This window comes from Aulostomus chinensis, chromosome 19 (assembly GCF_037954235.1).
Source record: "Aulostomus chinensis isolate RoL2024-O1b breed Wild chromosome 19, RoL_Achi_v1.0, whole genome shotgun sequence".
In the NCBI taxonomy this organism is placed as follows: Eukaryota; Metazoa; Chordata; class Actinopteri; order Syngnathiformes; family Aulostomidae; genus Aulostomus; species Aulostomus chinensis.
Window position 1 is genome coordinate 25,942,272 of NC_141338.1, and position 144,179 is coordinate 26,086,450.

Consider the following 144,179-nt stretch of genomic DNA (forward strand, 5'->3'; position numbering starts at 1 on the left):
TGATATTCTTTCATATTCTTAAAAATTCTTTCATATTCTTTCATGTTCTTTCATATTCTTTGATATTCTTTCATATTCTTTCATATTCTTTGATCCATCCATCCATCGTCATCTTCCGCTTATCCTTACACATTAAGGGTCGCAGGGGGGCTGGAGCCTATCCTTCTAATATTTTTTGATATTCTTTGATATTCTTTGATATTATTTCATATTCTTTCATATTCTTTGATATTCTGTCATATTATTTATATTATTTGATATTCATTCATTTTCTTTGATATTGTTTCATATTCTTTTATATTCTTCCATTATTCTTTGATATTCTTCTAATATTCTTGGATATTCTTTCATATTCTTTCATATTGTTTGATATTCTTTCATATTCTTTCAAATTGTTTGATATTCTTTCATATTCTAATATTCTTTCTTATTCTTTGATATTCTTTAACATTCTTTCATATTGTTTGGTATTCTTTGATATTCTTTCATATTCTTTGATATTCCTTCATATAATAATATTCTTTCTTATTGTTTAATATTCTTTCATATTCTTTGTTCCATCCATCCATCCATCGTCATCTTCCGCTTATCCCTACACATTAAGGGTCGCGGGGGGGCTGGAGCCAAATACAGCGTCAACGGGCGAGAGGCGGGGTACACCCTGTACAGGTCGCCAGTCCATCGCAGGGCTAACATCGAGAGACGAACAACCATTCACACTCACATTCATACCTACGGTCAATTTAGAGAATCCAATCAGCCTAGTCCCCAAATTGCATGTCTTTGGACGGTGGGAGGAAGCCGGATTACCCGGCGAGAACCCACGCAGGCACGGGGAGAACATGCAAACTCCACACAGAAAGATCTCGTGCCCGAGACTGGACTCGAACCTGCACCTTCTTGCTGTGAGGCCACAGTGCTAACCACTGCACGACCGTGCAGCCGATATTCTTTGATATTCTTTGATATTCTTTGATATTCTTTATATTCTTTATATTCTTTGATATTCTTTGATATTCTTTATATTCTTTATATTCTTTGATATTCTTTCATATTCTTTCATATTCTTTCATATTCTTTCATATTCTTTCATATTCTTTCATGTTCTGTCATGTTCTTTCATATTGTTTTATATTCTTCAAATATTCTTTGATATTCTTTGATATGCTTTCAAATTCGTTCATGTTGTTTGATATTCTTTCATATTCTTTGATATTCTTTTATATTCTTCTAATATTCTTTGATATGCTTTCAAATTCTTTCATGTTTTGATATTCCTTCATATTCTTTGATATTCTTTCATATTCGTTCATATTCTTTTAAATTCTTTCATATTCTTTCATGTTCTTTCATATTCTTTGATATTCTTTCATATTCTTTCATATTCTTTGATCCATCCATCCATCGTCATCTTCCGCTTATACTTACGCATTAAGGGTCGCGGGGGGGGGCTGGAGCCTATCCTTCTATAATTTTTTGATATTCTTTGATATTCTTTCATATTCTTTCATATTCTTTGATATTCTGTCATATTATTTTTATTATTTGATATTGTTTCATATTCTTTGATATTGTTTCATATTCTTTTATATTCTTCCATTATTCTTTGATATTCTTCTAATATTCTTTCATATTCTTTGATATTCTTCTAATATTCTTTGATATTCTTTGATATTCTTTCATATGCTTTCAAATTCTTTCATGTTGTTTGATATTCTTTCATATTCTTTCATATTCTTTGATATTCTTTCATATTGTTTGATATTCTTTCATATTCTTTGAAATTCTTTCATATTCTTTCATATTCTTTCAAATTATTTCATGTTGTTTGATATTCTTTCATATTCTTTGAAATTCTATGATTTTTTAATATTCTTTCATGTTCTTTCATATTCTTTCATATTCTTTGATATTGTTTCATATTCTTTGATATTCTTTGATCCATCCATCCATCGTCAACTTCCGCTTATCCTGACACATTAAGGGTCGCGGGGGGGCTGGAGCCTATCACAGCGTCAACGGGCGAGAGGCGGGATACACCCTGGACAGGTCGCCAGTCCATCGCAGGGCCAACATCGAGAGACGAACAACAATTCACACTCACACCTATGGTCAATTTAGAGAATCCAATCAGCCTAGTCCCCAAATTGCATGTCTTTGGACGGTGGGAAGAACCCGGATTACCCGACGAGAACCCACGCAGGCACAGGGAGAACATGCAAACTCCACCCAGAAAGATCTCGTTCCCGAGCCGGGACTCGAACCCGCACCTTGTTGCTGTCAGGCCACAGTGCTAATCCCTGCACAATCGTGCAGACGATATTCTTTGATATTCTTTATTTTCTTTGATATTATTTCATATTCTTTCATATTCTTTCATATTTTTTATATTCTTCTAATATTCTTTGAGAGTCTTTCATATTCTTTCAATTTCTTTTATATAATTTGATTTTCTGTCATCTTCTTTGATATTGTTTCATATTCTTTCATATTCTTTCAAAGTCTTATAATATTCTTTCATATTCTTTCATATTCTTCTAATGTTCTTTGATGTTGTTTGATATTCTTTCATATTCTTCTAATATTCTTTGATATTGTTTGATATTCTTTCGTATTCTTTCGTATTCTTTCATATTCTAATATTCTTTCATATTCTTTCATATCCTTCTAATATTCTTTCATATTCTTCTAATATTTTTTAATATTCTTTCATATACCTCTAATATTCTTTGACATTCTTTCATAATCTTCTAATATTCTTTCATATCCTTGTAATAATCTTTGATATTCTTTGATATTCTTTCATATTCTTTGATATTCTTTTATATTCTTCTAATATTCTTTGATATTCTTTCATATTCTTTCATATTCTTTTAAATTCTTTGAAATTGTTTGATATTCTTTCATGTTCTTTCATATTCTTTGATATTTTTTCATATTCTTTCATATTCTTTCATATTGTTTGATATTCTTTCATATTCTTTTATATTCTTTGATATTCTTTCATATACTTTTAAATTCTTTCATATTCTTATATTCTTTCTTATTCTTTCATATCCTTCAAATATTCTTTCTTATCCTTCTAATATTCTTTGATATTCTTTGATATTGTTTGATATTCTTTCATATACTTTGATATTCTTTCATATTATTTATTTTATTTGATATTCATTCATATTCTTCGATATTGTTTCATATTCTTTTATATTCTTCCAATATTCTTTGATATTCTTCTAATATTCTTGAATATTCTTTCATATTCTTGAATATTCTTTCATATTCTTCCATATTCTTCTAATATTCTTTCATATTCTGATATTATTTGATATTCATTCATATTCTTTGATATTGTTTCATATTCTTTTATATTCTTCCAATAATGTTTAATATTCTTCTAATATTCTTTCATATTCTTTCATTTTCTTTTAATATTCTTTCATATTCTTTCATATTCTTTGATATTGTTTGATATTCTTTGATAATCTTTCATATTCTTCTAATATTCTTTGATATTATTCTAATATTTTTCTGATATTCTTTGATTTTCTTTGATATTCTTTGATGTGCTTTCAAATTATTTCATGTAGTTTGATATTCTTTCATATTCTTTGATATTTTTTGATATTCTTCTCATATTCTTTGTTATTCTTTGATATTCTTTCATATTCTTTGATATTCTTTCATATTGTTTGATATTCTTTGATATGCTTTAAAATTCTTTCATGTTGTTTGATATTCTTTCATATTCTTTGATATTCTTTTATATTCTTCCAATATTCTTTCATATTCTTTCAAATTCTTTTAAATTCTTTCATGTCATTTATATTCTTTCATATACTTTATTACTCTGTCATATTCTTTGATATTCTTTCATATTCTAATATTCTTTAATATACTTTCATATTTTTTGATATTCTTTCAATTTTCTTTCAAATTCTTCATATTCTTTCATATTCTTTCATATTCTTTCATATTTTTTGATATTCTTTCATATTCTTTCATAATTTTTTATATTCTTTAATATTCTTTTAATATTCCTTCACATTCTTTCATTTTCTTTAATATTCTTTCATATTGTTTGATATTCTTTCATATTTGTATATTCTTTCATATTCATTCATATTGTTTGATGTTCTTTCATATTGTTTGATGTTCTTTCATATTCTAATATTCTTTCATATTCTTTCATTTTCTTTCATATTCTTTTATATTCTTTCATATTCTTCCCATATTCTTTGATATTCTTTCATATCCTTTCATATTCTTTAATATTCTTTCTTATTCTTTGACATTCTATATATTCTTTCATATTCTTTGATATTCTTTCATGTTGTTTGAAATTCTTTCATATTCTTCAATATTCTTTTATATTCTTCCTATATTATTTTATATTCTTTCATATTCTTTGAAATTCTTTCATATTCATTGATATTCTTTCATATTCTTTGATATTCTTTGATATGCTTTAAAATTCTTTCATGTTGTTTGATAATCTTTCATATTCTTTGATATTCTTTTATATTCTTCCAATATTCTTTCATATTCTTTCAAATTCTTTTAAATTCTTTCATGTCATTTATATTCTTTCATATACTTTATTACTCTGTCATATTCTTTGATATTCTTTCATATTCTAATATTCTTTAATATACTTTCATATTTTTGATATTCTTTCAATTTTCTTTCAAATTCTTTCATATTCTTTCATATTCTTTCATATTCTTTCATATTTTTTGATATTCTTTCATATTCTTTCATAATTTTTTATATTCTTTAATATTCTTTTAATATTCCTTCACATTCTTTCATTTTCTTTAGTATTCTTTCAAATTGTTTGATATTCTTTCATATTTGTATATTCTTTCATATTCATTCATATTGTTTGATGTTCTTTCATATTGTTTGATGTTCTTTCATATTCTAATATTCTTTCTTATTCTTTGATATTCTTTCATATTCTTTGATATTCTTCCCATATTCTTTGATATTCTTTCATATCCTTTCATATTCTTTAAAATTCTTTCTAATTCTTTGACATTCTATATATTCTTTCATATTCTTTGATATTCTTTCATGTTGTTTGAAATTCTTTCATATTCTTCAATATTCTTTTATATTCTTCCTATATTATTTTATATTCTTTCATATTCTTTGAAATTCTTTCATATTCATTTATATTCTTTCATATTCTTTCATATTTGTATATTCTTTCATATTCATTCATATTATTAAATATTCTTTCATATTGTTTGATGTTCTTTCATATAATAATATTCTTTCATATTCTTTCATATTCTTCCCATATTCTTTGATATTCTTTGATATCCTCTCATATTCTTTGATATTCTTTAATATTCTTTGGTATTCTTTCATATTGTTTAATATTATTTGATATGCTTTCATATTCTTTCATGTTGTTTGATATTCTTTCATATTCTTTCATATTGTTCAAATATTCTTCATTATCTTCTAATTTTTTTATCTTCTTTCATAATCTTTCTTATTCTTTGACATTCTATATATTCTTTCATATTCTTTGATATTTTTCCATACTGTTTTATATTCTTTGATATGCTTTCATATTCTTTCATGTTGTTTGATATTCTTTCATATTCTTCGATCTTGTTTTATATTCTTCCTATATTCTTTGATATTCTTTCATATTCTTTGAAATTCTTTCATATTCATTGATTTTCTTTCATATTCTTCTAATATTCTTTGATAATCTTCTAATATTCTTTGATATTCTTTGAAATTCTTTCATATTCATTGATATTCTTTCATATTCTTCTAATATCCTTTGATAATCTTCTAATATTCTTGGATATTTTTGATATTCTTTTATTTTCTTTCATATTCTATAATATTCTTTCATATTCTAATGTTCTTTCTTATTCTTTGATATTCTTTGATATTCTTTCATGTTGTTTGATATTCTTTGATATGCTTTCATATTCTTTGATGTGGTTTGATATTCTTTCTTAATCTTTCATATTCTTTGATATTCTTTCATGTTGTTTGATATTCTTTCTTATTCTTTGATATTCTTTCATATTCTTTGATATTCTTCCCATATTCTTTGATATTCTTTCATATCCTTTCATATTCTTAAATATTCTTTCTTATTCTTTGACATTCTATATATTCTTTCATTTTCTTTGATATTCTTTCATGTTGTTTGAAATTCTTTCATATTCTTCAATATTCTTTTATATTCTTCCTATATTATTTTATATTCTTTCATATTCTTTGAAATTCTTTCATATTCATTGATATTCTTTCATATTCTTTCATATTTGTATATTCTTTCACATTCATTCATATTATTAAATATTCTTTCATATTGTTTGATGTTCTTTCATATTATAATATTCTTTCATATTCTTTCATATTCTTCCCATATTCTTTGATATTCTTTGATATCCTTTCATATTCTTTGATATTCTTTAATATTCTTTGGTATTCTTTCATATTGTTTAATATTATTTGATATGCTTTCATATTCTTTCATGTTGTTTGATATTCTTTCATATTCTTTCATATTGTTCAAATATTCTTCATTATCTTCGAATATTTTTTATCTTCTTTCATATTCTTTCTTATTCTTTGACATTCTATATATTCTTACATATTCTTTGATTTTTTTATACTGTTTTATATTCTTTGATATGCTTTCATATTCTTTCATGTTGTTTGATATTCTCTCATATTCTTCGATCTTGTTTTATATTCTTCCTATATTCTTTGATATTCCTTCATATTCTTTGAAATTCTTTCATATTCATTGATTTTCTTTCATATTCTTCTAATGTTCTTTGATAATCTTCTAATATTCTTTGATATTCTTTGAAATTCTTTCATATTCATTGATATTCTTTCATATTCTTCTAATATCCTTTGATAATCTTCTAATATTCTTGGATATTCTTTGATATTCTTTCATTTTCTTTCATATTCTTTAATATTCTTTCATATTCTAATGTTCTTTCTTATTCTTTGATATTCTTTGATATTCTTTCATGTTGTTTGATATTCTTTGATATGCTTTCATATTCTTTGATGTGGTTTGATATTCTTTCTTATTCTTTCATATTCTTTGATATTCTTTCATGTTGTTTGATATTCTTTCTTATTCTTTGATATTCTTTGATATTCTTTGAAATTCTTTCATATTCATTGATTTTCTTTCATATTCTTCTAATATTCTTTGATAATCTTCTAATATTCTTTGATATTCTTTGATATTCTTTTATATTCTTTCATATTGTTTGGTATTCTTTGATATTCTTTTATATTCTTTCATATTCTTTCTTATTCTTTGACATTCTATATATTCTTTCATATTCTTTGAATTTCTTTCATTTTCTAATATTCTTTCTTATTCTTTCATGTTCTTTCATATTATTTCATGTGCTAATATTCTTTCTTATTGTTTAATATTCTTTGTTCCATCCATCCATCATCATCTTCCGCTTATCCCTGCACATTAAGGGTCACGGGGGGGCTGGGGCCTTTCCCAGCGTCAACGGGCGAGAGGCGGGGTACACCCTGGAAAGTCGCCAGTCCATCGCAGGGCCAACATAGAGAGATGAACAACCATTCACACTCATATTCATACCTATGGTCAATTTAGAGAATCCAATCAGCCTAGTCCCCAAATTGTACGTCTTTGGACGGTGGGAGGAAGCCGGATTACCCGGAGAGAACCCACGCAGGCACGGGGAGAACATGCAAACTCCACACAGAAAGATCTCGTGCCCGAGACGGGACTCGAACTTGCAGCTTCTTGCTGTGAGGCCACAGTGTTAACCACTGCGCCACCGTGCAGCCAAATTCATTGATATTCTTTGATATTCATTGATATTCTTTGATATTCTTTAATATTCTTTCATGTTGTTTGTAATTCTTTCATATTCTTTCATATTTTTTATATTCTTCTAATATTCTTTGATAATCTTTCATATTCTTTCATATTCTTTCATATTGTTTGATATTTTTTCATATTCTTTGAAATTCTTTCATATTCTTTCATATTCTTTCAAAGTCTTCTAATATTGTTTCATATTCTTTCATATTCTTTCATATTGCTTGATATCCTTTCATATTCTTTCATATTCTTCTAATATTCTTTGATATTGTTTGATATTCTTTCGTATTCTTTCTTATTCTTTCATATTCTAATTTTCTTTCATATTCTTTCATATCCTTCTAATATTCTTTCATATTCTTCTAATATCTTTTAATATTCTTTCATATACCTCTAATATTCTTTGATATTCTTTCATATTCTTCTAATATTCTTTCATATCCTTCTAATATTCTTTGATATTCTTTCATATTCTTTCATATTGTTTGATATTCTTTGATATGCTTTCAAATTCTTTCATGTTGTTTGATATTCTTTAATATTCTTTGATATTCTTTTATATTCTTCTAATATTCTTTGATATTCTTTCAGATTCTTTGATATTCTTTGAAATTCTTTCATATTCTAATATTCTTTCTTATTCTTTGATATTCTTTGATATTCTTTCATATTCTTTCATATTGTTTGATATTATTTGATATGCTTTCATATTCTTTCATGTTGTTTGATATTCTTTCATATTCTTTCATATTGTTCAAATATTCTTTCTTATCTTCTAATATTTTTATATTCTTTCATATTCTTTCTTATTCTTTGACATTCTATATATTCTTTCATATTCTTTGATATTCTTTCATACTGTTATATATATTCTTTGATATGCTTTCATATTCTTTCATGTTGTTTGATATTCTTTCATATTCTTCGATATTCTTTTTTATTCTTCCTATATTATTTGATATTCTTTTATATTCAATCATATTCTTTCATATTGTTCAAATATTCTTTCTTATCTTCTAATATGTTTTATATTCTTTCATATTCCTCTTATTCTTTGACATTCTATATATTCTTTCATATTCTTTAATATTCTTTCATATTGTTTGTAATTCTTTCATATTCTTTCATAGTTTTTATATTCTTCTAATATTCTTTGATAATCTTTCATATTCTTTCATATTCTTTCATATTGTTTGATATTCTGTCATATTCTTTGAAATTCTTTCATATTCTTTCATATTCTTTCAAAGTCTTCTAATATTGTTTCATATTCTTTCATATTCTTTCATATTGCTTGATATCCTTTCATATTCTTTCATATTCTTCTAATATTCTTTGATATTGTTTGATATTCTTTCGTATTCTTTCTTATTCTTTCATATTCTAATATTCTTTCATATTCTTTCATATCCTCCTAATATTCTTTCATATTCTTCTAATATCTTTTAATATTCTTTCATATACCTCTAATATTATTTGATATTCTTTCATATTCTTCTAATATTCTTTCATATCCTTCTAATATTCTTTGATATGCTTTCAAATTCTTTCATGTTGTTTGATATTCTTTAATATTCTTTGATATTCTTTTATATTCTTCTGATATTCTTTTATATTCTTCTGATATACTTTGATATTCTTTCTTATTCTTCTATATTCTTTCTTATTCTTTGATATTCTTTCATATTCTTTCATATTCTAATATTCTTTCTTATTCTTTGATATTCTTTAATATTCTTTGATATTTTTTTATATTCTTCTAATATTCTTTGATATTCTTTCAGATTCTTTGATATTCTTTGAAATTCTTTCATATTCTAATATTCTTTCTTATTCTTTGATATTCTTTGAAATTCTTTCATATTCTAATATTCTTTCTTATTCTTTGATATTCTTTGATATTCTTTCATATTCTTTCATATTGTTCAAATATTCTTTCTTATCTTCTAATATTTTTATATTCTTTCATATTCTTTCTTATTCTTTGACATTCTATATATTCTTTCATATTCTTTGATATTCTTTCATACTGTTATATATATTCTTTGATATGCTTTCATATTCTTTCATGTTGTTTGATATTCTTTCATATACTTCGATATTCTTTTTTATTCTTCCTATATTATTTGATATTCTTTTATATTCTTTCATATTCTTTCATATTGTTCAAATATTCTTTCTTATCTTCTAATATGTTTTATATTCTTTCATATTCCTCTTATTCTTTGACATTCTATATATTCTTTCATATTCTTTAATATTCTTTCATATTGTTTGTAATTCTTTCATATTCTTTCATATTTTTTATATTCTTCTAATATTCTTTGATAATCTTTCATATTCTTTCATATTCTTTCATATTGTTTGATATTCTGTCATATTCTTTGAAATTCTTTCATATTCTTTCATATTCTTTCAAAGTCTTCTAATATTGTTTCATATTCTTTCATATTCTTTCATATTGCTTGATATCCTTTCATATTCTTTCATATTCTTCTAATATTCTTTGATATTGTTTGATATTCTTTCGTATTCTTTCTTATTCTTTCATATTCTAATATTCTTTCATATTCTTTCATATCCTCCTAATATTCTTTCATATTCTTCTAATATCTTTTAATATTCTTTCATATACCTCTAATATTATTTGATATTCTTTCATATTCTTCTAATATTCTTTCATATCCTTCTAATATTCTTTGATATGCTTTCAAATTCTTTCATGTTGTTTGATATTCTTTAATATTCTTTGATATTCTTTTATATTCTTCTGATATTCTTTTATATTCTTCTGATATTCTTTGATATTCTTTCTTATTCTTCTATATTCTTTCTTATTCTTTGATATTCTTTCATATTCTTTCATATTCTAATATTCTTTCTTATTCTTTGTTATTGTTTGATATTATTTGATATGCTTTCATATTCTTTCATGTTGTTTGATATTCTTTCATATTCTTTCATATTCTTTCATATTGTTCAAATATTCTTTCTTATCTTCTAATATTTTTTATATTCTTTCATATTCTTTCTTATTCTCTGACATTCTATATATTCTTTCATATTGTTCAAATATTCTTTCTTATCTTCTAATATTTTTTATATTCTTTCATATTCTTTCTTATTCTTTGACATTCTATATATTCTTTGATATTCTTTCATACTGTTATATATTCTTTGATATGCTTTCATATTCTTTCATGTTGTTTGATATTATTTCATGTTCTTTCATATGCTAATATTCTTTCTTATTGTTTAATATTCTTTGTTCCATCCATCCATCGTCATCTTCCGCTTATCCCTACACATTAAGGGTCGCGGGGGGGCTGGAGCCTTTCACACCTATGGTCAATTTAGAGAATCCAATCAGCCTAGTCCCCAAATTGCATCTCTTTGGACAGTGGGAGGAAACCGGATTACCCGGTGAGAACCCACGCAGGCACGGGGAGAACATGCAAACTCCACACAGAAAGATCTCATGCTCGAGACGGGACTCGAACCTGCACCTTCACCTGTGAGGCCACAGTGCTAACCACTGCACCACCGTGCAGCCGATATTCTTTGATATTCTTCTAATATTCTTCTGATATTCTTTGATATTCATTGATAATCTTTCATATTCTTTAATATTCTTTCATATTGTTTGTAATTCTTTCATATTCTTTCATATTTTTTATATTCTTCTAATATTCTTTGATATTCTTTGATATTCTTTGATATTGTTTGATATTCTTTGATATGCTTTCAAATTCTTTCATGTTGTTTGATATTCTTTCGTATTCTTTCGTATTCTTTCATATTCTAATATTCTTTGATATTCTTTGATATTCTTTCATATTCTTTTAAATTCTTTGATATTGTTTAATATTCTTTCATGTTCTTTCATATTCTTTGATATTTTTTCATATTCTTTCATATTCTTTCATATTGTTTGATATTCTTTCATATTCTTTTATATTCTTCTAATATTCTTTGATATTCTTTCATATTCTTTCATATTCTTTTATATTCTTCTAATATTCTTTGATATTCTTTGATATTCTATCATATCTTTGATTTTGTTTGATATTCTTTCATATACTTTGAAATTCTTTCATATTCTTTCATATTCTAATATTCTTTCTTATTCTTTCATATCCTTCTAATATTCTTTCTTATCCTTCTAATATTCTTTGATATTGTTTGATATTGTTTGATATTCTTTAATATACTTTGATATTCTTTCATATTCTTCGATATTGTTTCATATTCTTTTATATTCTTCCAATATTCTTTGATATTCTTCTAATATTCTTGAATATTCTTTCATATTCTTCCATATTCTTCTAATATTTTTTGATATTCTTTTATATTCTTTCATGATCTAATTTTCTTTCATATTCGTTAATATTCTTTCATATTCTTTGATATTCTTTCATATTGTTTGATATCCTTTCATATTCTTTGATATTGTTTGATATTCTTTGATATGCTTTCATATTCTTTCATGTTGCTTGATATTCTATGATATTCTTCTAATATTATTTGATATTCTTTGATATTCATTGATATTCTTTCATTTTCTTTCATATTCTTTCATATTCTTTCATATTCTACCCATATTCTTTGATATTCTTTGATATCCTTTCAAATTCTTTCATATTCTTTGATATTCTTTCATATTGTTTGATATTATTTGATATGCTTTCATATTCTTTCATGTTGTTTGATATTCTTTCATATTCTTTGATATTCTTTTATATTCTTCGAATAGTATTATATATTCTTTCATATTCTTTGATATTCCTTGATATTCTTTGATATTCGTTGATATTCTTTCATATTCTTTAATATTCTTTAATATTCTTTGATATTCTTTAATATTGTTTGATATTCTTTCATATTGTTTGATAGTCTTACATATTCTTTGATATTCTTTCATATTCATTTATATTCATGAATATTGTTTCATATTCTTTCATATTCTTTCATATTCTTTCGTATTCTTTCATATTCTCTGATATTCTTTCATATTCTTTCATATTGTTTGATATTCTTTCATATTCTTTTATATTCTTCTAACATTCTTTGATATTCTTTGATATTCTTTCTATTCTTTTATATTCTTCTTATATTCTTTCATAATCTTTCATATTCTTTAATAATCTTTGTTTTTGTTGTTTTGTTTTTTGATATTCTTTCCTATTCTAATATTCTTTCACATTCTTTTATATTCTTTCATATTCTTTGATATTCTTTCATATTCTTTCATATTCTTTCATATTCTTTCATATTCTAATTTTCTTTCATATTCTTTCATATTCTTTCTTATTCTTTGATATTCTTTGATATTCGTTCATATTCTTTGATATTCATTGATATTCTTTCATATTCTTTCATTTTCTTTCATATTCTTTCATATTCTTCTTATATTCTTTCATATTCTTTCATATTCATTTATATTCATGAATCTTGTTTCATATTGTTTCATATTCTTTCATATTCTTTCGTATTCTTTCATATTATTTCGTATTCTTTCATATTCTTTGATATCCTTTCATATTCTTTGATATTCTTCTAATATTCTTTGATATTCTTTCATATACTTTCATATTCTTTCATATTGTTTGATATTCTTTCATATTCTTTCATATTCTTTTATATTCTTTGATATTCTTTGATATCCTTTAATATTCTTTCATATTCTTTCATATTCTTTCATATTTTTTCATATTGTTTGATATTCTTTGATATGCTTTCATATTCTTTCATATTCTTCCCATATTCTTTGATATTCTTTGATATTCTTTAATATTCTTTCATAGACTTTCATATTGTAACATTCTTTCATATTCTTTCATATTGTTTGATAGTCTTTCATATTCTTGGATATTCTTTCATGTTCTTTGATTTTCTTTTATATTCTTTGATATTCTTTCATGTTCTTTCATATTCTTTGATATTCTTTGATATTCTTTGATATTCTTTCATATTCTTTTAAATTCTTTGATATTCTTTGATATTCTTTCATGTTCTTTCATATTCTCTTCTATTCTTTATATTCTTTCCTATTCTATTCTATAATATTCTTTAATATTCTTTCATATTCTTTCATATTCTTTCCTATTCTTTGATATTGTTTCATATTCTCTGATATTCTTTCATATTGTTTGATGTTCTTTCATATTCTAATATTCTTTGATAATCTTCTAATATTTTTTGATATTCTTTGATATTCATTGATATTCTTTCATATTCTTTCATATTCTTTCATATTGTTTTAAATTCTTTGATATTCTTTCATATTTTTCATATTCTTTTATATTCTTCAAATATTCTTTCATATTGTTTGATATTCTTTCATTTTCAAAAATTCTTTCATATTCTTTAATAATCTTTCTTTTTTGGTATTCTTTGATATTCATCTAATATTCTTTGATATTCTTTCATAGTCTTTCCTATTCTTTGATATACTTTAATAGTCTTTCATATTGTTCGATATTCTTTCATATTCTTATATTCTTTCATATTCTTTTATATTCTTTCATATTCTTTCATATTCTTTCATTATCTTTAATATTCTTTCATATTTTTTGATATTCTTTCATATTCTAATATTCTTTCATATTCTTTAATATTGTTTCTTTTTTTGGTATTCTTTGATATTCATCTAATATTCTTTCATGTTGATTGATATTCTTTCATATTCTTTGATATTCTTTGAAATTCTTTCATATTCTTAGATATTTTTTCATATTCTTTCATTTTCTTTCATATTCTTCTAATATTCTTTCATATTCTTCTAATGTTCTTTGATATTCTTTGATATTTATTCAAATTCTTTCATATTCTTTCATATTGTTCTAATATTCTTTGATATTCTTCTAATATTCTTTCATATTCTTTCATATAGTTCTAATATTCTTTCTTAACTTCTAATATTTTTCATATTGTAATATTCTTTCATATTCTTTCATATTCTTTCATATACTTTAATACTCTTTCATATTGTTTGATATTCTTTCATATTCTAATATTCTTTCATATTTTTTCATATTCTTTGATATTCCTTTATCCATCCATCCATCGTCATCTTTCGCTTATCCCTACACATTAAGGGTCGCGGGGGGGCTGGAGCCTTTCCCAGCGTCAATGGGCGAGAGGCAGGGTACACCCTGGACAGGTCGCCATTCCATTGCAGAGACAAACAACCATGAACACTCACATTCATACCTACGGTCAATTTAGAGAATCCAATCAGTTTAGTCCCCAAATTGCATGTCTTTGGACGGTGGGAGGAAGCCGGATTACCCAGGGAGAACCCACGCAGGCACGGGGAGAACATGCAAACTCCACACAAAAAGATCCCGTGCCCGAGCCAGGACTAAAAACCGAACCTTCTTCCTGTGAGGAAACAGTGCTAACCACTGCACCACCGTGCAACCGATATTCTTTGATATTCTTTCATATTCGTTGATATTCTTTCATATTCTTTCATATTCTTTCATATTCTTTCATGTTGTTTGATTTTCTTTGATATGCTTTCATACTCGTTCATGTTGTTTGATATTCTTTGATATGCTTTCATATTCTTTTATATTCTTCTAATATTCTTTCATATTCTTCTAATATTCTCTGATATTCTTCTAATATTCTTTGATATTCTTTTATAATCTTTCATATTCTTTCATATTCTTTCATATTCTTCCCATATTCTTTCATATTCTTTCAGTCTTTCATATTGTTTGACTTTCTTTCATATTCTAATATTCTTTCATATTCTAATATTCTTTCATATTTTTTCATATTGTTTGATATTCTTTCATATTCTAATATTCTTTCATATTCTTTCATATTACTTGATATCCTTTTATATTTTTTCATTTTATTCAACATTCTTCATATTCTTTCATATTCTAATATTTTTCATATTCTTTCATATTGTTTTGATATTCTTTCATATTCTTCTAATATTCTTTGATATTCTTTGATATTCTTCTCAAATTCTTTCATATCCTTCTAATATTCTTCGATATTCTTTCACATTGTTTGATGTTCTTTGATATGCTTTCATATTCTTTCATGTTTTTTGATATTCTTTCATATTCTTTGAAATTGTTTGAAATTCTTTGATATTCTTTCATATTCTAATATTCGTTCATATTCTTTCATATTGTAATATTCTTTCATATTCGTTCATATTGTTTGATATTCTTTCATATTCTAATATTCTTTAATATATTTTCATATTCTTTGATATTCCTTTATCCATCCATCCATCGTCATCTTTCGCTTATCCCTACACATTAAGGGTCGCGGGGGGGCTGGAGCCTTTCCCAGCGTCAACGGGCGAGAGGCAGGGTACACCCTGGACAGGTCGCCATTCCATCGCAGAGACAAACAACCATTAACACTCACATTCATACCTACGGTCAATTTAGAGAATCCAATCAGTTTAGTCCCCAAATTGCATGTCATTGGACGGTGGGAGGAAGCCGGATTAGCCAGGGAGAACCCACGCAGGCACGGGGAGAACATGCAAACTCCACACAGAAAGATCCCGTGCCCGAGCCGGGACTAAAACCCACACCTTCTTCCTGTGAGGCCACAGTGCTAACCACTGCACCACCGTGCAGCCGATATTCTTTGATATTCTTTATATTCTTTGATATTCTTTGATATTCTTCGATATTCTTTGATATTCTTTGATATTCGTTGATATTCTTTCATATTCTTTCATATTCTTTCATATTCTTTCATATTCTTTCCTATTCTTTCATGTTGTTTGATTTTCTTTGATATGCTTTCATATTCTTTCATGTTGTTTGATATTCTTTGATATGCTTTCATATTCTTTCATAGACTTTCATATTGTAATATTCTTTCATATTCTTTCATATTGTTTGATAGTCTTTCATATTCTTTGATATTCTTTTATATTCTTCTAATATTCTTTGATATGCTTTCAAATTCTTTCATGTTTTGATATTCCTTCATATTCTTTGATATTCTTTCATATTCGTTCATATTCTTTTAAATTCTTTCATATTCTTTCATGTTCTTTCATATTCTTTGATATTCTTTCATATTCTTTCATATTCTTTGATCCATCCATCCATCGTCATCTTCCGCTTATACTTACGCATTAAGGGTCGCGGGGGGGGGCTGGAGCCTATCCTTCTATAATTTTTTGATATTCTTTGATATTCTTTCATATTCTTTCATATTCTTTGATATTCTGTCATATTATTTTTATTATTTGATATTGTTTCATATTCTTTGATATTGTTTCATATTCTTTTATATTCTTCCATTATTCTTTGATATTCTTCTAATATTCTTTCATATTCTTTGATATTCTTCTAATATTCTTTGATATTCTTTGATATTCTTTCATATGCTTTCAAATTCTTTCATGTTGTTTGATATTCTTTCATATTCTTTCATATTCTTTGATATTCTTTCATATTGTTTGATATTCTTTCATATTCTTTGAAATTCTTTCATATTCTTTCATATTCTTTCAAATTATTTCATGTTGTTTGATATTCTTTCATATTCTTTGAAATTCTATGATTTTTTAATATTCTTTCATGTTCTTTCATATTCTTTCATATTCTTTGATATTGTTTCATATTCTTTGATATTCTTTGATCCATCCATCCATCGTCAACTTCCGCTTATCCTGACACATTAAGGGTCGCGGGGGGGCTGGAGCCTATCACAGCGTCAACGGGCGAGAGGCGGGATACACCCTGGACAGGTCGCCAGTCCATCGCAGGGCCAACATCGAGAGACGAACAACAATTCACACTCACACCTATGGTCAATTTAGAGAATCCAATCAGCCTAGTCCCCAAATTGCATGTCTTTGGACGGTGGGAAGAACCCGGATTACCCGACGAGAACCCACGCAGGCACAGGGAGAACATGCAAACTCCACCCAGAAAGATCTCGTTCCCGAGCCGGGACTCGAACCCGCACCTTGTTGCTGTCAGGCCACAGTGCTAATCCCTGCACAATCGTGCAGACGATATTCTTTGATATTCTTTATTTTCTTTGATATTATTTCATATTCTTTCATATTCTTTCATATTTTTTATATTCTTCTAATATTCTTTGAGAGTCTTTCATATTCTTTCAATTTCTTTTATATAATTTGATTTTCTGTCATCTTCTTTGATATTGTTTCATATTCTTTCATATTCTTTCAAAGTCTTATAATATTCTTTCATATTCTTTCATATTCTTCTAATGTTCTTTGATGTTGTTTGATATTCTTTCATATTCTTCTAATATTCTTTGATATTGTTTGATATTCTTTCGTATTCTTTCGTATTCTTTCATATTCTAATATTCTTTCATATTCTTTCATATCCTTCTAATATTCTTTCATATTCTTCTAATATTTTTTAATATTCTTTCATATACCTCTAATATTCTTTGACATTCTTTCATAATCTTCTAATATTCTTTCATATCCTTGTAATAATCTTTGATATTCTTTGATATTCTTTCATATTCTTTGATATTCTTTTATATTCTTCTAATATTCTTTGATATTCTTTCATATTCTTTCATATTCTTTTAAATTCTTTGAAATTGTTTGATATTCTTTCATGTTCTTTCATATTCTTTGATATTTTTTCATATTCTTTCATATTCTTTCATATTGTTTGATATTCTTTCATATTCTTTTATATTCTTCGAATATTCTTTGATATTCTTTCATATACTTTTAAATTCTTTCATATTCTTATATTCTTTCTTATTCTTTCATATCCTTCAAATATTCTTTCTTATCCTTCTAATATTCTTTGATATTCTTTGATATTGTTTGATATTCTTTCATATACTTTGATATTCTTTCATATTATTTATTTTATTTGATATTCATTCATATTCTTCGATATTGTTTCATATTCTTTTATATTCTTCCAATATTCTTTGATATTCTTCTAATATTCTTGAATATTCTTTCATATTCTTGAATATTCTTTCATATTCTTCCATATTCTTCTAATATTCTTTCATATTCTGATATTATTTGATATTCATTCATATTCTTTGATATTGTTTCATATTCTTTTATATTCTTCCAATAATGTTTAATATTCTTCTAATATTCTTTCATATTCTTTCATTTTCTTTTAATATTCTTTCATATTCTTTCATATTCTTTGATATTGTTTGATATTCTTTGATAATCTTTCATATTCTTCTAATATTCTTTGATATTATTCTAATATTTTTCTGATATTCTTTGATTTTCTTTGATATTCTTTGATGTGCTTTCAAATTATTTCATGTAGTTTGATATTCTTTCATATTCTTTGATATTTTTTGATATTCTTCTCATATTCTTTGTTATTCTTTGATATTCTTTCATATTCTTTGATATTCTTTCATATTGTTTGATATTCTTTGATATGCTTTAAAATTCTTTCATGTTGTTTGATATTCTTTCATATTCTTTGATATTCTTTTATATTCTTCCAATATTCTTTCATATTCTTTCAAATTCTTTTAAATTCTTTCATGTCATTTATATTCTTTCATATACTTTATTACTCTGTCATATTCTTTGATATTCTTTCATATTCTAATATTCTTTAATATACTTTCATATTTTTTGATATTCTTTCAATTTTCTTTCAAATTCTTCATATTCTTTCATATTCTTTCATATTCTTTCATATTTTTTGATATTCTTTCATATTCTTTCATAATTTTTTATATTCTTTAATATTCTTTTAATATTCCTTCACATTCTTTCATTTTCTTTAATATTCTTTCATATTGTTTGATATTCTTTCATATTTGTATATTCTTTCATATTCATTCATATTGTTTGATGTTCTTTCATATTGTTTGATGTTCTTTCATATTCTAATATTCTTTCATATTCTTTCATTTTCTTTCATATTCTTTTATATTCTTTCATATTCTTCCCATATTCTTTGATATTCTTTCATATCCTTTCATATTCTTTAATATTCTTTCTTATTCTTTGACATTCTATATATTCTTTCATATTCTTTGATATTCTTTCATGTTGTTTGAAATTCTTTCATATTCTTCAATATTCTTTTATATTCTTCCTATATTATTTTATATTCTTTCATATTCTTTGAAATTCTTTCATATTCATTGATATTCTTTCATATTCTTTGATATTCTTTGATATGCTTTAAAATTCTTTCATGTTGTTTGATAATCTTTCATATTCTTTGATATTCTTTTATATTCTTCCAATATTCTTTCATATTCTTTCAAATTCTTTTAAATTCTTTCATGTCATTTATATTCTTTCATATACTTTATTACTCTGTCATATTCTTTGATATTCTTTCATATTCTAATATTCTTTAATATACTTTCATATTTTTGATATTCTTTCAATTTTCTTTCAAATTCTTTCATATTCTTTCATATTCTTTCATATTCTTTCATATTTTTTGATATTCTTTCATATTCTTTCATAATTTTTTATATTCTTTAATATTCTTTTAATATTCCTTCACATTCTTTCATTTTCTTTAGTATTCTTTCAAATTGTTTGATATTCTTTCATATTTGTATATTCTTTCATATTCATTCATATTGTTTGATGTTCTTTCATATTGTTTGATGTTCTTTCATATTCTAATATTCTTTCTTATTCTTTGATATTCTTTCATATTCTTTGATATTCTTCCCATATTCTTTGATATTCTTTCATATCCTTTCATATTCTTTAAAATTCTTTCTAATTCTTTGACATTCTATATATTCTTTCATATTCTTTGATATTCTTTCATGTTGTTTGAAATTCTTTCATATTCTTCAATATTCTTTTATATTCTTCCTATATTATTTTATATTCTTTCATATTCTTTGAAATTCTTTCATATTCATTTATATTCTTTCATATTCTTTCATATTTGTATATTCTTTCATATTCATTCATATTATTAAATATTCTTTCATATTGTTTGATGTTCTTTCATATAATAATATTCTTTCATATTCTTTCATATTCTTCCCATATTCTTTGATATTCTTTGATATCCTCTCATATTCTTTGATATTCTTTAATATTCTTTGGTATTCTTTCATATTGTTTAATATTATTTGATATGCTTTCATATTCTTTCATGTTGTTTGATATTCTTTCATATTCTTTCATATTGTTCAAATATTCTTCATTATCTTCTAATTTTTTTATCTTCTTTCATAATCTTTCTTATTCTTTGACATTCTATATATTCTTTCATATTCTTTGATATTTTTCCATACTGTTTTATATTCTTTGATATGCTTTCATATTCTTTCATGTTGTTTGATATTCTTTCATATTCTTCGATCTTGTTTTATATTCTTCCTATATTCTTTGATATTCTTTCATATTCTTTGAAATTCTTTCATATTCATTGATTTTCTTTCATATTCTTCTAATATTCTTTGATAATCTTCTAATATTCTTTGATATTCTTTGAAATTCTTTCATATTCATTGATATTCTTTCATATTCTTCTAATATCCTTTGATAATCTTCTAATATTCTTGGATATTTTTGATATTCTTTTATTTTCTTTCATATTCTATAATATTCTTTCATATTCTAATGTTCTTTCTTATTCTTTGATATTCTTTGATATTCTTTCATGTTGTTTGATATTCTTTGATATGCTTTCATATTCTTTGATGTGGTTTGATATTCTTTCTTAATCTTTCATATTCTTTGATATTCTTTCATGTTGTTTGATATTCTTTCTTATTCTTTGATATTCTTTCATATTCTTTGATATTCTTCCCATATTCTTTGATATTCTTTCATATCCTTTCATATTCTTAAATATTCTTTCTTATTCTTTGACATTCTATATATTCTTTCATTTTCTTTGATATTCTTTCATGTTGTTTGAAATTCTTTCATATTCTTCAATATTCTTTTATATTCTTCCTATATTATTTTATATTCTTTCATATTCTTTGAAATTCTTTCATATTCATTGATATTCTTTCATATTCTTTCATATTTGTATATTCTTTCACATTCATTCATATTATTAAATATTCTTTCATATTGTTTGATGTTCTTTCATATTATAATATTCTTTCATATTCTTTCATATTCTTCCCATATTCTTTGATATTCTTTGATATCCTTTCATATTCTTTGATATTCTTTAATATTCTTTGGTATTCTTTCATATTGTTTAATATTATTTGATATGCTTTCATATTCTTTCATGTTGTTTGATATTCTTTCATATTCTTTCATATTGTTCAAATATTCTTCATTATCTTCGAATATTTTTTATCTTCTTTCATATTCTTTCTTATTCTTTGACATTCTATATATTCTTACATATTCTTTGATTTTTTTATACTGTTTTATATTCTTTGATATGCTTTCATATTCTTTCATGTTGTTTGATATTCTCTCATATTCTTCGATCTTGTTTTATATTCTTCCTATATTCTTTGATATTCCTTCATATTCTTTGAAATTCTTTCATATTCATTGATTTTCTTTCATATTCTTCTAATGTTCTTTGATAATCTTCTAATATTCTTTGATATTCTTTGAAATTCTTTCATATTCATTGATATTCTTTCATATTCTTCTAATATCCTTTGATAATCTTCTAATATTCTTGGATATTCTTTGATATTCTTTCATTTTCTTTCATATTCTTTAATATTCTTTCATATTCTAATGTTCTTTCTTATTCTTTGATATTCTTTGATATTCTTTCATGTTGTTTGATATTCTTTGATATGCTTTCATATTCTTTGATGTGGTTTGATATTCTTTCTTATTCTTTCATATTCTTTGATATTCTTTCATGTTGTTTGATATTCTTTCTTATTCTTTGATATTCTTTGATATTCTTTGAAATTCTTTCATATTCATTGATTTTCTTTCATATTCTTCTAATATTCTTTGATAATCTTCTAATATTCTTTGATATTCTTTGATATTCTTTTATATTCTTTCATATTGTTTGGTATTCTTTGATATTCTTTTATATTCTTTCATATTCTTTCTTATTCTTTGACATTCTATATATTCTTTCATATTCTTTGAATTTCTTTCATTTTCTAATATTCTTTCTTATTCTTTCATGTTCTTTCATATTATTTCATGTGCTAATATTCTTTCTTATTGTTTAATATTCTTTGTTCCATCCATCCATCATCATCTTCCGCTTATCCCTGCACATTAAGGGTCACGGGGGGGCTGGGGCCTTTCCCAGCGTCAACGGGCGAGAGGCGGGGTACACCCTGGAAAGTCGCCAGTCCATCGCAGGGCCAACATAGAGAGATGAACAACCATTCACACTCATATTCATACCTATGGTCAATTTAGAGAATCCAATCAGCCTAGTCCCCAAATTGTACGTCTTTGGACGGTGGGAGGAAGCCGGATTACCCGGAGAGAACCCACGCAGGCACGGGGAGAACATGCAAACTCCACACAGAAAGATCTCGTGCCCGAGACGGGACTCGAACTTGCAGCTTCTTGCTGTGAGGCCACAGTGTTAACCACTGCGCCACCGTGCAGCCAAATTCATTGATATTCTTTGATATTCATTGATATTCTTTGATATTCTTTAATATTCTTTCATGTTGTTTGTAATTCTTTCATATTCTTTCATATTTTTTATATTCTTCTAATATTCTTTGATAATCTTTCATATTCTTTCATATTCTTTCATATTGTTTGATATTTTTTCATATTCTTTGAAATTCTTTCATATTCTTTCATATTCTTTCAAAGTCTTCTAATATTGTTTCATATTCTTTCATATTCTTTCATATTGCTTGATATCCTTTCATATTCTTTCATATTCTTCTAATATTCTTTGATATTGTTTGATATTCTTTCGTATTCTTTCTTATTCTTTCATATTCTAATTTTCTTTCATATTCTTTCATATCCTTCTAATATTCTTTCATATTCTTCTAATATCTTTTAATATTCTTTCATATACCTCTAATATTCTTTGATATTCTTTCATATTCTTCTAATATTCTTTCATATCCTTCTAATATTCTTTGATATTCTTTCATATTCTTTCATATTGTTTGATATTCTTTGATATGCTTTCAAATTCTTTCATGTTGTTTGATATTCTTTAATATTCTTTGATATTCTTTTATATTCTTCTAATATTCTTTGATATTCTTTCAGATTCTTTGATATTCTTTGAAATTCTTTCATATTCTAATATTCTTTCTTATTCTTTGATATTCTTTGATATTCTTTCATATTCTTTCATATTGTTTGATATTATTTGATATGCTTTCATATTCTTTCATGTTGTTTGATATTCTTTCATATTCTTTCATATTGTTCAAATATTCTTTCTTATCTTCTAATATTTTTATATTCTTTCATATTCTTTCTTATTCTTTGACATTCTATATATTCTTTCATATTCTTTGATATTCTTTCATACTGTTATATATATTCTTTGATATGCTTTCATATTCTTTCATGTTGTTTGATATTCTTTCATATTCTTCGATATTCTTTTTTATTCTTCCTATATTATTTGATATTCTTTTATATTCAATCATATTCTTTCATATTGTTCAAATATTCTTTCTTATCTTCTAATATGTTTTATATTCTTTCATATTCCTCTTATTCTTTGACATTCTATATATTCTTTCATATTCTTTAATATTCTTTCATATTGTTTGTAATTCTTTCATATTCTTTCATAGTTTTTATATTCTTCTAATATTCTTTGATAATCTTTCATATTCTTTCATATTCTTTCATATTGTTTGATATTCTGTCATATTCTTTGAAATTCTTTCATATTCTTTCATATTCTTTCAAAGTCTTCTAATATTGTTTCATATTCTTTCATATTCTTTCATATTGCTTGATATCCTTTCATATTCTTTCATATTCTTCTAATATTCTTTGATATTGTTTGATATTCTTTCGTATTCTTTCTTATTCTTTCATATTCTAATATTCTTTCATATTCTTTCATATCCTCCTAATATTCTTTCATATTCTTCTAATATCTTTTAATATTCTTTCATATACCTCTAATATTATTTGATATTCTTTCATATTCTTCTAATATTCTTTCATATCCTTCTAATATTCTTTGATATGCTTTCAAATTCTTTCATGTTGTTTGATATTCTTTAATATTCTTTGATATTCTTTTATATTCTTCTGATATTCTTTTATATTCTTCTGATATACTTTGATATTCTTTCTTATTCTTCTATATTCTTTCTTATTCTTTGATATTCTTTCATATTCTTTCATATTCTAATATTCTTTCTTATTCTTTGATATTCTTTAATATTCTTTGATATTTTTTTATATTCTTCTAATATTCTTTGATATTCTTTCAGATTCTTTGATATTCTTTGAAATTCTTTCATATTCTAATATTCTTTCTTATTCTTTGATATTCTTTGAAATTCTTTCATATTCTAATATTCTTTCTTATTCTTTGATATTCTTTGATATTCTTTCATATTCTTTCATATTGTTCAAATATTCTTTCTTATCTTCTAATATTTTTATATTCTTTCATATTCTTTCTTATTCTTTGACATTCTATATATTCTTTCATATTCTTTGATATTCTTTCATACTGTTATATATATTCTTTGATATGCTTTCATATTCTTTCATGTTGTTTGATATTCTTTCATATACTTCGATATTCTTTTTTATTCTTCCTATATTATTTGATATTCTTTTATATTCTTTCATATTCTTTCATATTGTTCAAATATTCTTTCTTATCTTCTAATATGTTTTATATTCTTTCATATTCCTCTTATTCTTTGACATTCTATATATTCTTTCATATTCTTTAATATTCTTTCATATTGTTTTTAATTCTTTCATATTCTTTCATTTTTTTATATTCTTCTAATATTCTTTGATAATCTTTCATATTCTTTCATATTCTTTCATATTGTTTGATATTCTGTCATATTCTTTGAAATTCTTTCATATTCTTTCATATTCTTTCAAAGTCTTCTAATATTGTTTCATATTCTTTCATATTCTTTCATATTGCTTGATATCCTTTCATATTCTTTCATATTCTTCTAATATTCTTTGATATTGTTTGATATTCTTTCGTATTCTTTCTTATTCTTTCATATTCTAATATTCTTTCATATTCTTTCATATCCTCCTAATATTCTTTCATATTCTTCTAATATCTTTTAATATTCTTTCATATACCTCTAATATTATTTGATATTCTTTCATATTCTTCTAATATTCTTTCATATCCTTCTAATATTCTTTGATATGCTTTCAAATTCTTTCATGTTGTTTGATATTCTTTAATATTCTTTGATATTCTTTTATATTCTTCTGATATTCTTTTATATTCTTCTGATATTCTTTGATATTCTTTCTTATTCTTCTATATTCTTTCTTATTCTTTGATATTCTTTCATATTCTTTCATATTCTAATATTCTTTCTTATTCTTTGTTATTGTTTGATATTATTTGATATGCTTTCATATTCTTTCATGTTGTTTGATATTCTTTCATATTCTTTCATATTCTTTCATATTGTTCAAATATTCTTTCTTATCTTCTAATATTTTTTATATTCTTTCATATTCTTTCTTATTCTCTGACATTCTATATATTCTTTCATATTGTTCAAATATTCTTTCTTATCTTCTAATATTTTTTATATTCTTTCATATTCTTTCTTATTCTTTGACATTCTATATATTCTTTGATATTCTTTCATACTGTTATATATTCTTTGATATGCTTTCATATTCTTTCATGTTGTTTGATATTATTTCATGTTCTTTCATATGCTAATATTCTTTCTTATTGTTTAATATTCTTTGTTCCATCCATCCATCGTCATCTTCCGCTTATCCCTACACATTAAGGGTCGCGGGGGGGCTGGAGCCTTTCACACCTATGGTCAATTTAGAGAATCCAATCAGCCTAGTCCCCAAATTGCATCTCTTTGGACAGTGGGAGGAAACCGGATTACCCGGTGAGAACCCACGCAGGCACGGGGAGAACATGCAAACTCCACACAGAAAGATCTCATGCTCGAGACGGGACTCGAACCTGCACCTTCACCTGTGAGGCCACAGTGCTAACCACTGCACCACCGTGCAGCCGATATTCTTTGATATTCTTCTAATATTCTTCTGATATTCTTTGATATTCATTGATAATCTTTCATATTCTTTAATATTCTTTCATATTGTTTGTAATTCTTTCATATTCTTTCATATTTTTTATATTCTTCTAATATTCTTTGATATTCTTTGATATTCTTTGATATTGTTTGATATTCTTTGATATGCTTTCAAATTCTTTCATGTTGTTTGATATTCTTTCGTATTCTTTCGTATTCTTTCATATTCTAATATTCTTTGATATTCTTTGATATTCTTTCATATTCTTTTAAATTCTTTGATATTGTTTAATATTCTTTCATGTTCTTTCATATTCTTTGATATTTTTTCATATTCTTTCATATTCTTTCATATTGTTTGATATTCTTTCATATTCTTTTATATTCTTCTAATATTCTTTGATATTCTTTCATATTCTTTCATATTCTTTTATATTCTTCTAATATTCTTTGATATTCTTTGATATTCTATCATATCTTTGATTTTGTTTGATATTCTTTCATATACTTTGAAATTCTTTCATATTCTTTCATATTCTAATATTCTTTCTTATTCTTTCATATCCTTCTAATATTCTTTCTTATCCTTCTAATATTCTTTGATATTGTTTGATATTGTTTGATATTCTTTAATATACTTTGATATTCTTTCATATTCTTCGATATTGTTTCATATTCTTTTATATTCTTCCAATATTCTTTGATATTCTTCTAATATTCTTGAATATTCTTTCATATTCTTCCATATTCTTCTAATATTTTTTGATATTCTTTTATATTCTTTCATGATCTAATTTTCTTTCATATTCGTTAATATTCTTTCATATTCTTTGATATTCTTTCATATTGTTTGATATCCTTTCATATTCTTTGATATTGTTTGATATTCTTTGATATGCTTTCATATTCTTTCATGTTGCTTGATATTCTTTGATATTCTATGATATTCTTCTAATATTATTTGATATTCTTTGATATTCATTGATATTCTTTCATTTTCTTTCATATTCTTTCATATTCTTTCATATTCTACCCATATTCTTTGATATTCTTTGATATCCTTTCAAATTCTTTCATATTCTTTGATATTCTTTCATATTGTTTGATATTATTTGATATGCTTTCATATTCTTTCATGTTGTTTGATATTCTTTCATATTCTTTGATATTCTTTTATATTCTTCGAATAGTATTATATATTCTTTCATATTCTTTGATATTCCTTGATATTCTTTGATATTCGTTGATATTCTTTCATATTCTTTAATATTCTTTAATATTCTTTGATATTCTTTAATATTGTTTGATATTCTTTCATATTGTTTGATAGTCTTACATATTCTTTGATATTCTTTCATATTCATTTATATTCATGAATATTGTTTCATATTCTTTCATATTCTTTCATATTCTTTCGTATTCTTTCATATTCTCTGATATTCTTTCATATTCTTTCATATTGTTTGATATTCTTTCATATTCTTTTATATTCTTCTAACATTCTTTGATATTCTTTGATATTCTTTCTATTCTTTTATATTCTTCTTATATTCTTTCATAATCTTTCATATTCTTTAATAATCTTTGTTTTTGTTGTTTTGTTTTTTGATATTCTTTCCTATTCTAATATTCTTTCACATTCTTTTATATTCTTTCATATTCTTTGATATTGTTTGATATTCTTTCATATTCTTTCATATTCTTTCATATTCTAATTTTCTTTCATATTCTTTCATATTCTTTCTTATTCTTTGATATTCTTTGATATTCGTTCATATTCTTTGATATTCATTGATATTCTTTCATATTCTTTCATTTTCTTTCATATTCTTTCATATTCTTCTTATATTCTTTCATATTCTTTCATATTCATTTATATTCATGAATCTTGTTTCATATTGTTTCATATTCTTTCATATTCTTTCGTATTCTTTCATATTATTTCGTATTCTTTCATATTCTTTGATATCCTTTCATATTCTTTGATATTCTTCTAATATTCTTTGATATTCTTTCATATACTTTCATATTCTTTCATATTGTTTGATATTCTTTCATATTCTTTCATATTCTTTTATATTCTTTGATATTCTTTGATATCCTTTAATATTCTTTCATATTCTTTCATATTCTTTCATATTTTTTCATATTGTTTGATATTCTTTGATATGCTTTCATATTCTTTCATATTCTTCCCATATTCTTTGATATTCTTTGATATTCTTTAATATTCTTTCATAGACTTTCATATTGTAACATTCTTTCATATTCTTTCATATTGTTTGATAGTCTTTCATATTCTTGGATATTCTTTCATGTTCTTTGATTTTCTTTTATATTCTTTGATATTCTTTCATGTTCTTTCATATTCTTTGATATTCTTTGATATTCTTTCATATTCTTTCATATTCTTTTAAATTCTTTGATATTCTTTGATATTCTTTCATGTTCTTTCATATTCTCTTCTATTCTTTATATTCTTTCCTATTCTATTCTATAATATTCTTTAATATTCTTTCATATTCTTTCATATTCTTTCCTATTCTTTGATATTGTTTCATATTCTCTGATATTCTTTCATATTGTTTGATGTTCTTTCATATTCTAATATTCTTTGATAATCTTCTAATATTTTTTGATATTCTTTGATATTCATTGATATTCTTTCATATTCTTTCATATTCTTTCATATTGTTTTAAATTCTTTGATATTCTTTCATATTTTTCATATTCTTTTATATTCTTCAAATATTCTTTCATATTGTTTGATATTCTTTCATTTTCAAAAATTCTTTCATATTCTTTAATAATCTTTCTTTTTTGGTATTCTTTGATATTCATCTAATATTCTTTGATATTCTTTCATAGTCTTTCCTATTCTTTGATATACTTTAATAGTCTTTCATATTGTTCGATATTCTTTCATATTCTTATATTCTTTCATATTCTTTTATATTCTTTCATATTCTTTCATATTCTTTCATTATCTTTAATATTCTTTCATATTTTTTGATATTCTTTCATATTCTAATATTCTTTCATATTCTTTAATATTGTTTCTTTTTTTGGTATTCTTTGATATTCATCTAATATTCTTTCATGTTGATTGATATTCTTTCATATTCTTTGATATTCTTTGAAATTCTTTCATATTCTTAGATATTTTTTCATATTCTTTCATTTTCTTTCATATTCTTCTAATATTCTTTCATATTCTTCTAATGTTCTTTGATATTCTTTGATATTTATTCAAATTCTTTCATATTCTTTCATATTGTTCTAATATTCTTTGATATTCTTCTAATATTCTTTCATATTCTTTCATATAGTTCTAATATTCTTTCTTAACTTCTAATATTTTTCATATTGTAATATTCTTTCATATTCTTTCATATTCTTTCATATACTTTAATACTCTTTCATATTGTTTGATATTCTTTCATATTCTAATATTCTTTCATATTTTTTCATATTCTTTGATATTCCTTTATCCATCCATCCATCGTCATCTTTCGCTTATCCCTACACATTAAGGGTCGCGGGGGGGCTGGAGCCTTTCCCAGCGTCAATGGGCGAGAGGCAGGGTACACCCTGGACAGGTCGCCATTCCATTGCAGAGACAAACAACCATGAACACTCACATTCATACCTACGGTCAATTTAGAGAATCCAATCAGTTTAGTCCCCAAATTGCATGTCTTTGGACGGTGGGAGGAAGCCGGATTACCCAGGGAGAACCCACGCAGGCACGGGGAGAACATGCAAACTCCACACAAAAAGATCCCGTGCCCGAGCCAGGACTAAAAACCGAACCTTCTTCCTGTGAGGAAACAGTGCTAACCACTGCACCACCGTGCAACCGATATTCTTTGATATTCTTTCATATTCGTTGATATTCTTTCATATTCTTTCATATTCTTTCATATTCTTTCATGTTGTTTGATTTTCTTTGATATGCTTTCATACTCGTTCATGTTGTTTGATATTCTTTGATATGCTTTCATATTCTTTTATATTCTTCTAATATTCTTTCATATTCTTCTAATATTCTCTGATATTCTTCTAATATTCTTTGATATTCTTTTATAATCTTTCATATTCTTTCATATTCTTTCATATTCTTCCCATATTCTTTCATATTCTTTCAGTCTTTCATATTGTTTGACTTTCTTTCATATTCTAATATTCTTTCATATTCTAATATTCTTTCATATTTTTTCATATTGTTTGATATTCTTTCATATTCTAATATTCTTTCATATTCTTTCATATTACTTGATATCCTTTTATATTTTTTCATTTTATTCAACATTCTTCATATTCTTTCATATTCTAATATTTTTCATATTCTTTCATATTCTTTCATATTGTTTTGATATTCTTTCATATTCTTCTAATATTCTTTGATATTCTTTGATATTCTTCTCAAATTCTTTCATATCCTTCTAATATTCTTCGATATTCTTTCACATTGTTTGATGTTCTTTGATATGCTTTCATATTCTTTCATGTTTTTTGATATTCTTTCATATTCTTTGAAATTGTTTGAAATTCTTTGATATTCTTTCATATTCTAATATTCGTTCATATTCTTTCATATTGTAATATTCTTTCATATTCGTTCATATTGTTTGATATTCTTTCATATTCTAATATTCTTTAATATATTTTCATATTCTTTGATATTCCTTTATCCATCCATCCATCGTCATCTTTCGCTTATCCCTACACATTAAGGGTCGCGGGGGGGCTGGAGCCTTTCCCAGCGTCAACGGGCGAGAGGCAGGGTACACCCTGGACAGGTCGCCATTCCATCGCAGAGACAAACAACCATTAACACTCACATTCATACCTACGGTCAATTTAGAGAATCCAATCAGTTTAGTCCCCAAATTGCATGTCATTGGACGGTGGGAGGAAGCCGGATTAGCCAGGGAGAACCCACGCAGGCACGGGGAGAACATGCAAACTCCACACAGAAAGATCCCGTGCCCGAGCCGGGACTAAAACCCACACCTTCTTCCTGTGAGGCCACAGTGCTAACCACTGCACCACCGTGCAGCCGATATTCTTTGATATTCTTTATATTCTTTGATATTCTTTGATATTCTTCGATATTCTTTGATATTCTTTCATATTCGTTGATATTCTTTCATATTCTTTCATATTCTTTCATATTCTTTCATATTCTTTCCTATTCTTTCATGTTGTTTGATTTTCTTTGATATGCTTTCATATTCTTTCATGTTGTTTGATATTCTTTGATATGCTTTCATATTCTTTCATAGACTTTCATATTGTAATATTCTTTCATATTCTTTCATATTGTTTGATAGTCTTTCATATTCTTTGATATTCTTTCATGTTCTTTGATATTCTTTGATATTCTTTCATGTTCTTTCATATTCTTTGATATTCTTTGATATTCTTTCATATTCTTTCATATTCTTTTAAATTCTTTGATATTCTTTGATATTCTTTCATATTCTCTTCTATTCTTTATAGTCTTTCCTATTCTTTAATATTCTTTCATATTCTTTCATATTCTTTCATATTCTTTGATATTCTTTCATATTCTCTGATATTCTTTCATATTCTTTCATATTGTTTGATGTTCTTTCATATTCTAATATTCTTTGATAATCTTCTAATATTCTTTGATATTCTTTGATATTCATTGATATTCTTTCATATTCTTTCATATTCTTTCATATTCTTTTAAATTCTTTGATATTCTTTGATATTCTTTCATGTTTTTCATATTCTTTTATATTCTTCAAATATTCTTTCATATTGTTTGATATTCTTTCATTTTCTAAAATTCTTTCATATTCTTTAATAATCTTTCTTTTTTTGGGATTCTTTGATATTCATCTAATATTCTTTGATATTCTTTGATATTCTTGGATATTCTTTCATATTCATTGATATTCTTTCATATTTTTTGAAATTCTGTGATATGCTTTCATAATCTTTCATGATGATTGATATTCTTTCATATTCTTTGATATTCTACGAAATTCTCTCATATTCTTAGATATTTTTTCATATTCTTTCATTTTCTTTCATATTCTTCTAATATTCTTTGATATTCTTTAATATTTATTGATATTCTTTAATATTTATTGATATTCTTTCATATTGTTCTAATATTCTTTCTTATCTTCTAATATTTTTCATATTCGAATAATCTTTAATATTCTTTCATATTGTTTGATATCCTTACATATTCTTTCATATTCTTTGATATACTTTAATACTCTTTCATATTGTTTGATATTGTTTGATATTCTTTGATATCCTTTGATATTCTTTCATATTCTTTCCTATTCTTTGATATACTTTAATAGTCTTTCATATTTTTTGATATTCTTTCATATTCTTAGATATTTTTTCATATTCTTTCATTTTCTTTCATATTCTTCTAATATTCTTTCATATTCTTTGATAGTTATTCAAATTCTTTCATATTCTTTCATATTGTTCTAATATTCTTTGATATTCTTCTAATATTCTTTCATATTCTTTCATATAGTTCTAATATTCTTTCTTAACTTCTACTATTTTTCATATTGTAATATTCTTTCATATTCTTTCATATTCTTTCATATACTTTAATACTCTTTCATATTGTTTGATATTCTTTCATATTCTAATATTCTTTCATATTCTAATATTCTTTAATATTTTTTCATATTCTTTGATATTCTTTGATCCATCCATCCATCGTCATCTTTCGCTTATCCCTACACATTAAGGGTCGCGGGGGGGCTGGAGCCTTTCCCAGCGTCAACGGGCGAGAGGCAGGGTACACCCTGGACAGGTCGCCATTCCATCGCAGGGCCAACATAGAGAGACGAACAACCATTCACACTCACATTCATACCTACGGTCAATTTAGAGAATCCAATCAGTTTAGTCCCCAAATTGCATGTCTTACGACGGTGGGAGGAAGCCGGATTACCCAGGGAGAACCCACGCAGGCACGGGGAGAACATGCAAACTCCACACAAAAAGATCCCGTGCCGGAGCCAGGACTAAAAACCGAACATTCTTCCTGTTAGGAAACAGTGCTAACCACTGCACCACCGTGCAACCGATATTCTTTGATATTCTTTCATATTCTTTCATATTCTTTCATATTCTTTCATATTCTTTCATGTTGTTTGATTTTCTTTGATATGCTTTCATATTCGTTCATGTTGTTTTATATTCTTTGATATGCTTTCATATTCTTTTATATTCTTCTAATATTCTTTCATATTCTTCTAATATTCTCTGATATTCTTCTAATATTCTTTGATATTCTTTTATAATCTTTCATATTCTTTCATATTCTTTCATATTCTTCCCATATTCTTTCATATTCTTTCATATTCTTTCATATTCTTTCAGTCTTTCATATTGTTTGACTTTCTTTCATATTCTTTCATATTCTTTCATATTGTTTGATATTCTTTCATATTCTTTCATATTACTTGATATCCTTTCATATTTTTTCATTTTATTCAACATTCTTCATATTCTTTCATATTCTAATATTTTTCATATTCTTTCATATTCTTTCATATTGTTTTGATATTCTTTCATATTCTTCTAATATTCTTTGATATTCTTTGATATTCTTCAAAAATTCTTTCATATCCTTCTAATATTCTTCGATATTCTTTCATATTGTTTGATGTTCTTTGATATGCTTTCATATTCTTTCATGTTTTTTGATATTTTTTCATATTCTTTGAAATTGTTTGAAATTCTTTCATATTCTTTCATATTGTAATATTCTTTCATATTCGTTCATATTGTTTGATATTCTTTCATATTCTAATATTCTTTCATATTCTTTCATATTACTTGATATCCTTTCATATTCTTTCATATTCTTCCAATATTCTTTGATATTCTTTCATATTCTTTCATATTCTTTATATTATTTTGTATTCTTTCATATTCTTTCATATTCTTCCAATATTCTTTCATATTCTTTCATTTTCTTTCATATTCTTTCATATTCTTTGATATTTTTGTATTAATACAAAAATATGAATAAAATTGGATCCTCACACCAATGTAACAGACTAACTCATAATAAATAAAATAAAAAATAAAGATGACAGTATCATCAGTTTTTATCCAGCATTTGTGACCAACCAGCAGTTGAAGCTACTGAGCAAATGACAACAAAAACACTCTTCTAATATTCTTTAGAATTTTTAATATTCTTTCATATTCTTCCATATTCTCCTTATATTCTTTGATATTATTTGATATTCTTTCATAGTCTTCTAATATTCTTTCATTTTCTTCCAATATTCTTTGATAGTCTTTCATATTCTTTGATATTCTTTGATATTTTTTGACCTTCCTCTCATATTCTTTGATATTCTTGGATATTCTTTCATAGTCTTTGATATTATTTCATATTCTTTGATATTCTTTGATATTCTTCTAATATTCTTTGATATTTTTTGAAATTCTTTGATATTTTTGATATTCTTTCATTTTCTTTAATATTCTTTTATATGTATTGATTCTTTCATATTCTAATATTCTTTCATATTCTAGAACAAAATATGAATAAAATTGGATCCTCACACCAATGTAACAGAGTAACTCATCATACATCAAATAAGAAAGATGACAGTATCATCAGTTTTTATCCGGCATTTGTGACCAACCAGCTACCGAGCAAATGACAACAAACACACTCTTCTAATATTCTTTAATATTTTTAATATTCTTTCATATTCTTTCATATTCTAATATTCTTTCATATTTTTTCATATTCTTTCATATTGTTTGATATTCTTTCATATTCTAATATTCTTCCATATTGTTTGATATTCTTTCATATACTTCTAATATTCTTTAATATTCTTTGATATTCTTTCATTTTCTTCTAATATACTTTGATATTCTTGTAATATTCTTCTGATATTCTTTCATATTCTTTCATATTCTTTCATATTGTTTGATAGTCTTTGATATTCTTTGATATTCTTTCATGTTCTTTCATATTCTTTGATATTCTTTGATATTCTTTCATGTTCTTTCATATTCTTTCATATTCTTTCATATTCTTTCATATTCTTTTAAATTCTTTGATATTCTTTGATATTCTTTCATGTTCTTTCATATTCTCTTCTATTCTTTATATTCTTTCCTATTCTTTAATATTCTTTCATATTCTTTCATATTCTTTCATATTCTTTCATATTCTCTGATATTCTTTCATATTCTCTGATATTCTTTCATATTCTTTAATATTTTTTGATGTTCTTTCATATTCTAATATTCTTTGATATTCTTCTAATTTTCTTTGATATTCTTTGATATTCATTGATATTCTTTCATATTCTTTCATATTCTTTCATATTCTTTCATATTCTTTTAAATTCTTTGATATTCTTTGATATTCTTTCATGTTTTTCATATTCTTTTATATTCTTCAAATATTCTTTCATATTGTTTGATATTCTTTCATTTTCTAAAATTCTTTCATATTCTTCAATAATCTTTCTTTTTTTGGTATTCTTTGATATACATCTAATATTCTTTGATATTCTTGGATATTCTTGGATATTCTTTCATATTCATTGATATTCTTTCATATTTTTTGATATTCTGTGATATGCTTTCATAATCTTTCATGTTGATTGATATTCTTTCATATTCTTTGATATTCTACGAAATTCTTTCATATTCTTAGATATTTTTTCATATTCTTTCATTTTCTTTCATATTCTTCTCATATTCTTTGATATTCTTTAATATTTATTGATATTCTTTCATATTCTTTCATATTGTTCTAATATTCTTTCTTATCTTCTAATATTTTTCATATTCTAATAATCTTTAATATTCTTTCATATTCTTTGATATACTTTATATTCTTTCATATTCTTTCATATACTTTAATACTCTTTCATATTCTTTGATATTCTTTCATATTGTTTGATATTCTTTCAGATTCTTTGATATCCTTTGATATTCTTTCATATTCTTTCCTATTCTTTGATATACTTTAATAGTCTTTCATATTGTTTGATATTCTTTCATATTATTTCATATTCTTTCATATTCTTTCATATTCTTTCATATTCTTTCATATTTTTGATATTCTTTCATATTTGTATATTCTTTCATATTCTTTCATATTATTCAATATTCTTGCATATTGTTTGATGTTCTTTCATATTCTAATAGTCTTTGATATTCTTTGATATTCATTGATATTCATTGATATTCTTTCATATTCTTTCATATTCTTTCATATTCTTTCAGAATCTTTGATATTCTTTAATATTCTTTCATATTTTTTGATATTCTTTCCTATTCTTATATTCTTTCACATTCTTTTATATTCTTTCATATACTTTCATATTGTTTGATTTTCTTTTTTAATTCTTCTAATTTTCTTTCATATTCCTTAATATTCTTTCATATTCTTTGATATTCTTTCATATTCTTTCATATTCTTCTAATATTCTTTCATATTCTTTCATATTCTTTCATAATCTAATTTTCTTTCATATTCGTTAATATTCTTTCATATTCTTTGATATCCTTTCATATTCTTTGATATTGTTTGATATTCTTTGATATACTTTCATATTCTTTCATGTTGCTTGATATTCTTTGATATTCTTTGATATTCTTTGATATTTTTCTAATATTCTTTGATATTCTTTGATATTCATTGATATTCTTTCATTTTCTTTCATATTCTTTCATATTCTTCCCATATTCTTTGATATTCTTTGACATCCTTTCAAATTCTTTCATATTCTTTGATATTCTTTCATATTGTTTGATATTATTTGATATGCTTTCATATTCTTTCATATTGTTTGATATTCTTTCATATTCTTTGATATTCTTTTATATTCTTTGATATTCTTTCATATTGTTTGATATTATTTGATATGCTTTCATATTCTTTCATGTTGTTTGATATTCTTTCATATTCTTTGATATTCTTTTATATTCTTCTAATAGTCTTACATATTCTTTGATATTCCTTGATATTCCTTGATATTCCTTGATATTCTTTCATATTCTTTAATATTCTTTAATATTCTTTGATATTCTTTCATATTGTTTGATATTCTTTGATATGCTTTCATATTCTTTCATATTCTTCCCATATTCTTTGATATTCTTTCATATTCTTTCATACTGTTTGATGTTCTTTCATATTCTAATATTCTTTTATATTCTTCTAATATTCTTTGATATTCTTTGATATTCATTGATATTCTTTCATATTCTTTCATATTCTTTCATATTATTTTAAATTCTTTGATATTCTTTGATATTCTTTCATGTTTTTCATATTCTTTTATGTTCTTCAAATATTCTTTCATATTGTTTGATATTCTTTCATTTTCTAAAATTCTTTCATATTCTTTAATAATCTTTCTTTTTTTGGTATTCTTTGATATTCATCTAATATTCTTTGATATTCTTTCATATTTTTTGATATTCTGTGATATGCTTTCATAATCTTTCATGTTGATTGATATTCTGTCATATTCTTTGATATTCTACGAAATTCTTTCATAGTCTTAGATATTTTTTCTTATTCTTTCATTTTCTTTCATATTCTTCTCATGTTCTTTGATATTCTTTAATATTTATTGATATTCTTTCATATTCTTCTCATATTGTTCTCATATTCTTTCTTATCTTCTAATATTTTTCATATTCTAATAATCTTTAATATTCTTTCATATTCTTTGATATCCTTTGATATTCTTTCATATTCTTTCATATTCTTTGATTTACTTTAATACTCTTTCATATTGTTTGATATTCTTTCATATTCTTTGATATCCTTTGATATTCTTTCATATTCTTTCCTATTCTTTGATATACTTTAATAGTCTTTCATATTGTTTGATATTCTTTCATATTCTTATATTCTTTCATATTCTTTTATATTCTTTCATATTCTTTCATATTCTTTCATATTCTTTCATTATCTTTAATATTCTGTCATATTTTTGATATTCTTTCAAATTCTAACATTCTTTCATATTCTTTAATATTGTTTCTTTTTTGGTATTCTTTGATATTCATCTAATATTCTTTCATGTTGATTGATATTCTTTCATATTCTTTGATATTCTTTGAAATTCTTTCATATTCTTAGATATTTTTTCATATTCTTTCATTTTCTTTCATATTCTTCTAATATTCTTTCATATTATTCTAATATTCTTTGATATTCTTTGATATTTATTCAAATTCTTTCATATTCTTTCATATTGTTCTAATATTCTTTCATATTCTTCTAATATTCTTTCATATTCTTTCATATAGTTCTAATATTCTTTCTTAACTTCTAATATTTTTCATATTGTAATATTCTTTCATATTCTTTCATATTCTTTCATATTCTTTCATATACTTTAATACTCTTTCATATTGTTTGATATTCTTTCATATTCTAATATTCTTTAATATTTTTTCATATACTTTGATGTTCTTTGATCCATCCATCCATCGTCATCTTTCGCTTATCCCTACACATTAAGGGTCGCAGGGGGGCTGGAGCCTTTCCCAGCGTCAACGGGCGAGAGGCAGGGTACACCCTGGACAGGTCGCCATTCCATCGCAGAGACAAACAACCATTAACACTCACATTCATACCTACGGTCAATTTAGAGAATCCAATCAGTTTAGTCCCCAAATAACATGTCTTTGGACAGTGGGAGGAAGCCGGATTACCCAGAGAGAACCCACGCAGGCACGGGGAGAACATGCAAACTCCACACAGAAAGATCTCGTGCCCAAGCCGGGACTAAAACCCACACCTTCTTCCTGTGAGGCCACAGTGCTAACCACTGCACCACCGTGCAACCGATATTCTTTGATATTCTTTCATATTCTTTCATATTCTTTCATATTCTTTCATGTTGTTTGATTTTCTTTGAAATGCTTTCATATTCGTTCATGTTGTTTGATATTCTTTGATATGCTTTCATATTCTTTTATATTCTTCTAATATTCTTTCATATTCTTCTAATATTCTCTGATATTCTTCTAATATTCTTTGATATTCTTTTATAATCTTTCATATTCTTTCATATTCTTTCATATTCTTTAATATTCTTTGATATTCTTTCATATTCTTTCATATTCTTTCATATTCTTTCAGTCTTTCATATTGTTTGACTTTCTTTCATATTCTAATATTCTTTCATATTCTTTCATATTGTAATATTCTTTCATATTCTTTCATATTGTTTGATATTCTTTCATATTCTTTCATATTCTAATATTCTTTCATATTCTTTCATATTACTTGATATCCTTTCATATTTTTTCATTTTATTCAACATTCTTCATATTCTTTCATATTCTAATATTTTTTCATATTCTTTCATATTGTTTTGATATTCTTTCATATTCTTCTAATATTCTTTGATATTCTTTGATATTCTTCTAAAATTCTTTCATATTCTTTAATATTCTTTGATATTCTTTCATATTGTTTGATGTTCTTTGATATGCTTTCATATTCTTTCATGTTTTTTGATATTCTTTCATATTCTTTGAAATTCTTTGAAATTCTATGATATTCTTTGATATTCTTTGATATTCTTTGAAATTCTTCGATATTCTTTCATATTCTAATATTCTTTCATATTCTTTCATATTCTTTCATATTGTAATATTCTTTCATATTCATTCATATTGTTTGATATTCTTTCATATTCTCATATTCTTTCATATTCTTTCATATTACTTGATATCCTTTCATATTCTTTCATATTCTTCTAATATTCTTTGATATTCTTTCATATTCTTTCATATTCTTTATATTATTTTGTATTCTTTCATATTCTTTCATTTTCTTTCATATTCTTTCATATTCTTTGATATTTTTGTATTAATACAAAAATATGAATAAAATTGGATCCTCACACCAATGTAACAGACTAACTCATAATAAATAAAATAAAAAATAAAGATGACAGTATCATCAGTTTTTATCCAGCATTTGTGACCAACCAGCTACTGAGCAAAAGACAACAAAAACACTCTTCTAATATTCTTTAGAATTTTTAATATTCTTTCATATTCTTTCATATTCTCCTCATATTCTTTCATATTGTTTGATATTCTTTCATAGTCTTCTAATATTCTTTCATATTCTTCTAATATTCTTTGATATTCTTTGATATTCTTCAAATATTCTTTCATATCCTTCTAATATTCTTTGATATTCTTTGATATTCTTTCATATTGTTTGATATTCTTTGATATGCTTTCATATTCTTTCATGTTGTTTTATATTCTTTCATATTCTTTGATATTCTTTTATATTCTTCTAATAGTCTTATATATTCTTTCATATTCTTTCATATTCTTTGAAATTCTTTGATATTCTTTGATATTCTTTGAAATTCTTCTGATATTCTTTGACATTCTTCTAATATTCTTTGATATTCTTGGATATTCTTTCATAGTCTTTGATACTCTTTCATATTCTTTGATATTCTTTGATATTCTTTTATATTCTTCTAATATTCTTTGATACTCTTGGATATTCTTTCATAGTCTTTGATATTCTTTCATATTCTCATCATATTGTTTGATATTCTTCTAGTATTCTTGGATATTCTTTGATACTCTTTGGTATTCTTTGATATTGTTTGATATTTTTTCATATTCTTTAATATTCTTTTATATTTTTTCATATTCTTTCATATTCTAATATTCTTTCCAATTTTTTCATATTCTTTCAAATTCTTCTAACATTCTTTCATATTCTTTCATATTTATTCATATCTTCTAATATTCTTTGGTATTCTTTCATATTCTTCCATATTCTTCTAATGTTCTTTCATATTCTTTCATATTATAATATTCTTTCATATTCTTTCATATTCTTCCACATTCTTCTAATATTCTTTTATATTCTTTGATATTCTTTCATATTCTTTCATATTGTTTTATATTCTTTCATATTCTAACATTCTTTCATATTCTTTCATATTGTTTCATATTCTTCTAATATTCTTTCATATTCTTTCATATTCCTTCATATTCTTTGATATTCCTTTATATTCTTTCATGTTCTTTCATATTGTTTGATATTCTTTCATATTCTTATATTCTTTCATATTCTTTCAATTCTTTAGTATTCTTTCATATTGTTTGATATTCTTTCATATTTTCCTAATATTCTTTGATATTCTTTCATATTCTTTCATATTGTTTGATATTCTTTCTTATTCTTTGATATTCCTTCATATACTTTCATATTATTCTAATATTCTTTGATATTCTTTTAATATTCTTTGATATTCTTCTTATATTCTTTGATATTCTTTCATATTCTTCTAATATTCTTTGATATTCTTCTGATATTCTTTGATATTGTTTGATATTCTTTAATATTCTTTGATATTCTTTTAATATTCTTTGATATTCTTCTTATATTCTTTGATATTCTTTCATATTCTTCTAATATTCTTTGATATTCTTCTGATATTCTTTGATATTGTTTGATATTCTTTAATATTCTTTGATATTCTTTTATATTCTTCTAATATTCTTTGATACTCTTGGATATTCTTTCATAGTCTTTGATATTCTTTCATATTCTCATAATATTGTTTGATATTCTTCTAGTATTTTTTGATATTCTTTGATACTCTTTGGTTTTCTTTGATATTGTTTGATATTTTTCATATTCTTTAATATTCTTTTATATTTTTTCATATTCTTTCATATTCTAATATTCTTTCCAATTCTTTCATATTCTTTCAAATTCTTCTAACATTCTTTCATATTCTTTCATATTTATTCATATCTTCTAATATTCTTTGGTATTCTTTCATATTCTTCTAATGTTCTTTCATATTCTTTCTTATTCTTTCATATTGTTTGATATTCTTTCTTATTCTTTGATATTCCTTCTTATACTTTCATATTCTTCTAATATTCTTTGACATTCTTTTAATATTCTTTCATATTCTTCTTATATTCTTTGATCTTCTTCACATTCTTCTAATATTCTTTGATATTCTTTATTTTATTTCATATTCTTTTATATTCTTATAATATTCTTTGATATTCTTGCATATTCTTAATATACTTCTAATATTCATTGATATTCTTTCATATTCTTTCATATTCTTCTAATATTCTTTCATATTCTTCTAATATTCCTCTAATATTCTCTCATATTCTGTTAATATTCCTCTAATATTCTTTCATATTCCTCTAATATTCTCTCATTCTCTTGTAATATTCCTCTAATATTCTTTCATATTCCTCTAATATTCTTTCATATTCTTCTAATAGCCCTTAATACTCTCCTGGTTGAGCCTCTTGATTTCTTGATTTCCAGCTTTTCCGGGAGAAGTGGCTGAGCAACCATTTGGAATATTTTAAATGAAAAATCTCAGCTCTCCCAATTTTCACTTTACTGAGAACCATTTTTCACAAGAATCTAGACTTCTCAAAAACCCTAGCAGCAAATGTGGGCTCTATATGTGCATGCAGGTCTGTTCACCCAGGTTTGCTGTCCAGGGGAGACCAGCCAGCCTCAGGCAGTCCAGTGATCCAGGCCAGGTTTTAGCCCCTGGCTCATTAATGCCTTCAGCAGCTTTAGTCGCTGCTTTGTAGCCCAGCTTAGTGGTCAGACATCACTTTACCGGTTGAGAGACTTGTTAGCCCTCCACTTCCCTCTCTCCCTCCATCCCCCACCCTGGCCCTCCCCTCACAGCTGTGCCCACCGCCAGATTTGCAGGAACCAACTTTGTTTACCTTGCAATGTTTGACACGTGAGCTGTAATTCAGTGTCGCTCTGGCGTTGAGGCAACAGTGCAGTTTGTCCCAAAGAAAATTGTCAAAATTGAAACGGCCGATCCCTTTAGGAAATGAAGAAATTCTGTAAATCTGATGCCTTTGATGCTGAATGATTACTTGTGAGATCTAACAATCTGAAAATGTATCAATTGTTGAAAAGTTGTTGTTTGTTTGCTGGGACCCACTGAGACTGTCGTGTGTGGAACTACAGATACTGTTGAATCCACTGCTTTCTCCTTGACACACTGCACCAAAAACACGGGTCAACACGGTGTTTGGGCTCTCTGAAAGGGTTGACTCAGCATTTCGACCTGCATGCGACCTGGGTGTTTAGCGGCTTGGGTCGGCTGCAGAGTGAAAAAGGCAACTAACCGTCGCATCCTGATTTTGTCACTGTGCCGCCTATCAGGTTGTCATTGTGGAAGCTCCAGAAAAAAATGAATGAATAAAAAAAACTGGGCTGCGAGAGCTGCTCACTCATCTGTCAATCAAGTTTTAGCCTCTGCCATAAGATCAGTCCTCATGTCCCGTGAATGTTAGAGTCCACGACGTCCACGTTGTTGTTTGTTTACCTCTCAGTGTTCGGCGCACGTTTACGTGTCTTGATGGTGTTGTCAGCGTGATGACGTGGAGAGAGAAAAACACAGCCTCACAGCGGGAGTTCAGACCAGGGTCTGCTGGAAGCTGGAATGAGCCCTGATGCTGAGCAAAGGAGGGTCCAAAAGCCCGCGTTGACGCGCGTTTTTCAGCGTGAAAAGGTTTTTAGAATCTTCAGGGTGAAACCCTGAGAGGACCACAGCCAGACCAAGCTGACTCATGGTCAGCCCTCCAGAACTCCCAGTTAGCTGAGAAGATACAACACAACGCGCTGAATACCACAAAAAATTTGAGCACACAGTCTCTCCGAACACAAACTCATGTATAATGGGTAAGTCACCGCAGACCATGCAGCCCCCCACCCCCACCCACCCCAGCGAGGGGCAGCAGGCAGGCGACTGCAGCCAATCTGCAGCTGTGTCCTTGGGAGTCTTTTTTACACCAGCAACAGATAAGAAAAGTGGCGTGAACAGCAGACCCTTTTTTGAATAACATCCATTACTCATGACTTGTCATCCTTAAGACGTTGCTCTTTGTGTCTTTGACAACATGTTCTCTTCTGTCCAGAACTATCAGTTAGCACCAGCGTTACAGACTGGCTTCCTGTTCTCAGCCAAATGAGCCGATCAAGATGTGACTCTGAATAACAGAGACATGAGTTATGACCACTGACGCAGTTACGTCACAAATACGAGGAATCGAATGTTCAGATTTGAGTGATCAACCCCAACAAGATCCACATGCATGAAAAATAGGATTTCTTTTAAAAGACATGTTGTTTTTACTCAGGAGGCAAGTCTAAGTTTGTGTTAGCAAGTGTCTGTCAACACAACAGAAACAACACGGTGGGGGGACTTAGAATATCGTGTTGGAGCAAATAATCATTGGAACGTTTTGGGGTGTTTAATCTTTTTTATCCTGTTTTGTAGATCTCTGCGCTAATCTGGATTCATGTTTGATTCCGTTGCATCTCTTGACATTCCCACGTAATATGACATTCCATGTTGATTTTAACCAAAAATCACCAAATCATTTGACTGAAAATGTTTTATTGAATGGCAGCCCAGTGGTGCAGTGGTCCTCACCATGGCCCCCCAGCAATAAGGTTGTGGGTGGAGCCCCGGCTGCAGCACGGGGTCTTTCTGGGTGAGTCTCCATGTTCTCCCTGTTCCTGCTGGGTTCTCTCTGGTACTCCAGCTTCCTCCACAGTCCAAAGACATCAAGAGGGACCAGGTTAATCCAGACTCTAAATTGACCGTAGGCGTGGCTGGGAGAGCCAATGGTTGTCTGTCTCTATGTGTTGGCCCTGCCATGGACTGGTGACCCGTCCACGGGGAACCCCGCCTCTTGCCTGAAGGGTTAGGAGTTAATAGGCAATTACCTGCCAAGTGTGTTCAATGTGAACAGCAGCGGAACTGGACCTTATTCCAGAGACAGGAGCAGTCAGGACTTGACAAAACTCAAAATCTTTATTTTACAAAAAATAAAACAAGAGTAAAACTGGTAACTGAAAGATAAAAGTGGTCGGCTGCAGGCTGGAGAAGAAGCAGGCAGGGAGGCAACAGACCCACCGACACGAGGCACTGAAGCTGAACATAAACTCCAGTAATCACACAACAAGAAGGAGGAAGGAGCTGTGAGGGCAAGGAACCCTGGAGCAGAGCTGAGGAGGATTGAACCAGACAAGACACAGGTGAAGAACCAAAGAGCAGGAAACTGGAAAAGGCAGGAAGCAGCATATGATTACACATGCATAAGGGAAGAGAACTTCAAAATAAAACCAGGTCTGACAGAGGCTGTGGTCTGGACACAACGATCTGAACTAAGATGTCCATCATAACACAGACTGAAAGTCCAAAACTTGAGGCCAAGATAATTAATTTGAATAATCTCAAAAAATACCAAAGCCCAGACAGAACCATGACAAGGTGGCACAGATTAACTAGGGATAGTCATCAATCAACGAAGATGTGACGTGACAACAGGACGTTCATATTTTTGGAAGTCATTCATTCATTCTTTCACATGATGTCAAGAAGCTGATTATTTTAAATTGTGTTGGGATTTTTTTTATATGTTGCAAGGTGAGAATGTGAAAAAAAGCATATGAATTTCCATTGGCGAAGCATGCATAAGAAATACATTTAAAGTGGTATATTATATATATATATATATATGTGTGTGTGTGTGTATATAAATGTGTGTGTGTGTATATATGTATATATATGTATATACACACATATATATGTGTGTATATATATGTATATGTGTGTATATATGTATGTCTATATATATATATATATATATATATATATACACACACCTTCATGCAGTTATGCAAATATTACTTCATTTTTAAGCTGTGCTGCTCAAACTGCTACACACTCTGACACACAGGAGGGTGTGTGGTTCCACTCCACGCTGCTTCCAGCTTTAAAAGCTTGTTTTTGTTGTTCATGATGTCAGTGTTACCAAGGCCAACAAACCCTCCGACCCCCCCTGACATTTTGCACCCAAGGCAACTGCTCATGTCGCCAAGCCACGAGCTGGAGTGCATTCTGACTCAACAGCTCCCCTGAGTGGACCAAGTGGCAGGGCAGGTCCCTGCTTTACGAAGGTTCTGGAAGGCCTCCTGGGAATCAGACTGTTGAAATCTGAATAATTAAGGACACTAAATAGTTTATAGTGGTGTGGGTTGCAATACACAAACACACTAATGTTATCTAGTCTTACCAAAATGTAAAATATTACAAGTTACATTCATTAAAAGTCAACAAGTCACTGATTACAGTATTTTTGCATTACTCAAACCAAATTTGACATCAGTGTGTCAGTCAGGCTCATATATGAACAGTTTATTCCTGAAACGATAGAGACGCCAAGAACATCCATCCATCCATCCATCTTCGTCTTCCGCTCAGTCCTTACTAGTAAGGGTCGTGGGGGGGGGGGGGGGGGGGGCTGAAGCCTATCCCAGCATCTACGGGCGAGAGGCGGGGTTCACCCTGGACAGGTCACCAGTCCATCGCAGTGCCAACACATAGAGACTAACAACCATTCACACTCACATTCATACCTCCAGTCAGTTTAGAGTATCAATCAGCCTCGTCCCCAAACTGATGTCTTTGGACTGTGGGAAGAAGCCGGAGTACCGGAGAGAACCCAGCAGGAACAGGGAGAACATGGAGACTCACACAGAAAGATCCCGCGCCCGAGCCGGGACTCAAACCTGGAACCTTCTTGCTGTGAGGCCACAGTGCTGACCACTGCACCACCATGCAGCCACGCCAAGAATAATTAAGTCTAATTTCAACAAGATTAAACAAGTTTTGAACAATTAGTACTCAAGAAATAGGTTCCACCTGCAAATGGACATGGCCTAACTGATAAGATTCAGCTACTAAAGTGAAGACATGGAGTGTTACATGATGTGGTTTTGAGTGACAGTTACAGTCCTAACCCCTTGACCTTGATTATAACTCCATCTAGTGGTTGGTTTGTGTATTTTTGTGTCCGAGATGCGTGTAGTGGTCTGTAACAGTCCTGTAAGTTACACTGGCACAGCTTCTGTGGTTGAGGCTGCAGTTTCCTCTCATCTAAAAGAAGAAGAAGGTCCTCCTAGTGATGTCCATAGGGGCCCAGCACCTCTGGACCTGAGCAACCCCCAGCCTACTCGGGCTTGGACCCCTGATAATGTCCAGTGGTTGTTTGGAGACAGTTTGATCGCTCTGGGATAAAAAGGACAATCATCAGCATTGCAATAAACATCTCTTTAATCTGCGACCAGATGGAAACAGTAGTCTACCTCATCCCTCAGCAGGTGGCAGCAATACCCTTTAATTATTCCTCTATCACTAACAAAAAAACAGCAACAAAATACACTGATGCAGCATCTTTTTCTCCGTGAAACTTCTTCGGAAAACACGAAAAGTCCTCTTCAAATGTCTTATACTTTGCAAATATCCGCGGTTGAGGCTCTGAGATGATTTGGTGTCTTCTATTTAATCCTTTTACATTGTGTGAGTTGACGTGGTCTCGGATTTATGCTGGTTTGAATGCAGGAGTTAAGAGGCGGCGAACAACATTCGGGTTTCCCATGCGAGCGGAGGCCCGCGAACACATCTGGAGGGAGGAAGGCTACGAAGTTAGCCGGCTAGCGTCTGCACGAAGATGCAGTTGGCTCTGAGTAAAACCTTTGGCCAGAAGCCAGTGAAATTTCAGCTGGAACAAGATGGGGACTTTTACATGGTCGGGTCGGAGGTATGTGACCATCTATTCATACACTCTCAATGCTTAATGCAGCTCTGTAATAAAAGCCTCCGTTGACGTTACCCATCCTTCTGGCAAGTTGATGCTAGCATGCTAACAAGCGCCCATTGAAGGCTCGGTAAACAAAGACATCCCCGACGACGGAGACTGGAAAACGCCGCTGATGAATATTCGTCTTACATTATACGGTTTCCAAAGTCATAAGAATTTCATAAAAGAACTTCTCATTCCCGGTTACGTTACTTTAATGAGTGCGACCGCACCAAGTTAGCTATGAGACGACGTCCCCGGGAGAGTAACGGTACTTGTTAACCTTCCTGGCGCCTTCCTGGCGCCCCGTCGGACTCCGCCACATTTGACTTTTCATTCTGAGCTGCTGTCGCAGACCAGGTGACCGTGTCCAGATGTAGCCGCCAGGACCAGTTTCCTTAATGCTCCTGAACTGTTGAAGGACCAGGACCCTTCCGACTTTGTTCTTTCAGGTGTTCCAAGGGAGACTCCAGCAGCATAGCTGACCAGTTACAGCTCAGATAGAATAGAAGTAGCTGAGGGGAAACGCTTCATTCCGTCGTCATATAACCTCCAAGCTCTCACTCACTGTGACGTCAAGAGTAAACGGCACCTTCATCAGTGCAGCACATGAAAATCATGATACAGAGTGTGACATGTAGACAAGAGAAAACAAATGCAAGTACATTTTTGTTAAGGACCAAGTGGTGCCCACCGTCGCGGCCTGCTGTTGTGGTATTTGGAGTTGCATCGGTGGTGGATTACAACTCCATAGTCCAGGCTTCACCAGCCCTCCTCCACCAAACACCAGAACGTTTGTCCCTTGGCCAGAACCCCATCTTCTGTCAGGGTTTACTGACAAGCTTGTCTGGGTCGTGAACATGAGCTTCCCATCAGAGCATCGAGGCATTTATACTGTGTCACTCCTTGATATCTTTACAGTGTGGATGTATAGAATCAACATCTGCACCTCTGCTGAATCTAGCTGTACTTGTATGAAATGCTCATCTCAGACGCAAGAGCACCTTTTGCAAAAATGCATTTGTAACTTCACAAAGGCCTGTGAATGCCAGCAAAGTACAAATAAAACAATAAATGAACACAACAACAATAAAAATACTTCACAAACATTTCACAACTGCAAACAGACAATTTTCTGCTTCTGTCCCATCGGTGAGTTTTGATGTTTCCCCACGGGGCCCAGGGAGACCTCTTAGGATCGGATCATGGTCTGCTGATTAGAGCAAAGTCATGTGGATCTGGTAGACCTTCACATGGGTCGAACCTCCTCTTTTTTCCAGGTTGGGAACTACCTGCGTATGTTCAGAGGCTCTTTGTATAAAAGATATCCATCTCTATGGAGGAGGCTGGCCTCGGTGGAGGAAAGGAAGAAGATTGTAGCGTCATCACACGGTGAGTTTTCAGGTTAATGGGCAGTGCTGCTGGATATCTGAAATGTGACTTTTGAGTCGTCAAACTGTCATTGCTGTACCGTTACGGGAGCTTTGACTGAACAGGGTGAAGCTGCAGAGACCAGGCATGAATGTCCAGCCCAGCTAACGAATCAAACCGTGGAGGCTGCTGTTCTTTGTACCAGTGGTTCTCAAACTTTTGTCAGTGATGAACCCTCTTCAAAATAGTTTTAGTCAAGTGCCCCCTGACATGCGCCAAACATTGTTGGTAGAAGCTAAAGAGGTCCAGTGCTGTGCCATCAGTGTCTGATTTATTAAAGTTAAACAACCAATAGCAATCATTTGCTAGCCTTGGCTAAACAACACAGTGCCTCGGGTGCCAACTTCCGGTCCTTCGTCAGCTCTGGTTTCGCCTTCTTTTCCACTTGTTTCTCTGTATTTTCAGCACCATCGCTGCTGCGCTTTAGCCACATCTCCATCGTTACAGTGCGTCGTCATGGCAACGGCAGGTTATTGAAGAGTGATGCTGGATCAACGGGTCAAACTAACTTGGTTTTGGGAGAGTCCGTTTTTTTAAGGATATTAAAATTGAATACTGAATATAAAATTCAGTGTATGAACATACATTTGTACTTTATTAAACTTTTTCTAATATAATTATTTCCCAAGACTTAATTCTTATTAGGGTTACTGCTTTTTTTTTTTAAATATATGTTTTTGTAAAGCTTCACGTACCCCCATTTGAGAACCAGCGCTCTATACAGTCAGTGCTACACACAGAGACACAAAGCATTGCTGCATTCACAGCTTTGGAATTACTGTTCACTTGCAGTCTTCAAACACTGCTCTCTCTCTACTTATTTTGAAATATTACATGAAGGAGTTTGGGGAGGGAACTGCTGGGTTTGCAGTGCGACTGTTGGAGACCCTGGAAGGTCTCTGCCCGAGATGCAGTCACGCTGCTCTCAAGAACTGCTGCCCAAAATCTTAGCAGAAGGAGACTCCCATCTGTTTTGCCCCCATTGTCTGTCTGCAGCCACCAGCGTGACCCTGCTGAAGGCATCCGAGTGTGAAGAGATCTTTGAGGGGAATGACGAGAAATACAAGGCGGTGTCCATCAGCACAGAGCCCCCGGCTTATCTCAGGTAAGATGTAGGTTCATACAGCACCACAGAGGCTTTCCTGCTTTCTGGTTTGTAACCTTTTTTGCCTGTGTTTTTATATCAAAAAGTGTCTAATCTTGTGATGGATGAATGCAAGTTCAGCAATTCAATAAAAAGTATGTAAAATGGAAGGGATCAATAAATGTTCAGTAGCAAACGAATACAACAATTTACAACAAATCTGGAACGCCAGTAACTCAATGTGAAGACATGAGCGTCCTGAGTGAAGGCCAGAGACAGGCCTTCTCTTCTTGTCTAGTAGCTGAGAGATGAGGAACCCACATCCCGGCGAGTAGACAAGTTTGCAGTTCATGTGGCAGATTCAACTATTTGTGGCAAGTTATGTTAAACTGTTGGTCTGCATACTGGGCCATACGGGCCATAATTCTGACCCGTCTTTGTTTTCTTCTTCTCGTTTATTCATTTGGTTTATTTGACAAGAGTTAGCTATAAGCTGATTTCCATCTGCAGTCCCTGGGCAGGAGGAAACACAACCCTAGAGCAACAATTCATTTCTTCTGAGTCCGTTCCCCCTACAGATGTCGTATCCTGAGTCAGTAGCGCTCTGTCCTCAACAGTGTCCTTCCTGTCTTTCCTGTGAAGGGAGCAGAAAGCAAAGAGGAGCAGTCAGTGGGTTCCCACGCTGCCTAACAGCTCTCACCATTTGGACGCTGTGCCTTGTTCCACCACCATCAACCGCAACCGGATGGGTCGAGACAAGAAGAGGACCTTCCCCCTATGGTACCAAAGCTGTTGGTTTGAAGTGAAACTACACCTGCAACAAAACGGTTCCATCTCTGTCACCGTCTGTCCGCCTGTGTGGCCACTCACTCGTGCGCCGGCGGACATACGTGTCTCATTTTGTTCTGGAGCTCGGAATGTTTTTGTTTTTAAACATTAAGAACTAAGGCATGTATTCACTGAGGAAATGAAGCGCTTAAGTCTGTCTTATGCTCCTTTCACACTGCACCAAAAAAGCGGGTCAACAGGGGTTTTTCGGCACTCTTAAAGGGTCGACTGATTTCGACCCGCATCGACCGACTCGCCAAGCGTCCCGGGTGTTTCGCGGCTCGACTCGCCTGCAGTGTGAAAAAGGCAACCCGCGTCGTCTCAGGTTTCAGGCGACCTTCCTGTGGCATCCTGATTGTGTCTCTGTGCCGCCTGTCAGGCTTCACCTGTAGCTTCTGCTGCTCCCTTCCTGTCGACCCAAAGACTCCATCCTCCTCTGCTGCAGTGGCGCTCAGACATTTTCCATCTGCGCCGAGTTTGTCTGCTTTGCAGAAGAGACGACTGTAGTGACTTGATAAGCTGGTGATGATGATGTATCTTTAGGATGTTAACACAGTTCTTACTCGGGGGTTTCGTCCAACGAGAAACCATCAGTCTCAGATTATAGCTTATCGATGAGTTCTTTGTGGGTCAGTGGCTTGCATACAAATATAAAAACGAGTTGGGACACTTCTTAGATATTTTATATAGATTTTACTACAAAAAGAAAGCACGTAAAACAGATTAACAGTTCAAGCAAAGCAATTCAGGCACGTGGTGGATCAGACATGAATCATAAGATTTATCTGAGACTCAAGTGGACGGCAAAGGTAGCAGGTAAAAAGGTGTGTGGTATGAACGATGGTGGCCTACGCAACATTGCGATGCACGCAACGACAACGCTAACGTTCGACTCCACAACGTCCACGTTGTTGTTTGTTTACCTCTCAGTGTTTGGTGCACGTTTACGTGTAATGATGACGTTGTCAGCGCGATGACGTGGAGAGAGAAAAACACAGGCATGCAGCCTCACAGGGTCTGCTGGAAGCTGGAATGAGCCCTGATGCTGAGCAAAGGAGGGTCCAAAAACCGGCGTTGACACATGTTTTTCAGTGTGAAAAAGGTATCAGATACGTGTGTCTTGACAACCACCAAGTCAGCAGCTGGGCTTAATAAAGGCTCCCTGCTTCAGGAAGGTAGAGTGAATGATGGGAGCATTGGCATCAAATCAGAGGGATGTGTGTGGTGAGGGACCGCTCCAGCTGCTGGTGTAAGCTCCCAGCTGTCGTCTCCTCTGGTTGTTCCCCTTCCTTATGAAGTCTCCAAGGTTGATGAGTGAACGGGACTCTGTAGAGACCTGGACCCAGACTGGTCCAGGTCTCCATGAAGATATACCAGACCTGACCAACACATTATAAGATCACAATTTGACTTTCAGTCTTCGATCACATACACAAAAACAAAATCAGCACTGAAAGCTTTGCCACTCCCACACTTATCAATACATGGTGGGTGGGTTATTGATATGCAGTGTATTTTTGCAGGCCTACTAATAGAATTCTGTTTATGAAGTAAAAATTGTGTGAGGAAGTATTTATCTGATTTGGTGTGTTGGTCTGATATACTTAGATATACTTTAGTTCAAGGTGATGGAACTGCAGTGATGGTCGCCTCCGTCGCTGTCCCTTCCTCACAGTTTATGGGAGAATGATTATCCTGGTACTGCATATATTCTGTTGGGTGTAAAAACAGAACAAAAGAGTCTGTTCCCAACATTTACACAGGAAATCCATTGCCGAGATAACAAGTCTGGTTGCATGGTGCCTTCTTCAGCTTTGATGACCACGACCCTGCAGTGATCCATGAGAATGCTGCCCAGGTGGAAGTGCTGGTTCCCATTCGTCTGGACATGGAGATCGATGGGCAGAAACTCCGAGATGCCTTCACGTGGAACATGAATGGTAAAGACAAGTAGCTGCTGATGACCCTGAAGGTCCAGTATATTCATCTGATGATTTTTTTTGCCCCCCCCCCCCCCACACACACACACACACACACACTCACTCACTCAGAGAAACTGATGACTCCAGAGATGTTCGCGGAGATTTTGTGTGATGACCTGGACCTGAATCCTCTGGCCTTCGTCCCCGCTATCACCTCAGCCATCCGTCAGCAGATTGAGTCGTACCCCACCGACAGCATCCTGGAGGAGCAGGCCGACCAGAGAGTCATCATCAAGGTGGGCTCTCAACCAAGGAGGAGTTTTCTTTCTTTCTCCATTCAACAAAATCTACCAGTGATGCAGTGCTGGAAGGTGGGATGGAACTTTTCAGTCAGTAACTGTTGTGGGGTTTTTTTAGACAACAGAAGGAGAAACAGTGATGTAATTGCTGCTGGTACTGTGATGGTGATGATGGTGGTGATGGTGATGATGATGGTGGTGATGGTGATGATGGTGATGATGATGATGGTGGTGATGATGGTGGTGGTGGTGATGGTGATGATGGTGGTGGTGATGGTGATGATGATGATGGTGATGATGATGGTGGTGATGGTGATGATGGTGATGATGATGATGGTGGTGATGATGGTGGTGGTGGTGATGGTGATGATGGTGGTGGTGATGGTGGTGATGGTGATGATGGTGGTGATGATGGTGATAATAAATACAGATTGACACCAATCTCACCAGGAGATCAGCCAGGGATGAGACTGTTAATGGATGGTGGCAGGGATGAGTGGGGCCATGCGGCGTCTCGGGGCAGGCAGCATGGAGCAGAAGCTTTATTTTGGAGGCAAGGCAAGTGTAGTCACAGAGCAGCATTCATAGACCAAGCAGCTCAGACGGCTTTACAGAGTCGGAAACGAGCCATTCAGCAGAGAGACATTCTCATGTAATATCAGGAATTCAGATTGAGACATTAGAGGGAGGAAAACATCAAGACAAGACTGAAATGGAACAAAACAAATGCTTAATTATGCACACATTGTGTAGCAGGGACACATGTCAGGAGGGCTGGTGGTCCTGAACTGAACTGGTACCAGTGAGAGAACAGACCTCCTCCAGTGTCCAGCTCACCTGGTGCTGATGTCTTCTCACGCCCACCAGTGAAACAGTCTGCTTGTATACGCATTCGAAGACGTGGATGTGTTCAACCCAGTTGTGATGTTTGTCTCTCCCACAGCTCAACATCCACGTAGGCAACATCTCTCTAGTGGACCAGTTTGAGTGGGACATGTCGGAGAGGGAGAACTCACCCGAGTCCTTCGCTCTGAAGCTGTGCTCAGAGTTGGGTCTGGGAGGAGAGTTTGTCACCACCATTGCCTACAGTATCCGTGGTCAGCTCAGCTGGCACCAGAGGACCTACGCTTTCAGGTCACACACACACACACACACATACACAGCTGTGGCTTAAGTGGTCTGACAGCATTGTCCAAACATGGGTCCTTTCTTCTCTCCAGAGTGTGAAGCTTTGATCCATTTTGTGGTATATTATGATGAACTGATCTCCTGCTTTGCTGGCTTTCTGCCCTCAGTGAGAACCCACTCCCCACAGTAGAGATTGCCATCCGTAACACAGGTGACGCAGACCAATGGTGCCCCCTGTTGGAGACCCTGACAGATGCTGAAATGGAAAAGAAGATCCGAGACCAAGACAGGAACACAAGGTGAGGCAGTTAGAAACAAGCAGCAGGTTGGACACAGTGCCTACACAGTTCCTTTAGCCTGCTGAGCTTTTCTGAGTAAAATGACAAGCATGTCACAAGTTACGTCAGCATCAGGTTGTCGCCATGTAATGGCAGCCCAGGGAGCCAAACTGAGATCCTGAAACATTTGGAATGGGAGAAAAAACTGCATAATGTAGTTGTGTACTTGTCAGATGACAAGAGGACAGCTCTGAGGAAGCATGTTGACATTTCTGACTAAATGTGTCTCCAAGAGTGAGCGCTTGTGATGGGATCTCACTGACCTGCGTTACAGGCAAATAAACATGAATGAAAGAACCAAGTGCGTTGTAGCACATTCCAGCTGTGGGTAGCTTCTCTGTTTGGCCTGTAAATCATGGATGATAATCCACCAAGTGGCAGGTAAATGTTTAGACTGTCATAGTAACGTCGTAAATATCCGTCGGGCCATGTCCAAATGGTCTGCTGTCCAGCTGCAGACTGTCTCCAGGCTCCTAGTTGTGTTCTGGTTCTGGAGCTGTAGGACTGGACCAGCCTGCTCTGTGACTTGTTCTCATCCAGCACCAAAACGTTCACCCTGCAGGACAAATCCCTGCATCGGTGCTGGAGGGATGCAGCCACTGTTCCAATAAGGAAGCTAGATGGATTGTTCATCTGGAACACGCCCAGCACTCTGCAGACAAGCGGCATCAGGGCGCATTCATGAGCACAAAGACGCACGAGTGGAATCTCCTTATCCACCAGACATGTGGTTGGCTGGGACTGTCACCTTCGTGGAAATAACGCCACATGTTGCTTTCTTGGTGTTATTGCATTGACAAGCCGTCAGCAGAGAGCACTCTCTGCTGCGTCTCCCATGAAAACAGTCGTTGCAAAAGAACCACAATAAATCCAACCGTCACTGTGTCGTTCCTAAGGCCAGGTTAGCCGCGCTCTCTAGCTTCTGTCCCCCGTGCAACAAACTACAGATGGTGTCATTGCTGCAGGTTCAACAGAATCATCAGGTAATGTGAGTGAAATGTGTTTTTGTAGGCGTATGAGACGACTGGCCAACACCGCTCCATCCTGGTAGAAGACCACGTGAAACTGTACCAGGTGATGTGTCCTCTGGAGACTCCTGTTACACACACACACGCACACACACACGGGTCATCTGCTGAGCTTCTGGACTCTGCTTTAAGCATGAATGCACTCACGTTGCCAGAGTGACAGAACATCCCCTCCATCTGCACGCACACACACACACACTCTCCCACACACACACACACAGGCAGAGTCGCCGCAGCAACTCAAGTTTAGTCTTTTAGTCTGGTCATTTTCTGATGTCTGTTCCTCAAGCCACTGGCGCCGCACCAGACTTGGACTCAGCTGCTGTATGACACTGCTGCCTGGTTCAGGCCAGCGGACCAAACCCAGCAGAGCAGTGTGAACTGGCGCTTACGAGTGGCTGCATAGCGTCTCAACGGATCCGTGCCATACCTCGAAGTACAGTTCATGCTCATGTCTAATCTTTGCTCTGAACCGACCACACATCAACATGACCACTGCATTTCTATCATTCTCAGACATTCATCAGATACATTAATGGTTTATGTTCTAAGGTTGCCATGGAAACACAGATTTGCTCATTTCTTTTCACGAGGAGAGATTGATATGATGGAAACACTCAAGTATAAACTGAGTTTCAGTACACAGCGTCATGACTTTGTAGTAATCTTTTGACTGTCATCATGAAGCCGATAATCCACCATTACACTACTGATTTTTCTTTGCCATTCTAAAACTTTAACAGATTACAAATTGAAGTGCATCATTCACAGTTCTCCAGTAGAGGGCAGCATACAGTTACAATACTAAAAAAGAAACCTCAAACTGTCTAATCAGAGGTTGGGGTTGTGGAAATGTGGGTGGAGCTTGTCTGTGCTGACATGAACTTGAAAACCATCATAGCTACTTGGTAGCAGGGAGGTTAAACTGGCTGAATATTGAGTTCCACTTGAGCTCAGGTGGCTCCAGTGGGATGCGACGGACGATGCTCACGACAGCAGCTCAGTATTGGCAGGTGAACGTGGGATGGAAAAACAGTGTCAGTGCCAATAAGCAGCTCAATTGTCATGACAATATATACACAGGCCATGGTTGTCGGCATTCTGCCTCTTCCACAGGAAACTGGGATCTATCGGCCACTCGCCGATTGAGGATTGTCGGATCTCTGTTCAGCTCCAACAATGAAAGCGCCTCTGCACGGACAAGCGACTCATTACTCGTGCTCATTCACATTACGCGGCCTCACAAGCTCCGATCTGATTGGCTACTTTGAGGTTGACACAATGTAACACAGGTTTCTCTCTTTAGCGGGGAACAAATGATGAGAATTTCATGTATTTTTTGCCGTTTGTTTCGCAGTGTATTTTTGTGTCTTTGACTTTGATGTTTGTCATGACCCAAATCAGAATTCACTCCACGTTGTGACTGAAGACAAGAAAAGACACTAAAGTTGCTGTCGTATTTCCTTCCACTCGCCAAACTTGCCTGTAATCACAAACTGTAACTACCAGTGGCAGCGATGCTCCTCTGGTCATCCTACTCCTTACACGGAGACATGATTGAGCAACTTGTACTCCGTTGGCCAGGTGAGCACATCCACATGTCAGGTCAGTGTGATGTCACAGGAGATTTCAGGTCACTGGGCTGTTGAGTACACCAGTTCTTACTGACCAGAGCCAGTCACAGAACGCCTCAAACAAAAGTTAGGGTTCCAAATTATGAATGTGCTGGTTGCTTCTGTCTTGGTTATGTTGGTGTTTTTAAAACGACCGAAGCAAGCAGCATGCATGTGTAGAGTCAAGCATTAGCTGGTGAAGTCCTGCCAGTTCTCTAGATGCGGTTATCTGGGTTTTAGCATGTAGCCTCTGAGCTCAGTTAGCAGTTCGGAGAGACCGTGTGCACCAGTCTTCATCTGCATGCTAAAACATAGGTAGCGCATCCTGTATCTGTGCATGAGGGAACACTTGTCCCTGCCGTTCCCTCTGTGGTCCGCAAGAGCAGAGGAGAACACACTCATATCAACTGATTGTGTCTTTTCAAGTGATCATTTTACAACATGTTCAAAAGAACTATGGACACATGCGTACGGTCACTTCTTGTTCTCTTGTTTTGTAAAATAACATTTATAGTGGACATTTTTATATGGAACAATAACAATAAAGGAACTTTGTGGAAAATGTATTTTTTCTTCTTCATCGTCCATCATCCCTCCATCTTCTCCCGTTAAGGGTGGTGGGGGTTGAGCCTATTCCAGCAGCCTTCCCCCTGTGCTTCCTCGCTGCTGGTGAAACTTTGAAGTTTGTGGAACACTGCTGGCAAATATCAGGGCTAAGGAACACAGGATGCCTACCTGTGTGAGCGTGTGCGGGCCTGCAGACCCTCAGGAGGGCTCCTGATGCACATTAATCCTTCATTGTCATCACCACAAATGGGCTGTGGGATCCAAGATGAAGGAAAGCGTTTGAGGCTGATTGTGCTCACATCAGCGTGCACAAAGACGAGATGAAGCACTGGCAACACAAAGTTACATTCAGACTGCTTTGAACGTCTGTTCATCACTGCGTTGAAGTTTTATTATGAACCAAAAAACAGACTCGCTTAGACGCTGACAGACAAGTTAATATACAGATGCATCATTCAGAGTATATGTACGTACACATACACATATTTACACATAGTGGGTTCGGAAAGTTTTCAGACCCTTTCACTTTTGTCACATTTTGTTATGGTGCAGCTTTATGCTAAAGTCATTTAAACTCATTTTTCCCCCATCAATCTGCTCTCAATACCCCATAATGACAATTTGAAACCAGAATTTTAGAGATTTTTGCAAATTTATAGAAAAACTGGAATGTCCCAATCTCCTAAGTATTCAGACCCTTTACTCAGGACTGAGTTGAAGCACCTTTGGCAGCGATTCCAGCCTCCAGTCTTCTTCAGTGTGACATGACAAGACTTGCTCACCTGGATTTGGGGATTTTCTGCCATTCTTCTCTGCAGACTCTCCTAAGCTCTAGCAGGTGGCATGGAGACTGTCAGTAGGCAGTCATCGTCAGGTCTCTCCAGAGATGTGCGATTGGGTTCAAGTCAGGGCTCTGGCTGGGCCACTCAAGTACATTCTCAGAGTTCTCCCTCTGCCACTCCTCAGTGTCTTGGCTGTGTGCTTTGGGTCATTGTCCTGTTGGAGGGTGAATGGTCGGCCCAGTCTGAGGTCCTCACCACTCTGGATCAGGTTTTCATGAAGTATATCTCTGTGCTTTGTTCAGCTTTCCCTCAACCCTGACCAGTCTCCCAGTCCCTGCTGCAGAAAAGCAGCCCCACAGCATGATGCTGCCCCCACCATGCTTCACCGTTGGGATGGTATGTGGCAGGTGATGAGCTGTGCCAGGTTTCCTCCAGACATGACGCTTAGAATTAAGGCCAAACTGTCCAAGCTTGGTTTCATCAGACAAGAGAATCTTGTTTCTCATGGTCTCAGAGTCCTTTAGGTGCTTTCTAGTAAACTCCAAGCAGGCTTTCCTGTGTCTTTCACTGAGGAGAGGCTTCTGTCTGGCCACTCTGCCATTAAGCCCAAACTGGTGGAGTGATACAGTGATGGTTGTCCTTCTGGAAGTTTCTCCCATCTCCACACAGGATCCCAGGAGCTCAGCCAGAGTGACCATCGGGTTCTTGGTCACCTCTCTCAACAAGGCCCTCCTCCGTGATCGCTCAGTTAGGCTGGGCAGCCGGCTCTCAGAGGAGTCCTGGTTGTTACAAACTTCTTTAAGAATTATGGAGGCCACTGTGCTCTTGGGAACCTTCAATGCAGCAGAAATTCTCAATCCTGTCTCTGAGCTCTGCAGGCAGTTCCTTTGATCTCATGACTTGGTTTTTGCTCTGATCTCCATTGTCAGCTGGGAGACCTTATAAAGACAGGTGTGTGCCTTTCCAAATCATGTCCAATCAGGGCAATTTACCACAGGTGGGCCCCGATTAGGGTGTAGAAACATCTCAAAATGATCAAGAGACATGGAAGGCATCAGATGTAAATTGAATGTGTCACAGTAAAGGGTGATTTTAGCATAAAGCTGCAACATAACAAAATGTGAAAAAAGTAGAGGGGTCTGAATACTTTCCGAACCCACTGTACATGTGTGTGTACATATATATGTACACACACACACACACACACACACATTACATGACCCAGCTGATCCAGACTGGTCGAAGCCGTCATCAGTGTCCTGCACTGACTGGAAACAGAAACGTGTCTCACACAAATGTAACATCAGTACAAATCTAACCAAGTCCATCTCCTCGCTCTCATTTGGACTAAAGCAGGATTTAGGGTCACAGCAGATTAAAACAAAAACATTGTCAGCAAAAGTCCATTTGAAGATATTTTCTTCTGAGCTTTCTGAGGATGATGCACCTTTGTGTTTTTCCAATAAAAACATAGTAATTATGACAAAAACAACAGTTGTAGCACCTTAGGTATAACTGATATAACACAAATCAGACGTTGATTCAGAGAAACCAGGGGATGATGGTCCCATCAGGACATTGACACAAAATTGGTTCTCATTGTTGAGTGTCAGTTAAACTTCTCCAATCGAATTTGCCGAATTGAAAAAAACTGCAACGCAATTAATTGCCATGGCAGGTCAGTATAAGGATAACAAGAATCTGGACATTAACGTGCCCTGAGGGATGCCATCCCACGTGAGCCTGGAGTGTGTGACTTAACACCTAAAGTGCATCTCATGAAACAGGAAAATAAAGGGGAGAAAATCAAAACAGCAGTTCTACTTCTCGACGTATTCCAGGCAACATTTTTAACACCCTCGTAACTCTCTGGATTTTTCAAAATGACCAGAAGTCTAATGACAAGTTGCAGTTAGATGGCACGTGAGCCGTGCTTCTGCTCACACGTCAGGTCATTCGTCCTTCAGTGAGGCCCGGGTTGAAGGAGTGTCGTCACCTCCTCAGTGCATTCAAACCAGAACTTCGATCTGTCAACTTGGGACTGGACACACGTGAATGCTGGACCTCAACAGGGCCCACTAGACTGGGTGGCTTCATAACTACAGTTTTCTGACTAATGTAGTATTTTTGGGAACGATTTACCTCCCAGAATCCAGAGAGTCACTCTCTGCTTGCTCTTCTGTCTGTGAGGAGAAAGATTTTGCCATGCTTCAACATGTGCTTCTGGGAGGCGGGCGCACCAGCAAGGACGCTAAAATCATGACTGGTCTGTCGCTGCTGCGTCTCTTCTGCTTCACTCAGTGCACAGCACTACTTGCAGGTCCCTGCTCAACCTCACCTTCATCCGCGGGCTAGGGTTTAACCTAACTGCCATTTGACTCAGACTCATGACCATCGGACCAACTAGCAAGGAGGCAAAAACCCCACTAGCATCAGTCGCCAGTGCATCACTCCCAAGTGTTGTGGAATGAGGTTCACCACGGGACCACCAGTGTTACATTGGGTATGTATGCACAAGAAGCAAACACATCAAAACCACATGCTGAGGTGGCCACACAAGAACCACACAACTAAGAAGCAGGCAGAGGGAGCAGAGGTGCCAGCACGATCGAGGTCTGTGGGCCAGTAGAGCTGAATGTTTGCTACCAAGTGGCTGGAAGGCTCCTATTTCATGACACACACCTGATACAGACACCATCAGAGGTGACTTGATAGATATCAAGTCACCTCTGATGGGCTTCTGCTGAAGAATGGAGGTGAACAATGACATTTACAGGTGGAACAGGAGTGTGAGGCTGCTCTCAGGCTCAAGCACCGGCTAAACGCTAGCAGGAGCATCACACTGCAAAAAACTGTTGTTTAGAAGGCAAATTTGGTGTCCGTGATCTCTGGTTGGTGTATAAACATGCCAACATTTGCTTAATATATTTGTTTGTATGTAGTTGATCCAAGACCAAAGTAGTAGATACATTAACTCCTAAAGTCCAAGAAGAAGGTCATGTTTTCGGGGCTGTTTGTTGGTCGAGCCATCTGTCAGGAGCGTTCTGTAAAATCAACTGAATGGAATGAGACTTGGTGGAAGGGTGGAGCACTGGGAAGGAACATTACCTGGAGTTCGAATCTGAATCATCATCGATCATTTGACCGCATTTTTTGACATGTTTAACTTGTCTGAGCCACCACAAGCGATTGTTTACCAGAATGTAGACAAATGGGTGCTGTTCCTCACACTCCAGCTATCCAAGCAGACAAACTTACACATTTTGCTCCATGACAGCAAAAATCTCCAAGTGCCCCATAGACTTCAGTGTTGAGTGAGACCAGGATTTTCAGGAGGGAAACGTTTTAAACTCGCTCAGTGTGTCAATGTGTATTTCCAAAATGTCAGAATGTACTATATGAGGTTTAGAAGTCAACGCAGCCGAAGAAATCCATGCCAATTCTGCGGGGGTATCCTTCTAGGACCTTCAACCCCACAGGATCAAACTTCCAGTAGACCATCCCACTCAGGAGGTTGGCGTAACCTGTCAGAGGAGGAGAGGAGGCAGTTACTGACGCACTGGCGGGTCTGCAGGTTTTTTCCTGTCACGAGGAAAGAGAAAAGGAAAAGTAACATAAGCATACACGTTTCCTCAGATGCTGCTTCTCACCATGTTTGTCTCGAAAGCCTGCATCAATGTGCCGGGGCACTCCCCTCCACTCGTGCATGCTCCCTGGGCGGACATCATCAACCCGATTCTCCAGAGGACTGAAGCGCCAGAATGAAGCAGACTTGAAGAGGAAGACTTTCTCCTCGCCGTCCTCGTCCCACTTCACAGCTGCTTGGATATCTGTTACAGGAAGTCCCAGCTGGCGCATGGAGTCTGGTCCCGTTACCTTCCTCTCAGCATCAAACACCCAGTAGCTGCCACCTGTCACCGTGGCAACATCAAAACAGAAAACAATACTTGGTCCTTGTTTGCCCTGGTTCCTAAACCAGAATAAAACATCTAGTCTGAGGGAAATAAAAGTAACAGTTCTGTAAATGGAGGAGTCTGTGGTTGTAATCCAGTTCCTCAGTCCACGAGCTGGCCGTTGTGTGTGTGCTGCGAGGAGGCGGCAGGCTTCATCCACAGCCCTGGATCTGTAAAAGGGATACCAGCACCTGACCCAGCATGAGGCTAGCATCGTAGCAGCGTTACCAGTGCTACCGTGGAGCTAACAGGCTACTAACTACACCACAACAGACTGACTTTGTACGCACGCCAGTGTGCGTGCACTAATATGACAGCTGCTAACTGTTGATGTGCTCAGTGGAGACAACATGTGGACTGAGCCTCAGGTGCTGCACTTTTTCACTTTTGAATTGCGTTTAAATTCAGGGAGAGCCGTTGTAGCCGTATTGCTGTTTAATATTTTTTTGCTTCATTGATGTGTGTATGACAGTAAGAAAAACATCGAAATGACATCATATTGAACACTTTAACATGCAGTTGTTTAGAATGCAGAAAAACAACCTTTTTCTGTCCATCATCCATAACTTTGACATTTTCACATCAAATCACACGTTCACGCAATCACGTCTTCTTTCAGTCACTCACTCTTTAGCATTTGTCACATGAACATTTCCTCACACGTCAGCCTGTAGTCACTTGTGATGACCCACCTTGGAAGAACCAGATGTTGCCAGACTTGTCTTCATACGCAGCGTCTATGTGGTCAGGAATGCCTCTCCAGTGGCGTGAGGCCACAGCTGGGTAGCCTGCTTGTAGCTGCCCTTCACGGATACGCCACACATACTGAGCTTTAAAGAAGAACAGCTCTCCTCTGATCATGGACACGGCGTCAAAGTTCGTTCTGCAGGCGTCCAGCTGGGCCACAACAACAACACACAGAGCACCGTAAGACTCCAAATCTGGAAGCATGGTCCCTCTGTTAGTGTCTCACCCTTCCGGTGTCGATCTCATTGGTTTCGGTCATCTGGGGAGGCGCGTGGCGAGGGGGACCGTAGAGATACTGGATGCCCCTCTTGTCGTCCTCGCTGAGCTGCAGCGGGTAGTTGGCACTGTAGAACGGACACATCAGAGCGTCTGGCTCCAGAGAATGCTGCAGGCCCAGCACATGGCCAAACTCATGGGCTGCCACTAGGAGGAGATCGGTGCCTAACCAGGACAACAGCAGATGGAGAGACAGGAACATCAACTTCAGTTATTGAGCAACCTCATGTGCAAGTTGCACTTTCAAAAAGGTACCTTTTAAAACATGTTTTCCAAAACACTCTCTGTTGAACACTACATACTGGAATTGTACTCGCCTATGCTGTTGCCCACCGTCCAGTCCTCATCGTAGTCAAAGTGGACCTCTCCCTCTCTGTGTGTGCGGGGGAAATAGGCGTGGGCCAGGATTCCTCCTGGACCATCGAATGGTAAGCTGTCCCCATGCCAGTACCTTCAGAATTCATATGGTAGGAAATATAATCACGCTATGCTAGGCTACGTCGGAAATCCAAGTAAGACATTCAAACTTTTTTTCATTGCACCGTTGAGGCAGCTATTAGAAGGCATCACCTGACACTCCCATGATTCCAGGTGTGTCACTGGCTTTCACAACAGCATCACCCACAAAGGCCAGCTTCCTATGTCCACGAGTGGAATTCAGCCTCATCAGATGCAAGATTTTATTTTGTAGACTTCCTCTTTTGCATCTTATACAGTTGAATTGCCTCGTTACAGCACAGCCAAGTAATGCCAAAGTCATGTAAAGCCTGTTTGTCAGATGTTGTGTTGTACTGCCAACCAGACACAAATACAGGCAGCAGAATAGGCTGGTATTGGTGGGTTTACCTGAGGTTGTGCCGTGGGGGAAGAAGGTTTCAAGGATATTTAAATTGAACTGAATGTGTGTGTGTGTGTGTGTGTGTGTGTGTGTGTGTGTGTGTGTGTGTATATATATACATACACACACACACACACACACACATATATATATACAATGATGTCTGGATTATTTTGATGCAATAAATTCGCAGAGAAATCCACTGAGCTAGACTGGTAGCTGGTTTCCAGCGCAGCGATACTCGTCTACTGTGTTGACTTTTAAAGAAGACCGTACCGCGTCTACTAGCCTGCTATGTGCCTGCTTGGAGCAGGTGAGCCCACCTCCAGACAACATGGTCCCACGTCCTTCATTTGAAGTCTTTTCCAGCCCATCTACTGTGGTCCTTCACATGATGGCTCCAACCTTCTCATCTTCCCAGCCTGCTCTTTAACAGTCCACCATCACCACCCACTGTGGGAACTCTAGCGGGCCTGCAGGCATCAGCCAGGGCTGAGGGACTCCAGCCTACAGTCACCCTCCATCCATGAGCATTTTTGTTCCATTCTTAAGGGTTTGCAGCTTCAAGGCCTTCTGTGCTGCAGTCCAGATCTCCCAGCTTCAGAGGCTTCCAGTTCACGGCAGGTAGTAGCATGCAGCTTTAGATCGGGCTCCATCTAATACATCAGCCGATACATCAGCCAATGATCCTATTTATATTTCATTGAATTACTTGGAATCTGGGGCTTAGGTGAAAATGTTTAAAAAAAAACACACACATCAGAAGTTGACCATTCAAATAATAATAATAAAAACAACTAGAGGTGTGTAATGTTTTCTTATTTTGAGATGTCAAGGAAAGGAATGTTTTCCTGAAAAGTGGAGATGAAGTGATTCTGATAAAGTTCTGTGTTACTTGTTTGAATTAGCATGCTGTACTAGAATCAGTGAGTGTACAGGGTGATCACTTTTACACAGCCCCTAACTGGTGTTATGAAACCAACACGTCACGAGATCGAGAGAAGGGCTTGGTCGAGACGTTATGAAAGCACAACGAGGGCAGACACTGTGATGCAAGAGAGTTCTGACACTGAAGTCTCATAAACTAAATTACAAAAAGAAGATCAGGGCGAAGTGTAGATGATAAATGTGGCAGCTGAGTGTCAGGGGTGTTCAGTGTCCAGTCTTCGTCCCAGTAATATCGTTGTTGGGCGCAGACATGACTGCAACCATCATGTCTCCTTCCTGTACCAGCTGACATGTATTTTACTCTTCAAGTCAGTTTTACGATCGTCTCATTCACTCAAAAATAGGAAATGAACCCCTGGTATGAAATGTGGTATGGTCTGGTATGAAAACAGCGACCTCCAGATGTTCTGGCGAGTTCTGCTCCCCCACTCAGACCTGCAGCACCGTCTTTCTTAGGGTCATCACTGATGCTAAACAATCTCTAATCTGTAGCTGATGAACATTCAGTCACACGCTTCTAACACCCCATGACAGATTGGTCTTTCGTTTACTTTGCTCTTGTGAAGCACCTCACCGTACTTGTCTGGGTGAGCTCCGACGTTCTGGTCGGTGGTTTTCCTGACATGTTTGTGTTGTTGAAATCCAGAGAGACCTGAGAAAGCTTGTGATTTTTGTTTTTTAAAGCAGGAAATGAAGTTTCAAATAACAGTGCTGATAATCATTTGATTTCTATCAAACTTTGAAGTGTCGTTGCTGAGTGTCACGGGTGCGTTCTTTTTTTTTTTTGTCTTTGACCCAGTGTGAACTACATCCCCGTGGTGTTTCTCCTCCCAAACCTCCTCAGAACTTACAGCTGACACGCACAGGCATGCAGCACACGGAAGTGTTGCGGTGTCTTTGAGGCTTTCTTACCTGGTGAAGTCAATAATGATGTCGGGCTTCTCAGTGGTAACCTCTCTGAAGGTCAGAGGAGTCACTGCACCCCACACGCCAAATGCCTCCTGAACCACATGTCGCACGTTGCTCTCACTCATCTGCCAAGGGAAACGCACAATCCTATTGGACACACACCATTGTGTTGCATTAGAGAACACTTGTAAAGAAACCTGTGTCCTGTAACTGATGAATCTACACTTAACCTTCTGATAAAGATTTACTGTTCGATCACAGCAGTCTGAAAATCATAAAAATGACACACTTACTTTTGTACAGTATTTGCAGCCTAATAATCACATGACAAACATTAAAATATCAGAAAGTATCACAAAAGATACACATTTCATACAATAATTGGAGCTGCTGACAAATTGTTGACATCATGGCTAAATTAATCACCCACATCCATCCATCCATCTCTCTAACCATCCATCCATCCATCTCTCTAACCATCAATCCATCCATCCATCCATCCATCTCTCTAACATCCATCCATCCATCCATCCATCCATCTCTCTAACCATCCATCCATCCATCTCTCTAACCATCCATCCATCCATCTCTCTAACATCCATTCATCTATCTCTCTAACCATCCATCCATCCATCCATCTCTCTAACCATCCATCCATCCATCCATCCATCCATCCATCCATCTCTGTAACCATCCATCCATCCATCTCTCTAACCATCCATCCATCCATCCATCCATCCATCTCTGTAACCATCCATCCATCCATCTCTCTAACATCCATTCATCTATCTCTCTAACCATCCATCCATCCATCCATCTCTCTAACCATCCATCCATCCATCCATCTCTGTAACCATCCATCCATCCATCTCTCTAACCATCCATCCATCATCCATCCATCCATCTCTGTAACCATCCATCCATCCATCTCTCTAACATCCATTCATCTATCTCTCTAACCATCCATCCATCCATCCATCTCTCTAACCATCCATCCATCCATCCATCCATCCATCTCTCTAACCATCCATCCATCCATCTCTCTAACCATCCATCCATCCATCCATCTCTCTAACCATCCATCAATCTCTCTAGCCATCCATCCATCATCCATTCATCCATCCATCCATCCATCTCTCTAACCATCCATCAATCCATCCATCCATCTCTCTAAACATCAATCCACCCATCCATCCATCCATCATCCATCCATCCATCCATCCATCACTCTAACCATCCATCCCTCCATCTTCTCCATCCTCTCCTGATCAGGGTGGTGGGGGTGGAGCTTATCCCAGCAGCCTTCCCCCTGGACAGGTCACCAGTCCATGGCAGGGCCAACTCATAGAGACAGACAACCATTGGCTCTCCCAGCCACGCCTACGGTCAATTTAGAGTCTGGATTAACCTGGTCCCCTCTTGATGTCTTTGGACTGTGGAGGAAGCTGGAGTACCAGAGAGAACCCAGCAGGAACAGGGAGAACATGGAGACTCCACCCAGAAAGACCCCGTACTCCAGCCGGGGCTCCACCCACAACCCTCTTGCTGGGGGGCCACAGTGAGGACCACTGCTCCACCGTGCTGCCTAGTAATAAATCCCAAACCCAGAAGAAGTTTTCATTCATCTGAAAGCCTGATTCTCAGTTTGTCTCCTCCAGCCTGGAAACTCTACTGCCTCTTTTATTTATCATTGTGTCCCGTCCTCCTGGTCCTGACTCTGAATTCTGATCTGAATTCTCAGAGTTTCTATCAGTTTAGTTCTAAATCAGATCAAGTCATGATTGGAGGAGACTTCAATATTCATGAGGATGTTGATAACCACAGTCTGGTACTGCATTTATAGCTCCACTGGTTCACTTCGGCTGGGTCAGGTGGGGTTGGGTCGGATTGGCCCCATTTCCACGGGCCCTAACACGGTGCTAACCATTACAATTTTGGTCCCTGCTCCTCTCCGAGCCGAGTGGGGACGAAAATGTGACGTAAACACATAGCAGGGCGCTGATTGGGTAAGAGTTTTGATGAGAGATGAGTGCGACTCAACAGCCATTTGAAAAAACTCAGCAGCAGCGACCTTGTGTGTTTAATTGTTGCTCTTCCTCCTCCGTTATAAGAAAGCCCTTCGTATAGCGAGAGCAGCCAACTATTCGGCACTAATAGAGGAACACAAGAACAACCCAGGTTCCTCTTCAGTCCTGGAGCCAGACTGGCAGAGAGCCACAGCTCTACTGAACCTAGTAGTCCTGTTTCCCTGAGCAGCAAAGAGTTCATGGACTTCTTTCATGACAAAATTGTCCTTATTAGAGAGAAACTTCTTCTCCTGCTGCCATCAGCTGACAACATGGCCCCTAGAACCCAGAACCTTAGAGGCAGCTGGAGGACCAGACACACACTTGGATAGTTTTTCTCCCATCAGCCTTCATGAGCTCAGTTCAATAATGTCCTCCTCTAAACCTCCTCCACCTGTCTCCTAGACCCCATCCCAACTAAGCTGCTCCAAGACTCTCTACCCTCGTAAAGCCTGATTTATGCTTCTGCGTCGTGGCGACGCCGTACCTACGCCGTAGCCCCTACGTCGTCATTGTGCATTTATAGTTCTGCGTCGAGGGAACGCGTTGCTCTGTAATTCACCGCCAAGCCACTAGAGGGGTGTGGCTTTATCTTCGTATGGTTTTGGGGGACTCTTGTCGAATTCCTTAGTTTTCTTCCGGTCATAGGACATGGGTCAGAGACAGAGACAACAATGGAAGTTGTAAAGGTGGTCATACTTGCGAACCTCCTTGATAACTCTTTCTTCGGCTTGGTCCATTTTTATTTTTGCGTGTTGCTCTCACCACAGAAACTTTAAAAATGGCGGTGTTGTTGTGCTGAACCGGAAACGTCGTGTGAGCGGACCAATCACAGTCCGTTGACGTTCACGTCACTACGCGTCGACGCAACGCGTAGTCAGGATTTTTTTGGAGGTGCACGTCGGGCTACGGCGTAGGGGTCTGTGTTGACGGCGTAGGTACGGTGTAGGTACGGCGTAGGTACAGCGTCGCCACCATGCAGAAGCATAAATCAGGCTTTAGCCCCTCCCTCTTAGATATGATCAATGTGGCGCTGGTATCTAGATCCGTCCCTCAGTCATTTAAAGTAGCAGGAATTAAACCCTCCTCAAAAAACAAGCCTGGATCCAGAAGTTCTACCAACTACAGACCAACATCACATCTTCCTTTTCTCTCCAAGGTTCTGGAGAAAGAAACAGAACTAGTCAAAGGTACCAGTGACCTCCTACTGGTACCAGATGAGGGACTGGTCTCTGTGCTGGTCTGATTAGATCTCAGTGCAGCTTTGATACCATTGACCACCATATCCTTCTACAGAGACTGGAACCTGTCACTGGTATTAAAGGAACCACACTAAACTGGTTCAGGTCATATTTACTAGGTCCATCTCAGTTGGTACTAGTTAATGATGGTTCCTCTGAGACCACTACAGTCAGTTCTGGTGTTCCACAAGGGTCTGTGCTTGGACCAGTCCTCTTCACCCTGTACCTGCTTCCTCTAGGTCACATGATCAGGAAACACTCCATTAATGTTCACTGTTATGCAGACGACACACAGCTGAACTCATCAATGATCCACATGGAACAAACCAGCTGACTAAACTGGAGGCCTGTCTGAAGGACAGAAAACATGGAGGACCCATCATTTCCTTTATTAAACTCTGATAAACTGAAGTTTTGTGCTGGGCCCAAACACCTGAGGACCACCTGATCTGATGAGACAGGTACCCTGGATGGCACCACCCTGGCCCCCAGCACCACCGTAAGGAACCTAGGAGTTCTCTTTGATCAGGATTTGTCCTTTAATGCCCACATTAAGCAAATCTCCAGGACGCCTTCTTCCATCTACGTAACATAGCTAAGATCAGACACATCCTGGCTCAAGAAGATGCAGAAAAACTAGTCCCTGCTTTTGTCACTTCCAGGCTGGATTACTGCACCTCCCTCCGCCCAGGCTGGACTAATAAGTCCCTAAAGACTCTCCAGCTGGTCCAGAACACTGCTGCCATGTGTTGACTAGAACTGGTAGCAGAGACCAGGTCTCTCCTGGACTGCTTCTCTGCATGGCTCCCTGTCAGATTCAGAACAGAATTTAAAATTCTTCTTCTACCATCAAAGTCCTCAACAGTCAGGCTCCTTCATCCCTGCCAGAGCTCCTAGTCCCCTATGATCCAGCTAGAACCCTTCACTCCCAGGATGCAGGGTTCCTGCTGGTTCCTAGAGTTCTAACAGTCGAATGGAGCCAGAGCCTTCAGCTGTCAGGCTCCCCTCCTGTGGAACCGTCTCCCAGTTTCAGTCCAGGACCCAGACCCCCTGTCTAGGTTTAAGGGCAGACTTAAGACCTCCTTGTTGATCAGGCTTATAGTCAGGACTGCTTAGGCTGGCCCTTAGATCTGCTGCTATAGGCTTAGACTGCTGGGGGATCTCCCATGATGCACTGGGCTTCTCTCTCCTCCTCCTGTCCTCATACGTGTTACTAACTCCTCCTCTTCTCCCCTCATCCCAGATCCTGGTGCTGCTGCTATAGGCTTAGACTGCTGGGGGATCTCCCATGATGCACTGGGCTTCTCTCTCCTCCTCCTGTCATCATACGTGTTACCAACTCCTCTTCTTCTCCCCTCATCCCAGATCCTGGTGCTGCTGGAGGAGGCTCCAGACCTGAAGAGGCTCCAGCTGCCACCTGTAGCTCCACCTGCTCACGTTCCCATCTGTCCATCAGTCTCTCCTCCTTTCTCTCTCTATTTATCTCTGTCCCTCTCTTTCCTTCTGTCTCTCTGTCTTCCTCCATTCTCTGTCTTTGTCTCTGTCCATCAGTCTCTCCTCCTTCTTTATCTCTGTCCCTCTCTTTTCTTCTGTCTCTCTGTCCTCCTCCATTCTCTGTCTTCGTCTCTGTCCATCAGTCTCTCCTCCTTTCTCTCTTCATCTCTGTCCCTCTCTTTCCTTCTGTCTCTCTGTCTTCCTCCATTCTCTGTCTTTGTCTCTGTCCATCAGTCTCTCCTCCTTTCTCTCCCTCTTCATCTCTGTCTCTCTGTCTTCCTCCATTCTCTGTCTTTGTCTCTGTCCATCAGTCTCTCCTCCTTTCTCTCTTCATCTCTGTCCCTCTCTTTCCTTCTGTCTCTCTGTCTTCCTCCATTCTCTGTCTTTGTCTCTGTCCATCAGTCTCTCCTCCTTTCTCTCCCTCTTCATCTCTGTCTCTCTCTTTCCTTCTGTCTCTCTGTCCTCCTCCATTCTCTGTCTTTGTCTCTGTCCTGCTCTCCTGCACTCTCTCTCCACTGATCCTGGATCTGCTCCACCTTCCTGCTGGTAAAGGAAGGTTCTGGTGGCTGCTGTTGCAGGATGTGCTGCTGATGGAGAATTGTTGGGTGGAGGTTCATTGAAGGAGGGAGGTGCTGGACCTGCTCTACTTGGACAGAGTCAGGACAGAACTTTGGTTGGGGTTTGGTGACACACAAATAAACCTGACTTGACTCTCAGCCCACCTGGAAGATCCTAACATCTACATCAGCATCAACCTCAACAAACATGTCAGCAAACTGCAGAGACCTGGTGTAGAAGCCTCCTGCATGTGGATCAAGAACCAACAGACTCGTTCATGCCACAACCAGTGGGTCTTGTATCATAAATACCCGTACAGACAATACTCTGGTACTCTAACTTCCCGCATCACTGCTGGATTCACTGGATTTTTCATCGACCACAGAACCACAAAAGAGCTGTATCACTAATATTCTTGAAAAAGTTCCGGTCTGCTGTAAAATGACATCACAACAGTTACAATCAGTTGTCCATTCATAATTAAAATCCCAAGTAAACAAAAAGAAAAACCACTGTACTCAGGAACTGATGATTCTTTTTCTTACTTATAAGTGAGGTCAGTCTTTTCCCAGCGCCCCCCGAAGAGCGCATATCTCTTCCTGCGTTGCTGTGTACTGCGTCCTCCCTTCTTCTTCTTGAGGTTGTTGTGTGACAGGTTGACATGTGTTAAGGTGGGATAGTCTGGGACTCCACAGTGAGGCCGGTTCCAGAACTCGGTGTCATTTCTGTGCAGCCGTATGTGGTTCAAACGGTAGTCTTTACTGAGTGTGTCCTGTTGTTGTCGTCCCTTCTTCTTTAGACCTACATGACTGCTGCTGCGAGGCCATCCCTGCAAACACAAGCACAGATTTGTTTTGTACTCCTTTCCCACTGAGAAGAGTTTGCCTCTTTGTAAAACATGACATGCTGAGACAGCCTGTTCACCAACAGAACAAACTGGTGTGTGAGTGCTGAGAGTGAGCTGCTCGCTTCTGTCTCTCTGTCTACGCTGTGAGATTCTTCAGTTGGTGAGTGTCTCCGCATTCTTAGAAGAATCGCCTAAGTCATTATTCAAGTTTTTCAGAAATCACAAAAAACTGGAGACAAAAATCATAAAGATGATTTGAGCAAAAACAATTGTCAGAAATCCATCCATCGTTGTCTTCCAATTATTCCTGTTAAGAGTCGCGGGGGGTGGAGCCTATCCCAGCATCAACAGGCAAGAGGCGAGGTTCCCCCTGGACAGGTTACCAGTCCATCACAGGACCATTCACACTCACATTCATACCGACGGTCAATTTAGAGTCTGGATTAACCTGGTCCCTCTTGATGTCTTTGGACTGTGGAGGAAGCTGGAGTACCAGAGAGAACCCAGCAGGAACAGGGAGAACATGGAGACTCACCCAGAAAGACCCCGTGCTGCAGCCGGGGCTCCACCCACAACCTTCTTGCTGGGGGGCCACAGTGAGAACCACTGCTCCACCGGGCCGCCCAACTGTCAGAAATGACTTAGGCAATTATTTTAAGAAGGCGACAATGTGTGTTCTTAAACTTACAGTATATCAGGGGTGTGCTCACCGTCGGTGACACTGCGATGTAGGAAGATGCTAGTTAGCATCTACTGTGCTAACTAGCTTGATGATATGGTATGAAATAGTAATCGATGAATGAAATTGAACATGATTCCAGTGCATGATAAATTGTCTTTTAGCAACTGTGTTAATAAAGGAGAGAATTTCCTTTTTAGAAGAGTGACTTCAGGAGTGACAAACTGATGTTGCCACTATGACAGCGTCATCATTTAAGGGGTGAAATCTTGGAATATCAGGCTGGTTGTTGGATGCAGATCCAGTTTTGGCGTGTACACACTCGCAGTCTTTCCACTTGACCTCAGGAGACTCCAACATCTGTGTAAAGTGTTGTTCACACTTGAAATCAGGTGATTCTCACTTCTCTGACTGTTGGTTGCACTTGACCTCATTGGCTTACATACTGCTTACTTTAGGCGTCAGCCGCCTGGAGGGTATTGACTGTCGTCCAACTTGGCCTCATTTGACTCAAGCCTATAATGCTGGATGTAGTTTACATTTTGCCTCGAGTGATTCCAGCATCTCTATCAGTGACTTGTTTTCATGCACATCAAATCTGGAAAAGATTGTTTGACATTTTTGCTTGAAATATGATTAATGGACTTTTTGATTGTCCACAAAGGGGAAATTGATGTGGTCATCAGTGCATAATAAAAAATGAAAACATAAAAACAGATGCAGCAACGGGCCACATGAAATATGCATTAAAAAAATCAAAAGTGCAGAGGACAAACAGAAAGACTTCAATGATTACTAAAACTTTCCCTTCTTATTCTTGCTGCTTTCAGATTATTACTTGTTTGTTCTCTAGGTGGCTTCTTCACTGCAACCTGGTATAAAAGTCATGCAACACTTGAACTTCACAGCATCAGAACATGATGACAGGCCCCTGCATCCAAGGTGAGGAACAGACAGCGTCTGGATACTCGTTCCTCGAAAAGCACAAAGAAGTCCTCTGAGCTGAAACCAAGCTGTTCTCTGCGGGGGGAATCCTGGAGACGGAGCTAACATGTCCCCACAGGACATTGTGGCTGTGCTTGTTTTCTTTAATAGGGGGTATCTGTTACATCGGGGAGTCTTTCTTGTTGTCACTCAAACATGTAAATACAAAGTGCACATGCAGGTATGAGCATGCAGTGCAAGAATGTACCTCCACACACAGCACACAAACTATTCTTCAAACCTCCACAAAGCTGGATGACACACACGGTGAGCAGATGTCTGGAAAGTCCCACTTCAGCCATGACATCAGGGTGTCTGCAGCGCCATAGAGGGCGTGTGTTACGAAGGGGTGTCAGGGATGCTGATCTCACACCACTGACCATCATGAACTCTGACAGGAAATAATTGGCAGAATCTGATCTGGCCTCCTAAACTCCTTTCTCACTGCCAAAGAGGTCAAATCTTCTACAGGCAGATAAAACTGCTGTCTGTTACGTGTCAATATTTAACCACAACAAGTAGCAGGTATCAGCAGATGTGTTTTTTGACACAAACTGGCTGATTGTGTGGAGTGGAGGGAGTGTTTGCAGGGTACAGTGCTTTTGGAGGTGATGCTGATCCCCTCTGGCAACGTCTCTCACCAGGCTGCACCTCAACTGCCCTCATAATTACGATTGTGGCTGCAACTTCTCATTGCCCCAATAAAAATCATGTGTAACATTCCAGGAAAGTGAACATTAATAATTCACTGTGAATAAGTGCACTGTGGCGTTGCTTCATGCCCTCCCACAACACGCTGTCAGAGCTGGAAGATGAGTCTGTCAGCAGCATGGCTCCCCAAGCACTGGAACCTGAGGGGTCACCTGAATGGCGGTGTTTGTTCTGTTGAAGCTGAGACTCTGGAGACCAATGTTCAAACAAAAGCTTTCGTGGAGCAGTAGCGGTTTTCTCCTTTTCCCCTGAGTCAGCAAACAAGCTGACCCTTTACTTTTTATCCCCCACAGGTGACGTGCCTCTGCCTGCAAAATGTTATTCGCTCATTCGTGCTGTTGACTCTTACAGAGAAAATGGGCCTGGCATGAAGCTGCAGAAAGCTTCACAGCAAAATACACTGAAGTCTTCTTGCAGCGCTGCGTCTGACTCCCAGCGCTGTAAAGGGTTCCGAACAGCTGAAGATTCGCTTCACTTTGACTGTCACACAACAAATACAAGTTTTCCTTTCACTTTTGCAATAAAACATGTACAGTGACGTGGTCTTCATTTGCAGAACCGGTAGAGCCCACCCACGGGTGGGGCCTTTGAAAACCACCCAGGAAATTAAACAAAAACTTCCAAAAACAATTCAAATGAGTAAATAACCATTAAATTCTGCGTTGACATTGTTCAAAACCCTGTGGCCACACATGGCCTACAGAGACGAACACCCAGCTGTGCCTGAGCGGTTCATCGCCAAGCAAACGAAGAGCCCACGAGAGCTTGGAACGTTCTAACGTTGAAGAACGTCAACATGCATGGCAGGCGGAACACAACTCCCCACAGGAGTGGGATTTTCAGCATCGAATATTGGCTGTGTCATTTGTCTTGTCTCAAAATCAGGAGAACGTTGGGAGCGTTTTGGGAAACAGGACTGGTTTGGTGCTTTTAGAGAAAGTCTGATGTAACAAATACATAAATAACAAGTTTTGCTGTGGCATTTTGCAGTATCTTGTCATCTTGGTAGTCCAGTATTACCTTCGGCACCTTCCTCTCTTGATGATCGCTGGTGTTCTGCGCTCATCTCTGGCTCATCTAAAGGGGCTCGACACCTGCGTGAGTCGGAACCCTGTCAGGCTCAGGTTCAGCTCGGCTGCTCAGGATCAGGTTTTTTCTAGCAGGCTACTGAACGGATATGGATTGATTGATGTCTTAGCTTTGCTGGGTCATCACTATGTAAAATCATACAGTATTTTGTATTCCATGACCGGCGTTTTTATTTCACCAGCAACAGCCAGTAGAGAAGAAGCATTTGTTGGCCCTTCAGCACCACTACTGAAGCTTCCTCGGGTTCTACAGGTTCTACATGTCAGCCCATGAATCTGCTCACTGGAGAAGATGGACATCTACTGGCAGGCAGACATGAGATGGACAGGGATGAACTGATTGCTGTTCGATCGGTGGAGCTGCTGGTCCTCCTGTTTGTCTTGGTTTTAGGAGGGTTTTCAGTCAAGCAGCTGAATCACCTTTTCAGCTTGGCACCGTTAGAACAAACAAACTTCAAAGCTACCTGTAAAACCTGGTACGTTTTTGATCAGAACCATTTACAGACATTCGTTTTTTTTTTTATCATATTTGTACTTCCTGTTGCTGCATTCCTACATCTTCACCCTTCATTCATTTTATGTTCTTATTGCCCACCCGTCTGGAGCGCTGACCCGAGCCCGGTGTCAGTGACACGAGTTGAAGGGATGAACCCACCGAGCACCGACATCCTCTGCCCATCGCTCTGGAGCTCCACCACGTCTTCACAATGTTTTACACAGCACTGACCTCTGTCGCTCTCCAGGAATCAGCGTCCCCGAGTTCCACTCACCTGCCGCTGCTCGTACCTGCCGCCGGTCCTCCGCTCACCGACCGGCGCTGAGTGAACGTAGACAAGAAGGTGCACAAGCAAGAAACTGACGCAAAGCACTGCAGTCCGCATGATTGCGCCGCCGGAGCGCCTGTGCGGAGCAGAGGAGAGTGGAACCTTAGAGCCCCGCATGTCTTCCCCGCCAAGTGACCCTAACCACCGGCGCCGGGAGCTTAACCGCTCTCCTGGGTTAACCCCTTCCCTTCCAGATGCGCAACGATGCGCTCGCATCAACATCGACCTGGCTGTTAGGACTTGTCACAAACGACAGTAAGATTTTATTTTCCTCATCCTGTTGTGCAGTTCTTCATTTTTCATCATGACATTGGAATTAAATCACACTGGCAGCCCGCACGCCCCTCATTCCGCAGCTGATAACCTGCACTGCTGCGAGTCGCTGACGTGGACTCGTCCGTCTGTCGGTGGCTCTGATTTCCCATTTACTCGGGTTAGAAAGCACTGGAACGTAAAACTGAGCCAGCGTGCGGGTTCTTGACTGGAGGGTGGACGGCATCAGGCAGAAGCAGTGAGAGACCCACGGCCGTGCGAAGGCAAAAAGCTGCGGTTCACAGTACGCAAATGGTAACTTCTGTCACAGCTAGAGACTGATGAGGTATAACAAACGTGCCATTCTACTACTACTAAAAACGATAATAATAAATTCTATTTATAAAGCGCTTTTCATCCTTTAAAAATTTAGCACAAAGTGCTTTACATGCTCAAAAGAGTGTTACTTGAGCCATATCCAGAATTTTACTTTTTAATCTTTTTATCATATTTGTATTTTATCTTTAGTTTATTCTTTAAAACAATGGATCATTTTAAGTGAATGAACTGTACTGTGACAAAATTTCCCTCTGAGACCAATAACTTTTTTCTATTCTATTCCGCAGTCCACCCTCAGACAGGCAGGGAGCTGCTGTGGGTGGTGGGCCTGAGGCTGCCGCCCTCTGGTCCTCCTCACTGCTGCTGTGTTCTCTGAGTTGTCAACCTGACATGTTTCTTTTTGGAGGACCAGAAAGCAGAGCGTCGTGGTTTTCATTATGACCAGAGATGAAAACGTGCATTAGCGTCTCTGTGTTAGCATGAGAGAAACTCTGGCTATGTTCTTTAAATGATAAAATCCTATTTTTGTTATGTGTTAAATGTCTGGAAATTGAGCTCAGAGTCAAAGATGCCCATCTTGAGTGGATGGATTTAAGGACAGTGTTTGCAGTTTTGATCAATGTTTCTCCCTCTGAGCCTCAGGATCGTTAAAACCTCAGTCTTGTCCTGGTTGAGCTGTAGGAAGTTTTCTGCCATCCAAGATTTGATATCTAAAACACGTTGAAGAAGGGCGTCCATCGGCCCTGTGTCATCAGGAGACATGGACATGTACAGCTGTGTGTCATAGCTGTGGAAATTGATACCATGGCCCCTGATGACATTTCCCAGTGGGAGCATGCATAAGTTAAAAAGTACAGGGCTGAAAATGGAGCCTTGGGGCACTCCACATTTGATTTCATGGATGCTATGACAAGAGCCGGGACACGGCAGGTCAGCAGGGAGGTATCGTCATCCCCACCCTCCAGTACTGGGTAACACAAGTGCAATGACTTGAGAATGGGGTCTGAAGAACTCATTGGGTTCTGGAGAACAACTCAAAGCGTGACATATACCAAGGTGATGCAGTACGTTGCGGTATCTACCTCAGTATCTCCCTGCTGCTGGTCTACATCAGCTGGATCATCGCTAAGAGCAGATTCTGGTTCTGAAGTGGGCAGCAATCAGTCACCTCCTCTACATGATGCCATCCATCTGTAGGCAGGGAATGAATGAGCCATTGACTCACTGATCCACACCACCAGGACCTACAGCAGACATTGGAATGTCATTCAGACTCGATTAGTGCAGTCAGAAGGTACCAAAGAGAGTGAAGATGATCAGTACTGCTGGAGCGCCTCACAACACAACTCCCACCCCAAGTCCAGCACCCTGAGACTGGACACCAAGCGGAGTGAGGGAGGCCGAGGCCTGGTGAGAACGAGACACAAAGCTGTTTTTCTGAGTTCTGCATTATTGCAGACACTGCACTTTGGTGTTGTAAGGCAGACCAGCTAATGACTGGGTGGTGTTGAGGCTGCATGACAACATCAACTGACTCCACAACATGGAGCTTTACCAGTGTACTCTGCACACACAACCAAGGCCAGCCCTCCTAACAATCCAAAACCAGAGTTGCAGACGTCTAAAATTTAATCCTTTCTAGTTAAGACAGGACAGAATGACATTTTTAAAGATATCTTGAATGAAATTCTGTCTGGTCACGATGAAGTAGTTTAAATCACTTAAAAGGCACTCAGCCGTCAAACCTTGAAATTGCCTGCCATCAACAGTAAAACGATGCAACGCGTTTTATTTTGAAATAAACCACCGGATGTGACGTTTTCAACAGCGCCGAGGAAGCTGGGGTGAACAGGAAAAGAAACATATTGCTAACCGTGTTAGCAATATTTTAGTCTTAGGGTTCTGGCCATGGCGCCTTTAGACCTGGATAAGTACGTCGAAATAGCAAGACACTGTAAATATCTGCCTGAAAACGACCTGAAGGTGAGTTCACCTGAACCGAACGTAACTTCAGACTGAGGTTTGTACAAGCGAGTGGAGGCGCATGGCCTAACGGAGCTTAGGTTGCTAACCTCGTCACCAACCGAAAGAGCGCGTTGGTTCAGTCGCAGCTCAGACCGTGGAGCTGTTCGGCCCGTACGTGAGTGTGGAACGTCAGGAGACTCCGTTAATACCGGACAGGCTTGCTCCCATTAGCAGGGGAAACATGAAACCTGCCCGGGTGTTGTCGTCGTCCCGCGGGTCCGCGAACATCCCGCACACGGGAAGGGACGTCTCCATTACTGCACTTTGCTTTGACTCGTGCCGCGTCTGTAGTACAAGACGAGGCTGAGTTTGTTTGCTGTTAGCTTGTGTCGGACAGGGCCAGCCTCCGGGCAGGGCCAGTTCAGGGGGCTTCGCACCTGTCGGGTTAAGGGTTAGGTAGGGAACCTCTCGGAGCCCTTCTGAAGCTTCGTGGCTCCATCGGGACATGGACAGATGTTGAGCTGCAGGTTGTGTGAGTCTCGGCAGCTCACCACCTGACATCCGAGGAGCCAGCATCTCCTCCAGGCAATCAAAGCTTTCATCTTTAATATTTGTATTCCTCTCGTAATTAATCTGTAACCGACGCTCATGATGTATTCATGTATTTGGCAATTATCCAGTTCTTTTTTAGGTCATCAGTAAATTAGCTGTATTTGAAAACTGGAAAGAACTGAATGAATGAATTACAAGGGGAAGATTTTCAGAAAATTCTGAATAAATTTGATGTGATATTTGATAATCCAATTTTGGGGTGCAGGATTGTTTAATAAAAGTATTCAGTCTTTACTGATATTGCAGTTGTGACATGATTTGCAGAGAATTTTTGTTACATTATTCTTATTTTCCCTTTTTTAAAAACGTGGACTGATAATGTAGATTTTGTTTGGATCTGTGAGAAACAGAAATACTTTTTGAGGCAAGATGCCTCTGCAGCACCACACTGCTAATTTAAAACAGTATTTTGGCACATAATTAACCTTTAAATAACAATATATTTTACAGCTCCCCTCACATTATTTGAGGTGGTGATGTGCACTCAGCTTCATCTCCAGACGAATGAGTTGGAGTTAACTTGTTTTTTGTGGCATTCCATTTCTCTCCCTTTTTGAATGCCGCAGGGAATGGAAATATTAGACAACAAATTTAAACTTAATGTTTGGTAGTCATGTATTATATTCCACAGAATATAAACTGAAATTACTGCAGTTTGGCAACGTATCCCACCCTCCAACTTTTGGTTTTATCTTGAATGGGAGTGTTTTCCCCTCCAGAGTTTGGGGGTTCTGTGTCTCTAGGGATGGGACATGGTCAACTTCTCACCTCCTCGTCAGATTGGCCAGGTCTCGCTCGGGAAAGAGATCACCTGATCTCAAGTGACTACCTGGTAAAATAAAGGTTAAATAAAAGATTAGTTGTTACCTGTTGGTTGGGCTCAGTGAGATTCTCTCTCAGAATGACTTTGATTTCTAACTCTTGCCATGTTTCTTCCCCAGAGATTATGTGATTATGTTTGTGATTTGCTGTTGGAGGAATCGAATGTCCAGCCTGTCTCTACTCCAGTTACTGTTTGTGGAGACATCCACGGTCAGGTAGGGGTAACCGCGTTCTTCTTCCGGTCTCGCCGCAAATGATGGTGTAGCCTCATTGGCAGCGACATGTTGATTTAACTTTCCCACAATTTACTTAAAAAAAATCACACAATGAAATGTTTACGCTGTGCTGAAATGTAGAACTCATCCCACCAGAAGCACATATCTGCTTATCTTGCACCTGAATGAAATTCTTAAGAACTCTTTAAATATGTCGTCGCAGGGATAAACATGAAATTCCCATCCTGTATTTTTATCTAATTTCTAATACTTTTGCATTTCTGAGCAATCATCGTCTAGTTTCTGAATAAAAAACAAAAGCAATTTATTATACTGAGAACAACTGTGCTCTACTTGATGTTGTAGTTTTATGATCTCTGTGAGCTCTTCAGAACTGGAGGCCAAGTTCCAGACACTAATTACATTTTCATGGTAAGTGCGTTTTCTTAAGTTCCTGCAGAATAGAATATTTTGAATATAGATCATGATTCACCCTAATAATTCAGAGGCTTCTCGTCAGTTACATATTTTGTGCCATGGTTGGACATAAAAGTTCTTTTATATTGTCTTGAAAATTCTCATCGTCCCTAACATGCCAGGCTTTCACGTATGAAGAAACAATTATCATTTTAAAGCTATGTTCTACATCTATGTATGGTTTAATAACATTTATGTGTGTATGAAAGTATGTATGTATATATGTATGTATGTGTGTATATCTCTGTATATCTATTTATCTATCTATCTATATATCCATATCTATCTATATCTATCGCTGTCTTCATATATACCGTATATATATATGTGTGTGTGTATCTATATATACCTCTCTCGATATATATATATAATCTATATATATATATCTTTATATATAGATATATATGTATATATCATCCATCTATCTCTCTTTATATCTATCTATCTATCTATATATATATCTATATATCTATATATATATATATATATATATATATATTTCTCTTTATATATATATCTATCTATCTATATGTATATCTATATCTACCGATATCTCTATATCTGTAACCATATATATATATATATATATATATATATATATATATATATATATGTCTGTATCTATCCATGTATCTATCTATATATATATATATATCTATCTATCTATCTATATCTCTATCTATCTATCTGTATCTATATATCTATATCTCTATCTATATCTATATTTGTATCTATCCATATTTGTGTCTATCTATATCTATCTATCGATCTATTGATATATATCTATATCTCTATCTACCTATATCTATCTATATCTGAATCCATCTAACTATCTATATCTCTAGCTATCTATATTTGTGTCTATAACTATCTGTATCTATATCTCTATATATCTATCTATATCTGTATCTATCTATCTATATCTCTAGCTATCTATCTATATCTCTAGCTATCTATCTATATCTCTAGCTATCTATCTATATCTCTATATATCTAGATGTATCCATCCATGAATCCCTCATTTAGCCGGCGCAGCAGCATGGACGCGTGAGGCCAACAGCTCCATGCAGAAATTAGCTGCCGCTCAAATCACTCAGTTGAACTTTTACCCTAAAGAGAGTCACCCAAACTGGCATCAAGCTAACTTTCTTGCTTTGACTTGGAGGAAGAACCCCAGACATGAAGCAGTTAGACTCTTTGAACAGACACTCGTAGATCTGTTTGTCATTCTGTACAAAGACCTCTTGACTTCTTTTTGACTTGTTCTGGCTCTATGATTTTTTTTTTTCTTCCTCAAGGGGGATTTTGTAGACCGAGGGTATTATAGCCTGGAGACATTCACACACCTACTAGCTTTAAAAGCAAAGTGGCCGGATCGCATCACACTCCTACGAGGAAACCATGAGAGCAGGCAAATTACACAAGTGTACGGCTTCTACGGTGGGTGACGCGTCCCTCGCTTGACCTGCTCATGTGAATGAATATGGCGGTTTTACATCTCATGAGCTTATCAAACAACTTTCTCATGTGTTCTGCTTATTTTCAGATGAGTGCCAAACTAAATATGGAAATGCAAATGCTTGGCGGTATTGCACCAAAGTGTTTGACATGCTGACTGTGGCGGCGGTAAGTTAATTCACCATCATCATCATCTCATATTGTTTATATCAGAATGGTCTATTTGGCTGGTTCATATTTTTTAACTTGTAGAACAGAAAATCTGCCAAAGCGACAATTCACTGACATTAAAGCTGCAAAATCTGAATGAGAACTTGTTTCTCTTTTTTTTTTTGCAACAGTGCACAATGTAGAATAGTACTTGAGTACATATAGGAGTATTTATAGTAATAGGATCTCACAGTGAGGTCCTTGTTTGAGCCTAGTCTCATTCCTCCTTGAGAGCTGTGGGTGCAAAAGAACAGAAGAACTCAGAACCTCCCTGCTGATCCAGGACATCCCATAGATGTTCTATGTGTGGACATGCTGAGTGATAAGCGACCAACTGGAGAACAGGGCCTCCAGAAACTGCTGTCTTTGCAAGGAGGCTGGAGGCCGATCTGTCTTTCCATATGCTAACATCATGTCGATGAGACTCAGAACCTCATCCTGGTGGCAGACTGTGTGCTTGTTTCCTTGGCTGATCATCGTGCAGCTGTGTCTGTGACCTATGACCCCCAGACCGTAACTCCACCAGCACCATGGGAGAATTTGTCTCCGGCACAGTGATGTAGTTGATATTGAGGAGACGCTACACACACTTCATGTCAACACACTTCTCGCCAACACAACAAAGATTTTTCTGCATGTTGGCCCCCACGAGTATCCAGTTATTGATCTGTGCGTTTCATTATATACTCCATAATTTTTGCTCTAAATTTGGATCAGATTATAGGCCTGTTATGTTGTTGTGATGTTTTAGAAACAGTGAAGAGGTGAGGGGGGAGTAGAAGAACTTGTTTGTGTTGTGGGGGCTGAGAGAGTTCCTACCCAGGAGGCTGCTGAAGCCTCAGGGAGCTGCAGTGCTGTACTTACTGTAACTGGAGCTGTTTACAGGGGAGCCTCGGCTATACTGAGCTCTCCTGGAACAAACGCTCTGCCTTCGGCTCATCATCTCAACCTGGCTCCCGCCGGTCGAGTCGTAAATGGAGCGTTACGTGTGAAGATCAGAGGGGTGGCTCTCGGGTGTCACATCAGAGGAAGATTTCATTCTGATAAACCGATCTTGTGTCTAATCTTGAATTTGCAGTTGATAGATGAGCAGGTCCTGTGTGTCCATGGTGGTCTTTCACCTGATATCAAGACTTTGGACCAAATCCGCACTATTGAACGCAACCAAGAGATTCCTCACAAGGGGGCCTTCTGTGACCTGGTGTGGTCTGATCCAGAGGATGTGGACACCTGGGGTATCAGTCCCCGAGGTGCAGGCTGGCTCTTTGGCTCCAAGGTCACTAATGAGGTAAATATTTTTTCACGCAAACTAAACTGCCTTTTAATCTAGTAACAAAATGTTTTCTGTTTGTACGACTAGAGCACAGACGTAACCACTGAAAGGAAAGCTTGATTAGTGTGAAAGTCATATTCACCTTCCTCCTTTGGTCGTAGTTTGTTCACATCAACAATCTGAAGCTCATCTGCCGTGCACACCAGCTGGTTCATGAAGGCTACAAGTTCATGTTTGATGAGAAGCTGGTGACGGTGTGGTCGGCACCCAACTACTGCTACCGCTGCGGCAACATTGCTTCAATTATGGTCTTCAAAGACGTGAACAGACGAGAGCCGAAGCTGTTCCGTGCTGTGCCCGACTCCGAGCGCGTCATACCTCCTCGGACAACTACTCCCTACTTCCTGTAAGGATGAGCCGTCTGGTTGGCCCTGTTCAGACCTGGCAGTAAGGTGCACGCTCACACGTGCAGCCCCTTGGTCTGAATGACACGGTCATGCAGGTCAGCATCTGCTGGGCAACTCACCGTCATCCACATGGATCCGGCCGTCCATTTAGAAGAAACCGAGGTCAAAGCCGTACAGACCGGGCCAGTTGCTTGGCGTGTTCTTGACAAACTAAAGCTGTTGCTAATTTATGCCTGTGCTTTTCCAAGTCTTCAGTGCAGGACTTCAGTTGAGACTTTCCTCCAGTGTGGCCCAGGACACATTTGTGATGCTAAAGGAATGTGGACCACCTGAGAAAGTTGTCTCATTACATCCATGTGAACTCCGAGTGGTCCACTTGTGCCGGAATTATTCAGGATGCATCTGGATGCCGGTTCTGAACAGGGTCCCCCTCCCTCCGCACCTCCTCCTCACACATATGAATATACAACATGTTTTTAAGAAGGTGGGGATAAACAGCCCTTGTCCTGAGCAGCAGCAGGTAGCGGTCTGCCCCGAATGTGCTCTTATTAAATGTTTTCACCCTGGTGTCAGACTTTACTGAGGCAAAGGAAGCATTTAAACTGGTGGTTAAAATGATACATTTCCAAGATGTCCGTGGAGTTGTAAGAGTTAAAACAACTGTGGGAATGTGACCAGCCCACCCAGCAGCAGTCTGCTGAAATCCTGGATTCTGTTTCAACCTGTTTTCAGTTTGGATTTCTTCAGTTTTTTTAAACCTCAGCATCCTGTGTCAGTGCACACTAGACATTTTATTACAAGCTGGCTTTAAAATGTGCAGTTGCTCTTCATCGTGAGTATGACAAATTGAATACTGTGATTAAATGTCATAGATTTTTAAAAACAATATAATTTCTTCCGGTGAATGTTTTATTTACTTGAATAGCTCAGCTCTGTAGTTGTGTTTTTATCAAAGAATAGCTGATGTTCCTGTTTTGTAATTTGAATAAAACATTCATCAGTCTTCTGGACGAGTGCGTTGTTTTGATTTGTTTGACCGATGTGAAAAATGAGCCAACAAATGGAGCCGATGAGTACAGCAGTGAAGTGAATGAGACGTTTTAGGAAAACTGACTTGTGGTTCTGCTCCCCAGCTTGCAGGGTTCATGTTTGAGTGGATACACCGACTCAATGAGGGTACATGTGTTACAGCACTGCATGGAACATTGTCACTTAAGCCTCGGTCTGTTTGGATTTTTTTGTTGTCAACATCAATGACATCATGCAGCAATCTACCACACCGGAACTTCCTCTCAGAAATCTGTTTTTTTCTGCTTGGATGTTTGTCATTGCCAGGATGGAATGACAGACATAAGAAAAAAGAACCCCAAAACATTGAATTTGAACATGAGCGGGGTAGTGACGTTAAGAGTGTAATAGTTGGCTTGGCCAGCAGGTGGCAGCGTCGCAGAGAGGTGTGGGAGCTGTACTTGTGTGTCGGCTGCAGAGCAAAACGTCGTGGTTGCCGGGATCTGGTATTTTACAGTACCACCGTACTAAAACAAAAGGGAACGTAGTCACATAAAAACTAAGTTTATCGCATTATTTAACTTCCACAATCAACGCCCTTTCCCAACCACATATTTATATATGTTTTACCTCCATTAACCTGTATTTGTGGTGTTAGTTGGTCGGAGGCTTTTATGTTGAAAATGATGACCCGGAAGTCGCTAGCCCGTTGTAGTGGACCGGACCCAGCAGCTGTCCTTACCCCGCTCGCTCCTGCCGCTGCCTGTCACAGGACACCTAGCTTGCAGATTGCATTAACACGGTTGTACACCTCGACCCCCGGCCGGCAGTGGCACCTCCGTCGCTGGAAGACCCAGAGCAGCCCGGCAGCCGGCCGCCCAGTGGCCGCCGCTGGTGCAGAAAGACGCGGCTGAGAGCGGGCCAGTGGACGCCGCTGGTGCAGAAAGACCCGGCTGAGAGCGGGCCAGTGGCCGCCGCTGGAAGCCCCGTCGGTCCGGTGCCAGTGAGATGCAAGAGGAGGTGCGCTTCCCCCACAGCGCTGGACGTGGCGTCGGTGCTGGTTTCTGAGGAGCATCGATGTGAGACTGCTGATCTTCAACGTTCGCCGGCTGCCAAGGTACGAACGAGCCAGAAGGACCCCGCTTCAGCCGGGCTCTGCAACTTGGGCAGATTAGCGAAGTTGCTGCTCTTTATTGTTTGCTTTCATGATGTTTATTGTGCTGCGACGGTCGTAGAAAGGTGTCCTGCCCGGACCGAGCCCGTGATCGGGGCTGCGGAGCGCTGGTGGCCCCTGAGGGGATGTGCGTGGCTGTCAGTGGGAGTTGGGCTGAGACCAGAGCTCCCAGTCCAGCACTCCGGCTGCAGCCGCCGCACTTCCCCACTCCTCACCAGTGTTGGTGCGTATTTGTAGGGACATCGTTTTACCGGGACTTTGAGCAAAAGAGTTGAATTTACTCGAGATGGTCTTGCTGCCACGCACGCACGCGCGCGCGCGCACCCGTCATCCATTTCTACAACAGAAGCGCCTGACGGGGTTGAACGGCGTGACCTGACTCGTCTGCTCTGACCTGATTGCACGTCATCGTTATCGTCTCAGCCTCCATGAAAGTGAAATCTGGGACAGCCCAGGTCAACCTAAAAACGGTGATCACGTGACGCGTTTCCTCCTAAGTTTCTTATTCCTGCTCATGTGGAAGTGGGCCACCACTCAGACATGCAGGATGTCTCAGCTGTGCCCTTTGAGATGATTCCGTTCACTGCACTCGGCTGCAGGTTTCATGGTGACCCTCAAGTGATTCCAGGTCCCCCTTTGGTTGCTAAATCACTGCTACATGTTGTAGCCTCACAAGCGTTACAAACAAAGATCTTTAAAAACAAGCAAACCTGAATTCCCACAGTTTTTCAAGTGTGCATTAGTGTCACCGACATGGGGGAGAACACATCTGGACACAAGTCTTTCCAGGTTCCCCACATCGCGCATCCTCACCTCAGCTGAGGAACAGCAGGACTTCTGTCATCGAGCTCACAGCTTGACTTTAGTCCAGAGGGTTATTTTTGCCACACTTTTAAGTGAGATTGAGTCAACAAAGGGACTTTGATGAAATATCCCCATTCAGCCTGGCTTTGGAAGTTCTCCTGATGACAGCCCCTCGTCCACATGGAACTCTGGTAGCACTTTGTGTCTGACAGCGTCTGCTGATGATGCCTGCGTTGATCTGGTTGCTGTGATTTTGTTTGAGAGGAATCCTGATCTGTAAAGCCAGCGGCACGTTATTATTGTTGTTGTTTCAGGTGTGAAGGGCCACTGTCATGACTGGCGCTGACAACGAGGATGATATTCCGCTTGGTGAAAGGAAGACCGTCACGGACTTCTGCTATCTCCTGGACAAGTCCAAGCAACTCTTCAATGGGCTGAGGTCAGAACTGACACGCTCGCTTCTTACTGGCTGCATTTTCTTGTCAAGCATCAGGATTCATAACATTAAAAACCTGGAGAAGAAGTCATGGAGTTGTTTAATGGAAAAGAATGACAGAGCAGGAGAAGCTCTTGCCTCTTAGTGTGAGGTCAGATGCCTTTTGTAACTTGGCCCGATTTGATGACAACATCCTGTGACGTGGCTCAGCGTCACGCCTCCTTCAGGAAGCTCTAATTACAAAGGGGGAGTGCAGCCAGGCGGCCAGGAGGGTGCTGGGCAGCAGCCACTGGGTTTGCCTGCACCCAAGGCAGGAGAAAGGATTCAGCGCTGAAGCTAATAAAGTTTTAGATCTTCGTAAAAAGACAAAAATATGAAACCGTTTAAGTTGACAAGAGACAACTGTGTTTTTTTTAGCAGGTGAGAACCCCAGAGTGACTGGAGGAAATATTAATGAGAGAACAAATACTGATACTAATACTGATTCTGATTCAGTAAAATGAGGTGAATGTGATGGGCCTTGAATTGCTTTGAAAGGTTTTGGTCCTCATGCAGAACGCTCAGAGAGAGAGAGAGAGAGAGGAGTGCAAGCAGGCTGACCTTCTGGAGTAGCAGCAGGTTTCCTGCTGAGTTGGTGAACGTGTCATCCGGTGCGAGCCAAGAGAGTCAACGCCGACGGAGAATCGCGCACAGCAGCTTCTGAGCTCCACTGATAGATGCAGCAGCAAATGCTAAACTGGTCAGGCTCCCAGACTTGATTTGGTCTGTTTTCTTGAGGCCTTCAGTGAGAAACCTGCATTCTTCTGTCCTTCCACAGTTGAAATCATACAAATGGGACACGTTTTCCTCTTCAGGTGCATCTGTGACAAAGCAACTGTACGCATGTTCTGCACTGGCGTAAGAAACCAGAGAAAGCAGAACTCGAAGACTGTACAGATGAGAATGAAGTGAAATGAGAAGAATCCGTTTTCCTGTATCAGGTCTTGTAACACGAGACGGTTCTCATGCTCGAGCACATTCCAGTTCAGCACTGGAACATCTCCCAGCCTAGGAAGAACCCAGGGGAGCTGTAAGGTGGTCAGTGGTCAGAAATACTCAAATTCTCCCCCAGGCTGTTCCTCCTGGAGGGTCTCCTGACCGAGACACTGGCAGAAAGAAAGATCTGGAGTTGGTCCACAAGCAGCTCAGGCTGCTGGAGGAGGTTGAATGTGGAGAACATTTTTCAATGTATGGAAGGAACTCGTGACCACAAAGTCTTCTTCATCCTCCTCTACTTCCTCTTTGGTTTCAATTGAAGGAGCTTGTTTTAGAAAGAGGGATGTTATTACAGCGTAGTAGAGCAGGTAAATGCTACTACGTAAGTATTGAAGCTGCACAAGTATTTATGACTCACTGAGCGTCTTGTGTTTACCCGCTGCCTGCATGCTGTCAGTGCAGACAAGAGAAGTTGTCAGATGAGCTTCTCAGTGCAGCAGTCAAAGGTCATTTACAAACCTCTGAACTGGCTTCAAATGGGAGTCATTTCAAGAACAAAAGATGAGGTCCTCACTTCAAAAGTGTTTTCTGCCGCCAAGGAAACAAAGGTTTTTTTCTGCTCATCTTCTGATTCTTTTTCCTCATGTTATTTTCCTGGGGAAGGGGATTAGCTAATAAATTAGTGAATTAATAAAGAAAGAAAATGTTAAAAAGAATAGACAATTAACAAAAAAGCCTTAAAAATTAAATGTAAATGAAAATGAAATGTTTAATTATTCATTGATAGTTACGTGGATTGGATCGATGATGCTCTGTCAGGTTCCCTGTGTTTGGATGCTTGTAGAAGGTGTCTGATGACGTCTGGAGGTATAAAGGTCCTGCCGGTCAGCTTGTGGGGCCCAGAACATGAAAACTGAAGACTAGCAGAGTAACAATGATGAAGCCTGCGGATGGGAGTGGATTATATTTAAAGGATGGAAAGAAAAAATCTTGCATCCAGAGGAAATATGAGCTCATACTTAGTTAGAAACAGCTCAAAGTTCACGACTTCTTTGCACACTCAGAAATGCACTTTGTTACAGGAGAAGGAACCACAGATGTTGCCTTAATTGTTCTCTGATTGGCTCCCCTCCTGAAGGAGCGTGATGTTGTCTTCTCCTCCCTGCTGCAGAGACCTTCCTCAGTATGGACACAAGCAGTGGCAGTCCTACTTTGGGAGGACTTTTGACGTCTACACCAAGTTGTGGAAATTTCAACAGCAACACAGGTTATTTCATCTCTAATCTCAGGCTTAGTGTTTGCTTCTGCTCCTCAGTGGTAAATGTAGCGACCAGCTGGTGTTGGTCAGTATATTTACTACTATAAAACAGTTTCATGTGTTGAAATTACTAGCACAGTATTAACACTCTAAATTAGGCCTTTTGCATTCGGACTAATTGTGCTATACTGTACAGTTCCTATTTACTAGATGTACATTCTGCTGCTCATGAATCCAGCATCAGTTGGGCTCTCACAACCTTAACTTCTGGTTCACCGGCAGGCAGGTCCTGGACAGCCGCTATGGCTTGAAGAGATGGCAGATCGGGGAGGTCGCATCCAAAATTGGACAGCTTTACTACCACTACTAGTAAGTCACATGATGTCTCCGCTACAATGTCTGTGGTCAGAATGTCGATTGACACCAGCTTAGATGTCGCTGCACTGGTTACAAAGATCAGTGCTTTTCAACTGTGCTAGAAGAACCTCCCAACCCCAAGCACATCTGGTGTGTAACCACGTGGCCATCATAGGCATCGGCAGTCTTCCGCCGTAGCATGACACAGTGCCTGTGATGTCATGCCCCGCGTTGACGGTTGATATTCACAGGCAGCTCCCATTTCCCACTAAACCTGAGATGTGTCTACTTACTTTCGCCTGTATTTAATTTCCAGTTGCAGTTGTCAACTGGGTCACTTTTAGTGACGCGTGGGTCAGACACCCAATCCAAATATACATGCTAATGAAGAGCCCCAAACCCTGACCTGCAAATTGTCAAATTAAGCTTTTCAGTTTCACAATTGACAAGACAAAGGCTAAAAATATCCTGAATTCTCACGTAGAACACCTGATTTAAAGTGATCCTGTTAAAAGACAGAAAAACCAACCGCACAAGTGAGCTGACCTTCTTGGTGGAGGTGATAAAAGACACTCGTGTCAAGCACGTTAGCTGTCGATAAAGGAAGCATGCGATCAACCCCTGGTGTCTGTGGCGATCTTTCCTGAATTTGACTTGATGGGGATTATTTTGCATTCGTAATTATACTTATTTGTAAATGATTGTGAACACATGTAGCTTGATTGCTAACAGGTGTAATAACCTCAAAGGAACACACCAATTTTTGGGACGTACCCCACATTTGCGAGTGAACCCCTGCACTCTGGTTCAGCTCCAGACTCCCACCAGATGGTTCACTGCTAGCTAGCTTAGGCGCAATCAACGATAGCGGTGGGGTGCAGGAGCATTCCATCTCAAATGTCAATGCTTTTTTTTTTTTACCAAAATGGTCTTTTCTGTACCAGTAGAGCGATGGTTTTGCTTATATCAGAGATACCAGCAATGAATTGGACGGTCCCAGCCTCGCGTCCCATCTGGCTCTCTCAAACTCCAAACCGTGCCCTTCCTCATCATCGGGATCAGGGTCATGGTTTGTCCAGCTGTCGTCCTCCTCTTCCACTTACAAAGTCGAGCCTGATTAGTAGCAGCAGTCGCTCTACTTGACATCAACAAATTTTATTAACTGAAGTAACAAAATAAATGCCCTCCCTGGAAATTAGTTCAGGCCATGGATCTAAAATAACATCTCGTCATCAAGTTTTTCACAGTCAATGTTAAGCACAACTTGTTCCATTAATGCAGACAAAGACCATTTTAGATTATAGTGTATTTGACTGAGACATCGTTCTCAATGCAGCTACGCTAACAGCCAGGAGCTCTGTAACTGAGGCCCGACTGATGTAGATTCCTTAGGGTCAGTACCAATCGAGGGAGTCAAAAAATTCTGGTAACTGATGAATCAGCTGATATCAAATAAATTTCAAATTTTCCAGAACAACATACATGCACATAAAACAATAAATGTTATTGATCCCTCAAATGTGTCAAACACTGATGACAAAGATAGGAATTGAAAACAGAACATATGAGCAGTTGGCCAACAAGAAACATCTTCAGCTACTTTGCTCACTCATCAAGACATATCATTTTGCAATATTTAGTTTCAGTGTATCATGGTCTCACACAGTCAAGAGATGACCAGTAAAAGTGCTATTGAGTGCCCAAGAAACTCTCAGCGTCCCGCTGTCTGATTTTTAAAAAAACAAGTAGGAAACATCCAGTGTGCTAGCTAGGCTGGTCTCAGTGGGCGAAGTGAAATTACCATCAATAAGAGTGACGATTGACATCGCCCCTCTGACTCGGGCTAAAGTAGCTGTTAGCCTGCTAACGTTAAGCTACGTTTACCTTAGTAACCTTTACCTTACTAACAACACACAGATAAGCATGGCAGACACAACGAAGGACGGCTCGACTCATAATTAAATGGGTTGGAGAACATAAACAGGAAAATCATGGAGTCATTTTTCAGCCTAAAAATGAACTCCTAGCTATAAGCGTACCATGGAGACCGCTAGAATCTCTCCGTTCCCACCGTGTGGGCCACGTGTGTGAGGGTGTGTTACAGAGAGGTGTTGCTGACTGAGTGAGAGAGGATTCTGAGCGCCCTCTTCTGGTCTCAGTATATCCAAGCCAGATTCAATGCCTTTTTTTTGCTGACGCTGATTAAATTGGCGAGGCGATCAGCCAGTCAGTCCCTGACTGTAATTCTGCTAGGAAGGAGAAAAGTAGGTGTATTTACTTGTCTTGCTCTAAAATGATGTGTATTTCCCAAACCTTTGTCATGTTCCTTGAAACTATGGTTGCTCCTGTGCCTTGGTTCTACTTTCCAAAAGTACTGAGCGCTCAGGAAGAGAACCATCGTGTCCTGAATCCATCATTCACTCCTCCTCACTCAGTACGTTGGACCTTCCTCACATGAGCTCAGATGCCAGTGTTGCCACACTCTAAGACACAACTCCGGTCACGACTGCAACATTGTTTGACTTATTTGATCAAAAAATGAACATAAATAAAACAAAAACACCTCATGTGAAGATATTCATCATTTACACCACAGCCTGTCAAGGATCGTCGTGCTAATCAGCATCAGCTGGTGCTCACATGAATGGTTCCAAACAGACCCCACCCGTACTACAGTAAATACTGCTGGTGTGCAGTGCATACGTGTACATTTTCCTGCTTGACGCCTAGTTTCATATTGGAGGCTCATATACTTCTGATAGAATTAATGGTTTCATGGTTCATGGTCATTCAGCCAGATCACACTTGTGTTTGGGTCGCTGGTACTGGTGTTAAGGATGGTACGACACCGTCAGAGATACTTGCATGTATACTTGTATCACAGTAATTGTACCATGAATATCTTCGACATGAATCTTTATCTTCTTCAAGTCTTCTCCTCTCTTTAATGTCAGCCTTCGTACCTCAGAAACAAGTTACCTGAATGAGGCCTTTTCATTCTACTCAGCCATCCGTCAGCGGTCCTACTACTTTCAGGTCAACAAAGAGGACAGGTGAGTTTGTGTTCTAGATTCTGTGTTCTTTATATTGTTAGATGCACGTTCAAGACATAGCTACTTTATTTGAATCAGTTTCAAAGGCATTTAGGTTAAAGCTAAATTAATTGGCGGTGGAGGGTTTGTGGGGGAAAGCAGTTTGTTCCTGAGAACCAACATATTTTCTGTGTGTTAGGTGATTATGTCAAACTGAGACTCTGTTGGGTTCAAGAACAGTTAAAGAGATGTTGGACTTCCAAGTGAAAAGCCTCAGAGCTAGTCTGGTTCAGGGTTTTGACCGAGGTTTAGCAGAAACCCACTGATGAGTAGATTTAGTAGTCTGTCAAGAACTGTGGGTGGTACGACAGGGTAATACAAGTACTCACAGGAATACTAACCTCAGAAGGAACAAGATAAGAAACCACGTGAGACAGGATTCAAAGAAGCGTGCGAGAGATAAACCTGAGAAACAACATATATTCTGTAAATTAATATCCATGTTCTCTTTTAACATGATGTTAAATGTTCTTTGATATTTTAATCTGAATGTCTTTCTGCTGTCTGTAAATGCAAATGTTCTGTTTTTAACTTTGACCAGTGCTATGAATTCCTCTGGGTATGAGTGGGGCTCTATAATAAACTCGCCTCTTCAGCTTTTCTTATCTAAGATCTAATATAGAAAATAGTTCACAAGAAAGTTGCGTCAGTTGAATCTTAAGGCCACTTGCAAGCACTTAAAAAATCTGATGTATCTTTGATATTTTATCACATTCTTAAAATATCAGCAATTGATGGTTTCTTGACATGGCCAGGTGACCCACTGGCATGCAGCTGACCGACTTTTACCCCTCTCAGCTCTGTTTTTACCCTCAGGGGAGGTGCCAGATGTGGCTCTGCTCACCTGCTAAGTATTCTGTTTGGTGGTACTGCAAAGACTCCTGTTCCTCCTCCTCCTCTTCTTCCTGCTCCTCCTAGGAGGGTCAGCAAACTAAAACAATGAGATGAGAAAGGCTCCATAGAGCTAAGAGGACCTGCAGAGTCGTTGATGAGGGTTCCTATTGTTATATGTCCTGTATATTAGTAACATGATATAAAATGTGGCCAGCAATGCTCAGAGGTTGTGTGCCTGTCTAGCAACCGAAGGATCGCTGGTTCGATCCCCACTTCCCTAGGTGATCATATCCAAGTGTCCTTGAACAAGATACCGAACCCCTAATTGCTCCTGATGGCCCTGTGATGGACTGGTGACCCGTCCAGGGTGAACCCTGCCTCTCAACCAATGCCAGCGGGGATAGGCCCCACCCCCCACCTTAATGGATAAGCGGTACAAAATAGATGAGGGGATTTTTAAAATGTGAATTAGTGCAGCTTTAAGTGTCACCTGGTGGCAGGCGCTTGATCACCTGAGGACTGCTGATTCATCCATCCAGGATGACACATTTTTACCTGCAGGTTTACTTCATATGTCTACTGCAGATTCATTGTAAAATACAATGAATTCAAAGTTCAATTGAAGCTTCTTTGTCTTCACAGTTGGTGAAAACACAAACATGCATTATTCTTCAGACAGTTAAAAAAATCAGTCCATTGTTATCAACTGCAGATAGTGTGAACTTCAAATGTGCTCTGATGTTGATCTGCTTGACCTTCCACCATGTTCCTCTCTTGTCTTCTCTCAGGCCAGAATTAGTAGTGAAGAAGCTTCGGTACTACGCTCGCTACATAGTCGTCTGTTTACTGCTCAACAAGATGGACCTGGTCAAGGTTTTGGTGAAGGTGAGACAGACAGAGACAGACATAGACAGAGAGAGAGATTGCACCACAGCATCCGAAGTGTTATCCTGGTCCTCTGAGGAGTACAAAAGCAATTGGAACCAACTACCAGAACCTGTGCAGAGTTACGCACCCTGACTGGAGAACATTACATTTCTGTTCACCTGACTCTGCAGGTGTGACCCAAGTGCGTCTGAAAGCATTTTCATCTCAGAGCTGATACTTTGGGGTGTTCACACAGTGGTTTGTCAGCTGTCCTAGAATGCATTTTGCACCAACCAAAAGCAGTAATGGCAGAAATTTTAAATCTGAAATTAGTCCCCCCCCCCCCCCCCACTATATGACTTTTGAACTGTCAAACAAAGGGTCAGCATTAGAAAAGTTCAGTTTTTAGAAAATGAGAAAATTAACATTTTTATTTCAATGGCAGTTTAGCAAAGGCAAAATGTTGTGCTGCCACAGTGAAAATGAGAGTTACGAATGTAACTGCGGTTCTATGAATCCTGAATGACCACCAGAGGGCGATTCTTAAAGCACTGAATATTCCATTTGCGCATGCGTAGTCCATGTATGTACACCAACAATGTCATCTGTGATCCCCAGATGACTTGGAGAGGCAATATCTTCGGTGTCATCAGGGCTTCTGTGCCTACAGAGTCTTCTCGCAGCAACACAAGGATTCTGAGTGACAGAACACGCTTGCCGTCTTTCGGGATTCATAGAACTGTAGTTACATTCGTAACTCTCATTCTATTTCATCTTTGCTGACCACCAGAGGACAGTGCTTAAAGCACTGAATGACCAATACCAGCAGAGTCACAAGGAATCCCAAGGACATACCTTACTGAACAGACTCAGAGGACCCCGGTAGGAGGATCACACCCAGAGGATGGGAAATCGTTACATTCACCCTGTAGAACCTTGTAAAAGTGGTAGGCGATGCCCATGGAGCAGCGGCAGATATAGCCCCCAGGGGCACTCATCTCAGGGCAGCCCATGAAGTTGAAACACTCCTGGTGGAATGGCAGCTCACATCAGATGGCAGGGGGGGGCGGTTATTCACCTCATACACATGTCGTATAATATCCACGATCCAGTGGGAGAGCCGCTGTTTTGAGAGAGCGCAACCAATGTTAGGGCCACCATGGCACAGAAAGAGCTGGTCTGATCGCCGGATGCTAGTGGTAGCTGCAACATACTGACAGAGCCCGCAAAGGGCACAACAATTCAGGTCTGTCCCCTCCCACTCCTGGCGGAGGGTCAAACTGTGCAAGCCTCACAGGCAGGTTGAGATGTGAGCCAGACAGCACCTTCTGGAGAAAAGCTGCATTCGGCCACAGCGTGACCCCTGAGCCATCCGAATTCCTTCTCAGGCCCGAGGCACTAACTGACAGAGCATGTGACTTGCTAATACGCTTCGCCACGATAATTGCTCACAGAAAAGCAGTCTTACATGACACCTGCTTGAGCTCTGCCTGCTCCAAGGGTTCAAAGGGGGGATGGGCACAAATCGTCCTGCACCACAGGCAGGTCCTATGCTGGAGCTCGTGGGACTCTTGGGGGGCATAGCCTACAAGCCCCCCTCACGAAGATTGACCCCGGACTATTACTTCCCACTGTGCCATTATCAACCCTGCTGTGTTGACAAGATATTGCCGCTACATATACCTTTAGCATAGAGGCAGACCGGCCCCCCTCCAAGAGGGACTGTAGAAACTCAAGAATAATGGGCACAGAGCAATGCACTGGATCCTCACCATGGCTTGCGCACCTTGCTGAGAACATCTTCCACCTGTTGCCATACTGCAACCGGGTGGATGGCGCTCTGGCATTCAAGATAGTCTGCCTGACTTGATCAGTACACCCACTCAGCAGTGGCTTGGGACCTCCCGGCACCAGACCCACAATTGCAGGTGCTGAGTATTGGGATGCCAGATTTCCCCTCTCAGTTGAGACAGAAGGTCTTTCTGGCTGGGGAGGTGCCATGGCGTGCCGCAACAGAGCCTTTGAAGCAGAGGAAACCACGTTCTGTGCTGGCCAGAAGGGGCCACCAGCAGCATCCTGGTACCCTCCTGAAGTACCCTTTGAAGTACTGACCGAATCAGAGGGAGTTGCGGAAAAGCATACAGCAAACCCTCTGGCCAAGGGTGAGCAGCACATCCAGATCCAGAGAGCTGGTCGGATCCATGAGAGTGAACCAGAGGGGACAGTGAGTAGAAGAGGTCCCAGATTGTGTGCACCATATCTGGGTGAAGACGCCACTCCACCAGTGGTGGCTTCTGGCAGGAGAGGAGGTGTGCAAGCTGACTCTGTTCTCCTGGTACATACATCACCTGCAGGCTGCTCGGACGGGGGGCTGCCCATGTCAGGAGGTCCTGGGACACTTGCAGCAGCTGTGCAGACTTGGTGCCACCCTGATGGTTGACATGGAGTTGTTGTCTGACTGCACAAGCACGTGCTATTCCTCTCAGTGCCTGAGAGCTAAATGCACTGCTCGCACGTCCAGCACAAACAGCCAGCGCGTGCTGGCTTTAGCATTATAAGCCTTCATAAGAAGATCGTCCGTGATCCGACAATGAGGTTGAGGGCACCTGATTGCCACCCACAGTGCCTCATCAGGAGACACAATGAGGGATGTGACAGCAGGCTCAATAGCAGACATGCGGTCCAGGCCAGCTCTTGCAGCATCATGCATGGCTGAAAGGGCATGTAACTCCCTCAAATATTCCTGTGAGGGGGGGAACAGCAAAAGCGGTAGGGGCCCGTCTACGCCCTGAAGAAGGTGCTACCAGATACTGCTTCAGCCTGCTGCGATATATCCAGATGCAGTCGCTCCAAGGCCGTACGCGCCATGGCCTGCATGGAGCTGTCCCCTGCCTCACTCAGAGAGCTCTGAGCCGAAGACAGGGAGCCAGGGTCCGAGGCATGAGAGGCCCTGTCCTCATCATTGTCTTGGAAATGAGAGGCTGAAGCTGCCAGAGAGAGAACATCATCTTCTGGATCCAACACAGGCATCGGTGGAGTGGATTCCCTTGCAGCCTCCAAAGGAGCGTCAGAGTGACCAGCTTGTAAAAGGGACCTCATCTCAGCCAACTCTGCAGACATTCGATTTACCACAGACGATAGTCTGTGTCCTGATTTCACCTTCTTCCTGGAGGGTGCAGCAGACTCAACCCTGCGTTTTGAATGTGTAGAATGAGCTGGAGGCAGCTGACTTGAGGAAGGGGTTGACACCCACCTAGGCCTGGGCCAATCTAGCAGCCCTCAGTGCATGTGGCATGTAGCTGCAATTCATGCATGGACTGTCAGACATCACCGGCTTGCAGAGGAGCGCCACAGCCAACACTAGCAGTGGCAACCATCCCAAGCAACAAATGATATTTAGCAGGGCAGCCCGGTGGAGCAGTGGTCCTCACTGTGGCCCCCCAGCAAGAAGCTTGTGGGTGGAGCCCCGGCTGCAGCACGGGGTCTTTCTGGGTGAGTCTCCATGTTCTCCCTGTTCCTGCGTGGGTTCTCTCTGGTACTCCCGCTTCCTCCACAGTCCAAAGACATCAAGAGGGGACCAGGTTAATCCAGACTCTAAATTGACCGTAGGCGTGGCTGGGAGAGCCAATGGTTGTCTGTCTACATGTGTTGGCCCTGCCATGGACTGCTGACCTGTCCAGGGGGAAGGCTGCTGGGATAGGCTCCACGCCGCCTACTCAGGAGAGATCAGAGTGCTCAGCGGAAGGTTAGCGCCAACAGCACTCAGGTCAGCCCGTGACAGAAGATAATTGGCGTACACAAGGATGAATAAAACCCCTGTCAGCAAGTGTGAGCACAACCACTGAAGCCGGAGTACACCACAAGCCGGGGAAGGGCGAACACCCCGGCAGGAGTTATATAAGAAATCAAGTAACGTTATCAATTCTGGCGGAAGCAATCAAAGTAAACGCATAGCTTTCCAAAATACGGCCACAACACCGGGAGTAGGAAGCACAACACTACCTTCACCATCAGTGAGTGCAACCTACACAGTCGTAAGTAAAGAGACTTTAGCGAACACAGCCGCTAATTCAAACAAGCAAATTAAAGCTAAATGAAAATAGCAGTCGTGGGGGCGGGGGGCGTGCACATATGCTGCCGACACCAACAACTGTCTACACAAAGTAAGCAAGTTATTAGTTACCATGAGATGCCAAAAATATGACACCTACCCCATGTCCGAGAGGACAGTAAAACTACTATACTGGCAAACAAGCTGTTGCAGCCCTTGGAGGGCGAACTTCGCTGCTCCGACCAACATGGTCACAGGGCGTCCAGTGACGGTGCCGTCAAGAAATGTAGACCGAAAAAATCAGAAAATCAGGGTCTTAGAAGAGCAGTTAGCCAAATGCTACCTGATTCATACAGACTGCATGCGAGAAGAAAGAGGAACAGAAGCCCAGGAAGATATTACCTCTCCCGGTCATCTGGGGGTCACAGGTGACATTGTTGGCATACATACTCAGACTGCGCATACGCGAAGGGAATATTCAGTGCTTTAAGCACCGCCCTCTGGCAGTCAGCAGGGATGAAATAGAACACCAAATTTCTGTGTCATCACTAGCAGCTGCATCTCACATGTAGCTGTCAAGGTTTCTAGGTGACGGAGGCTGACTTTTCTTACATTGGAAATTGAAAGTGTCAGTGGCCTGTGAGCACCCCGCATCAACTTTACTGGCTGTACTTGTACAGCACTAGATGCAAAGTAGTGAAACTAAGACAAATGTTTCGAGGCTTTACAGAGAAAACCTTCCTCTGCTCAAGATGGGGGGGGGGGGGTTCATTTACCAGTTTTGCAGTTGGCTGAAGATAGAGTTTGTGTACTTGTATTTGCCCCCTAACCACATCTTTAACTACCTGCCTGTCTGCTGCCTGCAGGAGTTATCAGAAGAAATCGAAGATTACACTCAGCGCTTCAACACAGAGGACCAGTTGGAATGGAACCTGGTTCTGCAGGAAGTGGCAGCTTTTGTAGAGGTAACCAACCCACAAACTTCCTGCTGCATTTATTCTATTATTCATGATGGAGATCAGGTCCACTGGGGGCCAATTGGGGTTGGCGTGACTGCTACTCATCTCTTTGGCTGGGTTCAGTAGACCCCCATGATGTCAGTTTGAAAAGCCACGAACTTCATCCTTACCTACACCAAACTGAGGCCCCCCCGAAGTTATGCACAAAAAGTATATTTTGACTTTACTGAGTTTAATAGAGCTGCTTTCCCTAAACATCACGGTAACATTCTGGGAGGTTCCACACAGCAACTTCCCATGGACACCTCATTGATGCATCATACATGTTACGTTCAATAAAATGTTTAAAGTGTTACTTCAAGACAAGTAAAGTCTGTTTTATTTGTATAGCACCAAATCACAACAGAAGTTCTCTCATGACACTTTAAAGGTAGAGCAGGTCCAGCACTTCCCTCCTTCAATGAACCTCCACCCAACAATTCTCCATCAGCGAGCACATCCTGCAACAGCGGCGACAAAAACCTTCCTTTAACAGGCAGGAACGTGGAGCAGATCCAGGATCAGTGGGGACGGCCTTCTGCTTTGACCGGTTGGGGGGAAAGAGAGCAGGAGAGCGGGGCAGAGACAAAGACAGATAATGGAGGAAGACAGAGAGACAGAAGGAAAGAGAGGGACAGAGATAAAGAGAGAGAGACAGGAGGAGAGACTGATGGACAGACGGGGACGTGAGCAGGTGAAGCTAGGGGTGGCAGCTGGAGCCTCTTCAGGTCTGGAGCCTCCTTCAGCAGCACTAGGATCTGGGATGAGGGGAGAAGAGGAGGAGTTAGTAACACGTATGAGGACAGGAGGAGGAGAGAGAAGCCCAGTGCATCATGGGAGATCCCAACAGTCTGAGCCTATAGCAGCAGATCTAAGGGCCAGCCTAAGCAGTCCTGACTATAAGCCTGATCAACAAGGAAGGTCTTAAGTCTGCTCTTAAACCTAGAGAGGGGATCTGGGTCCTGGACTGAAACTGGGAGACGGTTCCACAGGAGGGGGAGCCTGATAGCTGAAGGCTCTGGCTCCATTCTACTGTTAGAACTCTAGGAACCAGCAGGAACCCTGCATCCTGGGAGTGAAGGGTTCTAGCTGGATAGTAGGGAACTAGGAGCTCTGTCAGGAATGAAGGAGCCTGACTGTTGAGGACTTTGATGGTAGAAGAAGAATTTTGAATTCTGTTCTGAATCTGACAGGGAACCATGCAGAGAAGCAGTCCAGGAGAGACATGGTCTCTTCTACTAGTTCTAGTCAACACGCAGCAGCAGCGTTCTGGACCAACTGGAGAGTCTTTAGGGACTTATTAGTCCAGCCTGGTAGGAGGGAGGTGCAGTAATCCAGCCTGGAAGTGACAAAAGCAGGGACTAGTTTTTCTGCGTCTTCTTGAGACAGGAAGAAAGCAGTCCTAGAAATTTGCTTAATGTGGGCATTAAAGGACAGATCCTGATCGAAGAGAACTCCTAGGTTCCTTCCGGTCGTGCTGGGGGCCAAGGTAAAACCTTCCAGGGTACCTGTCTCATTAGACTTCACCCACTTCAAAAGTGTATTTGCCTTTCATATACTCACAGTAAGTTATCTTGAACTAGGAAGAGGAATTTTTCCTTCTGAATTACTGCTTGGTGACTTCTGAGATGTGAGAATACTGTGCCATTATATTATTGTGTGGCGAAGGGAGACACAGTACTAACAACACTGAAACGACGTTCCACTCATACCCACGGCCAGTTCTTAAAGTTGTGCGTTAAACATGTGCCGATCATGTTTCCATGGCAACTCAGCCCAGCTGGACTACACACACACACACACACACACACGCACATGCACACGCACGCACACACACACACACACACACACACACACACACACACATATAGGAATACAGTGGTGTGTATTTTGAGGCTGTGGGACATTTAGTTTACATGTGAGAAGCGAGTGTTTGAGAGTATGTACCCTGAGAGCAGACAGGTGCCCCATTGGTTTCCATTGTCAGGTGAAAAGTGTAAAAAGTGTCTCCCCCACTTTGAGGGCTTATAAAACCCAAACCGTAGGCACTATATCAAAGCTTTTAATAAATTTCGATCATCAGAGTTTGGAGAGTCATGTATGAAGTTTTGGAAGCGATACCATGAACGCCCTCGGAGGAGATAGCGTTTGTTCTGGGTGCAAAATTGTCCAAAATTGGACATTCGTGTCCAAATTGTGGACATCCTGTTAGAGTTAAGTCAGGGGTGTCTGCGTATGAATTGTCCGTCTTGACGAGACCAATAAAACGGTGTTGGTCCCATGTTTGTAGGACATTCCTACAGGCTGTAGCATGGTTTTTTGTGTATCTAGGTGGCGCTATTGTGTAGAGCGCTTCTTATTTTTTTAATTATCGAATTTTTCGCCGCACCTGATGTGTGTACTAAATTTGGTGAGTTTTCGAGCGTGTTTGGGGTCAAATAAACTTTTGAAGTGGCGAGTGGGTCGAGCAAACATAATAGGGTCTGAGCTGAAGTACCTCCAAGTTGAGTCCTCTGTAACTGGCAGTCGGGTGCTGCGTAGAAATGTTACCAGTGCAACTCTCATGGTACTGGACAGACCACTGGGTGGTGGTTTGCTGCAGGCTCACTGGTGTGTATCTGTGTTTTTGAACAGGCCGACCCCGTGATGGTACTGAATGACAATAATTCTGTGGTGGTCACCAGCAATCGGCTGCAGGAGGGCAGCGTACCGCCGCTGGAACAAGGCATGGTGGTTGGGCAGCTCATCCTTGCAGATGCACTAATCATCGGCAACTGTAACAGCCAGGTTTAACCCACTAATTCCTAATTGACGTCCTAACACTTCATTCACAGTCGTTGATTCCTGTGTAGCACCTGGTTGATGTGAACATTTAAGCGCAGCTTCATAGCCTTTGACGTTTGATTTCTTCTTGCTCGTAAAACGTGTCGTCACGGCCCCACAGTAGCTACATGAATGCTGTTGATGGATGTTTGCATGTGATAAAGGGTTTGTGCTGCATGCCATTTTCCAACACAGATTTAGTATTTTACTCCTCTAACATTCATTGGGTTTGCATACACACTCATGCTAAAGTTTGAGCTTGATTAGGTAAGAAATTGTTGTATTGTAGGTGGCAGTCAGCCCGCGTACGCCTGCAGTTTGATGTTCTATGATCCATTGCCATTTTTGTTTGCTTTAAATACCTGACAATGCTTGTATCTGCAGATCTAAAGTGTAATGCTAGAATTAGAGCATCCCTCACATATGGACTACAAGCTACAAAACCTGCGTATGAAACTGTTAAATAGAACACACAATAGAATAAAGAATACATGCGATTTAGAACAGACTCAACTGTTACTGGTCGTGTGTGTGAGACTGTCAGGATTATGTCCAAAAAAGGAAAACGCCCTGTTTAGCAAGCAGACGCGAGGTACATTTCCAGCCAGTCATATCTGGGTCGGTGCAGTCGGCTCGGGCCAGTTCTTGTTCATGAGAAGACGCCGTGTTGTTTCCTCTTTTCTAGGTGAAGTTTAGTGAGTTAACCATCGACATGTTCCGCATGCTTCAAGCTTTGGAGAGGGAACCTGTGAACCTGGCCACACAGACGTCGAAGCAGGGAACGCTGGTGAGTGTCGGGGGGGTACCTCCTCCAAGGTTACAGGTTCATGTCAGGTTGGTTTGTTGGAAGCAGAATTATCCAAAAACTATGGACTTTAATGAAACTTGGAGGAGGAGTGAGGCATTAGGAAGAACCCATTTTTCTGTCATTTTATTTAACATTGAAGTTTTTTTCTCTATTGAATTTTGTTCTGATTTTTTGGATATTATACTGAACAAAAACATAAATGCAGCTCATTTGTTTGCTAAAACAAATTTCCCAAATCTGAGTAAATGATGTGAGACTTCTCATATGCACAAAAAAGTTCTTTCTCACAAATTGTGTTTAAAAAAAAAAACGTATTAACAGGTTTGTGAACCTCACTAAAACTCAGGGCAGGTCACGTGCTGATGAGACAGCCGCTCGTCTCCACTGCCCAGCAGTCTCATCATTAAAGGTTACTTGCACACAGAGCGGCGCCTGAGACTGGTGAACGCCACTTTACACGCAACAGTTATGATTTAGGGAGAAATTGACCCTTTTGAGCCAATATTGCTGCAAAACCACGTTTGAATTTGATACCATTTAAAGACTAAATCCAATGACAACCCAAGGATGATGTTAGATACAGAGAGAACCAACAGTGACAGGATCACCTGATGGTACATCTCCAAGTACCATTCTGATGTTTCCTGTCGTTTTAGTGTGTAAAATCACTGCAATGAAAAGCAGCTGTCAGACCCCAGACACCTCACCTGCATCTGCCTCATCTTCATCATGAACGCATCGATCATGACATCATCAGAGTCTTTCGGTAGAGCCAGTTGTGATCCTCTTCATCCTCAGTCTCAGTGCTTTAGAACCACAACTCAGCCGAGGTCACCACACGAACCTTGAAATATTTTACCTTCAACCTTCTTTATTGAATAATAAAAGGAAACCCCTGAGTGATGACATCACCATGTTGTAGTGTGATGTCATCAATCTGATTGCTGTAAACACTGCAGTGACGCTCCTGTGTAATGACTCATGGCTGCTGTCATTCATCCATGAGCTGCTTTACATCGACCATTTATGGTTGAATGTGGGCGTGTCCAGGGGACTCATTCACAGGTGAGCACGGGCACAGTTTTATAAATGTTAATGTTTTTGGTTTATGGCATTTCAGCTTCATTGTGTATGCGCACCTCTCGCATCAAACCCAAACCCTTTCACACATGAGACTCCAGGTCACGTTCACTCTGGCAAACTGCCACATGTGGACCGCCTCTGGATGTGGTCTGAGAAACCAGACCGTGTCTTGAGTGCATTCTCATTTGTACTTCCAGCTGGTTTCAGCTGGTTTCAGTGGTGGACATCCATCAGCACCAGAGTTTCACTGAAAGAAAACATGTACTGAATTATAAGCAATGATTATTTGAAATGTTTTTCCACAGGAGCCCAATGAGAAGCCAGCTAAGAGGGAGAACCCTCACAAGTATCTACTGTACAAGCCAACGTTCAGCCAGCTTTTCACCTTCTTGTCTGCCTCTTTCAAGGTCAGCATTGACTTTCATCTCCGCAGTAAAGCTAAAGATGCCCTCAACGCACCACATGACAGGACCAGACCACCACAGTCATAGCTGTATGGCACAAGTCATACCTGCACAGTTGAAGGCAGCCTCAGTAGGAGCAGCTGAGCGGTCGTCAAGGTTCTCACTGGGTCAGAGGATCCGATACAGCTGCGGGACCTAGACTACAAATATGGTTTACATGTTTGAAAAGCAGCACAAACGAACAACAACACGAGTATTCACACATCACCACACACACGATGTGCTAAACGGACTAAAGACGAGACCCACATAGAATCCCCCGGTGACTGTGCCGTGTAACCGTCATCATAAACTGATGTGAAGAAAATCTTTAGCGCCTGCTGGTATCGGCATTATCATCCATGATAGCCAACACGCTAACAAAACAGAAACGTATGGTCGCTTTGTTTCAGACTCAAAATAAAACTAGAGAGCAGATTCTGCGCAACGTAGCAGACTAATGTGTCCAGTATGGGGTGTAAATGCCACTTCCTGTATCCACTAGGTGGCACTAGAGAACTCACCTATCATATCCTATGTTGCTGTCCCTCACATGAAGACAGCAAAGTGCCACTATGAACACGTAGTTTTTAATGTACATTGATCAAATGTGAAGGTGATGAAGCTCCGAGCCCTGGAAATGGACAAAATTGACCAAAGTCAAAAAGTAAACCCGACATGACGACACCTGCTGAATTTTTGGTCGGTCATAGATAAACCGATGAGCGAGATCCATAAAATACATACGTTTCCATCCAGCCTGCTGCGTGTGTGTAGGTTTTTGGGCGATTCAGTGGCCTGCCTGCTGGGACATTTAAGGTGAACGATGACATCACTGCTGTCCTATTTTAACTGGAGAAAAGTTTGGCGCCTCCAGCTGTTAATACGCGTCATGTACTGATTCCTCTGTGCTCAGCTGGTGACACGGCTATGTAGGTGTGTGTACGAGAAATGGAAAACGTAACATTATGAATAACGTAGGTTAACAGGAGCATGTGAAGATCAAATAGTAGTAAAAGTTCTGGATTTGTTCTATTGGGCACCACAAGCCATTCAACTTAAGCAGTAGAATTTGAAGTGTGCTCATATTTGGCATGGAAGAGAAAGAAACCAGCGAGCTGCCTGACTCTCCTCTTCCCTCACTGCTCCGTCCCCAGGAACTGCCTGCTAACAGCGTTCTTCTCGTCTATCTGTCAGCAACTGGAGTCTTCCCTGTTGGACACTCGGATTATGAAGGTGATGTTTCATGTGGAATGTTCGTGGGAGGAATGGACGCCAACCCAAATATGTACACGTTATTATGAGATGATGTCAGGGCCAGTGTTGATCTTTACAACCGCTACCCTACAGCATTTAGTTTTTGTGTGTGTGTGTGTGTGTGTGTGTGTGTGTGTGTGTATCAGATTTGGGTTGAGTGCTTCATCAGAAAGATCAAGAGTGGACCTCTCCATACACACAGTAGCAACTTATACGATACAAGGGGAGTTCAGATCTTTCTGCTTTCTGAGTTAATGAAATTTTAATGCTGGATCTAAATGCAGCTCTCTGCTGATGTTAAGAGAGCGGACGCTCCCTCCCTCCACCATGTTTTATGAAAACCAGCCGACTTAACATCACGTAGGAAGGAGGAAACTTCAGCTGATGACGCAGATGAACGAGCTGCCCGCCATCTGCGTCATCAGCTGAAGTTTCCTCCTTCCTAGGTGCTCTAGTTTTTTTGTGACATTTAGTTTTTTAGCCAACAGAGGGCACTGCAACCTCTAGAAGCGCCTCCCGAGAAAGGTGTGCTATTCTGTGGTGAGGGCTGCTTAGAAACTCAGAGAGCAAGACGGAGTCGAACGAACACACACACACAGACACACACACACATCAGTGACAGTGTGAATGTGTTTGAGGGAAATCAGCCTGCAGGTGTTGCTTCCTTGCTCAGAGGTGTTGCCTCAGACCTGTTCCAGTTTGTGCTGTCAAGCAATCAAACTCTCCTCTGTGGACGTTTCTGCCAGGTCCCTATGATTTTGGAGGAGTTCTCACAAACACAAATCGAGATGTGGTGAACGGAGAGACTGTGCAGAAGAGAAATCAGGCCCAGAAAGAAATGCACTGGTGAGACGTAAACAATGTGAATGATAAGTTAGCGTCCGTTCTGTTTTACCCATGATGCAATGGAAGCTCTCTTAAAGTGTTGCAGGCTTTGAATGTTGAGAGGGGAAATGGACAAAACAGGGCCATGACCTCCAGCAACAGCGTTTTATCACCCACACCCCTCCCAGTAGCAGCAGACGTCCTTCCGTCTCTTCCTCTCTGTCCCAGCTTCTTCATCTTTGAAATCATTTGTTTCACCTGCGATCACATGAGATGCGGTCCTCTGTTGATTCTTAGAACACTTTAATATGTGCGAAGTATTCCAAAGTGACAGTATTCATGTATATATTCCAGTGTACAGTACACACTTGCAGCATTGTTTTTTGCCTTCAGTGTTGATGTGGAATTTCTGAGCACACAAGCAGGAACCTGAGAACCTTGGTGCTTGCAGAACATCCTGACTAACTGTGTGACGTTGCAGCCTCCATCCAGGCGACCTGTTCCCCTTCACCCGAAAACCTCTCTTTGTCATTGTGGACTCCACAAACAGCACAGCCTACAAGGTACCTGGAGACGATGATCGAGCTGGCAGAATCTCTTTGAATGTTTGTCATCAGAGGGAATGGGACCTTTTCTGTTCTTCTTTATTCGAACAGAATTTCACGAATCTGTTCGGCCAGCCTCTGGTGTGCCTGCTGTCCCCTAAAGTCTATCCCAAGAGTGTACAAGGTGTGTGTCACTGTTCTTTAAAGGATGGTCTTAGTCAGTCGCACATAGCAGTGATGTATGTCCACGTCCAGATCTGGGTCTTGATCATCAGGGTCTGACAGTGTGTCCTCTCCCCTGTGTAGATCAGTCTCAGCGGGGGAGTCTCTTCACTCTCTTCCTCTACAGCCCTCTTTTGGCTTTCTTCTCTGTCTGCGGTTTGAACAGCGTGCGGCGAGGACTCTGGGAGCGCGCTCAAGAGTTTCTACGTAAAGTCTACCGTGACATCGGGCAAATGATCGCTCGATCCCGGACCATAGGTAGCGTCTCCATCTGTTCTGCTGTCACCCACTTGTTTACAAGACTGACAAAATTCACATCATGAAGTCTGCTTTCATTCATGATACTGTTACTATGACGATATCAGCATGTGTTGACAGGACGTTCATCTTCCCCTGAGAGTGACCCTGTTGTCCTGAGTGGTCACGTGACTCCTCCTTTAGCGCCAGCATGAGTGCAGAATTCTCTCACTGTCTACGGGATGGCTTGCTGAGAAGTTTGTTTCACAGACTTCATCTTCATACCGAGATGAAGACTTCTAGTCTGTTTCTCTTTAGGCACTTGTCGTTTTTAGATAAACATGCGTTTTGGTGATATTTATCATGGTCCAGGTCCATGTAGGCGGATCTTGTCCTCGTATTGAGAAAATTGGATCTCTGGGATGCTGATAAACAAAAAACTGAGCACTCACTAACCTCCATGAGGCCGGTGCTGCACCGCACAGTGATAGGACGAGAAGGATCTGCACTCTGTAGCTTCCTCCACAGGTCATTTCTCTCTCCCTCTCTGTCTCTCTCTCCACCTCCCTCTCTCTCTTTTTCTCTTCTCTCTCACTTCCAAGATTCACCTTTGAAAACTATAAAAAATCCCAGTTGGAAAGAATTCTGAGGCTCAACTTGCTTCTTCTCTCCCAAAACAATTAAAAACAGAAAGTTGTCATTTTTAAGTCTTCTGGTCTCCAGACGCATGTGATAGAGAACAAGGAGGAGTGACACCTGATGACCTGATGTCAGACTCACCTGATGACCTGATGACCTGATGTCAGACTCACCTGATGACCTGATGATCTGATGACCTGATGTCAGACTCACCTGATGACCTGATGACCTGATGTCAGACTCACCTGATGACCTGATGTCAGACTCACCTGATGACCTGATAACCTAATGACCTGATGACCTGATAACCTGATGACCTGATGACCTGATAACCTGATGACCTGATGTCAGACTCCACTGATGTCCTGATGTCAGAGCTGCTCATCTTTCTTCTGACTCCCCCCACAGATCAGGCCTTCCTGCAGTTCTTTGGAGATGAGTTCCTCCGGCTGCTGCTGATTCGCTTCGTGTTCTGTTCAGCTGCATTGAGACTCCATAAAGTCTTCCGGGTAAGTCTGTGCTGCTCTGGTTCTCCTCTGGAGTTACTAGGAGGACATTAAAGGGATGTTTTGTATTGAGTCAAGTGTACTTGTACAGGTAACATCCACAGTGAGGGTCTGAGGGCTGTTGGGTCCTCAGTTAGCAGTTGTAGCACTTCCTGGTATCACTCCACCGCAGTGCTGTCTATTCAAACAGCTGATCAGACGGAAGAGGACATGACAGCAGAAGTAAAGCCGTGAAAGTGAAACATACAAACATATTTTTTACAGTGGAGTTTATTGGTGGATAAGAGAGGCATTCGTGCCATTGCTCCAGGCTCTCAACACAGGAGGGGTGACTCCAAAATTCTCATACAAGTTATGAAAAATTTGAGATAGCAGGTTAACTTGCAGGGTTTGTGCTCCCTGACCAGTGAGATTCACTTGGATGTTGTCCTCCTTCTTCGCAGTATCCAACAATAATCCAGGTTTCTGGATTTAGAGGAAATATTGTAGCAAGTTCAATCAGTCATCAGAAAATAGTCCAGGCTGTGGCCACCAGAGATCAGGACTTACACTTGTGACGTGGACTCGAGTTCCAACTAAGTCACACACAGTGACTTGAGACCCGATGTCAGAGACTTGACTTGGACTGGAGCTCAGAGATTTGTGAGCACCTCTGGTAGCCACACAGATGCCAGACATGTGTCACAGCAACACAGGAAGGGTGAGGAGAGTTAGTGGCTCACGCTGGTGGTCCAGTCAGAGGGCTGGCCCCCCTGCAGCAGCTCTGCTAGCTACTAGCAGCCTGAAATGTTAGTGTGGCTAACTGTCTCTGTGTTCACCACTGACTGGGACTTTTACGTCTCCAGCCTGTCAATGTTATCGTGCTTCATTTGGTACTGGAGCGGTACCACAGGGCAACCTGGTGTCCGCGATGATGTCTGCATCCAGAACCCACCCCAGCATGGCCATCAGAAGCTATTTCTCTTCCAGAGAGAATGTAGCAGAGCTGATGGAAAATGTGTTCGTCAGGAAGCATATATGCAATGTGACAGTACTTGTCAATAACCATGATAGAGGCGGAGTCACGTTCCGCTGTCGCGACCGTGACGTCCACCCACGGACCGGTGGTCTCATGCAGAGCGACGTGACAGGAGATCCTCAGCACCGGATGACCGTGAAAGGCATGTTGCTGATAGGAGTACTTTTCATGTGGAGGTAAGAGTAGAAGAGTGGGAGTGCCCGTGGCAGCAGGCAGCCGTTTTTAGAGAAGAAGCTCTAAACTCCAGAGTAGGTGAAGCCAGTCTGAGTCAGCCAATAGCTGATGAGCAGGGTGAAGTAAAGAGCAGAGACCTTCCTCTGCTGTTGTGATGAGCAAAAATGGAGCTAAACGGGTGACTTTATCTTGAAGCTCCTCCCAACGGGACAGAATCTCATCACCTCTCAGCCTCCAGAATGACTGTGAAATAGATCGACATTCATTGACCGGCTGTTTTCTGTTTCAGGAGGCTCGGAGCTTCCCGGAGTCGTACCCTGAGCTCCCCAAACAGGACACGGTAGAGAGCAGCATCCTCCAGAAGCACGTGTTGGAGCTGGCCACGATGCTGGATGTCCAGAGCCTATTTTGGGATGACTCACTTGAAGCCTACTAACATCTTTCCTGAGGACAGTACGGCATATGTACATAGGCGCACATTCAACTGCCACAGCTCACGTAGTTGCTTTCTCTCTGTTGAATTACAGCTTATTCTCACTTACACACTCACATCCTGCATTGAACTGGTACGTAGAAGCGCAACATGAAAGTGTTCAACTCGATGAAGCCAGAGAGTTGAACACCGTGTAAATTCCCCATTTTTGCCTCACAAGTTTAAGCATCATGTAAGCGGCCAGTGGGTAACTTTTCGCCGGCCCACCCTGGAGCGATAAGTACAGCCTCAAACTTTGTTCCTCTATTGCTCAGATTATTGTATATCGGTTGTTGTGGTTGTTTTTCAGTATCGACATATTTTGATTGTGTTTTAAAGGATAGAGGATAGGAAAACTCTGCGTAGCTTCCAGGTGTGACTTCATCGCCCTGCAGGCGACAGCGCAGGAGGACCAGTACCTCCATGGCATTCGTAATTATCACAAAACCGAACGACTATGTGACCAACAGGTATGAAGAGTTTCACCAAAAGAGCCATTCCTGGTCTGGATGGTTGTATTAGCCAACAGCGCCTGCTGGAGAACAGTTGTAGCAGAGAAGCAGCGCTCGTAGCATGCAGCAGCGGGGTGCATGAGGCTCGGTCTGCCACTTCTGTTGACCATCATCAGTTGTACAGACATCATCATCATCAACCAGCACTCCTTCACATCCCTTTAATCGTGCATCCTTTAAGAAGCTGTTGTTTTGGCCTTGTGTGTTGTGAACGTGGTACTTCTTTGTTTCTCACCATTGTGCAATATTTGCATGCAGAAGGTTCCCTGATAAGTGTGACTGCCAGCTTTCCGGCAGAGAAGAAGAAGTGGCACGTGTTCAAGGTTGCATGGACACTTGTAGTTGAGCCAGCAAATGAAGACAATCTCTCTGAGTCCGAGGGGATCTAGAGCAGGGGTCTCAGGCCGGGGACCCCAGGGGTCCTCAGCTACACGAAGAACATTCTGACTTCACCTTGATGTAAATGCTGCTTTCTCAAGCCAGAAAGCTGATCCAGCGTCACTCATCTGGCAAACAGGTATTTTTATGGAGAATAAATGTAGTTCTCCTGTTCTAAAACATTTTGTCCCCGATATTTCCATTTTCTTCCTCATGGCATTTTTCCATGTTTTTGAATTTTAAAAAAAGCAGGCAAAGATAAGAAAAGAAGAAGCAGTGATGAGCCTGGTTTGACCTGGTGTCAACCAGAAGACCTCTAGGTGGCGGTAATGACCTACATGAAGGTCAAACACACTGCTAACATTGACCTCATGCTACCGTCTGGAACTTTAAAGATGTCACGACTGCCATGTGACCTGCCAGTTAAGTCACCTGAACCGTTGCCATGTTCCTTTTCTCCCCACTTCGTCCGATGTTTAAAGAGTGACAGGAACTGCAGAAAGATGGGAAGGAAAGCTATAACGTAGCGACCATCATCTTGACTGTTGAAAACAATCTGTTTCTGTTTGATTTGCATGCTGTGATTTATCTCAAACAATGCTCTTCGTGGCCGCCACAACACAAGACGTGTAACATGTTTGTGTACTTGCGGTGTAATTTAAGCAGACCGTCCTGCCCGTTTGTGTATGTGTGTTCTAGAGATCAGCTGACCTGGGGTCAGAGGAGCGCGACAAGTCAGTAAAGTAGCACATCAGCGGTAGCATTCCTGTCATGTTTCTGATGACTCTTTGAAGTTGTGAAAAGATGAGCCCGCGACTGCTGCTGAGCTCCTTCGTTCGCCCGACTCCGTGTCTGGGGCCCGGCAGCGTCGCACCTCGGCCGCATTAACTACATAGAACCAGTCGAATCTCCTCTGACTTCCCACTTAAAGCTCAGCTGGAGTGAAAACACCCAGCTGTTGGCCTGGTTTCACGGTTGTAAGATGTAGTTTGTTGGAATGGCGCTCACACTGGAACGAGTGCTGGTGATGTTCAGGAGTCGGGCTTCTCGGGGGTGAAAGCAGCTGCCGTGCCGGAAGCTGACAGGGAGCTTTAAGCTTCGTCAGTCAACAGAAATGATAAGAAAATGTTTTGTGTTTTATCTATTTATTGAGATTGTTCATGTACAGATAATGTAAAGCAATGTTTTGGCACAGATGTGTTCAGTATTAATAAAATACAAAGTTAACAATAAGAGGGAGAAAACCAATAATATTGATGATGCCGGTTTGTCATTGGGCTCTTTTTCTAATGATGTTACATTCCAACGTCCCGACAACTTGAAGCGAGGATTTTACATTTGTACGGAATTTAGGATGTTTGTGTATTTTTTCCTTTTTTCATGATGAGAAGAACCTCTCCATTCCTGGTGTTGACATTGTGAGCTTGCACTTTATGGAGTTTGATATTGTTTGTTGTTGTGCTTCAGGGCCATGTTGTTGTTGTTGGTGTCAGGCCTTCACACTGGTGACCTTTTTTTTTCCTTATTGAGTTAAAAATGTGTGAAGTTGCTTGTGATTTTAAATCTTTTACTACAGCAACTTTTCATCTGTGGTAACCTCTTAAAAGCTTCTGCCTGCAATGTGTCAAGCATCTGGGCTGATGTCAGATCAGTTTCCATGTGTCACATGTCCATGAGTCATCCAGCCAGTGGTGCGGATGCTGTCAGCCGACTCATGTTGGAGTTTGTTTGTTTTACAATCCAAAGAAATATCAGCAAAAAAAAAAGTTTGGCCATTGATGGGGACAGAAGAAGAAATGAGTTCATTTCAATTTTCAAATATTGCATGTTTGTACGCTAAGTTTCAACAGCCTATTTTTCTATGTTTATAACATATTATTGTATTGTGTGTTGTGTAGTTAAGAGCCAATATCATGGCCAAATGGCACAAAATAAACATGATTAAATTTAGCTGAGCAACAAGGTGAAACTTGGCTGCTTGAAAAAAAAAAAGGTTACTTGAAGACTTCTGACTGGTTGCTGTGGCGACGGCTTCTGCGCTTCGTATTTAACTGAAGCAAGAACGCATGTAAGACGAGCGGCGCAGAAACCTGGACCATTTGAATTAGCCTCCGTTCACTCAGACACTACGTATGTTGGACAGCCGTGTAAATATTTGCATTCAATGCTTAAAATGTCCCGTGAGCCTGCATCCGAGGGAGCTGGTGCAGCTGTGGCGGCTGCCACGTCCCTCGGCGCCGTGTGGGACCTGTGTATCAGAGTGGAGTGTGGCAGCCCCGATGTCGGAATCATTCATGCGAAGTACACATAAATACGGTCTTGGGTTAGAAAACCAGTGTGCGTGAGGACTTCAGCAAAAACAGTTGTGTGAATACGGTAACAGCACAGTTAGTTGTGTGAACTAAACATGAATTTGTGCTACCAGGAGAAGAACTGGTTATACAGGGTACATGAATAAAGATGCAGTCGTTCTCAGTTACACGTGAGTGATGAGTGGCGTTAATTAACCATTCATTAATGCTCTGTGTGCACTAATAACCCTCCAACGTTTCCTTCTATCTTTGCTGTAACTTAACATGAACACCACTAGTTAACAATGACTAGACACGAGTTAGCTGTTGACTAACACTTAACTTACCATTACTAATGGTTAACTAAGCATTAACTAATGATTATTCATGCACCCTTATTGTTCCGAGTTACAGAAGAAGTTGTGAGACAAGAGATTGTGACTGTTCATTGTTCAGACTAGATGGTGTGAGAACCTGCCAATATTTTGAACACACGTCCTGTTCATGATGGTCTGAACTGACTGTTGGCAGGGAGGTATAGGAGCACTGTAAGGCCCCCTGCTGGCTGGACGACAGCGTAACCAGCTCTAATCTAAACTAATAACCCCTCAAACCAGACGAAGCTGACTTTTTCACCCAGACGCACAAGCACAAATAATGGCTGCCGTAAAGGGCCCGAGTCACCTTGACCCCACTCGAGAACACATCTCAAATAACTGCCAGTTGCTCACTCCTATTCTCCCCACCTGCTGCCCCACCACCCAAAGATATCAGGAGGTCATTTCTATCTTTTTATACTTCAGAAAATGAAGCAGCCCTCATTCAGAGCCGTGCATAACCTGCCTGATGTGAGTTTCAATTAGTGTCAAATTGTCCAATGTATTTTGAAGATTTCAGTTTAGGAAAAATGCAGCGATGAAAACGTTGATAGGCAGCATGTTTGTTTAGAATAGAACGTGCCAAAGACTGGTATTCTCTCACGCTCCATCCTAACATCAATGACTTTATTGTATTGAGTGTGTGGTTTTGTTTTTCTCTGTGTTGCCAAAAGTAGCCAATAAACAGGAAATTTGGCATCATGAAAGGACTGGGAGTCTCTTCTGATTCTAAATATAACTTGAACTGACAAGAACGTTGTGACCCAGTGGTGGGATAGTTGTGTGTCTTGCCTCGCCTCTGAATCCCCTGTGAGTGTGTGTGTGTGTGTGTGTGCGCGCACCAGTCCTTTCTTCTTCATGAAAGGAGAGGGATTCTCTGACTGTGATATTTAACTCTGCTCATGTGCTGCTACATCAACAACCAACGATAGAATAGAACAGACAATGATTTGAGCTGGTTTTAAATGGACCTTTGAGGTAGAGAGGTGAAGAGCCACGAGTCTCACCATTGCCTGGAAAAGTAGTGGAGATGACAACTTCCCTGAAAGTCCCCCTCCAGAGGGCTGCACCAGGAGGTGAGATGAGTGGTGAGCCAGGTGTGGAGACCAGAGCCGGGGTTCTCAACGTCACGAAGGCGTCTCTCTTCTGACCTGGCTGGATCACCATGGTAACTGATGTGGTAAACCTCACCTGGTCCGTAGCAGGTTAGGGTCTGAGTTTCTGCTTAAATCGGCTATAAAAGTGCTGCCCTTTCACCCACCACCTCTTCTGAAAACAGCACCACCATCTTTGAACGATCCGGTGGACCTCGGCGCCATCAATGCGCGAGGTTCTCTTCTGAGGGAGAGAGCATTCAGAGACCGCAGTGATCCGCTACCTCTCCTGACGTCACCAGGGGTGGAAGGAGTACAGAAAAAAATCGACTTAAAGCAGAAGTACTGTTACTTTGATGAAATTTTACTTAAGTAGAAGTAGAAGTACTGGTGTAAAAATTTACTCAAGTAAAAGTAAAAAGTAGCTCACTTAAAATGTACTCAGATTAAAAGTTACTTAGTTACTTTTTTTGGGGGGGGGTCAGGAGTGTGTGTGGCAAACCATTAGCCACCAATGCTATCGAGCTGTCAGTTACTGACCTGTAAGGTCGTAGAGGAGGAGGCCTCAGACATCACTTGTCTCCCACTTACAATGCTGTGCTTAGATCCCTCCCACGGTGGAGCAGCCGTTGTTCTCACCTGGAGCCAGGTGACCCCAACGACCCTCCTGAGAGGGCTGGGAGAGGTAACGACAGCCCAGCCAGGCCAACGACTCTCACTAACACCTGACGAGTCATTGGTTTCGGGTCGTACGACCAGTTTTTCGTTTTTTGCCACCACCCTCCTGGTAGATATATAGCTGATATTCCCCACCAGGATTCAGAACTGAAGAAGCCTCTTGGATGAGGGGCGAAACGTCTTCTACTCACACGAGGATAGTCCAGGTGCCATATTTTATGCTTTTTTGAGACTGACCTGTAAGGTAGCATTGCTAACATACATGTTAATGGCAATGCTAGCTCCTGTACTGAGTTATTGATCTAATGGAACATTAACTTACCTGGCTGTACGGTGGAGCAGTGGTCCTCACTGTGGCCCCCCGTAAGAAGGTTGTGGGTGGAGCCCCGGCTGCAGCACGGGGTCTTTCTGGGTGAGTCTCCATGTTCTCCCTGTTCCTGCTGGGTTCTCTCTGGTACTCCAGCTTCCTCCACAGTCCAAAGACATCAAGAGGGACCAGGTTAATCCAGACTCTAAATTGACCGTAGGCGTGGCTGGGAGAGCCAATGGTTGTCTGTCTCTATGTGTTGTGACCTGTCCAGGGGGAACCCCGCCTCTCGCCTGTAGCTGCTGGGATAGGCTCCACCCCTGCAAACACCCTTAACAGGAATAAGCGGAAGACAATGGATGGGTTATCTCACCTGTACATGCTTGTGCAGGTTTGATGCTGAGTTTTTGAACGTAGATAACAAAGCTGACCCTGCATCACCAAGCTGTTCTGGTCTTGAACTTGAAAATGTCCGTCCAACACGGCCAGGGATTCGTTTCCTTTTGTTCATCTTTGCCTTCCTCCTCAGCAACTTCAACCGTATCCGTTTCAGTTGAATTCATTTTTGAAGTTTGTGTCATACGTTCAGTCTCCAATGTCTCGCGGTTAGCAGCTGACGTCACTGACATGCACCTGGGCTGGCTCGCGCTGGCTGCAGCTGTTGCCAGGGCGACCTTCATGAAACTGTGGATTTATTTTACTCTGTAACGGAATCGATTTAAAATGTAGCGAAGTACTGGTACTTGGAAAAAAATACTTAACTGAGGGAGGGCAATCAGAGAGGAGCATGTCAGAGTGAACGTCACACTTGTGCGTGATTCAACATGGCGGCACATATATGAAGATTCGAAAACAAGCAAGCTCCCTAACGCCAATTTACACAGTTAGATAAATCGAAAACTCAAACTACGGTAAGAGATTTTCAACTCTCTCATCCACAAACAATCCTCAAAATAAATCTGTTAGAAGAGACAGTGGAAAGTCTGCAGGAGTACGTCGGCGAGTGCTCCCACTGACTCCTCATGGGCAAGACCGACAACGCGGCGACTCCACTTCCTAAAAGAAGCCAACCATCCAGCGCACCCTCATCACTGGATAAGGATTTCAGAGACATCCTGGAATCAATAGACAAGAAACTTACAAGTTTCGACGCAAGACTCTCTCTGGTGGAAATCCTCCACAGAGAGTTCCAGGCTCTCCGAGAGTCGCTGGAATTTAGCCAGCAACAGGTGGCTTCACTGGCCGCTGAAAATCAAGCCCTTAAAGCCTCCATTAAAATACTCACGAGAGGGCGACGGAGATTACAGTGGAGAACAAACGGATGAAAGAGGCCATCCTCGACATCCAAGCTCAGAGCATGCGGGACAACCTTGTATTCTCCGGCATACCTGAGAAGACGGAGGAAGACCCCGAGATGTCCCTCAAAGACTTCCTCCACAAACAGATAAAACTTCCGATGGAGACCGTGAAGAACATCACCTTCCACCCGGTGCATCGCCTTGGAGGGAAGAGGCCAGAGAACCGGCGGCCCAGACCCATTGTTGCGAAGTTGGAACACTTCAAGCAGAAGGAGCAGGTGAAGAGCCGGGGCAGGGAGCTGAGAGGAACGGACTTCAGCGTGAACGATCAATTCCCTAAGGAGATGCTGGCGCGCCGCAAACGCCTGTTCCTTGTCAGGAAGAAGTTCATCAACGGTGGATCCTGCGCTGTCATCACGGTGGATAAACTGTACGTTAATGGCCAGCTGTTCCGTGATCCAGAGATCACCCCTTGGCTCTGCTAAAGCGCGTCTCCTCTCTCCACCGGAACTCACTGGATTCAGCCGAGGATGGTATTTGCATGGTTAAGGTCATGGATGAAGGTAACACCAGTTTCTCTCATTCGTTGTTTTTTTTCTTCTTTGTCTTTCAATACTGTTAAGCCTAAAACATAAAAACATGTGGTAGACTGCTACATGCCGAGTTCACTCACGAGTGTGTATTTATGTGTGTATTTATGTCTCCCCTTTGTCCTTCCTGTCGTTGTTTTGTGTTCCATGTCATTTTTAAATGTGATGTTTATATGGTTTGTAGTGCAGGGATATAATATTGTTACATCTGCAACACACATGCACTCTCATCCTCTTTGGCGCCACCACACACACGCGCGCACAAAGACACAGGTACACGTTCTCTTGCTCACTCACCTACTTATTACAACTTACACTCAGTCGATTAGTTTACATACTAACAAACTACGGTTTGTCACTTGGAATGTACGTGGAATTGGCTCACGTGAAGAACGGCTACAAATTTTAACACACCTACAAAATTTACAAGCAGACATTGTCCTATTACAGGAAACCCATGTACCTAAAACAGGTAATCGTGTGTTAAGCCCACAGTTCCCGCACACATACACAGAGAGTTCTAACACCAAGCAAAGAGGCGTAGCCATTCTGATTCACAAAAACGTCAGGTTCACTTGTAAAAACACCATTGTAGACCCAGAAGGTAGGTTTGTAATAGTCACCATAGCCACACACAACACAGAGGTATGCATGGCCAGTATATATGGACCAAATGTTGATGACCCCTCCTTCTTCCACAGCTTCTTCACTGCACTCTCAGCCCACTCAGACACAGCACTCATAGTAGGAGGGGACTTCAACCTGGTATTCAACCCACAAGTGGACAGAATCAGTAGAGCAGCTCGTCAACACAACTGCCAATCATTCGACATAATAAAGCAGTCCATGAGTGATTTCGGTCTTTGCGATGCTTGGCGCTCACGCCACCCCACGCTTAAGGAAGACACCTACTGCTCGCCAGTGCACCACTCCTCCTCTCGTTTGGACCACTTTTTAATTAGTAACTCAATTGTGAAGGACGTCTTTTACACCAAGATTCACCCCATTGCCATTAGCGACCACGCACCAGTCACTCTGACACTCACAAAAAAAACTAGAACACCGCTTTCTAAACAATGGAGATTTAATACATCATTGCTCAAGGACCCCGATTTTATTAAATTCTTTAAGGAGGAATGGACAATATTCTGTGAGCTAAATGACCAGCCTGATGTCTCAGCTTGTGTGCTGTGGCAGGCGGCAAAAGCAGTCATGTGAGGCAAAATAATATCTTACTCTTCATGTAAGAAAAAACAGGAGAAAGCTCTCGAAACAGAATTAAATGAAAAAATTAAAGCCTTGGAGACAACTTATGCCGCCTCCAAAGAGGAACACCTACTGAGAGAATTAAGGGAATTGAAACTAAAACTAAATGATCTACTCGACATCAAAACACAATTTCAGCTGCAGAGACGACGCTTGGAGAACTTTGAACGAAACAATAAATCCAGCAGATTTTTAGCGAACCAACTAAAACAGAACCAAGAAAGAGCAACAATATCCTCCATTAAGGACTCCAATGGGGAAACAAACTGTGACCCAGAAGAAATCAATTACATTTTTAGGGAATTCTATAAAAAAACTTTACTCACCTGAGATTAACCCCTCCAAATCTTGCATTGAAACCTTTCTGAGCACAGTTGATTTGCCAAAATTAAATCAAGTGCTGCTTGCCCCAGCTACTGAACAGGACAGGTTAAATCAATAAATAAATACTTAAGTAAAAGTAAAATTACAGATTTTAAAAAGAACTCAAAAAAGTAGAAGTACACAGAAAAGCTACTGAATTACAGTAACGAGAGTAAATGTAATTCGTTACTTTCCACCCCTGGACGTCACTCCTATGAACGCTCCAGGTTCCCAGCTGAGGGAACCCGTCATTATTAAAAGAGGCCTTCTGTAAAACCGAAGGCTACATTTCTCCTTCCTACATTCATAATCAGTGTGACCAACACCTGCGTGTGGATGAGCTGATGGATCTGGTTCCGTCATAGGGTTCCTGAGGGGGGCGCCAGCACTGAGAGGTCAGATGATATATATTGTAGCAACCCTTGGATCCCCAAAGAGAGTCTCGACTGATGCCTAAGGCGTCTTATTTTAGTTAGAGCAGCGTCATCACGTTCACCAGAGCACCGTGAAAACTGTCAGAGTATAGAAAACCTAAAACAAACAAGTCACCGTACAGTCTTCACAGTGCAATCTTCATAATTTTGTCCATAATATTAAAACATTAACCAAGAATTCCTTCAAACAAAGTGTTCCATGCACACTGATCCAAACTCACAATGTTGCAATAATGCAATGTTTCAAAATAAACAAACATACCTCACTGCGCTCACCAAGGATGCTTCAATATTTTGAATCTTTTCTTCTGTTCAAACAGGCGTCAATGTTCTTTTCTGTGCAAGTGAAGCAGAAGTTAAGCTGGAGCCTGGAGATCAAACCTTTGTGGCCCAGGCTCAAACAAAGCAGCCTCCTCATTACCAACACCTGTTGGGTGACCTTTACCTGTCTCTCCCTCTTGTGGAGCTACGGTGTCACTCAGAGGACAAAATTCAATCCCCCAAATCCATACAACATTCCTACACATACAGTAGTCACTCACAACTTCACATACCAACTATTTTAAAACACACACACAAAAATACAAAGCATTAATTAATAACTTTGAGAGTTTATATGTGTTAATAAAACAGAATGTAAACAATACACATTTAGAAAATTTTACTGAGACAAAACAAACACATACAAGGACTAGTGTGGTCCTTTACACACATATATATATATATATATATATATATATATATACAGATAGTATTTATTTATCTAATTCTATTTTTATTTTCTCTTTACCATATAGCATTTTTTCAACTTTATTATTATTTTTTCTTACATGCTTGTGTCATATTTATATTCAGTTTTGCTAGCACAGAAGTCACTTTCATTTCACTGCCACTGTACCTGTACATTCAGGCATGTGACAAATAAAAACTTGAATCTTGATAAATCAGAACCTGATGAACTGACACATCACTGGTCTTCTCCCAGCATTCCTCTCTCCCCTCGTTTGTTTGATGTTGTTCCTGACCTCCATCATACTCACTTGTTCTTCTGGACTAAAGTAGGGGGCACGCGATCCCTCCATTTCTTAAGAGTCACATGATGTGTTACACGCCCCTTTTTATGGGGACGCCACAGAACTTGAAGCAGAAGCCTTGATTGACAGAGAGAGATCCCCCCCATCGTCCTGATACCAGTGACCTCTGATTGAGAGTTCAGGGTTTGAGGAGCCGCTTGTTGAAGGGAAGCCTGGCTAGGATGAACTTCCTGGTTCACCTCTCTCTTGTTCTTCCAAGAGTTGAATGTTAGAGGGCTGAAAAAAATACTAATAATTGTAATATTTTGTTTTGTGTAAAAAATAAAAGGTTTATAAGTTATGAAAAAATATACTCCTCAGTGTACGACCCATGTAGCATCCATACATCGGCTCTTTCACTGAACTCCATTTGTCTGGTTTTATTGATTGTGCTAATAACTCAAACATGCAATTGTTTTACTTGGTGTCTGAAGAAAACAATAAAGTGTGTGTAACACTTGTGTTATATTTTAGACTAGGTTCTAAGGAGTAACGGATACTGAATACGGTAACCAACTGACGGTTTAATTTCAGTAAAACACAAAAATATCACATTAACAGTGACTCAGAAATACCCCAAATAAAATAGAGCTCTTTTCTTTTAAAAAAAAAGAAAAAGAAAACAAAAAAATAAATAAAATTATCTGAAAAGAAATAATGTCCTTGTATTCACTTCTTTTTGTTCAGTAGACTTCAGTTTGTCTGTGTTGACAATGTTCTTTGTGTGGTTTATCTTGTCTTTGGAGTTACACTACCAGGGTAGGTATGAGTGTGTGTTTGTCTTCTTATCTGGGAATTCCTGTATGTCTCCACGACGATCCGGCTGAGGATCCTGAAGTAGCTGGCCAGGCTACTTACAGGAAGCCTCAGCGTTCCTCTGGTGGGTCTGGCTCGCCATCAATCTCAACGTCTCTCAGGTGATCCGGGGTCACATAAAAACCAGTCTGCACATATTATGCAAAACAATAAATCAAATTATTTCATCATCATAAATTCAATCATGTCAGTCTCAAACTGTAAATTAAGTTTTACTCTTAATTTTTTTAACATGTAAATAATCTCTCCATGAAATTAACATTTTTCTTATATAACATTCTTATCTAAATAATTATTTATCGCATTTTTTCTTACAGTATTTAACTATTTAACCATAAACTTTTTCACATTCACACTCAATGAAATTACAACATTTTTACATAACACACTAACATATTTTTAACCTTTGCCCAGTTTTAACAGTACTTCCATATGAAATGATACCTTATAAGTACAATGTAACTGAGTAAATAATGAATTCAGCTTTTTCCCACTTCCAAAACACTCTTAAAAGCTCCGACTGGTTTTATAACTTTTCACCGCACTATATCATGGTAGCTAATGGCTGTGCTAGCCGACCGCCGCGTTAGCAGGCAGGTTAACATCACTAATGTCAGCACTCACTGGAGTTTTCCACGGTAACAGACACTCGTCGGACCTCGTCAAGGTAACGGTAAGTAGAAGCACACATTAGAAGTACACCATTCTGCACCATTTAACTTCTTTTCTTCTTCTTGGCAAATCTCTTAGCACTCTCACTCTCATCACCACATGCGTTTTTTTTTTCTTCGTCCTTTTCCGTCCTAAACCCGAGTGGTGGATCGGACTTTTCTACAGGTGCCGATAGAGAAAAAAACAACAACAAAACAGCCGACTAGCGAGGAGTTAACCCTATAAATGCCAAACACTTTTTAGTGAGTGGGTTACATGTGCAAAAATGTAATATCTCTTGACACCATTTTAAGTGATATTGTAGCAGATTCAAAGACCTACAATGTAGCTAAGTGACAAAAATAACCATCACAGTTGACTCTCCTTGATTTTATGCCTGTGACAAACTAGAAGTATTTGAACATTTCTACCCCATCGACTTGAATGGAAAAGCTCCAAACACACATAAAAAGCCTTTAAAACTGAAAGCTTCACACTACCTTGAAAATTCTGCATCAGAATAACATTTACATGTTTCTATTTCCATGGGTTTTTGTAATAATCATAATTAAATGACAGTCGATCAATTTTTAAAGCAACAAATCCTAGAATTTAGAGAGCTTCTCTGAATAAACACACACAGACAAGAGGAAGCTACGGGTGGCAGCTGGAGCCTCTTCAGGTCTGCAGCCTCCTCCAGCAGCACCAGGATCTGGGATGAGGGGAGAAGAAGAGGAGTTAGTAACACGTATGAGGACAGGAGGAGGAGAGAGAAGCCCAGTGCATCATGGGAGATCCCAGCAGTCTGAGCCTATAGCAGCAGATCTAAGGGCCAGCCTAAGCAGTCCTGACTATAAGCCTGATCAACAAGGAAGGTCTTAAGTCTGCTCTTAAACCTAGAGAGGGGGTCTGGGTCCTGGACTGAAACTGGGAGACAGTTCCACAGGAGGGGAGCCTGATAGCTGAAGGCTCTGGCTCCATTCTACTGTTAGAACTCTAGGAACCAGCAGGAACCCTGCATCCTGGGAGTGAAGGGTTCTAGCTGGATCATAGGGGACTAGGAGCTCTGTCAGGGATGAAGGAGCCTGACTGTTGAGGACTTTGATGGTAGAAGAAGAATTTTAAATTCTGTTCTGCATCTGACAGGGAGCCATGCAGAGAAGCAGTCCAGGAGAGACCTGGTCTCTGCTACCAGTTCTAGTCAACACGCGGCAGCAGCGTTCTGGACCAGCTGGAGAGGAAGCAGGTACAGGGTGAAGAGGACTGGTCCAAGCACAGACCCTTGTGGAACACCATAACCGACTGTAGTGGTTTCAGAGGAACCATCATTAACTAGTACCAACTGAGATGACCTAGTAAATATGACCTGAACCAGTTTAGTGTGGTTCCTTTAACACCAGTGACAGGTTCCAGTCTCTGTAGAAGGATATGGTGGTCAATGGTATCAAAGCTGCACTGAGATCTAATCAGACCAGCACAGAGACCAGTCCCTCATCTGGTACCAGTAGGAGGTCACTGGTACCTTTGACTAGTTCTGTTCCTGTGCTAGGATGAACCTGGAACCTGACTGAATCCTCCAATCAGCTGTTTCTGTGGAGAAGTCACAGAGCTGTTTAGCAGCTGCTTTCTCCAGAACCTTGGAGAGAAAAGGAACTGAGCTCATGAAAGCTGATGGGAGAAAAACTATCCAAATCCAAGTGTGTGTCTGGTCCTCCAGCTGCCTCTTAAGGGTTCTGGTGTTGTTGATCTGGGCTGGGCAATTCATTTCTGTAGGGGGCCACATGAAAAATCTGAACAGTGTTGGAGGGCCAAACCAACAGTAACTTGATCTTCCTTTAAAAGTAAAAAACAGTTTCAAGCAAAACAACAATCATTACATCACTGTTTCAGTTTATTTTTAACTTGTTAACACTCTTTAAATATTCTAAATTTTTGTGATCAGTCCATACCACAATGGTTGCTCAGGCCCCACCAGCCCCACCAGCCAGTGCCTCCATTCCTCTAGGGTAGTCTTAACTGCCAGCAGCTCTCGATCACCCACAATCTAGTGTTGTTCTGCAGGGGACAGTTTCCTAGACAAAAATGCACAGGAGCAGATGTTATTGTCCTTACCAGAACGTTGACAAAGGATCACTCCTATGCCAGTGTCTGAGGCATCGACTTCAACCGTGAGCGGTCAGGAAGAGTGAGAACGGAAGCTGAGGAGAATCTCTGTTTCAAAATTTTGAATGCTGCCTCTGCAGGGGGGGGGTCCACGAGAAGGTAACCTTGGAGGAAGTGAGAGCATGAAGGAGAGCAGCAACAGGACTGAAATTTCTTATGAACTTTCTGAAAAAGTTGGCAAAAACCTAGGAAAAGTTGCACATCTTTTGTTCTTTTCCCTTGTCAATCCTGGAGGCCAGGGCGGGTACCACGTCAGCGTGGGTGGACCCGCTGGCCGAGAGTTCCCCGGCGTCATTTGTGTGCAACACAACAACAACAATGAACAACACAGAGGCAGCATTATTACTCAGGTGCTGAGACTACCTACAATGTGAGAGTTGGCCAGCTGGGGAAACCTATCCTGGCACACACCAAGACCATTGGCATGGTGTCTGCTGGCTGTTACATCCTCGGAGACTCAGCATATCCCTTGCAGTACTGGCTCCTAAAACCATCCCATGACACTGGACAGTTGACAGCACAACAGCACACATTCAACCAAAACTTCAGTCAGGCACATGTGGTTGTGGAGAGGGCCTTTGGGAGGTTAAAGGGAAGGTAGCGTTGACTACTGAAAATGAATACCTGTGACATTACTATGTTGAAGTCCATGGTGCTTGTTTGTTGTGCTCTGCATAACGTGTGAAAATCATGGAGACAGTTATGTAACCACATGTGCTATGTCTGAGACCTCATCACCCAAGCCGTTGGTGCCACAAACTGAAGAGGAGGGTGACAGAAAAGTACAGGACTCTCTGATGCAGTACCTTGTACCTAGCAGTTAGGATTTCTGACAAAATAGTGCCATCTATGTGCCTAACAGTTTCATTACTTTGTGTTGAAACCTCATTGTTAATAAAGTTTAAATTATGTCTCAAGGCTGGCAAAGCAGTGCAACAACTGACTGTGTTAGTTCATGAACTGAAACGCAAAGTGGAAACCAACTCTTTGCGAAGAGGCTGATGTTGAGGACCAGTAAAATATAGTATAATACGAATTTGGATTGGACTGTAAGAGAAGACGAATGGAACGTGTGCTCCTCTGCCCCAAACACGGCCATCTTATCAGCTGCTGAAGGACATCTGCCCATTGTTTGTCCTCCAGGAGAATTCCATCCGCATTGGTGACACAAATTGCATGCACTCTCCCCCTCCCTCTCATGCTCCTGCCATCCCCCCAATCCTCTCCACCCTTCCCCCCACCCCATCCTGCCTCTGCCCTCTCCACCTCCTCGGGTGGCAAGGCAAGGCAATTTTATTGGTAGAGCCTGTTTTCACCACCAGTTTGTCTCCAGGCTTCATGGCATCATAACAACATCCTCTGCCCTCAGAGCCTCACATCGACTGAGGAGAAACTCCATAGAAAACCTTTAACAGGGAAAAATCTGAGAAACCTCAGGGTGAGGAGGGGAGGAGGATCCCTCACCAGGAGGGACAGACGTGCAGTAGATGTTGTTACAGACAAGACAACAGTTTACAATACAAAATGTGGGAAACATGGAAATGTTAATAACAGCTGAAGAAGGAAGCTTCTGGAAGGGGAGGGAGAGCAAGCCAGCTTGATGGGGGACTGGATGGTGGACTGGTTCATGGGAGGGGAGGCAGGGAGAGCAAGCCAGCTTGATGGGGGACTGGATGGTAGACTGGTTCATGGGAGGGGAGGCAGGGAGAGCAAGCCAGCTTGATGGGGGACTGGATGGTAGACTGGTTCATGGGAGGGGAGGCAGGGAGAGCAAGCCAGCTTGATGGGGGACTGGATGGTAGACTGGTTCATGGGAGGGGAGGCAGGGAGAGCAAGCCAGCTTGATGGGGGACTGGATGGTAGACTGGTTCATGGGAGGGGAGGCAGGGAGAGCAAGCCAGCTTGATGGGGGACTGGATGGTAGACTGGTTCATGGGAGGGGAGGCAGGGAGAGCAAGCCAGCTTGATGGGGGACTGGATGGTAGACTGGTTCATGGAAGGGGAGGCAGGGAGAGCAAGCCAGCTTGATGGGGGACTGGATGGTAGACTGGTTCATGGGAGGGGAGGCAGGGAGAGCAAGCCAGCTTGATGGGAGACTGGATGGTAGACTGGTTCATGGGAGGGGAGGCAGGGAGAGCAAGCCAGCTTGATGGGGGACTGGATGGTAGACTGGTTCATGGAAGGGGAGGCAGGGAGAGCAAGCCAGCTTGATGGGGGACTGGATGGTAGACTGGTTCATGGGAGGGGAGCGCAGGCCGGTGTAACAGTGGGGAATAAAAGGGGGGTGGTGGGGCGATGCAGGCGGTGGTTGGAGCTCTGGTGGATCTGTGGAAACACAGAGTAGCAGCGCCGACGCCCTGGCTGCAGCCCCAGGAATGGCAGCGCGGCGCACGCTGTGAGGCCTCACACTCTCTCTGCTTCACACTCTCTCTGCCTCCATTTGGACAACGGACTGCTGAAGTTTAGCGTACATACACAATCAAATGTATATGTGCTTAATTCTGATGTGTGGCATGATTTTGATCAACCAGTAATAATTGTGACTATTTGTGGGAGCTGTATCAGGCAATTGAGTGTAATCTAATTTGCCCCGGGCTCGTCCCTTGGTGACAATACAAACTTCTGAGTCTGAATCTGAAAAGTTTCTGTTTGTGTTTGATCTATTCATAGTCCAAAGCAAAGTTGGAGGGGTGTGGAGTCACAGCACAAGTGCAAACGTTCAGGAAGGTGTTGTGTAGTGACAGGTGGGGCTGCATTCCTGACTTTCTCTGCTTTGACAATGTGAGACACAATAAGCTGTCCAACGCCTTAGAGCAGTGAAATGTGTAGATACACATTTGCACACCATGGAAACTTTCCATGCACTAAACAGGATCCCCACAACCTGATCTTTTCATTATATTCTTACTGCTTTTATTTAGAAAAAATTATAATAATTATTAATCAGTATGATGAATACTTTTTAATGATATGGAGGTGTTGCATCTTCTGCTGGTCATTGCGCCTCGGAGTTTGAATTAACTTTTCTACAAAGAATGTTTTATAGATGACGATACATGACAAACAGTAGATCAAATGTCAAATGGACACTTTTTTATTATCATTCTTTTTATTTTGGGGATGATTCTGTGATGTGCAACTACAACTACTTGATAAACACTGACAGCAGTGATGGAGAGGGAGAAATGATTTTTGAGAGTGAAAAATGTTCCGGGAGGAACTGTATGAACTGCAATTGTTGCGGGAGAAGTGGCTGGATGAAAGCACTGAGAAAAACCTGGTAGAGTATGTGTGTAACTTTCATGAGACACTGCACCGGGCCAGAGGAAATTTAGAGTCTGCTCAAGGGAAGATGAAGTGTTGGTCTGACAGGAACGGTAAGAACAGAGAGTTTAGTCCTGGAGATAAGGTTTTGGTTTTGCTTCCTCTCCCTGGGCACAGTTTGCAGGCTCATTACAGTGGTCCCTACGTTGTAAAGGAGAAGGTGGGGGACAGAGGTTACGTGGTTGCTACTCCAGATCGCCGGCGCTGACACGTCTCTGTCATGTTAACATGAAGCTCTATTGTGAGAGAGAAGAGCTGCAGGCACCTGGGAGTGACAGGTCTCCTGATTCGCTGTCCAGTGCTGATAAGGTGTCGCCGCGTCAGTTTGGTGACAGGGGCGGCAGCTGTGGAGGTCTCCAGTGCTGAAGCTGACGGCTCTGTCTGTCGCGCTGACGGAGGGGAAGCTCTTGGTGTTGCAAGATCTCCCTGCTGGGTTGTCACACCTCACAGGAGCAGTGCGCCGATGCAATTTCCTTGATACATTTGAACCTAGAGTTGTTTTCAGATGTTCCCTCTCACACTCGCTTGCTCACAACATTGTCCCATTAGGCAACAACCTTATCGGGCCAGCCCTGAGAACCGTGCGCGTCTGAGTAAACAGGTAAATTACATGTTGCAGCATGGTATTGCTGAGCCAAGTTGCAGTGCGTGGAGCTCTCCATGTTTACTTGTAGTGAAGGTCGATGGTGACGATCGTTTTTGTACCATCCTCAGGAAAGTGAATAGCGTGATGAAGCCTGATTGCTATCCTCTCCCACGCATGGAGGATTGCGTCGACCGTGTTTGTGTGTGTGTGTGTGTGGGGGGGGAGGGCTCAGTATGTGACAAAGCTGGACCTTCTAAAAGGGGTACTGGCCAGTGCTGCTGGCAGAACTTGCAAAAGAGATCTCTGCCCCTGTGACCCCCAATGATTTTCTCCTGTATCGCGTCATGGCTAACCGCACTGAGTTGCGCCGCTATTTTTGCCTCTCCCTTGACTAATATGTTAAATCCCAAGTTTAGTTTCATGTGGACCGAACCCTGCCAGATTGCTTTCAAGCAGACCAAGTCTCTGCTCTTAAATGCTCCTGTCCTCTCAGCACCTCGATTTGACAGCCCATTTAAACTGGCTGTGGACACCAGTGATACCGGGGTGGGGGCTGTGCTCCTGCAAAAGGGTCAGGATGGGGTGGACCATCCAGTGTCGTTCTTTTCAAAGAAACTAGACTGCCACCAGAAGTGGCATTCCACAATTGAAAAAGAGACCCTGGCCTTGGTGTTGGCCCTTGAACACTCTGAGGTTTATGTGGGCTCGACATTTTGGCCAGTCGTTTTTACGGATCATAACCAGCTGGTGTATTTGAACTGGATCCACAAGAAAAAAGGCCGTTTGATGTCTTGGAGCATGCGCCTTCAGGCTTTCATCATTGATATTAGGCATGTGCGCAGGTGAGATAATGTCTTGGCTAACGTGTTGTTGCAGCAGTAATTTTGGTACTGAACCATGAAACCCTAACTCCTCCTGTGTACTCCTGTCCAGTGTCGCTGGAGGAGTTGAAAATATTCAACTTATGCAACAAATTCACGTGACATTGTCGAGAGAGCGTTGAGATTCCCCTGGCTTCGGTGAAGTCACATCAACGGTCCTGGCGCCTGTAGTTGGTGTCCGTCTGTGATATCCTGGCACCGATCCTCACCAACAGGTCATCAAACTGGGCCCTCATCAGCCTGAAGTATCGCTCGAAATGGCCGTCGTCCAGGTGCAGTTCCTGGAGAAAGTGGTGAAAGTCACCCAGCTGTGTGTGCCTCCGGATTAGGCCATGGATCCAGATACAGCGGTGTTTGGTTTCCCACTGTATCTGAAACTTCCACAACAGATACAAGCCAGCAACGGTTGTCGTGTTAGCCATGGTTGATGATGGAAAGAAATGGCAGAAATAAATTCTCCTTGCAGGGTAAAAAAGTTCTCACAAATGATGTGAATAAAAACATGATCCAGCGATCAAATTCATGCGAATAAAGCAACGCCAATTTTCCTTTTTTACCATATGAGGAACTGATTGGTTGTCTCCAGCATCATTTCAATCCAAGACCTTCTGAGATATTACAGTGTTTTCATTTTCACAACTGTAAGCAGCAGCCTGGTCAGTCCATTTCAGCAGTCATTGCAGAGCTGAGGAAGTGGTCAGTGCATTGCAGTTTTGGAGACCAGCTTGCGAATGTGCTCTGTGACCAGATTGTGTGTGGGGTGCAGGACCCGGCCCTACAGACACAGTTATCATCGGAGACAGTGCTGACTTTCAAATCGGCTGAGGAGAAGGCTATGGCAGCGGAGACAGCAACTCTTAATGAGAGTATGTTGCATATGGGGATATCTGCTCCCCACTCTGAGGAAGTTCACAAGAAAACACACACATCAGACACTAAAAATGGGATGGAGGCGACAACGGAAACGGAAAAAAAAATTGTTTTCGCTGTGGCGCTTTTCATAGTTCATCAGAGTGTAAATTCAGCACAGCAGTCTGCCATTTCTGCAAGACGAGGGGACACATTGCACAGGTCTGCATGAAGAAAGCTCAAACCACTCCTGCCTCCAAGCCTGAGACCACACCTCAGGGTCAGGCACATGCTCTTACATTGGAGAGCCAAGACCAGGAGGAGTATTTACTGCATCATCTCTGCAGACCAACTGGCACACAAAAGGGCACCGTACATGGCTATGGTAATCATGAACAACGTACCACTCATGATGGAAGTGAATTCTGGTTCAGCATGCTCGCTGATCAGTGAAAAGACCTACCATAGCCTATGGCCAGCTGACACACCGACCATTATGCTAGTCACAGGGGTGCTCAAACAGTGGTCCCAGGCTCAGTTACAGGTACTATGGAAGATCTAAGTGCAAGTGGAGTACTTTGTTTTCAGAGGCACACTCTCACTTTTGGTGGTGGGAGAGGAAGGAGCAAACCTGCTCGGCAGAGGCTGGTTTGAACCATTCAGCATCGATGTGACAGGAGTGCATGCAATCCAGCACCAGTCATTACAGTCTATGTTGGAGGATTACACTGAGGTGTCTGGGGCGCTGGGGGCCTGCCAGGGACCGCCTGTCTCAGTGGCTGTGGACCCAGAGGTAGCACCTAAGTTTTTCAAGGCACACCCAGTCCCTTTCGTGCTACGTCCAAAAGTGGATGAGGCTTTGGCCAGGCTGATGTAGCAAGGCGTCCTGGTCCCAGTGAAACATTCCAGGTGGGCCGCGCCCATTGTACCAATCTCTAAAAAGGATAGGACCCTCCGAATCTGTGGAGATTACACAGTGATGAGATGAGAGATGAACAGTGAACACAGCTGTACTCCCAGATGTTTACCCCCTACGAACAGTATCTGAACTGTTCTCCTCACTGGCAGGGGGGATACTGTTCACAAAGCTGGATCTCAAACAGGCTTACCAACAGCTTGTCCTGGATGAAAATGCAGCAGAGCTACTGACCATGAACACACACGGGGGACTTTTTAGGCCAATAAGGCTGCAGTTTGGAATATGGCCACCGCTGTGGACACTCCAGAGTTTTATGGATACCCTGCTAGCTGGAATCCAAGGAGTACAGCCATATCTAGATGACATCCTCATTACAGGGAAATCGCCAGAGGAACATGCAGGCAGGCTGCAAGCCGTGCTGAGTCAAGTAGCAGCGGCAGGGCTCTGGCTGCAGAAAGGGAAATGTGTGTTTGCTGCAACAGAGGTGGAGTTCTTGGCGTGGACAAGGATGGAGTGCGCCCCACTAGTGAGATGGTGGAGGCCATCAGGAATGCACCCACACCCAAGATGAAGACATAGCTACAGGTGTTCCTGGGACTTCTGAATTTTTACAGTTGTTTCTTGGAAGGCAAAACAACAGTTTTGGAACCACTGCATCGCCTGCTGGACCATAATGCAACCTGGAGCTGGACTGCTGTCCACGATGCAACTTACAGACAGGCAAAGGAGTTGCTGCAGGCTGACCGGGTGCTGGCCCATTATGATGAAAAAAAGCCTTTGGTGTTGGTTTGTGATGCCTTGCCATATGCGGTAGGAGCTCTGCTGAGCCACGTGGAACCTGATGGACATGAAGCTCCCATATGTTTCGCCTGAAGAACCCTTACCCCAACAGAATGAAACTATGCACAGATTGACAAGGAAGCACTAGCTGTTGTTTTTGCTCTGAAGAAGTTCAACCAATATGTGCTGGGGAGGGAGTTTGTTATCTACACAGACCAAAAGCCACTGCTGGGGCTAATGCATCACTCCAGGCCAGTTCCACAGATGATATCTCCGCGCATGCTGCGTTGGAGTCTGATGTTGGGCGCATATCACTACGAGTTGCATTACAGGCCTGGGAAGAAGCTGGCAAATGCAGATGCCCTGAGTCGTCTGCCCCTGACTCACAGAGGGGAAACGGTTCCTGGGGCCCCGCTCCACACCGGATCGGAAGGCTAACACAGAAGGATCCGGTGCTGTCTCGTGTGTTACACTGGTTGCTCCACGGCTGGCCGGCAGGGAGGCAGGAGGAGCATTTCAAGCCTTTCAAGCAGAGCCGTGGCGAAGTGTCTGCACACAAGAACTGTGTACTCTGGGGGAGCAGAGTAGTGGTGCCCCTGGCAGCAAGAACTGATGTCCTGAAAACACTGCATGATGCTCACCCAGGGATCATCCATCTGAAGGCCCTGGTGAGGAGCTATGTCTGGTGGAATGGATAATGACATGGAAAGGGTCATGAGAGCCTGTGAGGCCTGCCAGCTCACTTGTCATAACCCACCCAAGGCGCCACTAAACAAGTGGGAATGGACCACCAAGAAGTGATCGAGAACCCACATCGACTTTGCCGGCCCGTTCCAGGGTAAGACCTGTCTGATTGTGGTGGATGCCCACTCAAAATGGCTGGAGGTGTCCATCATGCCATCCATGTCTTCTGGTGCTGTCATCAATATGCTGTGCTGCTGTTTGCTACTCATGGAATCCCTGATATCCTGGTATCAGACAACGGCACAGCTTTCACGTTTGCAGAGTTCAGGGTTTTCAGCCAGAGAAATGGAATCAGACATGTGACAATGGCCCCACATCATCCCTCCTCTAACAACCAGGCTGAAAGTATGGTGCAAACGACGAAGGATGCGCTGCGGAGGATGGCTGTCGGGGACTGGCAGACCCCTTTAGCCCGTTTCTTGTTGGCCCAACACATCACACCAAACTCAACAACCAGGAAGAAATGCTGATGGGTCATCGGCTGACAACTGCGCCGGATTGCCTGCACCCAGACTCTTAGGATGAGGTGTGCACAAAGCAGGAGGAACAGGCCTGTTGCCAACAACAGGTCCCAAGACAGTTTCTACCAAGGGACTCTGTGTTTGCTCGCAGTTACATGGGGGCCAGATGGATGCCTGCTGTGGTGGAGAGGGCCACTGGGCCAGTGTCATACAGTGTGAGGGCCTCAGATGGCCAGGTTCATTGGCACCATGTGGACCAGTTGAGAGGGCGTGCACCGGAGGAAGGTGAGGGGGATTCTTCCCAGCTCACGCCAGCTAGTGAGTGTCAGTTGGGGGGAGGAGAGACTATGGATTCAGTACAGGAGGGGCGTTCACCGGGCAACAGCACAAACTCCTCTTCAGTGCCTGTTTGTCATCAGCCCCACAAGCCCAGAGTTCATCCCAAAAGGTAAGATGATTATGAACACTAACTAGGGGAAAGGAGTGTTCATGGATTAAGCAAAATAATGGGGTTCAGGAGTTGTCCACTACGGGGAGCCCTAGACAAATTGAGTCAGAGTGAACTACTGAATTCAACCTAGCGAGTAGTATGTCTGTGTAGGTTCTCATTCATCCAGGTCATCGTAGATCGAAGCGAAGTAAAATCTGGTCAACTGGACGTAAGTTTATCTTGAAGACGGTTCACCTCTCATCCGAGAGGCTTCTTCAGTTCTAGTGAAGAGTGTGGAAACTCCAGCTTATAAACCTATGTGGGAGTGGTCAGTGCTATTGTGGTGGAAACGACCCTCCCGAGACTCACCTGGCCTCCCCAACGACAGTCGTGCGGTGTCAGGGAGTTTCAGGGGTGGTCGTTAGGGAGTTTCACCGACCACTCAGATGCTAATGGAATGTGCTGGCAGCAGCCGTTCCACATGGGTCTTTCAGCTGAGCTCTTTGGGGAAGCTTTGAAAGGACTTGGTTGTAAATAGGTGAAAGGAAATGTCACAGTCCACCTCCTCTGTTCAAAGATGGTTTCTCTATCCTGACGTGGATGGCTTCTTTAACTCCTCTTTCAAACCATCTGTCCTCTCTGTCGAGGATTTGGACATGGTCGTCCTGGAAGGAGTGGCTTTCCTCCTTGAGGTGGAGGAAAACCGCTGAGTCCTGTCCTCCAGAGTTGGCTCTTCTATGTTGGGCCATGCGCTTGTTGAGGGGCTGTTTGGTTTCCCCTATGTAGAGATCCGTGCAGGCCTCACTGCATCTGACAGCGTATACCAGATTGCTTTTCTGGCTGTGAGGGGTGGGATCTTTGGGGTGAACCAGTCTTTGTCTCAGAGTGTTGTCTGGTTTAAAAGACACAGGGATGCGGTGCTTGTTATAGATCCTCCTTAATTTCTCAGAAACCCCTGCCACATAGGGGATCACTATGTTTTTTCTCCTGCCTTCTTCATCCTCCCTCCTCCTGGAGCTCTCCTCCTTTCTGGACCTGGAAGAGGATTTTACAAAGGTCCAGTCTGGGAAGCCACAAGTTTTAAGTGCTCTTTTCAGATGCTGCTGTTCTTTTTTCCGGCCTTGGACGCTGGTGGGGATGGTCTCCGCTTGGTGTTGCAGCGTCCTGATGACACCTAACTTGTGCTCCAGAGGATGGTGAGAGTCAAAAAGCAAGTATTGGTCAGTGTGGGTGGGTTTCCTGTACACATCCACCCTCAGGCTCCTGTCCTCTTGAACATAGACGTCGCAGTCCAAAAAGGGCGGATGGTTGTCTTTCACATCCTCTCTGGTGAACTTGATGTTGTCGTCTACCGAGTTGATGCGTGCTGTAAACGGTTGTACCTCCTGAACCTTGATCTTCACCCAGGTGTCATCAACGTATCAGAACCAGTGGGTGGGGGAGGGTCCACTGAAGGAAGTCAGGGTCCAATCAACACGGCTGTGCCATGGGTTCTCCCGTATCTCCTATCGTGGCCAACCTATACATGGAAGAGGTGGAACAGAGGACATCTGAATTTTTTTTTTCTGCGTGCCCATCTTCCTATGATGCCGCTGCTCTAGTGGCCACCTGTTGCAGCAGCTTGGGTCTCTCACAGGGTAGCGCTCCGTGACAGCGTGGTGCTGCCCTGTGAGAGACCCGATGTTCCCCCCGAGCTCAAGAGGAGGAGACAGGGGAGCCATGCCGGAGCTGCTCGTCGTGCTAGAAGGAGGATATTCAGACCCGTCCATCATAATGGGAAACGTGAGATCTCTTCCCAATAAGATGGACGAACTCGCGGCGCTAATGCGGCACCAGAGGGAATACCATACGTGCAGCGTCATGATGTTCTCGGAGAATTGGCTAACTCCGCTGACCCCAGACACGGACGTGGTGCTGGACGGTTTCAAGCTGCTGCGGGCAGACAGGACGAGGGAGAGCGTTAAGAAGAAAGGAGGAGGACTGGCAGTGTTTGTGAATGATAGGTGGTGTAACTCTGGGCACATCACTATTAAAGAGCAGCTCTGCAGCTGGGACCTTGAACTGCTAACAGTCAGCATGAGGCCATATTATCTGCCGCAGGAATTTTCGCAAGTTATCGAGATTGCTGTGTGTTCCCCCTCTGCTAATGCAGAGGCAGCTTGTGATGCCCTCCAGTCCATCACAAGTAGGCTACAAACCGAGCACCCACAGGCCCTCATCTTATCTCTGGAGACTTTAACCATGCCTCTCCATCCTCACTCTGTCCATGTTCACCCAGTACGTCACATGCTGCACCAGAGACCATGAGATTCTGGATCTGTGCTATGCCAACACAGAGGAGGCATACACCTCATCACCCCTCCCCCCACTGGGAAGATCTGATCACAACCTGGTTCATCTCCTGCCTGCTTACAAACCTCTTGTGAGCGGAACAGCCAGCTGTGTCCCGCACAGTGAAGAGATGGTCCATGGAAGCTGAAGAGGCTCTTATGGACTGTTTTGACACGACTGTTTAGGAGGGGTAAAGTGATTCCCACAGGGAGGACATCGACAGTCTGACAGACTGCATCACAGACTATATTTCTGTGAGGGAAACAACGAGGCCATATGGCGACACGATATGGTTGATGAAAACTCACTGAAATCCACCTGTAACTTCAAGTTTATGCATCTTTCTATGCTTTCAGGTTGAAACTTGACTGAAAACTCACTTTGAACAAAATTTACGGCTGTTTTGCATCACAGGTCACAAATAGTGTTTTCTCAGCGAGAGAAAGCCAAAATGAACACTTCATGCATAACTCCTCTATTTTGAGGAAAACTGCATGAAATCCACCTTTAACTTCAAGTTTATGCATCTTTCTATGCGTTCAGGTTGAAACTTGACTGACAACTCACTTTGAACAAAAGTTACGGCTGTTTTGTTTCACAGGTCACAAATAGTGTTTTCTCAGCGAGAGGAGGCCAAAATGAACACTTCATGCATAACTCCTTTATTTTGAGGAAAACTGCGTGAAATCCACCTGTAATTATTCTTTTTTGCATCTTTCTATTATTTCAGTTTGAAACTTGACTGAAAACTCACTTTGAACAAAAGTTATGGCTGTTTTTTATCACAGGTCACAAATAGCGTTTTCACAGCGAGGGAAGGCCAAAATGAACACTTCATGCATAACTCCTTTATTTTGAGGAAAACTGAGTGAAATCCACCTGTGATGTCAAGTTTGTGCATCTTTCTATGCTTTCAGGTTGAAACTTGTCTGAAAACTCACTTTGACCAAAAGTTATGGTTTTGTGTCACAGGTCATAAATAGTGTTTTCTCAGCGAGAGAAGGCCAAAATGAAAAGGTCATGCATAACTCCTGTATTTTGAGGAAAACTGAGTGAAATCCACCTGTGATGTCAAGTTTGTGCATCTTTCTATGCTTTCAGGTTGAAACTTGTCTGAAAACTCACTTTGAACAAAATTTACGGCTGTTTTGCATCACAGGTCACAAATAGCGTTTTCTCAGTGAGAGAAGGCCAAAATGAACACTTCATGCATAACTCCTGTATTTTGAGGAAAACTCACTGAAATCAAGCTGTAACTTCAAGTTTATGCATCTTTCTATGCTTTCAGGTTGAAACTTGACTGAAAACTCACTTTGAAGAAAAGTTATGGCTGTTTTGTGTCACAGGTCACAAATAGTGTTTTCTCAGCGAGAGAAGGCCAAAATGAACACTTCATGCAGAACTCCTGTATTTTGATGAAAACTCACTGAAATCAAGCTGTAACTTCAAGTTTATGCATCTTTCTATGCTTTCAGGTTGAAACTTGACTGAAAACTCACTTTGAACAAAAGTTATGGCTGTTTTGTGTCACAGGTCACAAATAGTGTTTTCTCAGCGAGAGAAGGCCAAAAAGAACACTTCATACATAACTCCTGTATTTTGAGGAAAACTGCGTGAAATCCACCTGAAACTTCAAGTTTATGCATCTTTCTATGCTTTCAGGTTGAAACTTGACTGAAAACTCACTTTGAACAAAAGTTATGGCATTTTTGTATCACAGGTCACAAATAGCGTTTTCTCAGCGAGAGAAGGCCAAAATGAACACTTCATGCAGAACTCCTGTATTTTGATGAAAACTCACTGAAATCAAGCTGTAACTTCAAGTTTATGCATCTTTCTATGCTTTCAGGTTGAAACTTGACTGAAAACTCACTTTGAAGAAAAGTTATGGCATTTTTGTATCACAGGTCACAAATAGTGTTTTCTCAGCGAGAGAAGGCCAAAATGAACACTTCATACATAACTCCTGTATTTTGAGGAAAACTCACTGAAATCAAGCTGTAACTTCAAGTTTATGCATCTTTCTATGCTTTCAGGTTGAAACTTGACTGAAAACTCACTTTGAACAAAAGTTATGGCTGTTTTGTATCACAGGTCACAAATGTGTTTTTTCAGCGAGAGAAAGCCAAAATGAACACTTCATGCAGAACTCCTGTATTTTGAGGAAAACTGCATGAAATCCACCTTTAACTTCAAGTTTGTGCATCTTTCTATGCTTTCAGGTTGAAACTTGACTGACAACTCACTTTGAACAAAAGTTACGGCTGTTTTGTTTCACAGGTCACAAATAGTGTTTTCTCAGCGAGAGGAGGCCAAAATGAACACTTCATGCATAACTCCTTTATTTTGAGGAAAACTGCGTGAAATCCACCTGTAATTATTCTTTTTTGCATCTTTCTATTATTTCAGTTTGAAACTTGACTGAAAACTCACTTTGAACAAAAGTTATGGCTGTTTTTTATCACAGGTCACAAATAGCGTTTTCACAGCGAGGGAAGGCCAAAATGAACACTTCATGCATAACTCCTGTAGTTTGAGGAAAACTGCGTGAAATCCACATTTAACTTAAAGTTTATGCATCTTTCTATGCTTTCAGGTTGAATTTTTACTTCGAAGTCATTTTGAAAAAAAATTATGTCTTTGATGATCAAGGTTCATGAAGACTGTTTCCAAAACAAAAGAAGACATTTTAAACATTTCATGCAGAACTCCATTAGTTTGACCAAAGCTGGCTTAAAACCACCTGTTACTTCAAAGGTTTTCATCATTCTGTGTTTTCAGTTTTGAAGTTCACTGAAAGGTCAGTGTGATCAAGAGTTGCAGCATTTGTGATCACAGGTCACACAATGCCTTTTACCAGCGAGAGTCCTCTGGAGTGAACACTTCTGACTGAAATCGCTTATTTTCAGGAAAACTGACTGAAATCCACGTGTCATGTCAAGGTAATGTAATTTTCATTGTATCCAGGTTGAAACTTGACTGAAAACTCACTTTGAACAAAAGTTATGGCTGTTTTTTATCACAGGTCACAAATAGCGTTTTCTCAGCGAGAGAAGGCCAAAATGAACACTTCATGCATAACTCCTGTATTTTTTGGTAAACTGAGTGAAATCTACCTAAATCTTCTCTTTTATGCATCTTTCTATACTTTCAGAATAAAACTTATCTGAAAACTCACTGAAATCAAGCTGTAACTTCAAGTTTATGCATCTTTCTATGCTTTCAGGTTGAAACTTGACTGAAAACTCACTTTGAAAAAAGGTTATGGCTGTTTTGTATCACAGGTCACAAATAGCGTTTTCTCAGCGAGAGAAGGCCAAAATGAAAACTTCATGCATAACTCCTGTATTTTGAGGAAAACTAAGTTAAATCCACCTTTAACTTCTCTTTTATGCATGTTTCTATGCTTTCAGGTTGAAACTTGACTGAAAACTCACTTTGAACAAAAGTTATGGCATTTTTGTATCACAGGTCACAAATAGCGTTTTCTCAGCGAGAGAAGGCCAAAATGAACACTTCATGCATAACTCCTTTATTTTTTTGGAAAACTGCATGAAATCAACTTCTAACTTCAAGTTTTTGCATCTTTCTATGCTTTTAGGTTGAAACTTGACTGAAAACTCACTTTGAAGAAAAGTTATGGCTGTTTTGTATCACAGGTCACAAATAGTGTTTTCTCAGCGAGAGAAGGCCAAAATGAAAACTTCATTCATAACTCCTGTATTTTGAGGAAAACTGAGTGAAATCCACCTGTAACTTCAAGTTTATGCATCTTTCTATGCTTTCAGGTTGAAACTTGACTTAAAACTCATTTTGAACAAAAGTTATGGCTGCTTTGTATCACAGGTCACAAATGGTGTTTTCTCAGCGAGAGAAGGCCAACATGAACAATTCATGCATAACTCCTGTATTTTAAGGAAAACTGAGTGAAATCCACCTGTAACTTCAAGTTCATGCATCTTTCTCTGCTTTCAGGTTGAAACTTGACTGAAAACTCACTTTGAACATAAATTATGGCTGTTTTGTATCACAGGTCACAAATAGTGTTTTCTCAGCGAGAGAAGTCTGTGTAGGTTCTCATTCATCCAGGTCATCGTAGATCGAAGCGAAGTAAAATCTGGTCAACTGGACGTAAGTTTATCTTGAAGACGTTTCACCTCTCATCCGAGAGGCTTCTTCAGTTCTAGTGAAGAGTGTGGAAACTCCAGCTTATCAACCTATGTGGGAGTGGTCAGTGCTATTGTGGTGGAAACGACCCTCCCGAGACTCACCTGGCCTCCCCAAACGACAGTCGTTGTGCGGTGTCAGGGAGTTTCAGGGGTGGTCGTTAGGGAGTTTCACCGACCACTCAGATGCTAATGGGCTGTGCTGGCATCAGCCGTTCCACATGGGTCTTTCAGCTGAGCTCTTTGGGGAAGTTTTGACTAAAAGACTGGTTCACCCCAAAGATCCCACCCCTCACAGCCAGAAAAGCAATCTGGTATACGCTTTCAGATGCAGTGAGGCCTGCACGGATCTCTACATAGGGTAAACCAAACAGCCCCTCAACAAGCGCATGGCCCAACATAGAAGAGCCAACTCTGGAGGACAGGACTCAGCGGTTTTCCTCCACCTCAAGGAGGAAAGCCACTCCTTCCAGGACGATCATGTCCAAATCCTCGACAGAGAGGACAGATGGTTTGAAAGAGGAGTTAAAGAAGCCATCCACGTCAGGATAGAGAAACCAGAGTGACATTTCCTTTCACCTATTTACAACCAAGTCCTTTCAAAACTTCCCCAAAGAGCTCAAAACCTCTCTTTCCGTGATTCACGACCTTGCTCTTATCTACTTCTGACTCCCTCTACTTCATCCTACCATAGAAATTCTGTGGACTCTGTTCTGACTTAATTAGTTTGAGGGAGTGATGCTAGCCATGAGCTACACTCCTGCTATTCCCTGTTGTGACCTTTCCACCTGTGTCCTCTCTTATACAATCTGGTCTGTGCTTCGCTGCCTTGTGTTTCCTGCACTCTATTTTAAGTAAATATATGTATAAATTTAGCGACAGTTTAAGCAAATATATATGTGTGGATTAATCTACATCTAAAGCAAATATATGAATAAATTTATCTACAACAGCCATAATTTTTTTCAAAGTGACTTTTCAGACAAGTTGCAACCTGAAAGCATAGAAAGATGCATAAACTTGAATTTAGAGGTGGATTTCAGGCAGTTTTCCTCAAAATAAAGGAGTTCTGCATGAAATGTTTAAAATGTCTTCTTTTGTTTTGAAAAAATTCTTGGTGAACCGTGATCATCAAAGAGGTAATTTTTTTCAAACTGACTTCGAAGTGAAAGTTCAACCTGAAAGCATAGAAAGATGCATAAACTTGAAGTTACAGGTGGATTTCACTCAATTTTCCTCAAAATACAGGAGTGCTGCATGAAGTGTTCATTTTGGCCTTCTCTCGCTGTGAAAACACTATTTGTGACCTGTGATATAGAACAGCCATAACTTTTGTTCAAAGTGAGTTTTCAGACAAGTTTAAATCTGAAAGCATAGAAAGATGCATAAACTTGAAGTTGCAGGTTGATTTCAGTCAGTTTTCTTCAAAATACAGCAATTATACAGAAAGTGTTCATTTTGGCCTTCTCTTGCTGAGAAAACACTATTTGTGACCTGTGACACAAAACAACCATTACTTTTCTAAAAAGTGAGTTTTCAGACAAGTTTCAACCTGAAAGCATAGA

The 144,179-nt window shown here is 39.5% G+C and overlaps 4 protein-coding genes and 1 long non-coding RNA gene across 5 annotated transcripts; 4 read left to right on the forward strand and 1 right to left on the reverse strand.

Moving 5' to 3' along the window:
• Window positions 1-48,517: 48,517 nt before the first annotated feature.
• On the forward strand, window positions 48,518-58,959 carry LOC147244489 (SWI/SNF-related matrix-associated actin-dependent regulator of chromatin subfamily B member 1-like). Its single transcript, XM_086187543.1, has 9 exons — window positions 48,518-48,694; window positions 50,014-50,125; window positions 51,161-51,269; window positions 51,891-52,028; window positions 53,889-54,016; window positions 54,128-54,294; window positions 55,241-55,431; window positions 55,593-55,724; window positions 56,775-58,959. Exons 1-9 carry the CDS (start codon window positions 48,605-48,607, stop codon window positions 56,812-56,814), a joined length of 1,107 nt encoding a protein of 368 aa, XP_086043669.1. The 5' UTR covers window positions 48,518-48,604; the 3' UTR covers window positions 56,815-58,959.
• Window positions 58,960-60,458: 1,499 nt separating this feature from the next.
• LOC147244490 (stromelysin-3-like) lies at window positions 60,459-78,212 on the reverse strand. Its single transcript, XM_086188516.1, has 8 exons — window positions 77,863-78,212; window positions 73,329-73,612; window positions 67,428-67,571; window positions 65,047-65,180; window positions 64,680-64,894; window positions 64,399-64,603; window positions 63,404-63,664; window positions 60,459-63,277 (listed from the first exon to the last, which is right to left on the reverse strand). The coding sequence occupies exons 1-8, from the start codon at window positions 78,136-78,138 to the stop codon at window positions 63,159-63,161; spliced, it is 1,638 nt and encodes a 545-aa protein (XP_086044642.1). The 5' UTR covers window positions 78,139-78,212; the 3' UTR covers window positions 60,459-63,158.
• LOC147244491 (uncharacterized) lies at window positions 74,608-79,968 on the forward strand. The gene is made up of 3 exons (XR_015110500.1): window positions 74,608-74,701; window positions 75,163-75,251; window positions 77,275-79,968. It is a non-coding gene; the product is annotated as an uncharacterized LOC147244491 (long non-coding RNA).
• A 330-nt stretch (window positions 79,969-80,298) lies between these two features.
• Window positions 80,299-86,956, forward strand: LOC147244492 (serine/threonine-protein phosphatase 6 catalytic subunit-like). Its single transcript, XM_086188517.1, has 7 exons — window positions 80,299-80,490; window positions 82,026-82,121; window positions 82,488-82,553; window positions 83,897-84,038; window positions 84,145-84,224; window positions 85,345-85,554; window positions 85,701-86,956. Exons 1-7 carry the CDS (start codon window positions 80,416-80,418, stop codon window positions 85,947-85,949), a joined length of 918 nt encoding a protein of 305 aa, XP_086044643.1. The 5' UTR covers window positions 80,299-80,415; the 3' UTR covers window positions 85,950-86,956.
• Window positions 86,957-87,657: 701 nt separating this feature from the next.
• scai (suppressor of cancer cell invasion) lies at window positions 87,658-115,739 on the forward strand. The gene is made up of 17 exons (XM_086187519.1): window positions 87,658-88,071; window positions 89,247-89,371; window positions 91,515-91,610; window positions 91,884-91,970; window positions 94,913-95,011; window positions 96,673-96,769; window positions 101,669-101,767; window positions 104,435-104,587; window positions 105,309-105,410; window positions 106,820-106,921; window positions 108,115-108,193; window positions 108,961-109,060; window positions 109,521-109,602; window positions 109,696-109,768; window positions 109,891-110,064; window positions 111,091-111,191; window positions 112,670-115,739. Exons 2-17 carry the CDS (start codon window positions 89,265-89,267, stop codon window positions 112,814-112,816), a joined length of 1,698 nt encoding a protein of 565 aa, XP_086043645.1. The 5' UTR covers window positions 87,658-88,071; window positions 89,247-89,264; the 3' UTR covers window positions 112,817-115,739.
• The last annotated feature ends 28,440 nt before the right edge of the window (window positions 115,740-144,179 follow it).

Bases quoted from the DNA above. Each gene is read 5' to 3' on its own strand.
- LOC147244489 (XM_086187543.1), top strand. From the start codon at position 48,605: ATGCAGTTGGCTCTGAGTAAAACCTTTGGCCAGAAGCCAGTGAAATTT. The intron at 54,295-55,240 runs GTGGGCTCTCAA...TCTCTCCCACAG, and splicing joins ACCAGAGAGTCATCATCAAG to CTCAACATCCACGTAGGCAA. The intron at 55,725-56,774 runs GTGAGGCAGTTA...GTGTTTTTGTAG, and splicing joins GACCAAGACAGGAACACAAG to GCGTATGAGACGACTGGCCA.
- LOC147244492 (XM_086188517.1), top strand. From the start codon at position 80,416: ATGGCGCCTTTAGACCTGGATAAGTACGTCGAAATAGCAAGACACTGT. The intron at 84,039-84,144 runs GTGGGTGACGCG...GCTTATTTTCAG, and splicing joins ACAAGTGTACGGCTTCTACG to ATGAGTGCCAAACTAAATAT. The intron at 84,225-85,344 runs GTAAGTTAATTC...TTGAATTTGCAG, and splicing joins ACATGCTGACTGTGGCGGCG to TTGATAGATGAGCAGGTCCT.
- LOC147244490 (XM_086188516.1), bottom strand. From the start codon at position 78,138: ATGTTGATGCGAGCGCATCGTTGCGCATCTGGAAGGGAAGGGGTTAAC. The intron at 63,665-64,398 runs GTGGGTCATCAC...CCACGGTGACAG, and splicing joins CAACATCTGGTTCTTCCAAG to GTGGCAGCTACTGGGTGTTT. The intron at 63,278-63,403 runs GTGAGAAGCAGC...CTCCTCTGACAG, and splicing joins AGGCTTTCGAGACAAACATG to GTTACGCCAACCTCCTGAGT.
- scai (XM_086187519.1), top strand. From the start codon at position 89,265: ATGACTGGCGCTGACAACGAGGATGATATTCCGCTTGGTGAAAGGAAG. The intron at 89,372-91,514 runs GTCAGAACTGAC...TCCCTGCTGCAG, and splicing joins CAACTCTTCAATGGGCTGAG to AGACCTTCCTCAGTATGGAC. The intron at 91,611-91,883 runs GTTATTTCATCT...GTTCACCGGCAG, and splicing joins AAATTTCAACAGCAACACAG to GCAGGTCCTGGACAGCCGCT.